The sequence below is a fragment of the Gossypium hirsutum genome, chromosome A05, assembly GCF_007990345.1.
Source record: "Gossypium hirsutum isolate 1008001.06 chromosome A05, Gossypium_hirsutum_v2.1, whole genome shotgun sequence".
NCBI lineage: Eukaryota > Viridiplantae > Streptophyta > Magnoliopsida > Malvales > Malvaceae > Gossypium > Gossypium hirsutum.
This window is the reverse complement of record NC_053428.1, coordinates 75555448-75699626: the sequence shown is the minus strand read 5'-3', so window position 1 is coordinate 75699626 and position 144179 is coordinate 75555448. Positions and strand designations below refer to the sequence as shown.

General features: G+C 36.1%; 1 non-coding gene across 1 annotated transcript; it reads left to right on the top strand.

Moving 5' to 3' along the window:
* The first annotated feature begins 128860 nt into the window (after positions 1-128860).
* LOC121229884 (small nucleolar RNA R71) lies at positions 128861-128967 on the top strand. The gene has a single exon (XR_005927838.1). It is a non-coding gene; the product is annotated as a small nucleolar RNA R71 (small nucleolar RNA).
* Positions 128968-144179: the final 15212 nt, after the last annotated feature.

Sequence of the window (144179 nt, the reverse complement as noted above, 5' to 3'; positions counted from 1 at the left end):
TAGAGGTCCCAAAAAGTGGGACTGATTGGCCACTATTAATACTTATTTTGGACAAACCCTACAAGGGTTTCTAGATGCTAGTTTTAATCAAATTTCATTTATGTTGTGTACAAATCTGATTTATATCTATCTACATCTAAGGCGTGGAAGTTGCGGAATTTTTAGTAGTGCTGCGGATTTGCAAATACAAAGTGTGGGTCCTAACTTTTGTATGCTTTGGTGTTTACTGTAAGTTGTATGATTGTTCACAAGTTTGCCAAATGATGTGTGTAATTTCAATGCATGGTCAAATGACATTATGCCATCCATGAAGTGGTCGATTATGGTAAGTAGTCGTAAGTTGGTTGAAAGCACTAAGTGACCCTCTAGTAAATTGTTGAATGTTATAGGGCCTTAAGACAAGGTAACTGATTGTGTCAGTATCTTACATATGTGCTGGTTATGTGTTGTTCAATTGGATGGCTAAATGCATGCCATTTCATGACTTGTACTGTTAAGTATGCTATTCATTATTGTTACTGAGTACATGTAAACATGTTTATTGTGTTGTATATTGAATGTGTAACACCCCTTACCCGTATTCAATGCCGGAATAGGGTTAAGGAGCATTATCGGACTTACAACACAATTATACATACTTTTAGCATTCACTTTTGTAATTCACACATTTACCATTCAATCTTATTCAATATGTCCCTAATACAAGCCTACGAGGCCCTAAACATGCATTGGGATTTGTTCGGGACTAAACCGATAACTTTTAAAACATTTGGAACACATAGAAAATTTTTCTCAAAATAGGGGACACATGCCTTTGTGGCCAGGCCATGTGTCTCACACAGCCACCAGACACGCCTATGTCACAAGCTGTGTGGACATTCGAAATGGGAGCACATGGCCAAGTCCCAGCCCGTGTCCTACCCCGTGTAACTCTCTGACTTGGGTCACACGGCCAACACACACGCCCGTGTGGCTAGCCCATGTGCCCTAAAAATGGCCACACACACCCGTGTGTCAGGCCATGTGCTAGGCCGTGCCAAACTTGTTGGGTATACTGACTTATGCCATACGGCCAAGTCACACTTATATATACATAACCAAACTAGCCAAATTAAGTCGAGTCTCATAGCTATATATACACAAACCAAAACATAACCATTCATAAGCCATCTCAAATGGAAAAACTCACTACCAAGATACATATCAAAATGACCATAATCCTATACATGCCATATGTCCAAACCATAAGTTCAAAAGTACCAAAGTGATGGTTGGATAGTGTGACGTAGTCTCCGACGATCTCTGAATCCGAGCTAGCTTTAAATCACTATAAAACATAGCAAAAAAAAAAACAAAGTAAGCTTTACAGCTTAGTAAGCTCATATGAAATAAACTTACCTATTCATAAATACACAATTCATCAATTTGAATTTCTTAATTCGTAATTCATAAATACTAACAAACCTTCCACATGCTTAATCATATACTTATATGCAAACTTCATAATTTCTTCAATTTAAAACTCGTATGATCCATATACATACCTAAACCAATCCGTAACAAACTCATACCCAAACAGTAAAATGTCAAATACTCGAATTCTCACACACTAAGTGCCAATACATAGCCGAAGCTATTTTAATCTTGCACACTAAATGCCATACATAGCTGAAGCTATCTTGAATCGCACACTAAGTGCCATACATAGCCGAATTTTCGTCAAATATGACTGTAGTCTCGTATACACAATTTTTGCAATATCAAAGCATTTAAAGCATAATTGTAACAATGTTTATTACATACTAACTTACCTCAGATATTAAAACGATGAATCGAGTCGATTAGTCGATAACTTTCATTTTTCCCCGACCCTGATCCAAATCCCATTTTTCTCGATCTAAATATATTCAAAATTAAATCATTTAATTAACTATTTATTCAATTCAATCTGAAATATACATTAGGGCTATTTTACACATTTGCCCCTAAACTTTCACATTTTTCACAATTTAGTCTTTATTACATAAAATTACAAATTAATGAAATTCCAATTATACCCATGCTAGTTGAATTACCATAATGCCCCTAGTAGCCCATAATTTTCATTTATTTTACATTTTACTAACTAACTTTGCACATTTCTCAATTTAATCCCTATTTTGCATTTTCACTAAAAATCACTTTACAAAACTTGTTTATCTAACATTAAATATTCATAATCTATCATCAAACATACAAATACTCATGTATTCATCAATGGCATCATTCAAAATCTTTAACAGTTTTGCAAATTAGTCCCTGGGCTAGTTAGTACTAGCTACAACGATCTCAAAAACATAGAAATCATTAAAAACATGACAAAAAATCATACCTTAATGAGGAAAATGCCCTAGCTGAATGGTAGCCCTAAAATGGTGTTTATTCTCTTCCAAAAATCTATGGAGTAGATGATACCAACCATTAATTTGGTTTTGTTTTATTTATTATTATGATAATAACCAAATTACCAAATTGACCTTACTAATAAACCATTTAAACACCTAATAATGTGTCCATGTAAGTCCACTCATACTAATATTGGTCTAATTACAACATAAAGACCTTTAATTTAATAAACCACAGCTAATAGACACCTTTAGCTAATAGAACAACACTTTTGCAATTTATGTGATTTAATCCTTTTTATCAAATTAACTATTCAAACGATAAAATTTTTTCACGAAACTTTCACACATAGATACTATCATGCTGTAAACACTTAAAATAATATTAAAATAATTTTACGACCTCTAATTTGTGGTCCCAAAACCACTATTTTGATTTGACTAAAAACGGGCTATTACAACTCTCCCTCCTTAGGGATTTTCGTCCCCGAAATCTTATCAGTGAATAGGTTAGGGTACTATTTTCTCATAGCTTCTTCGGGCTCCCATGTAGCCTCTTCGATGCCGTGATGGTGCCACAAGACTTTTACTAAAGCTATGCATTTATTTCTTAATTCTTTGACTTTTCGAGCTAGAACTTTGATCGGTTCTTCGTTGTATGTCATATCAGGTTGGATTTCGATCTCTGGCGAAGAAATCACATGTGATGGATCTGATCTATATCGACACAACATCGATACATGAAATACGTTATGAATCTTTTCTAACTCTGACGGTAAAGCTAGTCGATATGCCATTGGCCCTATTCATTCAATAATCTCATACGGGCCAATGAATCGTGGACTTAATTTGCCTTTTTGACCGAAACGAAGTATTTTCTTCCATGGAGATACTTTCAAAAATGCTTTGTCACTGATCTAAAATTCAATATCTTTTTGTTTCAAATCCGCGTACGATTTCTGACAATCTGAAGCTGCTTTCAAACAATCGCGAATTACTTTCACTTTTTCTTCGATTTCTCGAACCAAATCAACCCCATGAATCTTTTTCTCACTCAATTCGGTCCAATACAATGAAGTTCGGCATTTGCAACCATACAATGCTTCATACGGAGACATCTTTATGCTCGATTGAAAGTTGTTATTATATGCAAATTCAACCAGCGGCAAATATTTTTCCCAATTACCTTCGAACTCTAAACACAACATTGGAGCATATCTTCAAGAATTTGAATTACTCGTTCAGACTTCCATTAATTTGCAGATGAAAAGTTGTACTGAAATTCAACTTCGTATCCAAAGCTTCTTGTAATTTCTTCTAAAATCGTGATGTGAACCTCGGATCTCTATCCGAAATAGTTGAAATTGGCACCCCGTGCAATTTAACGATTTAGAAATATACAACTCAGCCAATTTATCAAGCAAAAAGTCATACATACTGGGATGAAATATGCTGATTTCGTTAGTCGATCAACAACAACCTAAACTGCATCTTTCTTCTTCGGGGACAGGGGTAATCTCGATACGAAATCTATAGTCACTCTATCCTATTTCTACTCCGGTATCATCACAAGTTGAAGCAAACCCGAAGGCATTTAATGCTCAGCTTTCACTTCCTGACAAATCAAACACTTCGATACAAATTCTGAAATATCTCGTTTCATACCTGACCACCAATAAACTTTTTCAAATCACTATACATTTTGGTACTCCCAGGATGAACGGATAAACAACCACTATGTGCATCGTATAAAATTTTCTGAATCAACTCTGGATTTTTCGATACGTAGATTCTATCTTGGAACATCAAATAATCATCAGATCCAATTTGATACTCCGAATCACTAGTCGACTCGCATTGCACTCTTTCAGCTTGCAATTCACTATCACATTTCTAAGCTTCGCAAATTTGCTGAAGAAATACTGGTTTAGCTTTTAACTTAGCTAAGATCGAACCATCATCGGATAATGTCAATTGTGTATTCATTGCTCTCAAGGAAAACAACGAATTTCTTCTCAAAGCATCTGTGACCACATTCGCTTTCCCTGGGTGATAATTAATTACTAACTCATAGTCTTTTAGTAATTCGAGCCATCTCCGTTGTCGCAAATTCAAATCTTTCTGAGTAATAATATACTTTAAGCTTTTATGATTAGTAAAGATGTGACATTTTTCACCGTACAAATGATGTCTCTAAATTTTCAATGCAAATACAATCGTGACGAACTCTAAATCATGTGTCGGATAATTCTTTTCGTGCGGTTTCAGTTGTGTAGAGGCATAAGCTACAACTTTTCCCTCTTGCATCAATATGCAACCCAAACCATTCAATGACACGTCACTATAAATCATAAATTCTTTACCTGATTTAGGTTGAACCAACACTGGTACCTCAGTTAACAATGCTTTCAATTCATCGAAACTTTGTTGACATTTCTCAGACCATTCAAACTTGACATCTTTCTGTAGCAATCTAGTCATTGGTGTAGCAATCATTGAGAACCCTTTTACAAAGCGTCTATAATAACCAGCTAATACTAGAAAACTTTTAACCCCAGATACATTTCTAGTGTTTTCTAGTCAATAATTGCAGAAATCTTGCTCGGATCAACTTGAATGTCCTCTGCCGGTACAATATGTCCAAAAAATCCTACTTCTCGGATCCAAAACTCACATTTGTTGAATTTAGCATACAGTTGATTATCTCTTAAGGTTTGCAACACAATCCTCAAATGCTAAGCATGCTCAGACTCATCTCGTGAATAGATCAGAATGTCGTCAATGAACACAACAACAAATCTGTCTAAATACAGTCTAAAGATTCAATTTATCAAATCCATAAAAATGGTAGGAGCATTAGTTAGTCCAAAAGGCATAACAAGGAATTCATAGTGTCTGACCTCGTTCTGAACGCAGTCTTCAGCACATCTGAGTCCTTAACTCACAACTGATAATAACCAGATCTCAAATCAATCTTTGAAAACACTGTTGCACCTTTCATCTGATCAAAAAAATCATCTATTCTTGGCAATGAATACTTTTTCTTTATCGCAACCTTGTTGAGCTAATGATAATCAATACACATTCTCATTGACCCTTCTTTCTTCTTAACAAACAATACTGGCGCACCCCAGGGTGAAAAACTCGGTCGTGCAAAACCTCTATATGTTAACTCTTGCAATTGAGCTTTCAACTCTTTCAACTCTGTCGGAGCCATTCTATATAGAGCTATAGATATCAGTGAAATTCTCGGCACTAATTCAATAGCAAATTCAACCTCTCTAATAGGTGGCAACCCTGGTAATTCCTCAGGAAATACATCCAGATATTCACAGTCAACTGGCACTATTTCAATCTTCTTTTCAAACACCTTGGTATCTAAAAAAAAGGCAAGATAAGCCGCGTAACCTTTTCTCACACATCTCTGAGTTGATATAGGTGAAATCATAATAGGCAATTCATTCGATTCATTTGATTCAATCTGAAGAATTTCATTATTCTGACACTTCAATCTATAATCTTTTGTCTAAAGTTCACAATGGCATCATGTAAAGTCAACCAAACCATACCCAGAATCACATCGAACTCATCAAATGGTAAAAGCATCAAGTCAGCTAGAACATACTTTGTCTACTTGTTCTTGCATACTTTGTCAACTAGAACATACTTGCCTAAGGGTTTGATACTTTAATCACAAACTCAGTAGACTCAACAGGCAAACTCTTATTAGACACCAAATTCATACATATATACGAATGAGTCGGTCCAGGATCAATCAATGTAATAAAATTAGTGCCATAAAGAGAAAATGTACAGGTAATAACATCTGGTGATGACGCATCTTCACGGGCGCGAATAGCGTAAGCTCTAGGAGGTACTGTGGCTTCAGACCTCATTGTTGAATCTTTCGTTGTACCACGATTACCACTTGCATTTCCCATATTTCTTGGAGGCCTCCCTCGAGTAGCTGTATTGTTTGATCTTTCATTCTGAGATTTATATTTTTCATTTAACTCAAGACAATCTCGAATAAAATGATCTCGCGAACCACAACTGTAAGTTAGAGGTGTCTAATTGTTTTAAAATTTTAAATTTGAGGTCCTTAAATGGTAATTAGACCATTGGTTAATTTTTGGACAAAAATAGACATGAAATGGGTGAAATAGTTAGGGGCATTTTGGTAATCTAATAATTAAAAGAATTAAAAAGCCAAAATAAGCCAAATTTGTCCATCTTCTTCATGTACCAGCCGAATCTACCATGGAATCCATGGCTAGGGTTTGGTTCAAGCTTCCAAGCTCATTTTTAAGTGATCCCAAACCCTATTTTTAATGTTCTTTACATTTTTGAAGTCCCGGTAACTTGATTTAACTGTTTCTACCATTATTTTGAGCTAGGGTTCATGTTTAAAAATTTACCCATGAGTGATATGCATGTGTTTTGATGTCTAATGGTAGAAAGTGAATGTTGGATGTTAAATAAATGACTTTTGCTAAGTGATTTTCGGTGAAAATGCTTAAAAGGACTAAATTGTAAAAGTTATAAAATTTGTCATAAAAGTGTGATTTAGTGGAAATTTGGGCTTCTATAGTTATGAAAATGATTCGGCTAGGCTTAAAGAACAAAGAAATTGAATGAAAATCATTTTACGAGCCTTGAGGCAAAAGTGTAAATATGACAAAGTTTAAGGGCAAAAACATAATTTTGCCATAATATGATTTTTTGATCCACATGAATAATGTGAGTCCTAAATAAGCTATATTTGAAATGTGAGATCAAGAAAATTGAGATTCGGGCTTAAATCGAGAAAGTACGAGATTGTGGACTAAAATGAAACAATTAGTCGTGTTCGGATTCGAGGTAAGTTTGTATGATAATAATAATAATACAATGTTATGTTTGAATTATAATTCTTTACTATTATTACATAAATTGTATGATTGAATACATTGGAAAAGTTGATGGAATGGTGTACATGATGTGGAAATATGACATGAAAGAATATTACATGAAATGCAAGAAAATTATGATATATGACAAGTGATATATGAAATATGTGATATATGTTATGTAAATCTATAAAATCTTATTTTCTATTTGAGTTATGTCTTATTATGCCTTGAATGAGCAATTGGTACTATGGATAGTAAGATCGACATTTTGAGTAAGTTCGACAGAGGTGTGGTATCAAAAAATCCCGTTTGAACCTTAGGAATAGTTTAGGATACAAGTGACATGTAACTTGGAATTAAGAATTCCGAGCTCGTTGAGTTGGTCCGAGTTCGTGATATATGTGAGAAATCTGAACTTGTTGAGTTGGCCCAAGTTCGTAGTATATGTGAAGCATCTGAGCTCGTTAAGTTGGTCCGAGTTCATTATGGATACGAGCATCCGAGCTTGCTGAGGTGGTCCGAGTTCATAATGGATGTGATACATGTAATTGGGTTCCGGGCAATAGTCTTGTGTGTCCTACCAGTGGCTAGGTACCTTGAGTTGGTCAGATACCTGTCACCTTGTGTCAGCAGCCCATGTAGTTAGACCTTGACCAATAGCTTATATGAGCAAGCCCGTGAGTAGCTCCTTCGTGAGCGTTACATGTTATGTGGTGGCTTTGGCTATGTTTGTACATGTGGCACTTATGTCTAAATTTTTTGCGTATCCAATAGTATTCCATGTGTTCAACGGGTAATACAATGGATGATGTGAGGAAAGTCCTAAGGAGGACATGTTACGGAAAGTATGGTTGTATACTATACTACGAGTGGTACAGGTATGTACACTAAGCTTATGATTATTGAGACTTTGAAATGTTGAGACATCAGTGAGCTAAGATGTATGAATTATGATTATGAATTTTGTTGCAATATCATGCTAACTTGCATTGTGTAATTGAACATGGAATCCATGAGATGGTGAGTTCATGATTAGTTGAAAATGAACTTATGATAGTTATCATTATATTGCACTAAAATAGTTTTGGACAGCAGTAGTAGTCTGACTTTGAAAATCCACCAAAATTTGTGGAAATTATATTAGAGACTAAATAAAATATGAAATTAATTGAGTCTAGTTTCACATAGAGGAAACGATGTAAGCAAAAGAATTTTATATTATGAGGTATTTAAATTTTTGTGAGACAGAATCAGAGTGATTTTGGGCTCCCCTATCTTAAATTTTAAAAATCACTAAAAATTGTACATAAATAATTATGGGTTAGAATTTATATGAATAAATTCTGAATGAATCTATTTTCAATAGAAATATACGGGAACATCATATGAATCCTGTACTAAGAGATAAATGAATTTTAGTAAAGAAAGGTAGAATCTGTCAAACAGTAGAATAGGGGTAACTTTAAAGAATAAACTATACTTATTGGCTAGACCAAAAATTCTGAAAATTTTATGTTAAGAATATATGTGAGTCTAGTTTCAGGGAAAATTAGCAAATCTTAATTTAAAGTTCTGTATCTCAAGTTATAAATGATTTAGTGACTATGACTCGAGTAGACAGCTTGACTAGAATATGAGCAAATAGTGGAATTATTTGTAAATTCGATTGTGTTACACTGAGAACATGTTGTAAGAATTTGGTAAAAGCATGTTAATAAATTTCTCATTATTTTCATATGGACTTACCAAGCTATAAAGCTTACCCCTCTCCTTTCCATTTGTTTTAGTGTTAACAGGTTAGCTCGTGGGTTGGAGATTGTCGGAGGCAGCATCACACTATCAAGCTATCACTTTCGGGGTATTGATTAATCTTAAACCTCTTCAAGTGAGTAGCATGTATAGGGACTTAGTTATTGATATGTGTTCTTATGATTTGGATAAGATGTTGGCTTATATTAGTTCATTGTATATAGCCATGAGATGTGGCTTACAATGGTCATGGCTGATAGGCCTAATTATCCAAGTTATGTGATATTGCCCTGTGAAGTGGTTATATGATTTGGCTTGATTGCTATGACTAGATGATATCATGGTATGTATGATTGTTTACTTTGTTGAGATAAAATGGTAAAGCAAAAATAATATGAATGGATGTGTTTAGACTTGGCATTATACGAGTATGTGATTCACATGTATGTAGCCATGCAAATTCTATTTTTAAGTCTTAATAAAGAATGTGTAATCATTAAATCGGTGTTATAGCATATGTTTATGAAGTGTTTAAGCATGTGAAGGGTTAAGGCAACAAAAAGGCTTGGACAATAGCCTAAGTGCTAGCTACACAGGCAGAGACACGGCCATGTGTCTCAGCCGTGTGAAGGACACAGCCTAGCACATAAGCGTGTGGCCTAGCCGTGTGGTTCAATTTGTTTTACTAACATCATAAACAGAGAGTTACACGGCCTGAGGACACGGGCGTGTCCCTATGTCTACACAGATGTGTGATCCTATTTCATCAAAATTTTTCTAAGTTTTCCCAAAACTTTCCAAAGTTCTCGATTTAGTCCCAAACTGCCTTTAATGCATATTTAGAGCCTCGGTAGCTCGTGTAAGGGAAATTATGCATGTGATTGAATATTTTTAATTTAAATGAAATTTTATGATCGATTTTACAAAATTGTATATGTTTAAGTCCAGTAACGCCTCAAACCCTGTCCCGACGTCGGATACAGGTAAGGGGTGTTACACAACAAATTCTTTCAAACCTAAAATTCCAACCAAGAGTTTAATATATTCATTCAGCCCATCGAAAAACCGTTTACACATAATTTCTTTGGTAGAAACATACTCCCAAGTGTACTTGCTCAACCGTACGAATTCTCTTTCATATTTGGTTACAGTCATGCAACCTTGTTTTAGTTCTAAAAACTCTTTATGCTTTTGATCCAGACACCGTTGTCCAATGTATTTCTTTTGAAACTCGGTCTGAAAGAACTCCCAGGTGACTCTCTCTCTCTCGGCATCACTAACACTAATGTATTCCACCACTGATACGCGGTGTCCCTCAATAGTGATATAAGACATTTTAAACATTCAGCAGGTGTGCAAGAAAGTTCATCAAGTACTCTAATAGTGTTTTCAAGCCAAAACTCGACTCTATCAAGATCATAGTCAACATTAGCTCTGAATTCTTCAACCCCGTGTTTATGGATCTTGTCAACTGAAGGCTTATTCAATCTTAAAAGCTCGACCCCTTGAGGAGCTACAAGAACCGGTTGGGGATTAGGAGGGGGTAAAGGTTGTTGAGTAGCCAGATTCATACAAATATATTGAGTGAACCACTCGTTCATCATTTGGAAGAAGGCTTCTCTAGCCTCTCCTCCGTAGCTACCCGTTACAGGTCTAGAATCAGACGGCACCGTCCCTTGAGCGGGAGCTATCGTATTACTTTCAACCTCATCAGCTATAGCTCGATTGGGATCCATTTCTATATGAAAACACATTTTAAAACATCAGGAGTCATCACACTATCACAGTTTATATATGGCATGTATAGCTAGACTCTCAGATACACTACATTAGTCCTAGAATCGACTAAACCGTAGCTTCGATACCAATAACAACCCTCACCCATATTCAACACCGGAATAAGGTTAAGGAGTATTACCAGACTTACAACACAATTATACATACTTTTAGCATTCATTTTCTTAATTCACACATTCATCATTCAATCTCATTCAATATGTCCCTAATACAAGCCTACGAGGCCCTAAACATGCATTGGGATTGGTTCGGGACTAAACCGATAACTTTTAAAACATTTGGAACACATAGAAAATTTTTCTCAAAATAGGGGACACACGCCCGTACGGCTAGGCCGTGTGTCTCACATGACCACCAAACACCCCTGTGTCACAGGCCGTGTGGACAATTGAAATTGGAGCACATGGCCGTGTCCCAGCCCATGTCCTACCCCATATAACTCTCTGACTTGGGTTACACAGCCAACACACACACCCATGTGGCTAGCCCGTGTGCCCTAAAAATGGCAACACATACCCATGTGTCAGGCCGTGCTAAACCTGTAGGGTATACTGACTTATGCCACACGGCCAAGTCACACTTATATATACATAACCAAACTAGCCAAATTAAGTCAAGTCTCATGGCTATATATACACAAACCAAAACATAACCATTCATAAGCCATCTCAAATGGAAAAACTCACTACCAAGATACATATCAAAATAACCATAATCCTATACATGCCATATGATCAAACCATAAGCTCAAAAGTACCAAAGTGATGGTTGGATAGTGTGATGTAGTCTCCGACGATCCCCGAATCCGAGCTAGCTTTAAATCACTATAAAACATAGCAAAAATAAACAAATTAAGCTTTACAACTTAGTAAGCTTCTATGAAATAAACTTAACTATTCATAAATACACAATTCATCAATTTGAACTTCTTAATTCGTAATTCATAAATATTAACAAACCTTCCAATGCTTAATTATATACTTATATGCAAACTTCATAACTTCTTCAATTTAAAACTCGTATGATCCATATACATACCTAAACCAATGCATAATAAACTCATACCCAAATGGTAAAATTTCGAATACTCAAATTCTCGCACACTAAGTGCCAATACATAACCGAAGCTATTTTAATCTCGCACACTAAGTGCCATACATAGCCGAATTGTCGTCAAATATGACTATAGTCTCGTATACACAATTTTTGCAATATCAAATCATTTAAAGCATAATTATAACGATGCGTATTACATACGAACTTACCTCAGATATTAAAACGGTGAATTGAGACGATTAGTCAATAACTTTCGTTTTTCCCCGATCCTGATCCAAATTTCATTTTTCTTGATCTAAATATATTAAAAATTAACTCATTTAATCAACTATTTACTCAATTCAATCCAAAATGTACATTAGGGCTATTTTACACATTTTCCCCTAAACTTTCATATTTTTTACAATTTAGTCATTATTACATAAAATCACAAATTAATGAAATTCCAATTATACCCATGCTAGCCGAATTACCAAAATCCCTCTAGAAACCCATAATTTTCATTTATTTCACATTTTACTCACTAACTTTGCACATTTCTCAATTTAATCCCTATTTTGCATTTTCACTAAAAATCACTTTACAAAACTTTTTTACCTAACATCAAATATTCATAATCTATCATCAAACATAAAAATACTCATCTATTCATCAATGGAATTATTTAAAATCTTTAATAGTTTTGCAAATTAGTCCCTGGGCTAGTTAGTACTAACTGCAACGATCTCAAAAACATAGAAATAATTAAAAACAGGACAAAAATCGTACCTTAGTGAGCAAAAATGCCCTATTCAAATGGTAGCCCTAAAATTGTGTTTATTATCTTCCAAAAATATGTGGGGAAGATGATACCAACCATTAATTTCATTTTGTTTTATTTATTATTATGATAATAACCAAATTACCGAATTGACCTAACTAATAAACCATTTAAACACCTAATAATGTGTCCATATAAGTCCACTCATACTAATACTGGTCTAATTACAATATAAGGACCTGTACTTTAATAAACCATTTCTAATAGACACCTTTAGCTAATACAACAACACTTTTGCAATTTACGCGATTTAGTCCTTTTTATCAAATTAACTATTCAAACAATAAAATTTCTTCGCGAAACTTTCACACATACATACTATCACGCTGTAGACACTTAAAATAATATTAAAATAATTTTATGACCTCGGATTTGTGGTCCCAAAACCACTATTCTGACTTGACTAAAAACGGGTTGTTACAGAATGCATGTATAGCATGCTACTGGTTGTATTGTATATTATTACATGTATACATGCCATTAAATGTTACTATTCTCAATGAATACATGTAAAGCATGCCGCCAATACTATTTTGTTGAATGTATGCAAAGCATACCACTGATATTGTTTTATTAAATGCAAGTTAAGCATACCACCATACTAAAATCGATACTGTTAAAGCATGAAATGCTTCATTGTTTACATGTCATACTATATTGCATGGGTTTCGAATTGATGGGTGACGTGTTGGAAAAAACCTGGTTTGGAAATTGTTTTCTTGCTCAGCGAAAAATTAAAATTTATGAAACCGACCCGATTTTTTATTTTTATAGCAATAAACCTTTGACCAAAATCGTACATGTGTCTTTGGATAAGCGGATACTTGACGTTTTTTGCCTTTCAACCAAATGATCTTTCCACTACTCTCATACCACGAATTGCTTCAAATATGGGCTCGAATCAATTGAATTGAAACACAGAACTAGAAAAAGTTTTTTCTCTTTTATTTGGGATGAGAACGAAAATTCTCTCTTTTTTAATAAAAACCAGTTGAATTGTTATTTTGGAAAAATATATCTAATAATTGAGAACAAATTCTCTTTATTTTTCAGTAGAGTAACAGTTTCTCAAAGTTGCGTAAATAGCTCTACCAATGCCATCTATTTATAGGGAAAGAAGTGATCGTCTTCGGGCATAGTAACGTCTAGAGTGTGAATACTGCAATAAAATATAGAATAACAAGGTGGTATCCGCAAGTATATAGGTCAAGTTGTAATATAGTTTGTTTACAATGAAACACTTGGTAAGTATTCTGAGGATTGTACCCAATGGATTGCAGTTTGGGGAAATTTGAAAACTGTTATCAAGCCAATTACGGGAAATAATTACTAATCTGCTCGAGTTACTGATTAGTAGTGTTAATCAAGAAGCAAGATGATAATAATAAGAAGAAACTAAATAAATTTAACTAAACCTAAATCCACTCCTAGGTTCTTGTATGGCTTTTCCTATTCCTTGTTTTGACTACGTGAGTTCCTTTAAGCCTAAATCCAATTGTTTTACCTAATTAAATATTGAAGTAGAGTCCTAACCAATCAACTAGTCGATACCCTAGTAGGATCTTCCGATCTTTCGATCTTCCACTAGAATAACAAGTCAGCAAGAACTACTTATCTTCTGACCTAACAGTCCAGACCAAGTCGGGGTTAAGGTGTTCATAGATAGACCATACTAATTTTGGTTAATTCCCACCTAAATGACTTCCTAAGGTTGTCATACCTAGGGTTTGTTTCATGTTCTTCCTTTCCCAAACAGTTGATCCACTAAGAAACTCTATCATTCAAGCAATTAATTAAGTTAAAGCAATTGAAACATGAAAAATATGTAGAAAGCATAAATTGATTTTAATCTTTACACAAACATTCATCTAACAATGTTAAAATATATATATATAAAAGAGAATAAGGAAAAGAGATGCTAATGGATTTATTGATGAAAGTGTGGTTTTAGAACAATCTCCCATTGTGTAAGTCTCAATTCGGAATAGGATCTTTCAATTGCAAGAAATAAAATAACCTAAGTAAAAACTAAGAATGAAAGAAAAAACTAAGAATTAAAACCCTAAAATTATATGTTTAAACTATTACAATGGCCTTTATATAGGCTAAACTCGGAATATTAAAGTGCCTAACTTATCCTTGAATTCCTTAGAGTTTAACTAGGACAAATACACCTAATTTCCCTCCTAAACATAATTAAAATGTGTAGGAGTTTCTGGGCTGCGCAAGGGGTTGGCTGTAACACAGGCTAGCAGTGTTGCAACATCAGAGTCTGATGTCGTGACAAAGAAAGTCAGTGTCGCAACATCGAAGGCAATTTTGCTCCAGAACTTGTTTTTAGCTTCTGTCTTCGATGTTGAGGAATCAGTATCTTGGTGTAGTGATATAGGCATCAGTTTTGGCTCAAATAAGCATCTTTAACTCTCAACATGACCTAGAAAATCAGGTAACCCTATTTATATATATAATGTAATAAAAACTACTAGAAAGCATAAATTACTACTTTAAGTATGACAACCTAAATGTATACTAACATGCTTTGATTTACTATTAAATAAGCTATAATTATATGTAAAAAGTGATGTAAATAATAGTATGATTTATGGCAGATCAGACTCCCCCAACTTAACTTGTTGCTTATCCTCAAGCAACCAAAACACATATATTGGAAAAAGAGAAAATAAAAAAATTAATACAAAAATGGCTTAATTTCTTTCTTTAAACAAGAGAAAGTTAGTGAAGATGGATGTAAATAAAGACGTCACACCTAAACTCCCCCACACTTAACTTTTTGCTTATTCTCAAACAAACCAAATCTAGACACATACCATGCAATAATAAGACATCCCTTGGATTTTATTATTACTAAGAACATGATTGTCAAATATTAAAGGTATAACAATTCTTATGGCACATATAACTCTTAGAGTATGCCTAAAGACCAATAATGAGATTATTGTAATAACATATTCATTCTACCTTGTTTATTAATAAAATGCATTGTCATTGTTATTTCAGTTTCACTTGATGTGTGTGTAAAATAAACTAATTTATAATAATGTCTCATGAATAATATGATTATTCTTAAAAGGTCCTTAGTCAAGTATTATTGTGGGCTTGGACAACAATAATGCATTAAAACTAATATGTAGTTGATTGATGACAAAGTTTTATCATTGACATAGGGATGTCAAAATCAATACAAGAGTATATGTTAGAGAATGACATATTGGATTGACTTGCTATGAGTATGTTTCTTGGATTATTATATAATAATCACAAAATTTCTCATAGTGATAACTATGTATATGATCCTTAGACTTGAGATCATCATTGTCCCAACATAGTGAGTTGTAAATTTTGATACAGTCAAACGTCTACTGTAACAGGTTGTACTATAAAGGCTGATGTTGGGTATGCCACAATCCATGTAGTGGGATATGATTGATCAAGATAAGATTTGTCCCTCCTACATAATGGGAGCAATATCTTTGGCCATTTGATGAAGTGAGACTAGAAATGCACGACCATGCTCAAATAAGTTAATATGAGATATTACACTTACTTGTTTATTGTAGTCTACTTAATGTATCAAGAAACATGAGATTAGACTTTGCAAGTGTGACTTATGACTTGTGTCCAATGGAGATATAAAGGACAAAATGATATAATACATGAAAATTTATCACAGAAAGGTTATGTTAAATCACGACTTCTTGTAACTTGGGTAGCGATGATGCATTGCTAGATACCACTCATTGCTTATAATGTTAAAAGTGTTCTAGTATTACTACCAAAATTACAATAGCCTACAGGGTCACAACCTACTGTTGAAACGAACATAATCTAAACACAGTTGGTATTAAATTTAACTATCACATGAAATATTATATTAATTATTTAAATAATTAATTTGATAGTTAAATAATAAACACAGTATATGTACAAATTCATTGTACAAGAATAGAGAGCATAATTAAAATAAATGTATGAATTTGATTCATATAAAATATTAATTTTGTATTGTTTATTGAAAGTAATAAAATAAAATGTTATAATAATTTCGGTCAAATATAAAATATATGGAAATTAATATTGTTTTGGAAAGGATATTAAATTATTATATTTTCTATATATTTTCTGGCATAAAAAAAAAGGTGATTCTAGTTTTAATATGGATATTAAATTAAAGGGAATCATAAAATCCCTAAGGTGATAGAGTGTTACCAAAATTAACCGCGAAAGGGAAAACAAACCTAGGTCTAGCAGGCATTTTTTTCTTTGGAAAAACTCTTTAAAATGTTCAGAGAGAGTTTTTGTTCATTTATTCGCAATTAGGTGGACTACGTAAAGCTCGGGACAATTCTGTTGCGCCTTTAGATGGGCAGCGTGCAATGGCGATTAAACCAACAGTGGCTTCTTCATATTTTTCAAATTTCAAAATGTATATTTTTAGACCTTTCCTTCTCGATTCGTTCCTCGTGCATGGGTTCCTAGTTTAGATCGTCAAAAAAAATTTCCATTGCACACCGGGGCGTCCTGGTGACCCAACAATAATTTAATCTTGATAGTTCAGTGCCTTGAAAATTTTTAAATTAAATTATGGTTAGTTTACAAAGTTACATTACTAACAAATTAGAAATAATTCACATGACCAAATGTTTAACAATATCACCATTAACATAAATCAAACAGATACACAATCATGTGAATAAAAAACATTCATTAAATAAAATTGTTAGCAATTTTAAAAGATTACGCATAGAGAATGCTTAATTCATATTGGTTTTATGGGCTTGTAACTTTCTGAGGTTTAGGACAGTATGAGTTCAAAGAAAAATATGGCTCAAAATGGTTCAAACACTAGAAATAGTTAAGCATATGACATTGTTCCCTATCTTCCCCCTTAATGTCCCATCCAAGTTCACCGCCTTTTGTCTCCCTCTCTTACCTACCTTATCTCTTCATGTATGAAGATACAATATACTGCTAGCAACATTGGTCGGCTTAACGAGTTTTGGTGCACTGATCACTGAGTTTTATTACTTTTGTGACTCTTTGTTTTGTCACTTTGACTTTTTACTCTATTCTCAATCATAGTTCTTTTGTTTCTATTTTGTACTTTTTCTTCTCATTTTTACTTTTGACTTTTTTCTCAATTTTTATTTGTCGCATATTTTTTTCTGAGCTATAAGCACTGTATCGCATTGTTTCTTCATTTTTAGCTCTTTTTTTTTAAACAACTATGATGTATCTACTTAAACCCTCAATATCTATAGCCTGATGTCTATTTCGTGATGTATTAAAGGACCAAGGATATGAAGAGTTCAAGTTTTCAATTTATGTGTGCTCTTTGGGTTTCAATTTTTGTAGGTTCATTAAAAAGGAGTTACCAAACTCAAATAAAGAGACTAGGGATTTATAACACTATGGTATAGTCGTTTGAGAATTTATTATTCAAGCAATGCCACCCTAAGCATCCCACTATTTACAATTTCTTTCATGCTTCGAATTGAATCGAATGAATAATAATGAATTCAAGCATTCGTGTCTCTACAACTATCTATAAGACTTATATCTCATATGACATCATCAAACATTTTTGCTTAGGTATTTCTAATCTATTATTCAATCTAACTAAGTAACATAATCAATTCCCCTTAAAAATAATCAAATTATCTCATATCAATAAAAATTTTCAAGCTTGACAAAAATCATTACATGCTTCATTATTGTCAACCACTATTCACAGTGTTAATATAATCGAAGCACTATGCAACAAAGCAAATTTTTTTCAACTAAAGCAAAGTAAACATATAAACAAAAACACACAAACTAATCCTCTGCACTTTTCCCCACACTTTAGAACATACATTGCCCTTAATGAAAAATATTTAAAGTGCAAACAAGAAAAATTCCCTGAGTAGGCTAGATCCTTATTGTTATGATACTTTCATGATTTTTGTGCTCCAAGCGGATGGAAAGAGTACCTAAAAAATATATACCACGATAAAAGATATGAAATATATATAAAGAAAATAAGAAGAAAAAGAAGAAGTGTAATAATGGATGACATGACGTCTAAAGATATTCAGATGAACTTGGGCTTTAAATGTTGCAAAGTGTGTTCTGTCTAGGATGTCGAGACATTAGGGTACGGTGTAGTGACATCGAGCCTAGTTTCTAGCTTGTTCGATTTTTTTTCGGTTCTGTCACTTCATGGTATCTACACCTGCTATAGGAAAAAAAACTAAACACAACTAAGATTAATAAAATAAAATAAACAAATAAAAATATATAAATATAAATATAAATAAAAATGAAACAAAATTTAAAATAAGGAATAAAAGTTCTTTAAAAACTGGGATGATCCATGTCACTAGTATAGAAAGAACTTCCAACTAGTTCTCGACACTTTGATCCATCGTTTGTTCCTCTGTCGATGTATATGAACCAACCCCTTTTTTCTCTTCCAATAATGTTGTCTTATTTTTGACCGACGTGACATCCACATTACAGGACACTTAGTAGCAAATCTGAGCCAACCCCAAATAATTTTTTGAGGTATTATTATCTCAAGCTTCCTTCTCTCCATGTCACGTGAAGTTTTGGTCACTCGACCTTTCTTGCCCTTGTCAAATGAGAATAAGATAGACTAATCAATCTCTTTGACTGATACCTATTGGCCAGAAGATGTATTGGCTCTTCTACACCTCCATTTAGAATCGATTTAAGCTCTATGTTAGTGGTTACTTCTACTTTTACGTCAGTAGCTACATCTACTGTAATGTCTGATTCTATGTCAATCGGATCAAACACTGCTTCAAGTATGTTTAGTTTATCAACATAGTCTCTAATTCCAAACTCTTGCTTATTTCCATCATTTAAGTTCGGACGATTGTTGGTAATACAATGGTCATCATGGTCAGAGTTGAGAACATCATGTACGACCTCTTTTCATGTAGATAATCCCTCTAATATCTCTTGGAGCATTGCCATCATTTGTGTCATCTTATCCTGGCATTCTTGATAAAATGTTGGATTTTTGTTGTTAGCTTGATTGATTTGATCACACTCAGATAGAAGTTTGTTCGACTCACATATAGGACCCTCTAGATACTTGCTTTTATCTTTATGGTCATAAGTCATATAGGCATCGTAAGGTAACTCATCCAGATGTTTGGGCATATTGTATTCATTGTTAACACTCTACCGGTTTGTCAAAGCTCCGTTAAACCAAATTTTTCCTTCATTATTGTACCACTCATCATACAAAAAGAACGACTCACCTGACTAAAACCTATTATCGTCATCATCAAATTTATCCATGTGTACGTCTAGGATCTGCGATAAAGGTTTGTTGAGCTTAATTGTTCCACATGACCATATCTTTGGTGGATTAGAAAGAGAGTCTCTTGCATATTCAGGCATATGAATCTTTTTAACATTTAATTCATACAGAGGTTCATGTAAATACCCTTATTTTTCATATTTTCTATACAAACTCCATTGATCTATCAAATCCCCATCTAACTAACTGGATTCCACATCATCGTATAAATTATCCCACGTCTTGCCTTCATACCAATAGTAATTATCATTAATTGTACTCATGATTAAATTTGCTTAATCAACAAAGGAAATAATAAAGCATAAAAGTTATGAAAAATGAAAATTAACTTGAAATAATAAATTAATAAAATTAACACATTATCTAACCCATTCGTCTTTGAACTAATATTATTTGTAAGTAATTGATTCAATAACAATTAGCACCGTCGCAATCCCCGGCAACGGCTCCAACAACTTGATCGCCTCCAAATTTACTAATGTCCAGAGTGTGAATATTGTAATAAAATATAGAATAACAAGATGGTATCCGAAAGTATACGGGTCAAGTTGTAATATAGTTTGTTTACAACGAAACACTTGGTAAGTGTTCCGAGGATCATACCCAATGGGTTGTAGTTTGGGGAAAACTATTATCAAGCTAATTACGTGAAATGATTAATAATATACTCGAGTCACAAATTAGTAGTGTTAGTCAAGAACCAAGACGATAATTGTAACACCCTTCGCCCGTATCCCTCGCCGGAACAGGGTTCGAGGTGCTACCAGATTTAAACTCATCCATTTATATAAAACCAGACCGTAAAAATTTTTGATCAATTTTAAAATTTTCATACACACGTATATTATCCTTTAATCGGGCTTACAAGGCCCAAAATATTCATGAGGCATTATTAAATATTTACCAATATCTCAGTCTTGTATCATTTACTTACTCAACTTTACAACCCTATACATGCTATAGACTCGAAACACTAAGATTTACTTACACCGATAGCGTAGACTTGACAATGTGATAATATCTCTGACGGCCTCCAACCCGAGCTAACCTGGCAACCCTAGGGAATATGGGAAAGAAAAGGGGAGTAAGCTTTACGCTTAGTAAGTTCATAAGAAAACAATAAGCAACTCATTAACAAGTTTTATCAATGTTTACAACATAATCACAAATTCACTACAAGTTGTTTTCCTGAGCAATAGTCACTAAATTATTTATAACTGGAGCTACAAAACTCCAAATCAATTGCCGTTACTTTTCCCTGAAAATAGACTCATATATCTTCCATCCATAAACTTTTCAGAATTTTAGGTTTGTCCAATCAATACCAGATTTTTCTTAAAGTTTCCCCTGTTTCACTGTTTGACTAATATGACCACTCTTCACTACAAATCAAATTTCTCATTGTACAGAATTCAAAATATGTTCTATTTGATTTCATTTGAAACTAGACTCATTAAGGAGTCTAAGCATATAAATTTTATCTTATAACCATTTTTTTACAAATTATAATGATTTTCTAAAAACAGAACAGGGGACCCCGAAGTCATTTGACTCTATCCCAGGCCACTTCAAATATCTCATTATCAGCAATTCTTTTGCTTACACGGTTTCTTTTATAAGAAACTAGACTCATTAAGCTTTAATTACATCATTTATTCAGCTTTTAACTCAACTCCAACAATTTATGGTGATTTTCCAAAATTATGTTACTGCTGCTGTCCCAAGCAGATTTATTACAAATTTACTCTTTCACACATTCTTTGCATTCACATTATTTAAACATATATATCACCAATCAATTTCATCACATATCTATAATTTCACTCAAGCATACTCTCAATACAATACATCATGCTCAATGATTCACACACAACCATTCAAATTAGCAATTATAAGATGATTCCGCACATAGTCCACCCTTATCGATAATTTACGATGGTTTTGCCCTTACTCACATATATGACATAGGCATTTTCACCTATGCTTCTCATTTCACATTCATGATTCAATTCCAATCGATCTAACATGCATAAGAATATATCACATACCTGGCCAACTTAATGCTTTGAACAAATTCAATTGCCGATTTAACACAAGGTCTCATAGTCTTAGACTTTTATCAAATCACCGGCATTTAGCCTGCTAGGTTTTAAACCCGATAATATTATTCACCAGCTTAAAGCTTGCTAGGCTCAAAGCCCAAATATCACCATTATAAAGTCGTCTCATAAACAATTCATATAATATAGCATGTATACGTGTTCACTTTGCTCTATTTAATCATTCAATCACAATTTATAATTTCCCTTTGAATCATTTGATATTTTGCACACTAAGTGTCATTCTCAATATCTCGCACACTAAGTGCCATTCTCAATATTTCGTACACTGAGTACCATATTTGATTGCCCCGCACACTAAGTGCCACATTTTGTCGATATGTCGTCAGACATTAAAATATTCACGTATATACAATTTATACAATATTAAAGCATTAGAAACATCAATTTAACAATGCTTATTGCATACGAACTTACCTGGCTAAATTGTAGAGATGCTAAAGTTTAGGGGCATTTTGGTAATTTTCTCATTTTTCTCGATTTTCCACCTAATCTTGATCTAAATTAATAATTTCATTCAGTATATTAATTTAGACATTAAAACACCTCATTTCATACAATTTGGTCATTTTTGTCATTTTTACAAAATTACCCCTAAAGTTTTACTTTTATTCATTTTAGTCTCTGAGCTCAAAACATGCAAATTAACCATTTTTAACCATAATTAAGCTTAGCCAAATGTTCATGGTATCAAAACAGTTCATAATTCACTTTATGGAAAAATTATAGTTTTGCCCCTAATATTTCAACTTCTTTACAATTTAGTCCCTATATCATAAAAATGCAAATTCATGAAATTGAGTAAAATTCCACTATAGACGAATATCACTAGTGTCTCTAGCAGCCCACACATTTCATTTATTTGACATTTTAACCACAAAGTTTTCACATTTATCAATTTAGCCCTTAATTGTGAATTTCACAAAAATTCACTTAACAAAAAGTGTTTAACTATCAACAAGGACTCATATTCTTCCATTAAACTTCAAAGCCCTATTATACTCATCAATGGAAAATATCAAACTATTCAATGGTTTTGCAAAATAGTCCCCTCATTAGATAGATTAAGCAACAACGATCCCGAAAATATAAAAATAATTAAAAATGGGACTAGAAATGCCTACCATGCATTAGCTGAAAGTTGGAAGCTTCTTCCATGGCTTCTCAAGCCTTCATATTCGGCTGGTAAAAAGAGAATGAAAAAGATGACACCTTTATTCTTTTATTATATTCATTTTATTATTATTTTTAACCAATTTACAATATTAACCTTTATACACTTTATTTATTACACCAAATGCCAAGCCATCATATCCCACTATCTCTTTAATGGGCTACTTACCAAATAAGGACTTCTACTTTTAAGTTCTATATCTATTTAATACCTTTATGTTATAGAACACAACTTTTGCACTTTACACAATTTAGTCCTTTTTGTTTAATTAACTATCGAAACGATAAATTTTTTCAACGAAACTTTAATACCATCTTATTGCCACTACGTAAATATTTATAAAAATATTTACGACTCGGTTTATAGAAACAAGGTCCCGATACCTCATTTTCTAAACCCACTTGACCTTAGGGTCATACCACTTGAACTTAATAAATAGCTTATAAAATAAAAATCACAATATCAAAAACATTTTTAAAATCACAATTAACTCGTAAATATTAAATATAATATTTACCAACCTACTCGTTCGGATTTGGTGGCCCCGAAACCACTGTTCTGATCAACCTTAAAAAAACAGGATATTACAATAATAATAAGAAAATAAATAAAATTTAAAACCTAAATCCACTCATTGGTTCCTGTATTGGCTTTCCCTATTCCTTGTTTTGACTACGAGAATTCCTTTTATCCTAGATTCAATTGTTTTACCTAATTAATTATTAAAGTAGAGTTCTATTCAATCAACTATTCGATACCCTAGAACGATCTTCCAATCTTCCACTAGAATAATGAGTCAGTAAGAACTACTTATCTTCTGACCTCACAGTCCAGACCGACTCAAGGTTAAGGTGTTCATGAATAGGCCATACCAATTTTGGGTTAATTCCCACCTAAATGACTTCCTAGGGTTGTTAGGCTTAGGGTTTGTTTCACGTTCTTCCTCTCTCAAATAATTGATCCGCTAAGAAACTCTATCATTCAAGCAATTAATTAAGTTAAAGCAATTGAAACATGCAAAATATGTAGAAAGCACAAATTGCTCTAATCTTTACACAAACATTCATCTAACAATGTTAATGAAAGAAATATAAAGAAGAGAATAAGGAAAAGAGATGTTCATTGATTTATCGATGAAAGCATGGTCTCAAAACAATCTCCCCTCACGAAAGTCTCACTTCATAATAGAATCTTCTAATTACAAGAACATAAAATAACCTAAGCAAAAACTAAAAATGAAAGAAAAACCTAAGATTCAAAACCCTAAAATTATATGTTTAAACTGATTATAGTGGCTTCTATATAGGGTAAACACGGAATATTAAAGTACCTAATTTATCCTTAAAGTCCTTAGAGTTTGACTGGGGAAAATACACCTAATTTCCCTCCAAAACGTAATTAAAACGTGTAGGAGTTTTTGTGCTACGCACAGGGTTGGTTGCAACATAGGTCTGCAGTGTTGCAACATCAGAGTCTAGTGATTGGTGAATACTCAACACTTTTCACCATACAAGTGATGTCTCCAAATCTTTAATGCAAACATAATGGCGGCTAGTTCTAGATCATGTGCCGAATAATTTTTCTCGTGTGGTTTCAACTGCCTCGAAGCATAAGTTATCACTTTGCCTCCTTGCATAAGCACACAACCCAATCCATTTAAAGACTCATCACTATAAACCACAAACTCTTTTCCCGTCCCGAGTTGCACTAATACCGGAGCCTCGTCAACAATGTTTTTAATTTCTCAAAACTCTGTTGGCACTTTTTTGACCACTCGAACTTGATATCTTTTTGCAACAATTTTGTCATCAGAACGGTAATCATGGAAAATCCTTTAACGAATCTTCGGTAGTAGCTGACTAAGCCCAAAAAGCTTTTAACCTCGGATATGTTCCTCGGCGGTTTCTAATCAACAATGGCGAGATCTTACTCGGATCAACTCGGATCCCATCACTCGATACAATATGCCCCAAAAATCTGACTTCTTTAAGCCAAAACTCACTTTTGCTAAGCTTAGCATACAACTGTTTATCTCTCAAAGTTTGCAAAATAGTTCTTAGGTGGTCGGCATGTTCAGACTCATCACGAGAATAAGTTAAGATATCATCAATAAACACTACAACAAATTTATCCAAATAAGGTCAAAAAATTCGGTTCATTAAGTCCATGAAAACTGTAGGAGCATTCGTTAAACCAAAAGTCATCACTAAAAATTCATAGGGACCATACCTCATCCGAAATGCAATTTTTGGCACATCCAAGTCTTTAACCCTCAACTAATAGTAACCAGACCTTAAGTCTATCTTGAAGAATACTGTGGCTCCCCTCAATTGGTAAAATAAATCATCTATCCTCGGCAAAGAGTACTTATTCTTTATCCTCACCTTGTTGAGTTGTTGGTAATTTTACATAGCCTCATCAAACCATCTTTCTTTTTCACAAATAAAACTAGTGCACCCCACAGTGAATAACTAGGTCTCGTGAAATCTTTATCTGTCAATTCTTGCAATTGATCTTCAACTCCTTTAACTCAGTCGAAGCCATCCTATACAAAGCAATTGAAATAGGTGTCGTACCCAGAACTAACTCAATACCAAATTCAACTTCCCTAATTGGAGGCAGTCTAGGCAATTCTTCCGGAAACACGTCCGGATACTCACAAATTATCGGTACTGACTCAATCTTCAACTTCGACTCTTTTGTATTCATCACGAAAGTAAGAAAAGCTTCATAACCCTTCCTTACACACTTCTGAGCGGCCATAGAAGAAATCACTACAGGCGAGCTATTCGACTCATCTAATTCAACCCGGAGAACATCACCATTTTCACATTTCAATTCAATAAATTTTCTCCCACAATTTTGCTACTACATCATGAGCAGTTAACCAATCCATATCAAGAATTACGTCAAACTCATCAAACGGAAAAAGCATAAGGTTAGCTGAAAAACAGTGACCTCTAATCATCAATGGACAATTCTTACATACTTTATCAACTAACACACATTTGCCTAATGAATTTGACACTTTTATCACAAATTTCATAGATTCAACAAGCATGCTCATACTAGACACCAACTTCACACAAATATAGGAATGGGTAGATCCCGAATCAATCAAAGTAATAATAGTAGCATCATAGATAGAAAATGTACCCGTAATCACATCCGGGGAGGAAGGCTCTTCGTGAGCGCGAATGGTGTACGTTCTTGTAGGAGCTCTACACTCGGGTCTCACAGCAGACTCTTTAGGAGCATTCTTACTGTTAGCTCCACTACACAAATTTTTTTTGCGGTCTACCTCGACTAGCAGTGTTACTCGATCTTGTATTTTTGTATCTCTACTTTTTTGCCATCGTGGGGCACTCTCTAAAAAAGTGTTCTGGGGAACCACACTTGAAACAGGTCCTCGCTCCCTCGACAGTCATCGGGGTGATGTCTACCACATTGGGGACATTCCGGCTTACTTGGTCAAGCATTACCAACACTAGCAATCGAGGTGGTCTGGGCCTTAGCACCTGAATACTGTTTACCTCTATTTCTATTTGAAAACTCAAGAGAAGCATTGGATCGAGGATGGAAGACCCTAGACTTCTTCGATGTGGACTGAAATGACTTGCTCATAGATCTTTTCTTTGAATCGCTAGCATTAGACTCAGTCTTTCTCTTTTCTTTGGCCAATTCCTCAGCCTTACAAGCTATTTCAACGAGTATAACGAACTCTTTTAGCTCAAGCATACCAACAAACATTTGAATGTCTTCTTCTAATCCGTCCTTAAACCTCTTGCACATAATGGCTTTGGTCGACACACATTCTTGAGCGTACTTTCTGAGTCTCACAAACTCACACTTGTATTCAGTTACAGTCGTTCTACCTTGCTTCAACTCAAGGAACTCTTTTCTTTTTTGATCCATAAATCTCTAACTGATATACTTTTTTCGAAACTCTTCTTAGAAAAATTCTCATGTTACTCTCTCCCTTGGTACAACCGAGACAAGTGTCTTCCACCAGTGGTAAGCCGAATCTCTAAGCAGTGATAGAACACATTTCATACATTCTTCCTGTGTGTATGACAACTCCTCAAAAACCCAGATGGGGTTTTTGAGCCAAAACTCTGCCCGTTCTGGATCATCATCAATGTTAGCTCGAAACACTTTAGCTCTTTGCTTTCAAATTTTTCCCACTAGAGGTCTATTCGATCTCATAAAATCCATGCCTTGGGGTGTTACAGGAACAGGATGAGGGATAGGTGAGGGTGGAGGGGGTTGAGCGTTCGGGTTTGTTCGAACGAACTCCGTGTACCAAGCATCCATATATAGAAAAAGGCTTCCCGAGCCCCTTCTCCTCCTCCCTGACTAACTAGGGGAGGTCTACTCTCTTGCGGTACTGTCTCTTCAGCGGGAGCAGACGTGTTACTTCTACTTCATCGGCCTCAGCTTGATTGGGATTAATTACTATATAAAAACACAAATAAAAAGGTCAGGAGTCATCACACAATCACAACGTATTTATGGCATGTATAGCTAGACTCGTACACACGTTATGTTTGTCTGAGAATCCAATAGATCGTGGCTCTGATACCACTAAATGTAACACCCCTTACCCGTACTCGACGCCAGAACAGGGTACGAGGCATTACTGTACTCAAACACAATCAAACACACAAAACTGGACCATAAAATTTTGTTCTAATTAAGTCATTCAAACATATACTCAACATCCCTTATACGGGCCTACGAGGCCCAAAACATGTATCGAAAAAGCTTTGGGACTAAACCAAAAACTTTCTGAACTTTTACAACACTTAAAACAATTCTCATGTTTTGGAGAGTCACACACCCATGTGGGTAGGCCGTGTGGCCTCACACGCCCGTGTGACTTGAGACACACCTATGTCTTTAGCCCGTGTAACTCTCTAACTATGATGTCATCAACCAAACAAGGTCACACGACCGAGGAACACGCCCGTGTCCTTAGGTCGTGTGGCAAATTAAATTCTAAAATCAAGTCGAGACTTCACACAGCCTGGACACATGCCCATGTTCTGAAGCGGTGTCTCTCACACTGTCGAGACACACAGTTGTGTCTCTGCCCGTGTGTTTACTACTGGGCATTCTGTTTTGCATTAATTAAGGTGTAGGGGACACATGGTCGGATCACACGCCCATGGGGCAAGTCATGTGTCACACACAGTCTAGACACACGCCTGCTTGTCTACCCGTGTGGGCAACTTCAAGGCTATTTTCCAAGCCAATTGCCACCCTTATTTGTACAAGCACATATATAGCTTCAATGATACCTTAACACTCATAAACATAGCTTATGCATGACAACTTCCCATCACATTATACTTGTTTAAGACTCCCTAATATGACAAATCAAATCTTACTAACACGCATATACGAATAAGCAATATTTCTTAGACATGCATGCATGCATTTTCGTACCATCTTATACACACACACGACAATCATTAACATTCAATCATCAATACCTATAAGCCATATCATAATAGAATTGGCACATACATACATGGATCAATAGGATTTACAACCCAATAATCATTATGATGCCATATCTCATGGCCATACACAAAATGAATCAACTATCATTATAAGCCAACACGTTTGGCTAGACCAATATGACATATAACAAAAAGACCAAGTCCTATACATGCCATACTCAAAATGTTGAGACTAACTATACCCAAAAGGTCTAGTTGATAGTGTGAACGAGCCTCCGACGTCCTATGATCCTCGAACTAGCTTGGCGATACTATAAGGAAATGGAAGAGAGAGGGGGTAAGCATAAAGCTTAGTAAGCTGGCATGAAATTAATAAAAAATAAAATATGCATTTTTATACACAACATAACATAACTTAAATCATCTCATTCATTTTACATAAAGTTCCATGGAATTCAAGGTCATAATCCCTTCATTCTCATCTTACCGAAGTCTTATCATTTTGTAATCTCAATAACTACAAGCTTGGCGTACATACCTATACCCTTTCAACATGATCATACCTCATCATTTCCTTGACAAATCTTTGGACTGCCTATTGAACCACTTGGAATACTAGGGACACTTGGAATTACCATACACAATAAGATGCCAATGCCATATCCCAGACATTGTTTTACAAGGGATTTCACATCGAAGCCATATCCTAGATATGGTCTTATACGAAGTCTCATTTTGACGCTATGTCCTAGAGGTGGTCTTACACAAAATCTCATATCAATGCCATATCCCAGATATGGTCTTATACAGGATCTCATCAACCCAAATGTCATAATATTTGTACCCTAAGTATTCCTAGGGTTCAACTGGCTTTTGTCACCTCAAATCTTTATCGAACAACATCAATAATACTCACGAAGACAATTATACAATTCATATAACATTTAATGCTAAATGCATAATAAAAATTTGTACCAATCACACACAGACTTAGCTCGGTGCAAAAATATGGACAATCAATTCAATTTAGTCCAAGATTTTGCTCTTTCCCCGGTCTAGGCCCGGACTCTATTTTTCTTGATCTATAATAGAAAATTTCACTTATTTAGTTACCACATTATTCAAAACAGCACATAAATCATATTTTGGCAAAATTACAATTTTCCCCTAAACTTTCACATAATTACAATTTAGCCCTTTGGTCGTAAATGAAACGTGTCCATTTCTTGGTTACCCAAGCATAGCTGATTCATATTCCCTCTTATAACAACCCACATTTTTCATCAAATAACATTTTTAACACTTACTTTTACAAGTTTTACAAACAAGTCTTTTTAGGTGTTTTCATGAAAAATAGCTTAGAAAAAAGATGTTCATCTATCACAAAACTTCCATATTTCTCCATTAATCATCAAAATACATGCATGACACACATGGGTAAATTTTTTAACATAAACCCCAGCTCAAAGTAATGGTAGAAATAGCTATATTATGCTTCAAGGATCTCAAAAACATCAAAAACTATCACCAAAATGACCTACATGTAGAGGGTTTATTGTGCTGAAAATTTCAAACTTAGATGGGGTTTTTCTCTTTGAATTTTCAGTGGAAAAAGATGGAGAAGAAGATGGCTATTTGATTTTTTTATTAGTTTTTGCTTTTGTCATCAAATACCAACCCATGCCCATTTTTTTGACTTTTTGACTTTTCATTTATTACACTTCATGTACAGCCATACACTTATATAATGGCTTAATTACTCATTAAGGACCTCAAATTTTAATTTCTATAGCTATTTAACACATTTAGCTAAAGAAACACAACTTTCACATTTTATGCGATTTGGTCCTTTTTCACAAATTAAGCATTTAAATGATAAAGTTTCTTAACAATATTTTTACACAATCCTATTATCATGCTGTAGACCTCAAAATAATACTAAAATAAATTGTATGACCTCGGATTTGTGGTCCCAAAACCACTGTTCCAACTAGGCCCAAAATTGGGATGTTACACTTACCACATGCAAACACTTAACACAAACTTTAACAAACCTATGAATAATTTTTTTTCAACATGTTATTTTCTATTTTATTTAATTACTGAAGATATAAAGAATAATATCCAAATGTACAACAAACACTGAAAGGTGATTTACGACATTACAACACAAAAATTTATTAATAACAGACTCTCATGGCGTAGAGAGCTATACGTCACACTCCTAAGATTTTTCAATACCCATAGTATCCCTGCTTGCCACTTCCCTAGCGTAATCCTGGCTTGGTCTCTCCTGGTGAATGCAATTATATAACCATACTTGAAACATGAACACAATGCTTATAAGTTTACATATACTTAGTGAGTTTTAATACAATTTATCATGAAACCGTCTAAATTGAATTCCTCATCGTAAGAGTTTGAAACACCACTTTGTCCTTATGTGGATACATTCATAATATTGTATATAAACCTACACACCAATTTCCTTGCTTAATGTATCACTTAAACTTCACATTTTGATTGAATTTATATCTTATGGGTTAGTATAAATCATAATCCTTCTTATAGCCCAAGATACTTCTCAGCAAATTACCTATACAGAACCCCTTCCTATGAATTTCCTCTTTAATATTACACATTACGTTTTTCTCAGAATGGTTATTCCTAGATACTGATACTCGTCGGACACGTACTAATTGCTCGTGCATTTGGGAGAATCCCATACTGAGTTGAATATCTATCAAACTATGTCCAGATCCTATACTGATTCCAGTCCAAACTAAACTCGTTCTAACAATATAATACTTTAGATCATTCAGAAGAATTCCCAAAATCTATGTCACAAAAGTATGCCCAAATTAATAAACATCTTAGAGTCCAAATAGTTTTTAAACGAACTATGGTAACCATTCAAATATAGAGGATACAAAATTTTAGACACCACCAATACATAACGTCAATGAACTCATTCTAGCGGACACTTAGACCATTTATATGCATGAATACATCCTCAAAGCTTATCAAACTTAATTACAAGAACAAACTAGCTAAGTTATCTACAAACTCACCAGATTCTGATCATAGAACTACTTACTGTAGAATGCTGATTACATATCCAGATCTTAATACATATACAGTTAATCAGTTTCTGCTACCTCTACTATACAAAATTACCATGAAGACAAATACAAAATATGCCACTAAGGCTTAGCAGACCATAGCATACAAGTTTTACAGATTATGCCTTAAGGGCAATATCGAATACGCCACAAAGCTAAACAAAATATGACATAAAGGCTTAGCAAACCATACCACACAGGAAACATACAGAATCACGTATTTACTGTCCCAAAAGACTTTAAAAGAAGGTGCCATGGTTTTAGCCACATGGACTTCTACCTAATTTCATGTCGTGATCTGCCAATTAGGTTTACATATTACTGAAGGCATCACTATAAGTATTCATTGCTTCATATCATGCCATGGTCTTCAACCACATGGATTTGCACATCCTTATGTCATGATCTACCAATCCAGACTTATTCTTACTAGAGGTATTACCATAGGTGTTTTGACTACATCGTGATCTGCCAGTCCAATTAGTAATGTATTTGCCCTACAGGAGGCGTCACAATTGAATGTTTACTTTACTTACACATTTTTATACTTACCCAAATTCATTTTCATACATGTCTTACTTATTTTATTTTAAAAAAACTTATTTCTCCATACCTGATATTCATACGCGTTACCATTACCGAACACTTTATATATGAAAAGTGATTCACCAGCATCTAAGATGAACATGCAGTGACATTACTAGGCTTACCCTACTTGCCTATTATCTGTGGTGATCTTAACATTTGCATTTACTTTTTTAAATTAACTTACTTAAGTTAGGTTAGGGAATCACTTGATACTCACTTAAACTGTAGCTTGAACTTGAAACTCAAACACCCTTCTCGCACCAACAGTAACAACTGCTAAAAGAACATAAATTCACCATTAATACCCATTTACACACAAATTGTTAACATCTCAATCATAGACATCCCCCATGCATGGATTTGTATTCATAACCTATTATTCATAAGCTTTTAACAACCTTATTCTTTCAACAACTTAACATGCAGAGCTATTTGACTTACTAGGAGGTGAAACGTCCACTGGTTAACTCAAAAGCCTTAGCTCCATATTAATGAGGAAGAAGAGAACATACAAGTTTAAGAAGAAGAACCAGAGAATACAAATTTGAAGGAAAAAATGATTTTAGATAAGTTAGGAGACTTGTTTAAGGCCAAGCTATCTTGGCTCGATAGTCTGCTATAATTAGTTTGATGAATGCCCAACAAAAGCTAGGTACTCCAAGAAAAAACCATATGATAACTCTTATGGGTTACTTTACTAAGGTCATGAACAATGTGGCCAATTTGGACCAGAACACTCAAATTGAGATAGTTTTCAAGAGTTTGTCCAAAGACTTTACTGGTTTCCAAGCTGCACATAACCTTGGCAACAAAAACTTGACGCTTACACAACTTATGAAGAAGTTACAATCCTATGAGTTGATGTTGAATGGCGGTCAATTGGTCTGAAAATTAGAAGCAAATATAGTTGCCGCTTTATGGTAAAAGCCTGTTTAGTGGAGGATTCAATAAACCACTAGGTCATTTATTCGAGAGCTACCAATTTTGTTTGTGTTTCTCTAAAGGAACCTAGTTGTGAGGTTTTTCAAGTTTGTCTTTTCTCTTTGCCGAGTTGTTTTAAAACTTTAGTCATTTGGTTTTCTTTATTTTTGTCAAACAAAGATGTCTATATCTTTGCATATTCCTTGTTACACAAGCAACACTGAAAGAAGGGCAGTTGTAGACACCTAATTTGCCTAGGATCTACGATCTTGATTTGAGATTCGAAATAATTAGAGGGCTGCAAGTTTCTTTTTCCTAAGCATAGTTATTTTTCTTTTAAATTTATGTTAATATTAATTTAATTTTGAAATTGGAATTGAATTTTTTAAAATTTACTAAGGACCGTATTGAATTCCTCTCACAAATTCTAAAGGTTTTTAATTAAAATAAGTTATTTTTTTATTTAATTTTAAAATTTTAAATCATTTTTAACTTAATTTAATTTTTGAATTTTTGGCATAAAAGGGTAGATATTTGGATATCCACATTTCGATTCTTGTTTTTGGAAAAGGGAAAATTAGACAAAAAAAAGTTAAATAAAAAATTTCTATTTCAGGTAATTATTTTTATAAAATAAAATAATATTGAAATTTGGTTTTTCTTTGAAAGTCCAATACTAAGGCCCACCTTTTGGTATTTACTAAAACTTAAGTTAGGTCCAATTCAAGTTAAGTTTAAAGTCCAAGTCTAGTCTGAAGCCCAAATTCATTTTAAAGTCCAAGTCCAACTCAAGCCCAATTTAAATATTTTCAAGCACAAGTTGTTTAGGTCCTTTTTGAAGTCCGGAATTGAGTCTTGACCCAAGTTAAGTCCAAGCCCGAAAGCCCATTTCTGTATCCAATTTTCGGGTTAGGGTTTTTAAAACCCTTTTTCTTTTTTTTTTTCTAACACGAGTCTGAATACAAAGAAAAAGTTGGTAACCAATTACAGTTGACAATAAACAGCATATGAAACGATTTTGTGATTAATGATAATTTGGAAAAAAGTATAACGATGAATCTGCAAACAATAAAAAACAGAATCCTAAATAAATAAGAAAATCAAGATACAAGAAAAAAGGGAAAGGGTTTTCCAAAGACAGTCTTCACGTTTTTTTTTTTGCTCTTTTGATACATGAATAAAAGATTTTTCTTTCCTTCTCAATTTTTGAAGAAGAAAAAAGGTGAAGGGTGGTTCCAAGGAGGCGACATCCTGAGTTTCAAAACTCTAGCCATGAGGAACAACCACCCTTACCAGATCCACAAAATAAAAGGTGTGAATTTTCAGACCTAAAATAACGAAAAGTGAAGAAAAAATTTATTTTTGAAACAGTTTTGAAAAAAGAAGAAATTTTTGGTTATTTGTTCCTTTTGATTTTTTTTTCTTTAAAGTTTGTTAGAAAGAAAAAGAAATCTTTTTCTCTGCAGTTTTCAGCCACCGCGTGTGGTGCTCTGACGTTGGAAATCAAAGATCCTTGGGTTCTTCAATAGTAGAGCCATAAAACAAATTTAAACAAAGCTGAGAGAAAAAACAAAGAGTGTTATTTGAAAATTGAAAGAAAAAAATAACAAAGTACATTTGAGTTTCAGGAATAAATAGTAGTGGGAAAGAGAAATTTGCAACCCAGTCCTCCGTGTTTTTAAATTATATTTTAGGCCTTTCGCCTTTATAAATTGCACAGGAGGTCCCCCGTGCTTATGTTTTTATTTCTTGGGACCTGCGCCTTGCACAATTGTAGGATTAGTCTTTGGATTTTTAATTTTATTCAAACCAAGAAAATTTCCAGTCAAGTCCCTCTTTTACATTTTTTAATTTTTAAAATTAAACCTTTTTATTTCTAATATTTTTTGAATTTATTTTTGCTTTTTATTTAATCTGATTTTTAAATTTCTAGAATTTTCTTTTTAAAAGGAATGATTGTTTGGTAAATAATAAAATTTGATTCTCTTTATTTGGAATATTTAAATTTATTTTAATTGAATATTTTTATTATGTATTTTAGTTGAATAATTGTGATCATTAGTGCATTAATTTTATTTTGGCATAATCTTTTCTTTTCTTTTTTTTTGCTATTTTCTTGTTATCATTTTGTGCTTCTGTTTACTGTTCTTATTACTTTTTGAAAATATTCTAAGAATTTTAGTAATTTTTTTAATGAAATTCTTATTTTAAAATTTAGATTTATTTATTTTAGATTTAATTCATTTAGAATTTTAGATTAATATTTATAAGTTGTTGTTCATTCGTTCCATGTATTGTTATAACAATTTTGTTTCTATGCTTGGGCCATTGTTTTGGGCCCCATACATGTTTTGATTAGACTGAGTGTGATCCATTTGATTATGGTATGTTTGACAAAATAGTAGCATGGGTCGACTAAGAGGCTTTAGTCTCTCAATTAATTTTCTTGAAGTGATTTGATCAGCATGGTAGTCTTTTTTTTTTATGCTTAAGGTGCTAATTTTTAGGGATAACTATTAGCTTTACTCAAGGAGCTTCCCAATCACTTATCAATTGTTTTAAAGGAAAATATTTTTCTATTTCCCAAGCTTATAAAACGACGTAGTCTTTTGAGAATGATCAAGTTTTAAGAGTTTATTTCTATTGAAGCTGTGTTGAACTTGTGTTTCATTCAACTTGTTTGTTTATTTTCTTGTTCGATTGTTTGCTTAGCTGACTAAGGTGGATGTAACACTTAGCTCAAGCACTGCTGAGTGACCATTTTGGGTTGTAGGATTGTTAATTCTTTATCGGGGTTGCATAGACATTCTTGGTGAAGAAGTTGTGAGCTTTAACTGATAGGGAAGAAGTGTATTCTTGTTTCATTTGGTAATTGAACAAAAGATCTAAGGGAGGCTTCACAAACATAAGGTTAATTGTGTTCTTTTACACTCTTATTTTTCTTTAGCTCTATTATTTTCATTCTAACTATCATTACAACAAAAAAATTGCAAAATTGTCTTATCATATCTATAGTCTAATTATTTTTCAATATCCTTAGATTTAATTTAAGTTTGGTAAAAAATTTAGATCTTCTCTAGATTTATTTAACTTTAGATTTTAGATGTTTAGGTTCAATTACATCCTATTTTAGAGTTTTTGAATTTTGAAATTCTCATATTTTAAATTTAGAGTTGGATTTGTTTCATTTTTAGCTCTAGAATTTAGATTTTAAGTTTTAATAAATTTAATTAGATTTTAGTTTAGAGCTGGATTTGTTTCATTTTTAAGTTGTAGAATTTAGATTTTAAGTTTTCATAGATTTCATTAGATGTTAATTTAGAAATTAGATTATGAAGATTTATTGGATTTAATTTTTAGAATTTAGATGTTGGATTTTGTTAGATTTCCAAAATTCATAGTTTTAATTTCGTTGGTTAATTATAGGTATTAAATTTTTTTCTAGTTTTAGAATTTTAAGTTATCATAGTATTTTAAGTTCAATTTAACTTTAATTTTAATTTTAGAATTTTTAAGTTTAAGACATTTAAGTTCATTTTTTAAACTTTAAAATTTTTTTTTAGACAATAACTTGGAATGTTTGGATGATTATTCACAAATTTTAGGTTAGTGTCTTTAGTATTTGAGAATAGGTTTATTTGGAGTTAATGTTAGAAGTTTTAAGTTAAAAACTTCAAAAATCAAGCCCTGTAGGATATATTTTTTAGATATATAGGAATGCTACAATTTTATACGAAATATTACTCTCAAATCCAAATTTTGAAAATAAGACCAATATTTAGTTTTAATGATTTTTTCTAAATTCATTTTAGGATTAGTTTTAATGATTTTAGGCAACATGTGCTCCAATAGGTTTCCATGTCTAGTTTGCTATTGCTAGGTACTTTTCTAGCACATTGTGACAACTTTACATGTGCATAAATCCTTAAATGGATTTAAGGTAAATTTAACTTGAGTCTTATTTAATGTATTGTTAGTCTAAACAATCACATTTATATCTCTATTTTTGGGAGTCAATCTTACTTCGACAATTAAGACAAACTATCTCCCTCATTAAGCTTATAGACAACATAATAGTCTCATATTATTTTTTAGATATATAGGAATGCTACAATTTTATACGAAATATTACTCTCAAATCCAAATTTTGAAAATAAGACCAATATTTAGTTTTAATGATTTTTTCTAAATTCATTTTAGGATTAGTTTTAATGATTTTAGCCAACATGTGCTCCAATAGGTTTCCATGTCTAGTTTGCTATTGCTAGGTACTTTTCTAGCACATTGTGACAACTTTACATGTGCATAAATCCTTAAATGGATTTCAGGTAAATTTAACTTGAGTCTTATTTAATGTATTGTTAGTCTAAACAATTACATTTATATCTCTATTTTTGGGAGTCAATCTTACTTCGACAATTAAGACAAACTATCTCCCTCATTAAGCTTATAGACAACATAATAGTCTCATATTATTTTTTAGATATATAAGAATGCTACAATTTTATACGAAATATTACTCTCAAATCCAAATTTTGAAAATAAGACCAATATTTAGTTTTAATGATTTTTTCTAAATTCATTTTAGGATTAGTTTTAATGATTTTAGCCAACATGTGCTCCAATAGGTTTCCATGTCTAGTTTGCTATTGCTAGTTACTTTTCTAGCACATTGTGACAACTTTACATGTGCATAAATCCTTAAATGGATTTAAGGTAAATTTAACTTGAGTCTTATTTAATGTATTGTTAGTCTAAACAATCACATTTATATCTCTATTTTTGGGAGTCAATCTTACTTCGACAATTAAGACAAACTATCTCCCTCATTAAGCTTATAGACAACATAATAGTCTCATATTATTTGAATCATTTGCTCAGTTCAATTCTACAAACTATGGGAAATTTAAATTATCTAGTGATATAAATTGTCTTCTCGCATTATACTCCATCTGTATGATGCAACTTAATATTAGTTAAACCTTAGTAATCATTGAATCAATATCTACTTATATACATTATTATTTGTAAAACCTATTTAGGACAATATATTATAGAAATAATGAATAACAATTGTTTATTTTCATGAATAATTAATTTAATCATTTCAATAATTTATCGAAATTATTACACTAAAGGTACAAAAATCCTAACATATAGGACATTTCTACGGTCTATTTAGAGAGTGCAAAAATCAGGACTATACATTCATCTTCGCATTGGACCTTATATTGCAGAGTGGAATTTTGGATACTTGCTACTTTTATTATCATTTTCCTTCTTGGTTAAAATAACCTTCTAAACCTTCTTAAAGAGTAAATGTTTTTGATAAAAGATTTGCTATATTTTAATTTTTAAATTTTTTTATAATTTTTATAATTAGGACTAAAATAATAAATTTTGTAAACATTGAAATTTAAATGTTTTGAGTTTTTTAGATTTATGATCAATTTGATAGAATGTGTAAATATTGAAAGGCTAAATTTATTATTAGGTCAATAAAAAATTTCTCAAGTTAGACTTCTATTATTGAGTCAATAAAAACTAATGAGAAAGTGATTAAAATATTTATTTCTTTTAAAAAATTGAATGATTAAATAAAAAACATTATTAATTAGATGGCTAAAATAGAACTAATTTATTTGGCCTGTTTGGTTCTCAGTTTGTTCAAATTTTAAAATCAAATTTGTTTATACATTGATGTTAGCTAGTATTGGGTGTATAGACCGATATAGGCCAACATTATGTGTACGAATCCATATCGAAATAAAAGTGGCACGTCACCGATATGTGCTGGTGGATACAGGCAAAACTATTACTTTGATAAAATTGCTGTTACTATAATGTTGCCTCTTTCTATAAGGTAAGGTGCTATAACATTTCTTTCCTAGTGATGAATGCAATAATGTAAAGGTTCTTCTTATGTTGAACGAAAGGGTAAAGGTGATTAGTCTTATTGTGAATCATTGAGGGAAGATTTGCGGAATCAAAGAGAACCGAATAAAGGAGAAAATAGAGGGAAGGCATGATATTTATCTACTATGGAGCAATAGTTCACTGTTTGTAATGGTAGGACAAAGAGAAGCAAAATGGAAGCCATTACGTCAGCCATGGTGTTGCTCCTACTTTTATTCTCTAAGCATGTTGTTGGGTTCAACCTTCACCCTACTTCAATAGACACAAAACATGGGCCATGCAAATGCCAATGCAATAATTAACAATATGTTGTTATAATGAGATAAGGTTGAGGCAATAATAATCCTAGGGTAATTGGGAGAAGGGATGTTTAAACGGTTAATCGAATGGTTAATCGAATCGAATTAGTATTAATTGAATTAATCAAATTTTTTAATTTTTTAATCGCGTTAATCGAACTGAAATATTTCAGTAAATTTAGTCCGTCAACCGAATTAACTAAAATTTATATTTATTTATTTTTGTTTAAAACAAATATAAAACTTATAAAAAAACAAATTGATAATGTTTATTTGACCGAATTAACCAAATTAAAATTATATATAGTTTGTATTATTAATTATTAAGCCCGAATAATTTGGTTAATTATCAATTTCGAACCGAATTAATCGATAAACGAACTTCCAAAAAATTATTAATCGACCAATTAACCGAAATAGATCGATTATTTATTAACCGAAATAGATTGATTTGGCCGGTTCATTCAGTTTTAACTAAAATTTGAACACCCCTAATTGGGAGGGTTTTATCTAAATACTACCATCGATCCAAATAGGATTAAACTAAATCGTAAAATGAATAAAAACACTTATAATTATGCAACGATAAAAATATTATTTTCTTTCAAATAAACGTTAATTTTTTTAATAAATAAGAGCCTTTTATTTAATTAAAGAGTTCGAAACAAAAAAAAATCAACTCTGTCAGTCTCTATAACAAGATAAAGTTTAAGGGGTCAAAATAAAAAAAACAAAATTATTAGATAAACTCCTAATTTCATACTGAAAGTCAAATTGCTTTATCTTTTAACAAGAGAATCAACACATTTATTACCATTCCGATAACATTGAATTACATAAAAATGACGATTTTATAAAATATTTACTGGATTAAACCAATTTTTTGAAAAATGATGGGACTAGATCGAAATAACGAAAATGCTTCTAGCTGGAAACGCTTTCTACAACATCAGCTGAACACGCTTCCAGTTCGAAGCATTTTCCCCCAATGGTCACTCGCAACGACTATTTTCTCCAATGGCTGTTTAATTAATCATAGGAGAGCAACGGCTCCCCCCTAAACTGTTGGAACCAACGGCTCCCCCCTAATGGTCACTTTTAATTTCTATATAAATCTCCCCCGTTTCATTTTTTTTCAATTCAATCTCAGCTCTCTCAAACATTCTCAAATCTCTCTTAATTTCTCAATCAAATTTTATTTCTCTCTCAACTTTTTTAATTAAAATTGTCTTAAGATTTTCGTAAATTATTCTCTCGATTACAATTTGTCTTTTTTTGAAATTAACAATGACATAATCTCTAATTCGTTTGGATGGCAAGCACATTTCTATCAATCAATTGCAAATGATAAGAATTTTTTTATTATATTTAATTTCATTTTTAAATATTTTCTTATTATATTGGAATTTAATATTTTGTATTTTTTTATATATAGGCGAAAAATCAAATTTTAGAGGCGTATATTCGTAATCTACCCACTCCTCCCTTACCCTTAGTTGAGCCGTACTTGAAAGATGTCGGATTTTTGCACGTGACCCTTATGGGTAAGGGTGTAAATTGGACTTCACACTTGTAAGCATATTGGTGGAAAGGTGGAGACCCAAGATGCACACATTCCATCTTCCATGCGGCGAGTGTACTATCACTCTAGAGGACATGCAATTATAGCTCAAGTTACCGGTGGATGCACAGGTAGTGACTGGGTCAGCTCACGCAACTGATTGGAGAGAAGTATGTGAGCAACTTTTTGCGAGGGTTCCGGAAACGATTTATGGAGGCCGAATAGATATGATGTAACAGTCTGATTTAGACCCTAATCGGAATAGTGCTTTCGGGACCACAAATCTGAGTTAGAAAAATATTTAAAAATTATTTTTTGAGTTTATTATGTGTGAATTTATATATGTGAAAATTTCGTGATTTAATTTTGTCGTTTGAGTGCCTGATTTAATAAAAGGCTTAAGCGCGTAAAATGAAAACTTGATAGTTTAATGTGTGAGGACCAAATTGTTGTTGTCTTTATAATATGAAGCATTTATAATGTAATTAGGCCATATTTATAAGTGAAGGACGGTTTTGGACAACCATTATAAGGATTTCTTATTAACTTATGTAAAGGTTATATTTGTAAAATTATCATTAAGTTAATATAATATAAAACATATAATAAAAACATAAGTGTTCATACTTTTGTTTGAATGACCAAAACTTAAAGAAAATAAAGCTTTAGAAAGTTTTGAAAATTCGAAAATTTGGAAGCTTGAATCAAGATCAAGAACCAAAGAAATCGGATTTGGATCGGGGGAAAACTAAAGTTGTCGACTAGTGTCTCGTTCCGTTTTTCATCGTCCGAGATAAGTTTATAAGCAAATAGATATTGTTAATGTTAAATAAATATGAGTTCTATATGCTAAAATGAATTATTGAAAATATATATATGTTACCCGAATGTAAATTTGCTTGGGAGCTATGTTAACGAATTTGTTAGAACTGAGTTATGACATCCGAAAGCCCCCTACGAACCATAGGATTTCAATATGTGATTTCATGTAAGACCACGTCTGGGACGTTGGCATCAATATATGTGATTTTGTGTAAGACCACGTCTGGGACGTTGGCATCGATATAAGTGGTTACGTGTAAGACCATGTCTGGGATATCGGCATTATATTTGATTTGTGTAAGACCCTGTCTGGGACAGTGGCATTGATATGAGATAACATGTAAGACCACGTCTGGGACGTTGGCATTGTATGATATATGTGATTATCTGAGTATCCTATTCAATTCTTAATGGCTCAATGGGCAATGATAAGTCATGAACGAAGGTGTAAAACGAGCTAAAATGATCAGGTATGAGTTAGTCGATTACCTATTTGAAAATAAGGTAAGTTGGCTATTTGATATGTGATGCAAATTATATAAGTTATTAATGTGAACATATGTGCACTTACAAAGTATACATATGTGAAGATATTCGGTAATATAATGATGTTATGCCTTTGAAATTTAATAATACTTTGAATGTGTATATATACATACAATCGGTTAAGATAAGATTATTTATGAAAGCATATGTTAAATATGAAATGTTGAGCTTGATATTATATGTAACTATGATAGTATAACTTGGTTTGGTTAAAACAAGTTGATAATGTAATTGTGTTGTTATTTGCTTATGACTTACTAAGCTTAAATAGCTTACTGTGTGTGTTCTTGTTTACCTTTGTTTCATAGATTTTGGATTCAAGTTACGAGCTCGGGGATCGTCAGCAAAGTCTATCACACTATCGACTGTTTTTGGTATTTTTATAAGTGAACTTTCGAATCTATGGCATGTATAAGCTGGATTATATTTTTGAAATGTTGGATTTTTGGTTTATATTTAAGCCATGCGAAAATGACTTAACTTCTATGTTTGAATTTGGTTATGTTTGATTATGGTTTAAGTTCATTTTGGTTATACTGCTACGTGCTATGAATGAATGGTATTTGTGATAGGTGTTATATGCTTTGGAAATGGCTTGATAATGATGTTAGTTATGATGTGTAGTCAGTCATGTATTTATCTCATTTTGGAAATTATGTTCATGGTATATGTGCTTGGTGTGCTTGGCTATATGAATCGACTTGAGTAATGATTTAGTTGATGGATGTACTTTTGCCATAATATATATGTCTTTGTAAGCTATGTTATGTATATGTGATTGTTTGTGAAGTTGGTCATTTAAGTAAGAAAGATGTAATTAATTAATAATGTTAATTAGCTGATCATGTCCAAAGATAATGTATAGCTTAATAATATAAAATATGTGTGTGATATGCATATTATCAAGGATGGATGTATTCGGCAATCACATTTGAAAATGGATTAATATGTTAAATGTATTACATGTTTTGATAAGCTATGAAATGACTTTGCTATATTATGAATTTGATTATTTGGAGTGGTTTATTATTAATATAAAATTTGATATATAATTTTTCGTATAAACTTGGCTTAGAACTGGTAAATGATATGCATGCATATTCAACTAATGTTAGATACATTAGATATGTATGCATATAACATATATGTTGGTAGTTTGGTATTTATGTGACAAGTTGATACATGTATTCGGATATTATATGGGTAGTTTAACTTAAAAGTAATGGTGGAATTGGTATGACTAAATTGGTTGATTTTGATAGTCGAATAGATGAACAAGTGAATAGGTTGTGTATTTGTAATTTGGTCATTGTGCTAGCATATACATTTTGGTATGTTTTCATTTGGTAATTATGTTTAAAAATGGTTAAAAGATTGTTTGAATAAATAATGGTTTTACATGTTATTAGCTTGTGAATTTAGGTGTTATTATCATGTTTAAATTTGGCTTTTATATCTTATATCATTAGGTAAGTGTTTGTTATGTTATATATATATAAACGCAAATTTGTGATGTGTTTAATGTGAAATGCAAATGAATATTAACATATTGGTTTAGTTATGTCATATTGGTTTGGTTATGTGAATTTAATAAAATTGTTTATATCACGTGTATTAATAGTTCTAGAATTGTTAAACTAAAGTTACAAATGTAAGCCTTTGATTACGATCTGAGTGATTGTATGAATGAATGAAAGTTGTATCCTTTTCGGTAATGCCTCATAACTATATTCCGGTGACAGATACGGGTTAGGGGTGTTACATATGAATTGGTTAAGTAGAAATTTCGGTGGGCTCAATGAGAATTTGACTAAAGTCCAAAGAGAACAACAAGATTAGGTGTACATCCTTATGATTATCAAAGGTCTTCTAATGTCCGATAAGTCATGAAATTTTGTCCATTTAAGGTGGCTTCTAAAACTTGTCAACTTTAGAGAAGTGGGCGAACTCAGTTGGGGGTCAACTGTGTTGGCGACGTTGTATCGGGAAATGTGTCGGGCGAAAAAACCATAAAAAATCAAAATCAGTGGTTGCATGCATGCTACTACTACAATTATAGGCACAGTACTAGCTGTCATTTTTACGCGCTCAAGCGGACTACCCTTAAACATTTTCACTCATAATAACGTAAAATTCATTAGATAATATATTTACTATAATAAAATTATAAAATTTTCAATTATTGTGTTAACATATTATTTCAATAGATGGAACCATGGGTCGAGTTACGTGGGACTATCGGATGAGTTTCGAGATATACAGCTTTTGTTAAACTAATGATCGAAAGTGGAGGTTCGTAATTTTTAAAATTTTAATTATATAATATTAATGCAATTTATTTAAAAATTAGTAGTATATAGACAACTAAAATTTTTATTATTTTAATATAGTTTGAATGGACACCATACTTCGATCTGACAATTCAAGAATGCATCCTGTCCAAATTCTTGGTGAATCCCAACATTTGGCACGTGAAGGTGCCATTGGTAGTGTACGCTACTATGGAGATGCACGAGTCAAATAGGATGTCGTGGCAATTCGGGTTCAGGTAATTGATTCCATCAGAACCCTAAAACATCAAAGATTTGCATCATATCGACTTGCGGGGGAGAACGGATGAGCATTGGCTTACATTCCACGCGCAATATATCAACATTTGGAATAATAGGTACGAGTTTTTATCTATTCGCGAGGCCATTTTTGCTCCAAAGTTAGTCTGCTATCCAGAGCACATGCCATGGTTAAGGGACCATGGCAAGATATATCTGCTAGGTGAAGAGGTGAGGGTAACTGCATACGAGGAGGCCACGACAGATGCCTAGATATCCAAGATCTGGTGGAGCTGCCGAGGCGAGTCCATCGTCTACACCTACGCAAGAATTGACACCAATAGTCGCACCACCTCCTGGTCATTATGACTCGACTTATTCTGGTACTTATACTAACCCCGTCATTTTTACACAAGCATCATATATTGCACCACATTTTTTTCTACTTCTAATTCAATTCTAGGTTTTGTTTATGAACTTCCATCTCTGGCATATTACACGTCAATGCCATTAACATTTCAAACGACGACAATGTCAACGATAAAGTATAGGCCGTTCATGTTTGGCACACTGATCGGAAGTTTGATCATTATGCCATCGGTGTATGGGACATAATATAGTTATAACCCTACATCGATGGTGTCACAAACACCTCCAGTAGCGTACACTACCAATGGCACCTTCACGTGCCAGATGTTGGGATTTTATTTATTTGTATGGTATAATAAAAATGTGTGTTTATAAATTACAACAAAATTTGAGTATTAATGAAAAAAAATCAACAAATAGATTGCAGTTAAAAAAATAATAAATCTGTTTACAAGGTGTTGTCCTTATATCATCACGTCAATGTGGACATGACAACATTGTATGCCCTGGGTTCCTACACCACCCACATAACCTCGGTTGGTTTTTCTTCTCCTGAATTGTAACACCCCTGATCTATATTCGTCTCTGAAATAGGGTTACGAAGCATTGCCAAAATATACAGATCAAGTAAATAGATATTTCATTTTATACAATATTCATGTTAGAAAAGTCCCTTATATGAACATTCGAGGTCCAAAACATGCACTAGAAATGAGTCGGGACTAAACTGGGTACTCAGAGAATTTCTCGTGAAATCTCAAAATTTTTCTTAGGTGCAGGGGTCACATGCCCGTGTGGTTAGGCCGTGTGGTTCACATGGCCAAGGGACATGCTCGTGTCTCAGGCCGTGTAACTCTTTGACTTGTATCACATGGCCAGGTCAGACGCCCGTGTGCTAAGCTGTGTGTAGGTACAGGGGTCACACAGCCAAGCCACATGCCCGTGTAAAAATACCTAGGCATTCTGTTTTGAAATTTTAAAGACGTAGAGGATACACAGCCAGACCACACGCCCATGTGCTAGGCCGTGTGTTACAGACAACTGAGACACACGCACGTGTCTCTACCCGTTTAGACGAAAATAGGCTATTTTCCAAGCCACATTTCTCACCCAACTTGTCTTCCACCTACACCAACATTTAAACACATTCACAAACCATATCAAAGCATTTAAAACAAGTTCAAATCATGTCTTAAACATGACATAATATCACATACAACCAATGTATCTTTAGGTACCTCAGATGACAATTTATTATCACGTTAATCTATCATTCATACTTACCTATTTACCAAATGCATATATGCATGATCACATTCATTCTTTAAACATGATAGATCCACTTATAAATGTATCAACATATGTCAAACACAAGCCATTCCAGTTTCATTCAAAACATTTACATGTAAATATTAGCCAATTAAACTATACATGCCATTATAACCATAATTGATTTACTCTATATATATACCGAAATGGGCCGATAGATAGTGTGAGTGATCCCCGCCAAGCTTACAATCCAACGAGCTTCCAAATTCATATAGAATAGGGGAAAATAAAATAGAGTAAGCATGAAATGCTTTGTAAGTTCGTATAACATGGTAATTAACTTATCATTCATTTAAATTCAAGATAAACATGCAAGGCACATTCAATCAATTTGATCACAAGCTCTAACATATATCCTTATCACCCTTGTTAGTCACATATTTCATATAAATATCAAGAAACATGTATGAGCTCAACAATAATTAGATTTCCATGTACATATACTTTCCACATCATGTATTGATATAACATTATACAAATCATATCCCTATATTTCAAGTACATTTTCATAATAATTCATCTCGAGCTCAGATTATTTCATGTTGGAACTTTGTCCATTAAATAATTAGAAATGTCAATATCACATGGGTAATACACTCAAGCTGTACAAATCTATAATTAAAGATGAACATATTCATCAAACAAATTCCATGTTCATATATTATCATCTCGTATTTTTATATATCATGTATCATCATTTTCATGTATCTCAAACAGATACATGTATTAATTCATTTCATGTTCATATTTTCTCATGTCAGGATTTTGCCCGTTGAATCATTGAAAACATTGATGGATACACAAGTAGTACACTTGAAGTGTACAAATCAAAAATCTGTCAATTATATTTGGGGGTGCTCATTAAAGCACATGATTAGGAAATCCTCTCTCGAGCCATATAATAGGAAACTCACAAAAAGCCATTAATTAGAAAGCTCACAAAGAGCCTATCGGGAAGCTTATCCGGGCTATATAACGAGAAGCTCATAAGAGCCATAATCAGGAAGTTCACAAAGAACTTTTAATTAGGAAGCTCACAAAGAGCCTTTAATCAGGAGCTTCGGATAGCCATATATCGGGAAGTTCAAGCTAGCCATATCAAAATGCTCACAAAAAGCTACGTTTGTGTCTGTAACATATGCAGGATCACAACTGATCATAAAACAAGACGCTCACAAAGAGTTGCGGTATATCCGCAACGTATGTAGGATCAATACCGATCAGGATGCTCGCAAGAATCATGTAACAGAAAGCTTAAGAGGGCTTATAACGGGATGCTCGTAGGAGCTGTAGTGTGTTCGCAACATATGTAGGACTACAACCAATTCATGAAATCATGTATCCATCGAATTTTCATTATTCAAACGAGATTTAACATTTATCAAGCTTTTTTGGATATGTGATTAGTTTATGTATTCATAGCATTTATATAATTCACATGTACACATTCAATTCAAGCATATAAATATATGCAATTTAGTTATACGAATTTACCTTGACAAATGTTCATGTACGTAAAATCTACTAATCCGACACTTTCTCTTTTCCTTGTTCTAACTTCGAATTTGGTCTATCTGGATCTATATGAATGAATTTAACATCAATTCATGTTCATTTCAATTCAACTCACATCTTTGGAAAAATTACCGTTTTTTCCTAAACTTTTAATTAATTCCAATTTCATCTCTAGGCTCGGAAAATGAAATTCATGCAATTTAATCCTTATTCCAAGCCTAACCAAATTTTTCATATAATATTTACAGCCCATGTATTTCAAAAAGTTTAAAAAATTTCCATGAATTTTACATCTTTACAATTTAGTCCCTAGATCACAATTTCATCAAAATTCACTTAACAAAAGTTGTTTATCTATTAACAACCTTTCATTTTCTACCATAAAACTTCAAAATTCATCTATACTCATCCATGTAAAAAAATAGTACTTAGATATCTTTACAAATTAATCCCTAAGATAGCTAAATTAAGCTATTATGATCTTGGAAACATAAAAATTACTAAAAAAGAGACAAGAATACTTACCCAATTGATCAAAATAAGCTTGTCTATCTTCAAGCTTTCAAACTAGGGTTTCCATGGCTTCTTGTTTTGGGAAAGATGATAATATGATGATATTTTTATTTTTTTTATAATTTATCATCTTTTATTATTTCACTTTCCAATTTCATTCTTTTCTTTATTTTATTTTCCATGGATGAATCATCATCCTTAACCACTAAGCATTTTTAATGGCCTGTTTTCCATATAAAGAACCCAAATTTTGAATTCCATAGCTATTTAACCCCTTTAACTATTAGAACTCAACTTTTGCACTTTGTGCAATTTGGTCCTTTATCAAATTAAACATGTAATCGATAAAACTTCCTTAAGAATTTTTTATATGACATTACTATCATAATTTAGACCATAAAATAATATAAAAACAATTTTTTCTTCCAAAATCAGATTTGTGGTCTTGAAACCACTGTTTCGATTTTTACCGAAAATGGGTTGTTACATGAATATCCATGTTCTCGCGTATCCAAATCAATTTCGGTCGACCTTTTGGTTTGTGACGCAATGATCTATCAGCTAACAACTTGAATGGAGTGCTTGATATCGGTGGCTACATACGTTCATCTGGATCCGGTGGGAATGTGTTTCTCTACACGTTATACATGTATTCTAGTTTGTACACTTCATTCGCAAAGCTCATGAGATCTAAACATTAATTACTACATGTTGCAATTGCATGAGAACATGGAAAAAGAAGTGCATCAAATCTCCCACAGTTGTAAGTCCGTTCTCTTAGGTGTACATGGTATGATCCCCCTACAATACCTTGGTCCAATTTGTCAAACTCCATAACCGAAAACAATATGTCTTTGCGTGAGTGACACATTGGATACATACAATTCACTCGTGTTGTAGTCTTCCTAGTTTCTTCCAATACGCTCTTGCTCCAAACCTGGCCACCCTTCATCTGTCCAACAGATATTTCCACTCGTTTTGGAGAAAGTTCAGTCAAACGAAAATATGTTTCTTTGACAACTTAGATTATTCCCAAATGACATGTGCCCTTCAATACAAAATTGATGCATTTTGCATGGTTTGTTGTCTTGTGCCCACATCCTAAACCCCCGAATATGATTGTGTCCACTAATCAAAGGGTATGTTAGAGAGGTACCCTGCCCAAAACTATTAATTGCCATAAGTTTTCCAACATTTCATGGAAATGATATTTGACGAGCTCGTACCTTGTCGAGAAAAGTGAATAGTTAATCCATAATGCCCAAGATCTACTAACCGGTTAAATATCAAACAATTGAAAAGTGGCAAATGCATACCCATGTCGATCATTTATGCATGCTGAGCTGTGGAATAGTGTTGTCTGTGGTAGTTCTCTGCAACATGTCTTAGACAATACCTATAGTGTGTGTGGTCCCAAATGCTTCCCTACCATTCAATTGTAACCAGTATTCTAGGTCCCCTATCAAAGATGACACATATCAGGTTGGGGGCAAACATACCTTCTGAACCTAAACAGGAAGAAATCCCAATCGTCTACTAACTCTCTCGGCATTATTACAAAGGCAATTGACAAGATTTCTCGATTTCCATCTTGTGCCATAGCCAACAAAAATTGATGGGTATATCTCTCATACATAAAGGTACCATCGATTTGTACTAGTGGCTTACAATACTAGAATGTCTGTTGACATTGCTTGAAAGTCCAGAAGAAACGATGTAACACTCAGCATCCATGGAGCAACTGATTATTGTAGTACACGAGCATCATTTTTAGATAGGTTAAGCAACCTGGAACGTACCTCTCCAGCAGCCCTAGGACTTGTTTTCACCATAGGTAGTATTATGTCTATGATCATCTTCGAATCCAATTTCGGATGATATCGTGGAATACCTGTAACAACATGAGTACGTTAAAATTAGCAATTCAACTCTCCAAATATAAAACAGTCTTGATGTAGTACCCACGGCAACATACGTATGTGGAGTTGTATATTTCTTTATGGCCCACAACCCCGTATTCTTCTTAATAGAAGCCATAATTTTCCATGCACATATGTTGTCTCGCATTACACACTTCACTTCAAAATTGTCAAATTGGGATTTAACAATGTGGAAGTTTACCCTGTTCTTGATGTTGTATCACTTCACTACAGTGAGAAAACCATCTTTAGAGGAAATCTCCCTCCCCACTTCTAAATCACCCAAATTTAATGAATAACTCAGATGGCTCGATCTTTTGTGTGGTAATTCTACAAACTCCAACTCATCTTCTACTGATAGGTACACATTATGCATGTAGGTTGAAGGTGAGTACACCTTGATTTGAAGATCTTCTATAACATCTTCACCCGGACCTTTACCATCTGAATTTTCATATTTTGGTTTAGTTGGAACTGGCTTTGGTTCAGAAATTAATGCAATTTTCAAACCATCGACACTGGACTTCTGAATTGGATTGGCATTAGATTCAATATCGTCTTTATTATTAATCCCACAAACATCTCCATGGTTGGATGTCCCATCGACGATGGACGTTGTTGAAACAACGAAAATCACCTATTGATTGCCAATCACTGGAACTGGATGTCATTCCCCTGTAATTGTTCCTAGCACTGAACATCAGCTGATCGAAGTTCAAATCAAAACAACTAACTGAGTGTCGTGAAGGGGTCTAGTATATCGTGTTGTCGCGGTTGAAATCTAGGGCTAAAACTGTAACCCCTCAAACTGGGCCTAGACGTTATGGCCCAATCTCAACAATTACATGGGCAATGATATGGCAAAAACATTAGTTGAAGTGAATTCGTTCATCTTGGAAATATGCGTTATTATTTCTCTTAAAAAATGATAAGTTTAATTTCAAAAACTTTGGTTTTAATTTTAAAAACTTTGGTAGAAATCCTTTGTCATTATTTGGAAAACGACTTAGTGATCTTTAAATTCAAATTTGATAAAATGAGTTTACAGAAATAGTTTTTCTTTAGTTGTTCAAAACTTTATTTATTAGGAAAATGTCCAATTTATTCAATCCATAATTATAATCCATGCATAATGACCAATGTTAAAAATCCCATGACACAGTACAATAGTTTAACATAAAAAGTCCCACATAGCAATAAAGTCCATAAACATCCAAATCATAAATAAAATCCCATATGTTTATTTTAAAACATTTCAAAGAGCATCACTAATGACCACACCTGAGTCCTAACCACGAGGATTATTTGAAACACACAAGTAAAGTGGGTGAGTTTTAAAGGGCCCAATATGAGATCAACACAAATATATATTCATATAAATATAAAAATATAAATCTCAACATATTGGTCATCATAAATTGCATAAATTTTAACACTATTACTTATGCATGAACTTATCAATACATATTTTAAAAATGATGCACATTTTATAAAATTTTCTACCCATCACCGCTACACACCAATATCAATTTCCCCAAAACTCGTTCATCCGAAACACCTTTTGTGGACAAACCACCACTAATTTGCAAATAAACTGCCACTAATAACACTTTGTGGACAAGCCACCACTGATTTACAGATAAACTGCCACATACTTCCACCTTTCACAAAACCAACCCTATCTGTGTGATATGGAAAATTTTTTTAATACATATGAATCACTTTTACACTTAGGTATGTGAACATGCTCACATGGTCACAATCACTTAAAAATCACTTTTAATCACTTTCACATGCTTTAACATGCTTTTTACATTAGATCATAGATCTCAATAGTAACATACACATATATAGATATCACATATTTAAATCATCAAACATATCACATAAGTCGTGCATCACATATCATAAGGATGAGATCTACACATACATCTTTGTCAAAGTTATAATCACATCATATTTCATGCATTTCATAGAATTACTCAGTTAAAGCCACTTACTTAGGTTCCCCTTGATGAGTTTTTCAACTCCTATTTGAATACTTAGTGTCACGATTAATTATAATTAATTGATTAATATAACAAAAGGAAACACATCACGCACAACTAATAGTATTGAACCCACACCATTTTCGTAGATTAAATATGCGACAATCCCCTAGTAGTGATTTCGCTTGGATCTAAACATGAAAGATTTATCCTTGATCTAACACTCGAATCCAACGCATTCGCTCCCAATGTTAGTGATTTCCCTGGTCATTTTCATTTGGTCTCTCTTGATTATCATGATGAGGTCAGTGATTTGACTTGGTGAAGGGACAGAGACGTTTAGTGATCATTGACAGAGATGGTGATAGCGTTTCGACGACCAGAGGAGTGGTGGTCTATTGAAGGGTATAGGAAAAATAAATAGTAATAATAAAGGTTTGGCGCAAGAAGTGATGGAAAGAGGAGATGAAAGGAGGAGGTAGATGGAGGAGAAAAGAGACTCGCGGCGACGGTTACGACAGTGATAGGCAATGCTAGGAAAGAGAATGAGGAGGAGGAAGAGCTGTGGTGGCTAAGAGGTATGGTGTTTGGTGGTGATAAGGTCGGTCATGGTGGAGGAAGAAAGTAAAAATGAAAAATAAAAAGGTAATGGCTAGCAAAAGGGAGAAAAATGGATGAGAAAAAAAAAGAGAAAAAGAAAGAATATAGAGAAGAGGGAAGAGGGGATGACAAAGAAAGGTAGGGAGTGAGGGGAATGGGTGGTCAACCTAGTCTAGGTTCAATGAACCACCTCTATGGCAATGGGGTGAAAAATTGGCAAGAGATAGAGATGTAGAGTGAAAAAGGAATCATGTTATCTCAACTTATGGTAAGTTTGACTCCTAAAGAGGGAAATGAATTTTCCTAAACAAGGTAGCTATGGGGTGGATGACAAGCTCATTATGTACATGGGAAATGTTTTTAAAAAATTAAATAAAAAAGATATGAACAAAGGGACTTGAACTTAGGACCTTTAGGATAACTTAGGAGCATTAAACCATTACTCCACTTCACTTTTTTTATTTTTATTTTTATGCTATTAAAGCAAAAATATGGGATGCGACAACTCTACATTCCATAAAAACAAATTTCATTCTCAAAATTTACTTGATGGGAAAAGGTGAGGATATTGTTGATGCATCAAATATTTTGGCTCCCAAGTGGCCTCATTAGATCTGTGATTCCTCCACAACTTTTACGAGTAGAATCTACTACTTCTGTAAAACTTTGACCTTGCGATTAAGAATCTATATAGGTTCCTCATCAAATGGAAAATCTGAATGAACTTCAATCTCCTTTGTAAAGCCCCAAATCTTATATTATTATTTTTGTATGTTGTGTTGCATAAATACATGCTTGATTCAGTGGTTAAGTGTACTGAGAAGGGTTGGGGAAGTCTTGAAAAGTGTACTGTACTGGTAGATCTACTGCAAATACTGTTAGTGCCACAACTGGTGCTATTTTGGAGTGTAGGGATGGGTGGGTTGATTTTATCCCCACATGGAGTGTAGGGCTTGATGGAGTGGATTGTAGAGGCAGGCTAGGTAGGATTTCTGATTGAATTTCTATACTGTTACTGTTACTGAAATGGGCTAAGGCCCACACTGATGCTGATACTATAATTGGCTAAGGCCCTAACTAAAACTGAACTGTTACTGATATGGGCTTAAGCCCAGACTGTATTTGCCTACTGTATGACTGACTGTTTGTACTTAGGGATTACGTACTGAGTTTTCATAAACTCACACTACTGCTTTTCTGCACAGGTATCCCTAGGAGGATAGGTGCTGCGAGGGACTTGAGGGAGGCCACACAATTGCAATAGCTTACACATTCGACATTTTATTTACAAGTAATTTAATTTGGGTATTTGTTATGTAATAAGGCCTCTTTTAATTTTTAACGTTTAATTTGGGATCTTATATATTTTGATTCATATCTGTTAGTAGGAGGATGCGGGTTTTCAAAAGATAAATGTTTTTCAAAACACAACATTTAAGCAACATATTTTAAAAGCTTCCGTAACAAACAATGTTTTAAAATGTAATAACAAATTAAAATGATTAACTTTTTGCTAAACGACTTGAGTTTTAACAACGAACGAGACATCCTAAATTTTCATTAAGATCACAAAAAAGGTTTAACATAAAACGGGCTTTCTAACGAAATTGTATTTTTTCAAAAAAAACACTTTAATGTGACATCGCCAGATTCTGCCATAACGTATAGGCTGGGTTTGGGGTGTTACAATGTTGGTATCAGAGCCAGGTTGTAAAACTCAGTTGTGGATTTGAGTTTTTCTAAAAGCGTGAAATTTTTAAAAAGAACTGTTTCAAATTGTTGGAAAGTATTTTGAAATGTTGTTTCTGAATGTGTGGTCTACCGAGTCTCCAGCTCTGATCTTGTAAGTCTTTTGAAACTACTATTTGTTTAAATTGAAATACTAAGATTATTGTAGGCAAAATACTCTGTTTAAGGTAACCTAAAACTGTAGTAAAACTGCAATCTGTGAAAACAAAACTATGAATTACTGATAATATCATCCATAAAATATTTTGTAATAAACACGGGAATTGTAAAATGATGCATAAAATTGCTAAAACAGATAATACGCAAATCGATAATGAGCACTAGAGGTACTCATAGAAGGGATACAAGGGGCCGCGACGGAGGCCGTGGAGGTGCTCGGGCTGGGTCTTCGTCATCGGGCCATATGCCTAATGTTGAAGCTAGAGAGGCACTGGCTTCACCCGTAACTGAGATCGGGTCTCACAATCGTGCGACTGGGGATGATGCACTGTCCCAAGCTATGTTGCGAATTCTGGAGAGGGTCACTGGGCCCAATACTGGTACTGTAGGCCGTGGGTCAGTTACGGAATGACTCCGATCTAATGGAGCTAAGAGTTTTAGGGGTATTGCTAGAGTTCCCTCTAATATGGCTGAATATTGGATTGAGGCCATAGAGAGAATCATGGACGACCTCAATTGCACCTTCGAGCAGAAACTAAAAGATGCAGTGTCATTGTTGCGAGATGAAGCCTATCAGTGGTGGTTTACAGTTAAAGAGGGTACTCAGCCCGACTGGTTAACCTAGGAATTCTTCAAGACTGCTTTCTAGGAAAAGTATGTGGACGCTAGTTATGTGGATGCCCAGAGGAGAGAGTTTCTAAATTTAACTCAGGGGGATAAATCAGTGGTTGAATATGAGGCAGAAGTTTTACCATTAAGCCGCTATGCTCGTGGGATGGTGGCAATTGAATATGAGCGCTATGATCATTTTGAGGACGGCCTTAGGGATGGTTTAAGGGTTCTGATAACTTCACAGAAGAGCGAGATTTTGCTGCTTTAGTGGATAAGGCAAAGATCGCCGAGAAAGTGAAGCGCGCTGAGCGCCAGAACTGTGAGAAGGAAAATAGTAGGAACAAGATGGATTCAGAGTCCTCAAGTTCATATCTGTGGCCTAAGAAAAAGGCCAGAGTTGATGGGCCGGTCAGAGTTGGGGCCCCTATTGCTGTTACTGGACTACAGCCCTATGCGGATTGTAGGAGACGCCATCAGGGCGAGTGCTGGAAAAGGATTAAGGCATGTTTGAGGTACGGATCATTGGAGCACCGTAACAGAGATTGTCCACGGAGGCCCGATCAGATGCGAGCTACTGGTATGGGTACTGTTCAGCCACCGAAGAGTGTTTAGCAGCTACCGAGAGGCCGTTGTCAGGCCAGAGGCGATAATGGTATGGGTCACAGACAGAGGGCACCGAGCAGAGGTGCTGGTCATACTGAGGCGAGGCAGCCAGCTCTGGTTTATGCTGCACGTCACCGAGAGGACGAAGATACCCTAGATGTTATCACGGGTATATTCTTTATCTATAATGTATCTTGTATTGCATTGATTGATGTTGGATCTATGCATTCATATATAGCGTGTACTGTGTCTAAAACTTTGGGTATAATGGTTGAAAGCACTACGAGTGAGGTTATTATGTTGAGTCCATTAGGGCAGTCAGTGAGAGTAAATAAATTGTTCTGAGATGTACATTTGATGGTACAAGGAACTATCTTTTTGGCGGATTTGATGGAACTCCCTTTTGGAGAATTCAATTTAATACTGGGTATGGTTTAGCTAGTTAAACATCAAGTGAACTTGGATTGTGCTACTAAACATATGGTATTGAAAACTGTGGAGGGTGATGAGGTAGTTGTAATTGGGGAGCATCAGAATTATTTGTCAAATGTGATTTCTGCACTAAGGGCTGAGAAATTGGTTCGTAAGGGTTGTGAGGCATATTTAGCCTACATCAGTGTTTATGATTCTGAGGTTTCGTCTGTTAAAGATATTAGAACAGTTAAGGACTTTCCAGATGTTTTTCCTGATGAGCTGCTTGGGTTACCTCCAAATTGTGAAGTTGAGTTTGGGATTGATACTTGGTATAGCTTTGGTGACCATCGCTCCTTATAGGATGATGGCACCGAAGGAGCATGTGGAGCTTAAATCTCAAATTCAAGAGTTACTGGATAGAGGTTCATCTGACCTAGTGTGTCTCCATGGGAAGCACCGGTATTGTTTGTGAAAAAGAAGAATGGATTCATGCGTATGTGTATTGATTACCGATAATTGAATAAATTGACTATTAAGAACAAGTACCCCCTACCGAGGATAGACGATCTATTTGACCAGTTCCGAGGAGCTTCGATTTTCTCTAAGATTGATCTCCGGTTGAGGTACCATCAAATAAAGGTCAAAGAGATTGATGTTTACAAGACAACGTTTGGGACTCGTTATGCTCATTATGAGTTCCTAATGATGCCGTTTGGACTGAAGAATACACTAGTGGCTTTCATGGATTTAATGAACTGAGTGTTCCAACCCTATCTAGATCTATTCGTAGTGGTTTTATAGACGATATCCTAGTGTATTCGAGAACTGAAGATGAACACAATGCACATCTTTGAGTTGTTCTGCAGATTCTAGGGGAGAAACAACTGTACGCCAAGTTTAATAAATGTGAGTTCTGGTTAAGAGAGGTAACATTTCTGGGTCATGTGGTATCCGCTAAAGGGATTAGGGTGGATCATCAGAAAATTGAAGCTATTTTGGATTGGAAGCTATCTGAGATAGTATCTGAGATTCGAAGTTTTTCGGGTCTGGCAGGGTATTATAGACGTTTTGTAGAGGGGTTTTCGTTGATTACTGCTTCTCTGACTAAGTTGTTGCGTAAAGGGGTGACGTTTGACTGGACTGATAAGCAGCAAGAGAGTTTTGAGAAGCTTAAGAAAGTTCTGACTAAGGCCCCTGTCTTGATACAGCCAGAGTCTGGGAAAGAATTCATTATTTATAACGATGTATCACATGTTGGATTAGGATGTGTGTTGATGCAAGACGGTAATGTGGTTGCATATGCATCTCGTTAGCTTAAGATGCACAAGGTGAATTATCCGGCGCACGACTTGGAGTTGGCTGCAGTGGTATTGGCACTGAAAATTTGGAGGCATTACCTGTATGGGGAGAAGTGTATCATTTACACTAATCATAAGAGCCTCAAGTATCTCCTCACTCAGAAGAAGATGAATCTTAGACAGCGTAGATGGATTGAGCTGCTAAAAGACTATGACTGTTCGGTTGAATACCATCCTGGTAAGGCCAATGTGGTGGAAGACGCACTAAGCCGTAGGGCTATGACTGATTTGAGGGTGATGTTTGCTCGTCTTAGCTTATTCTATGATGGTAGCTTGTTGGCTGAGCTCCAAGTTAAACTGACATGGATTGAAAAAATTAAGGGTAAACAGTTGGAGGATGAGTCGCTGGGTCTTTGGTTCTGAAAAATTGAGAGTGGAGAGACATCAGATTTTGGATTGAATAGCGAAGGGATATTTTGTTTTCGTGGTAGAGTCTGTGTACCGAAGGTTACTGATCTGAGGCAGTCTATATTGCAAGAGATGTATAATAGCCCTTATGCTATGCATCTCGGCAGGAATAAGATGTACCGAGATTTTCGTGAGTTATATTGGTGGCCAGGTTTTAAGCGTGAAGTTACTGATTTTGTGAGCAAATGTTTGACTTGCCACCTTGTTAAGGCTGAACATCAGTTACCTTCAGGGTTGCTTCAGCCAGTTAAGATTCTAGTTTGGAAGTAGGAGAGAGTAACTATGGACTTCGTTAGTTGGCTGCCCCTAACGCCTTCTAAATAAGATTCAGTATGGGTCATCGTGGATCGATTGACCAAGTCTGCCCATTTCATACCAGTTCGTACTGATTACTTGTTGAAGAAGCTGGCTAAACTGTATGTGGCTGAGATAGTGAGACTACATGGGGTACCGGTTTCCATAATATTGTATAGAGATCCTCGCTTCACATCTCAGTTCTAGAAGAAGTTACATGAGGCTTTGGGTACAAGGTTAGACTTCAGTACTGTGTTCCATCCTCAGACAGATGGTCAGTCGGAGAGGGTGATTCAGATACTAGAGGACATGTTAAGGAGTTGTGTGATAGATTTCTGAGGCAGTTGGGAGGACTACTTGTCATTAGCTAAGTTTGCCTATAACAATAGCTATCAATTGAGCATACAGATGGCATCTTACCAGGCATTATATGGTCGTAGGTGTCGCACTCCTTTGTGTTGGTCTAAGTTAGGCGAGTGGCGTGTTCTGGGCCATGAATTAGTCTCTGATAATAAGGATAAAGGTAGACTAATTTGGATCAACTGAAGGCGGCATCAGACAGATTGAAGTCGTACACGCATCTGAAGCGTAAGGAGATTGAGTATTTTGTGGGGGACTTTATTTTTCTCAAGGTCTAACCATGGAAAAAGGTACTAAGGTTTGGATAGAAGGGCAAGTTGAGACTTAGGTTCATTGGGCCTTACCGCATACTGAAGCGTGTGGGACCGGTTGCCTATCAGTTAGAGTTGCCTTCAGAGTTAGACCGGATTCATGATGTGTTCCACGTCTCTATGTTGAGGTGCTACCGCTCTAATCCCACACATGTTATCTCGACTGAAGAGATTGAGTTTACACAAGATCTGACTTTTGAGGCGGAGCCAGCTCAGATTGTAGAGCATGATGTAAAAGTGTTATGGAAGAAGTCTATCCCACTGGTTAAGCTACTTTTGCGTAATCACAGCTCGAACGAAGCCACGTAGGAACCCGAGGAGGCGATGTGATAACAATACCTTCACCTTTTTTGACCAGGTAAATTTCGAGGCCAAAATTTTCTTTTAGATGAGTAGAGTTGTAATGCCCCAAATTTTATATTACTATTTTTGTATGTTGTGTTGCATAAATGCATGCTTGCTTCAGTGGTTAAGTGTCCTGAGAAGTTTTGAAGAAGTCTTGAGTTAAAGCATTGACTTGACCAAAATATTTGTTTTTAATAGGATAAAACCTATCTCTAGTCGGTAGGCTTCTTAAATAAAAGTGAGTAAAACATGACTGAAAAGGCCACCTGGCCTAAGGGATGGTGGCATGTTGTAATGCCTAAGGGTCTTTAGTTCGAGTCTTGCCATGCGCAGAGAAGTATTTATTTTACTGCTCTTGCTGTGTGGGAAGTTGGGGTTGATCGAAACACTGCTAGTTGAGTAGAGTTTGAATGTGGTGGTTGAGGAGATAATGGTGGAGCGATTTTAAGAGGATTATGTGGGATTTGAAAGTGGTAGAGTTGTAGCCGAATAGGTACTTTGACCACTCAGGAATTTCAGCTATAGGTAGGTTTTAGTATGCTATTTCGGGTTTTAGGGGAAACCATTTTGGGTTCTTTTCTCTTCTTATTTTCTTGGTAGCCAAATTCTGCTAGAGGATTTTACGGGTACTTTTCATTTTGTCCATTTTCAGTTTTACTCTTCAATTTTAGTGCCCTACTGACCATTTGTGCTTTTCTCCCTCTACCTCTTTAGCAATCACATTTTTTTCCTTCTTGCCTTGTTGTTGGCCAAATACCTCCCTTCTCTCTCTCAACTCTTTTGGCTTTGTTAGCCGATTCTCTCCTTCTTTTCTTCCCTTGTTCTTATAGACCGATTGTTCTCCTTCTCTGTCACTCTTAATCGATCACTTCTTGACTGATTTCCCTTTCCTTTCTTGCTCTCTCAATTGGTTAGTTTTGACCGAATTCTACCCCTTTCTTTACCCTTACTGCTCCGATCTTCTTTCCACTATTCTCTGTTGATTTTGGGGGTAGTTACAAGTGTCTGGGGCGGTGTTTTGGTAAGACTAACTCTTGGTTTGGTTCAAACTATGCTTTCGATTAGGCGTTAATAGGAGGTTGGTTGATTTACAGGTTGTAACCGAGGGCTTGTGTGATCATCCTCTCTCGACTGATAAGGTCAAAAGGACTTTGATCATCCCATCAAGGTAAGGGAGTTAATGATTGGATGGTTTTAGAGTAGTATAATAGTATTATTTTGATGCTGACTTATTAAGTGTTTACCTATGCTTAGTTGGTGCATAAGAGCTTGTCGAAGGAGAGGGAAAAGATCTTCTGTTGGCATTAGGGTGGATGGATCCCCTCTCGTGGCTTGTTCAAAGGTACATTATTGTGTGGATTCAACGATTGGGTTAGTTGTGTGCATTCGATTGGGTATTCGATTAAGTGAGTAATTGAAGATTATTGTTAAATGTATGGTTCAAAGGCGTGAGCAGTTTCTTCTCTCGGCAACTAAAAGCAAGGTATGTAAAACACTGCCCCTACTCATGAGTCAGCAAAGGCCGAAATAAGTGACCGGCAACACTGCACGTGTGTACGCTCGCTCATATGGTAAACCGAAAGCCTAGACGTGGGTATAAGATCATTGAGGCCAGCCTCGAACGATTTCATGGGCCGAGTCTAATTTGGGCCCCACAGGCTTATGGGCCCCACATGGGTAAACCACACTAATGTGTGGAGAATATTGAGCCAGGGTATGTAGTTCACATGGCCAAGGCCATTTTTGGGCTAAGTGAGCCATACAAGCGTGTGGGCCCATATGGGCCCACATTATTAGTCTTGGTCCACTTTCATTATTTAACTATTAAGGTTGCACGGCTTGCCCGAGACTACTGTGGACCTACTGTTGGGTCGGTAAGTGTACCTAGATTCCAAGTTAATAGATGAGTGTTATTCCCCTATGAGGTAAAATAACTATTATGCCCTTATAAGATGTATGACTAATTAAGCATGCCATTTTATATATGTTACATACATGCATGATATTATGATATGTTGCATGGAGATGGGTTTATTATGATTGGAGAAAGTGTACTGTACTGGCAGCTCTGCTGTAAATACTATTAATGCCACAACCGGTGCTATTTTAGAGTGTAGGGATGGGTGGGTTGATTTTATTCCCACATGGAGTGTAGGGCTGGACGGAGTGGAGTGTTGAGGCTGGCTGGACAGGATTTCTGATTGCATATCTGTACTGTTACTGTTATTGAAATGGGATAAGGCCCACACTGATACTAATACTGTAATGGGCTAAGGCCCTAACTGAAACTGAACTGTTACTAATATCGGCTTAAGCTTAGAATGTATTTGCCTACTGTATGACTGACTGTTTGTACTTAGGGATTACACATTGAGTTTTCATAAACTCACCCTACTGCTTTTCTGCCCAGGTAATACCTAGGAGGATCGGTGCTGCGAGGGACTCAAGGGTGGCCACAAAATCGCAATAGCTTACACATTCGACATTTTATTTACAAGTAATTTAATTTGGGTATTTGTTATGTAATAAGGCCTCTTTTAATCTTTAACGTTTAATTTAGGATCTTATACATTTTGATTCATATCTATTAGTAGTAGGATGCAGGTTTTCAAAAGATAAATGTTTTTCAAAACACCATGTTGAAGCAACATATTTTAAAAGCTTCCGCAATAAACAATGTTTTAAAATGTAATAACAAATTAAAATGATTAACCCTTTTCTAAACAACTTGAGTTTTAACAATGAACGAGACATCCTAAATTTTCGTTAAGATCACAAAGAGGTTTAACATAGAACGAGCTTTCCAACAGAATTGTATTTTTTAAAAAAAATACTTCAATGTGACATCGCCAGATTCGACCATAATGTATAGGCTGGGTTTGGGGTGTTACATCCTCAAGTGGAACTATATGAGAAATGTTAAATCAGTATCATCTCAACATGGACACGTGAAAAACGTAATGAATACAATCCAATCCTGGAGGTAACTCTAGCTGATATGCCACTGGTCCAAATCTCTTAACGACGTGATAAGGTCCAATGAATATCGGATTTAACTTTCGCTTATGGCCAAATCTCAACATTTTCTTCTTGTAACACCCTATACTCGGCCTTGTCGCCACGCCTAAATATGAGATGTCACACCACCGTCTCATGTCATATACAACAAGTAAAAGTTCATTCTAAACGAAGTTTCGTATAGGTTTTAAGTCAATTATGCTTGTAAGTTATCAATGTTACGTGCAAATCATATAAAAAATAATACTAAAAACGATGCATAAGGTCCATTTAGCAAAATTCTCAAAATGTGTCCATAAGCATCGATACTGAAACCAGGGTATCAATATTTTGCTCAAGAGGTATCGATACCACTTGGAAAATCGGTACCAAAACTGCTTATTGTTTTTCACTTGAAAACCCAAACTTAAAAAATTATTGGTACCTGTCATGAAATATCGATACTTTAACCCCGAGTATCGATACTCAAGCAGAGGTATTGATACTAAATCTCTATTCTTACTCCTTACACATTTCAAAACACAGAGTTATCAATTTTAAAACTCAATTATCGACACCTCTGCTCCAGACCTAAAAATTGCATCATACTTAAGCAATTAGTCCATTCCAATTTAGTTCCTAAACATCATACATCAATTACTTCGACATATAATCATTCAACGACCTAATTAACTGTAACAGCCCGATTTTAGTGAAATCAGAACAGTGGTTTTAGGACAAAAAATCTAAGGTTCAAATATTTATTTTATTATTATTTTAATGTCTATAGCATGTTAGTAGTGTTGTATAAAATTTTGCTAAGAAATTTTATCATTCGCATGCTTAATTCGATAAAAAGGACTAAATTGCGTAAAGTGCAAAAGTTGTGTTCTAATAGCTAAAGGTGTTTAATAGCTATGGAACTTTAAAGTGGAGGCCCTTATGTTGTAATTAAACCATCCATAAAATAAGTGGACTTTTATGGACATGATATATGTGTCTTCAAATGTTAATATTTAAGGTTAATATAGTAAATTAATAAATAAATTTAAGTAAAATACTACAAACAAAGGTGTCATCTTCTTTATTGATTTCTTCCATCGAAAATTGAAGGAAAGAAAGCCATAGCTAGGGCTAGACATTCGACCAAGCTTGTGTGTGCAATTGGTAAGTGATTTTTGTCCCGTTTTTAATGATTTCTATGTTTTCGGAATCGTTATAGCTTAATCTAGCTAGCCCAGGGACTAATTGTAAAACTATTAAAGTATTAGGGTTTCACCATTGTTGAATGTTTATGTTTTTTGAAGTTTAATGGTATATAATGAATGGTTGTTGTTAGATAAACAACATTTATTAAGTGATTTTGAATGAAATTGTAAAATAGGGATTTTTTGTAAAATGTGAAAAATTATGTAGTGAAATGTGTGAAATAAAGAAAAATGTGGGCTGCTATAAGCTTGTATGAAATCGGCGAGCACAGGTGTGGATTAAATTGCATGAATTTGCATTTTTATGAGCTAGGGACTAAATTGTAAAGAAGTCAAATGTTTAGGGGAAAAATAATAATTTTTCCATAACATGAAATTAGATTAAATTTAATAGAATAAGTATTAAAGTGGTTAAATTTGATTATATATAGATCAAGAAAAGCTAGGTTCGAAATTAGATCAGGGGAAAAACAAAGTAGAGGATTAAACGTTCGATTTTCTTCGTATTAATTCGAGGTAAGTTCGTATGTTTAATAAGCATCAAATTATTTATGTTTGAATGCTTAAATTGTTATAATTGAGATGATACAACACTACGAAAATTCTTGACTAGTTATTGGTAATTTATAAATCCCGGTTGAACCTTAGGAATATATAGGATACAAAAGACATGTCATTAGGGGTTACCATGTTTTGGGTGCTGGTCCGCACGTTCCACTGGTGGCTGAGTTTTCTGACATGTGTAGCGGTTACTCGTCAGCTTGTGTGAGCAACATCGTGTAGTTACGTCTTGACCGTCAGCTTGTGTGAGCAGACCCAGTGATAGCTCGAGAGGGAGCATTTATACGATATGAGATTGAGAAGGCTTCGACCATGTATTGGCACCTAGTGTGCGAGATTCCTGAGTATCCGATAGTATTTCAAATGGTTCAACGGGTATATTGATGATATGAAAGAATATGAGATTGATACGTATTAGTACAAGTATGTATGTAAATCATATCAGCATTGAATATATGAGATTTGTGAATTCATGACTAACCTATTGGTTGAATATGTGTTAGGCATTTGGATTCAAAATGAGTTGCATTATGCTATGTTTATTTACTTAAAATGTGAATGAATGGTAAGATGTACTTTTTAACCATACGAGCTTACTAAGCTTAATTGCTTACTCAGTTTATTTTTTCGTGTTTTATAGTGATTTCGAAGCTTGCTCTGTTTGGAAGTTGTCAGAGATCTCATCACACTATCCAACAGTTGTTTTGGTACATTTGAACTTTGTGTATTATGGTTATATGGCATGTATATATCTTTTGGCTAAGGTAGCCTTTATGTCTTGATGAATTTTGGCCATTTGATTTGGCTTGTAAGTAGTTATATGTTTTGATATGTAAATATGTATAAATGGCCCTTTGATATGTGGTTTATAATTGCATTGTGAATGCCTTGTTGAAAATTGATATTGAAGGTGTAACACCACAAAACCAGCCTAGACGTTATGGCCGAATTTATGATGTCACATTCGAGTGAGTTTAAAAACTCCCATTTGAGTTAAAACCTCAATTGTGATCTTTATGAGAAGCTAACTTATTTTATTCACTTGTTAGGTTATAGGTTTGTCTAGCAAAACATGTCTTATACTAAACCATTATTACACTTTAAAACTTTGTTCGTTGCGGAAGCTTTTAAACAAGTTACGTAGTATGGTAGCTGAAAAGCATTTGCTTTTTGAAAACTCGAGTCCTACTGCTAACAGGTTTAAGTCAATTTAAATAAATCCCCAAATAAAAATAAAAACTTAAAATAGGCTTATTACTAAAATTTACCCAAATTAAACTACCTTTACTAGAAATCAAAAACTAAAAACATAAACAGTGGTGTAGTCATCTCCGAGTCCCTCGCAGCACTGACCCGCCTAAGGATTACCTGTGCAGATAAGTAGAAGAGTGAGTTTATGGAAACTCAGTGTGTAATCCCTATTTATCAAGCTGTAAATCATGCAGTGCAAACAGTCTGGGCCTAAGCCCTTATCAGTGGCAATATCAGTGTGGGCCTTAGCCCATTACGGTAACAGTATCAGTGTAGTACAGTATCAGAGATGCAAATAGAGATCCTGCCCATCCATCCTCTACACTCTACTCTGTCTAACCCTACACTCCATGTGGGGATAAAATCGACCCACCCATCCCTACACTCCAGAATATAGCACCGGTTGCAGCACTAAACAGTATATGCAGCAGAGCTGCCAATACAATACACTTCCTCCAAATATATCAAACCCACCCCCATGCAACATGTCATGTCATAATATATGTGTATGCAAATTTCATGCTCGAATACAGTCAAATATAGCATAGGGGTATATCAGTCATTTTACCTTTAGGGGTATAACAATCATTTCGTCAGTATGGGGTCTAAGTGTACTTACCGACCCATCAGTAGGCCCACAGTTGTCTTAGGCGACCCATGCGACCTTAACAGTCAAACAGTGGAAATGGGCCAAAGCCCATAATATGGCCCATGTGGGTCCACACCCTCGTGTGGCCTAATAAGCCCAAATAATGGCCTTGGCCGTATAAACTACACAACTGGCCCAATTATCTCCACACAATAGTGTAGTTTTCCCGTTCGAGCACTGCCCATTTCGGTCCAATGTGGCCCAAACGACCTAAACCCATGGGATAGCTCATGGTGGCCTCTATTGTCAAACCCACATGTTTATGCATTCGATTCGCCACATGAGCGAATGCATGATCGTGTAGTATCTATGAACATGCTTTTTGGCTTTTGTCGATTAACAACTATAATGTGTGATTACACACCAGATTATGAAAACGAGAGAAAATCCCACGCACTCTAACCTATCACAAAAGAAACGTCGGTTAAATATCTAACACATATGTTTCAAGGAACCTCAACCGAGACTTGTTCCAAGAGATTACTTACTATTGCCTTGCTAGAACGAATGTGATTACAGCCTGCTTAGATTGTTAAAAAAAGTTGCTAACAGACCCTTGAAGATTATATGCATGAAAACGAATCCATTATATCCGTTGCATACCCATAAGGGTTGAACGACACAAACCAACCCAAAGAAACACACTTTCAATAATGTAAAGGATATTCAGCCAAGGTCAAAGAACCCCAACCAAAGTGCCTTAGTTCGAAGGGAATACAAGTGAGTATTGTTACCTTAGAATAAGGGATGAAAGGAAGATTTCAGTTGCCTCAGGAATCCTTGCGAACTTCTTCACTCCATGCGTAAAACTAACATTCAAAACAAAAGCACCATGACCAAGGAGAAAAGAGGTGAGATTCGACATTCAGAGGAAAGAAGGGAAAAACTAAAAGAGTAGAGATAACCTGGGACTTACCAGTCAATAATCGGCCAAACACCAAAGAAGAGGGAGAGAGGGAGTTGAAGGAGAGCCGAGAATAGAAAAGAGAAGGAGAAGAGACAAAGTATTTAGTCTAAAACAAAAGAGAAGGTAACTGCTGGAGGCTGACTGAAAGAGAAGAAGAAAATAAGAGGTTTGGCAAAGGTAAGAAAATAAGGAATGAAGGTGAGGAAAAGGGAGAAAAATCGATCTAGCAAAACACACAATTGAAGAGCCACCCAAAAAGTCTGATACGAAAATGCCCAACAGGTCACAAGTAGCATTCGACTACCAACAACAAGCAGCAAACCAAAAGATGAAAGATACCAAAAAAGGAAACTATTGAATTAAGAGCACAAAACCAAAAGAAATTTCGGCACCAAGTTTTCTAACCATCCTATGACTGAATGGCTTAGGAGAGTCCTCAATTGGCACCACTACTACCACAAATTCCCACTTCTACTATTCTTTCCTAATTTCCCTCTTCACCATACCCAAACTGATAACTTCCTTATCCAATCCCACTATTCTCTTCTCAAATTTGGCTATTCACTCCCACTTAACCACTCTATCATCAGAGTTTCGATCAAACCCAACTTCCTATCTTACACAAGTAGCAAAATAGAACACCCTTGCGCATGGAAAGGCTCGAACTCAAGACCCTTCAGCATCCCAACATGCCACTTACCAATTGGCTAGCAAGCTTTTTAAGACACATCCTTTCCATATTTATTTAAGAAGCTCACCAACAGGAGACAGGGTTTATTTAGGCCAAAATCAAAATGTTGTGCAAGCCAAGGTTTGAACTCAGGACCTCTCCTACACTCCTCAAGACACTCAACCACAGAAGCAAGCATACATTTATGCAACACAACATACAAAAGAATAAATACTTAAATTTTCGGGGAGTTACAAAAGGTAGCTAATGGTTGAAATTGAGAATGTATTAACATGCTCAGTAATAGGTAAGTTAATGCATATATGAAATTGACCATTTAGGTGACTTTTGGATGTGATATTGGTACGTTTTGAAATGGCAAATTGTGATGTTTATGAGCATTAGAGTTGTTAGTATTTGTAATTGCATGACTTTGGACTTGGTTGAGATTGGTTTGATTGCCAATTCATGATATGGTTATATACTATTTGTTGTTTTAGGTTGATGCAAATTTGGGTGAAAAAAATTGCTTGGAAAATAGCCTATTTTTGTCCACACGGGCGTGTGTCTCAGTCGTGTGTGATACACGGCCAGATGACATGACCGTGTGTCCTCTGTACTTATTTAGAAATCATGTCAGTAGCTTTACATTGCCTAGCTCACGGGCATGTGGCCTGGTCGTGTGTCACAAGTCAGTATACCCTTCAGTTTTCATACGACCTAGCACACGGGTGTGTGAGGCCATTTCGAAGGGTATACAGGTGTGTAGTTGGCTGTGTGACCCAAGTCAGAGAGTTACATGGGGGTTGAACAGGGGATGAGACACGGCCATGTGATCCCATTTCGAATGTCCACATGGCCTTTGACACGGGTGTGTCTCTTGGCCATGTGAGACATACGAGCATGTGTCCACTGCACTTTGAAAATTTTCTATGTTTTTCTAAAAAATTATTAAGTATTTGAATTAGCCCTGAACCACTTATAATGCTTGTTCTTGGCCTCCAGGGCTCGTGTTGGGGACTATATGATTGTGTTTGAATGGTTTTTAATTGTTATGAGAATTGTAAATCAAATTGTAAATTTGTTTATGAGATTAGTCTGGTAATGCTCCGTAGCCCTATTCTGGCGACAGATGAGGTTAGGGGTGTTACATTTATTAGTATTAGAGCTACAGTTTAGTCGATTCTCGGACTAACATAACATGTGTGAGTCTAGCTATACATGCCATATTTAACCTGTGATAGTGTGATATCTCTTTACAGATTTAAATTATGTTTTCATATAGTAACAGATCCCAATTGAGTAGTTTCTGGTGATTTAGAAAGTCATGCGCCAGTCTCCGTTCACAGAGAAGCACTGTCTAAATTGAGACCCGTATCTGAGGGTCCTTGAGGAGAGGCCAAAGAAGCCTTCTTCCAAATGATGAATGAATGGTTCACTAAGTTTGTCCGAATGAATCCGACTACTCAGCAACCTCCATCCCACCTATTCCTGAATCGGTTCCCGTAGCTCCTCAAGGTTTGGAACCTTTGTGTTTGAGTATGCCACCTCTTGATAAAATTCGAAAGTATAGGGCTAAAGAGTTTAAAGATACAATTGATGATGATCTTGAGAGAGCCGAGTTTTGGCTTGAGAATACAGTTTGAGTTTTTGGTGAACTATCTTGTACGCCAGTGGAATGTGTTAAATGTGCTGTATCACTTCTGAGAGCTACTGCATACCAGTGGTGGAACATTTTCACGTCTGTGGTGCCGAAAGAGCGGATCACATGGGAATTATTCTAGATTGAATTCAGAAAGAAATATATAAGTCAGCAGTTCCTTGATCAAAAGCACAAAGAATTTTTAGAATTGAAACAGGGTTGTATGACCGTAGCCGAGTACAAAAGAGAATTCGTAAGATTGAGTAACTATGATCGAGAATACATTTCCACTAAAGAAATTATGTGTAAATGGTTTGAAGACGGGTTGAACGAAGACATTCAGCTTTTAGTCGAGATTCCTGAACTAAAAGAATTTGTTGTGTTAGTCGATAGAGCTTGCAAAGCTGAAGAGCTTAGGAAAGAAAAGAGAAGAGTCGATTTTGAGGCTAAAGATTAGAGAAAGAGATTAATGAGTGAACCCTATCATTCCTTTTCAAAGAAACCAAATGATTCTTATAACCATTCGACTGCTTCATTGGGGGTATTCCAATAGAGATCGTGGAAAACAACACACGAGTCTGAAAGCTCAAGCTACATGAGTATCGAGTGTTGGTAGTGTCAAAACCAATAAACCTAAGTGTCAACAGTGTGTAAGACAACATTTTGGAGATTTTTAGATGAATAATGAAGCCTTTTTCAGATGTGGCTCACAAGATCATTTTATTCGTGATTGCCCGGAGTTACCAGAGAAAGACAAATTTCTGAATGCAAGGTCGAGTAATATAGCTGCTAGAGGGAGACCACCTCAAAATACTGGTAATGTGACTAGTAACAAAGGCGTAACAAAGGATTCTGCTATGAGATCAGAGGCTCGAGTGCCAACCAAAGCTTACACTATTCGCGCTCGTGAAGATGCATCAGAACCATCATCGGTAATTTTTCTCTTTTTGACACTGATGTAATTGCTTTGATTGATCCTATATTGACTTATTCATATGTCTATATGAATTTAGTGTCTAGTAATATTTTACCTATTGAGTCCACTGAATTCGTGTTTACAGTATCGAACCCCTTAGGCCAGTATGTCCTAGTGTCACAAGACTAGATCTTTTGTCTCGCGATCCGTACAGTCTTAGGCTATCTATTCCTTCAAACTAGCCTAAGTCGGCCTTTTCTCAAGTAAGGATTCCTTAAGAACTCCTCCAAGGCACCAATTGTAAAGCAGAAGCGATTTATGCCAAAAAAAGCAACCAAAAGAACAACAGAAAGAGCGCTCACAAAGTGTTTGAGTAAATGCTCTCTATTATCTTATTCACAGAATAATAAAACAATGAATGGAGTGAGTACAAATGAGGGGGAGGCTCTCTATTTATGGTTGAGCTCCTCTAAAACCGACGGTCAAGATACATTTACATCGACGGACGAGATTAACCATATCCCATGATTTAAGGGACTTATAAGATATGTTATATCAAATCCTATCTAATCTTTATAAGATATGATTCCATTTATCTTTTAAGATTAGTTACCAAATTAGCCTAAGTTGTCATATCTTTGTTATCGGGCCAACCAGGTTTCATCTGACAGGCTTCTCCAACAGTTCCTTGAATCAGGCCGTTATTGTGGGCCAAATGATCCCCATCTAAACAATAGACCTCCATCAGATGCATTTGGTGTGATGGTCACAGGCTTCACACTTTGACCCGTGACATTCTCCCCCACCCATTCTCGCAACGTCGTTGTGACTTTCAAATGGCACTGACTTGATTCGCCTAGATCTTGTCTTGATGCCTTAGCTTTTCCCTTCCTTCGGGACTTTTGCCTCAGCTTCCGTTGCCTCTTAACTCAAGCCGTCCTACTCGTTGCATTTACTCTGGTCAACTATCCCACTTGCATCGCTTCTTTACCCTTGAAGTCCGATACATCACTCACCTACCTATAGGTGGAAGCCTTGTCGATGACTCGGCCAACTCTGATGCTTTACTTGACTTGAGCCTCATTGGTCCCAGCTTCACTGTTTTCATCTCAATTTCTTCCTCTAAGTTCAATGAAAAAGTCACCTCTTCCTTGGGTGGAAGCCCCTTCGACTACTCACCAAGCTCAGACGTTGCCTTTCCTTTGACTACAGCTTGCTTTGGACAGTTCCGTAACTCATGCGGACCACGACACAAGAAGCACTTTGCTCGCTTCTTTTTGCTCCTCTTTGCCCTCTTAGCTTCAGCTTTTCCCTTGCTCGAACCAAGCTTCTCAGGCTCCTTGTCTACTCCATCATTCCCTTCAATGACAGACTTCCTCAGATACTTCTGCAACCTATGTGTACCATGACATAAAAAGCACTCCACTAGCTTCTTCTCGCTTTCGACCTCCTTGGCTTCGACACTCCTTACGCTCGAACCAAGTACCAAGGCCTTACCCACCGGCTTCTTCTTAAGCACGAATTTCTTCAAACATTTCTTCAATATTTGTAGACTACCGCAGAGAAAGCATTTCAGCTTGGCCCTTTTCCTCTTGGGTTTCTTCTTTCCAACCCGTGGTTTCCCATTACCATAATTGTCGCCGTTACAATTGCCATCATCATTGTCTTCCTTGTGATCCTCTTCACATACGCCCCTTTCCTCAGACTTGGAAGACCTAAGCTTGTCTTTCCCTAGATCAAGCTTGACCACGAACTCGACTACTGTAATGGCTTTCGACAGCTTTTGGACACCTCTTTGTTCCACCTTCTGTCTGACTCACAGCTTCAATCCATTCTGAAAAGCAAGCAATATTTCTTTCTCGGTCACATCTAAAACTTGAAGCATGAGTTCCTTAAACTCTCAAACATACTCCCTCACTATGCCTCGTTATGTTATCCCTTGTAACTTTGCCCGAGCTTCTTCCTCGGCAACCTCTGGGTAAAACTGTCCTTTCAACTCACATTGGAACTCTTGCCATGTTCCAATCTCACCTTTCCTTTTATTTGTGATCCTGCCTCGCCACCATAAAAATGCAATATCAATAAGAAATATTGAAGCAGTGGTTACCTTAACCGCATCATCCATGATGCTTTTGGCACGGAAGTAGTTTTTCATCCTCCACAAGAAATTGTCCACATCACATGCAAACCTTGTCCCCACAAACTCTTTTGGTTTTAGGGCATCCTCGTTACTGAGTGCTCCACTTGACATTCCTTTCCCCACTTCTGCTCGGCACAAGGCCAGCTCTCCCTTGAGCTCCTCTATTCTTGTGTTCAAAGCTATCGTCGTGGCCATTGTTTCCTCCTTCAAAGGCTTTACCATGGGTTTGAGAGAATCATTCCTTTCTATCAACTTCTTCCTTTGGGAATCTAGCAGCTCTTGCATGCTATCCCTTTGGGAAGTGAGACACATGGTCACAAAGTCCCCGGACTGCTCCCTCAAGTCCTCAATGCTTTCCCCAAGTGCATTGTCTGACTCTTTTACATCCTCCATGGACTCCTTAAGTTTACCCACGTGTTCCTCAACAGCCAACAAGATCTCTCTCAAAGACTTTCTCTCCCATCTTTGTTCAAACACTTGTTTTGACATCCCAACGTTGCCTTCGAGCTAATAGCTTTGATATCACTTGTCACGGGACTAGATTTTCTATCTCTCGATCTGTGAAGCCTTAGGTGATCCGTTCGTTCAAACTCACCTAAGTCAACCTTTTCTCAAGTGAGGTGTAACACCCCAAACCCGAGGCCGTCGCCGGAGTCGAACACGAGGTGTTAACAGACTTCAAACCACTTAAAAAAAATTTCCCAGACAAGCTGCCAGTCTGCGTACTAGTCGCTTTAAAAATCATATCTTGAGTTCTGAAACTCGAAATCCAGTTCCGTAAATTTTTACTGAAACTAGACTCATATGCCCATCTACATATTTTTTTCTAGAATTTTTGGTGAGGCCAATTAGTACATTTTATTAGTCAAAGTCTTCCATGTTACAGGGATCGACTACACTGACCTTTGCGCATTACGACTTGGATATCTCCCTGCACAGAGCTTCAATACTGATGCCGTTTGTTTCTATAGAAACTAGACTCAGAGAGGAATCTATAAATATATGGCATGACTCCTAATTATCTCTGGTTAATTTATAATGAATTTCCAAAGTTGGAACAGGGAATCCAGAAACCGTTCTGGCCCTGTCTCACGAGAACCTAAATACCTCTTAACATACTGTCCATATGATCGTTTCGTTACTTTCATATGAAAATAGATTCATCAAGGTTCGTTTACATAATTTATTAATTATTTAATTCCAATCCTACTATTTTTAGTGATTTTCCCAAATCTACATCACTGCTGCTGCCAGCATCTGCCTTTAAGGTAGACTTTACCTATTTCATAGTTTCCATGATTCAACTAGCCCTTTTAGCATAAATAGCACAAATTATGATAGTGATTAACCATTCCATACCAAATGATTATAACATTATGCTCAAACATATATAAGCCATTTTCGCATGGCTATATACATTAACCAAAATATTCTTCTGCCACTAGTCTATTTTATACATGCCATAAGATAATCCAAAACATAGCAGTACCAAACAGTGGATAGTGATAGTGTGACTAGTTGCTGACGATCCCCGAGCCTGTAGCTTCGCAATGAGATCTATAAAACAGAGGAAACAGAGTAAACGGAGTAAGCATTACAATGCTTCGTAAGTTTTAAGCAGTGTCAACAGATAACAATCAAATTATAACGTAGTTGTTCGTATTTTTATTTCACTCTTCCTTCGGGCATACCATCCCTTTACCGAATATGCACATCTCATCATATACAATAGGCAGATAAACTTTCACATAAAAGTGAGCTCATGTGACATAGATATATCGTATGATTTCACATCGCCTCTCACACTGATCCGATGTCACATAATCATAGGAATAGTCTCATAGATTGCTCTCGTATGCATCACATAACTACCTTATGATTTAGTGCAAATCAAGCTCACATATAAACTTGGAGTACATACCTGTTTAACCTTTCGCATTGAATATATTTATAAGCAATTCTTATTACGAAGTCTTACCCGGACATAATCTCCACACGAAGTTATCGGGTCTTTAGAGCTTGGATATAGTACGAGCACGAAGCTTACGGACATTAATCAGTGATAATATTCTCGCATAAAGCCTGCGGGGTTTTAACCCGGATATAGTACTGACACAAATGCCCTTCGGGACTTATCACATTTATGCACTTTCACATTCATCACGTTGGCCACTCGGCCCCGTCACATATATACACTTTCACATTCATCACATCGGCCATTAGGCCTTATCACATATATACACTTTCACATTCATCACATCGGCCATTAGGCCTTACTATCATTTCATATTCGAATACTTATAAACTTACAATATCACGATTTAGAATTCAAGTATGGGTTTAATCAATAGCTTATGAGCAACTAAAACAAGTTTATAATGCCCTTCGGGACTTATCACATTTATGCACTTTCACATCCATCACGTTGGCCACTCGGCCCCGTCACATATATACACTTTCACATTCATCACATCGGCCATTAGGCCTTATCACATATATACACTTTCACATTCATCACATCGGCCATTAGGCCTTATTACATATATACACTTTCACATTCATCACATCGGCCATTAGGCCTTATTACATATATACACTTTCGCATTCATCACATCGGCTATTAGGCCTTATCACACATATACACTTTCACATTCATCACATCGGCCATTAGGCCTTACTATCATTTCATATTCGAATACTCATAAACTTACAATATCACGATTTAGAATTCAAGTATGGGTTTAATCAATAGCTTATGAGCAACTAAAACAAGTTTATCAAGGTTTACAACATAATCTCAAATTCAGCACAAGCTGTTTTTCCTGAGCAATAGTCACTAAATTATTTATAACTGGAGCTGCAAAACTCCAAATCACTTTCCGTTAATTTTTCCTGAATATGGACTCTCATATCTTCCATCCATAAAATTTCCAGAATTTTAGGTTTGGCCAATCAATACCAGATTTTTCTTAAAGTTTCCCCTGTTTCACTGTTTGACTAATCTGACCACTCTTCACTACGAATCAAATTTCTCATTTTACTGAATTCAAAATGTGTTGTATTTGATTTCATTTGAAACTAGACTCATTAAGGAGTCTAAGTATATAAAATTTATCTTATAACCATTTTTTTACAATTTATAATGATTTTCTAAAAACAGAACAGAGGATTACAGTGTCATTCTGCGCTGTCTCACACAACTTTAAATATCTCATTATCGGAAATTCCTTTGCTTACACGGTTTCTTTTATAAGAAACTAGACTCATTAAGATTTAATTTCATGTCTCATTCAGCCTCTAATTCAAATCCATAAATTTATGGTGATTTTCTAAAGTCACGTTACTGCTGCTGTCCTAAGCTGACTATTTCAAATTACCCTTGAATTCCCAAGCTCAAACACTTAAGAACTTACCATTTGAGCTTAGAACATATCATGGCCACATCATATCTTATTAAATCAACTCATCATGTCCTATTATAATTGAATTTACTCAACGTTTAATCACTTAAAACTTACCTCGGATGTGGTCGAACAATTTCGGCGGCTATTCGATCACTTTTTCCTTTCCCTTGTTGGACGCCTCTCCTTTAGAGTCTTGAGCTTAAACAAATAAATTAACTCATTTAACCGCTTTGCTACATATATTGGTATCCACATTTTAATGATTTTATGACATACGAAACGACATGGTAAAATTTTCATCTTGCTACTTTATGTTCTTAGCTATTCGGCTAATAACCTCATGCAATTACCATACTATCAATAATCTAATCAGACATGCATATGCATACTTGGACATTCGGTAATCACCTTTGCTAATTTTAAACTCAACATCACATAAGCTCCCAAGTGATGGCCGAATGCTTCATTTGTTACCCAACAAATGCTTCATCAACATGCCTAACTATAGCCGAATGTGCAACATTAATCTATCATTTCTATCTCATTTAACACTTAACATTTACCACATATCGATTCACTAAACTCTCCATCTATTCATGCTCTCATATTCGGTCACCCATACCCATACTAACCATATAACTAATTAATCCTAGGGTTAAACACAAGTGCAATATTGAAGCACCATGGCCGAACCTTCATGAAGTTGCTAAGACCCCTCATTTCTACTCCTCACACACTCTCACATCCAAACCTTTTTATTAAACACTCAAGCTCAATCATCTTCATGCCTCATCACCACAACATCAAAACACCAACCAAGAAGGACAACACCCATGGCCGAATATCATCTCCATCACATAGCAAGATTTAGACCATGGGCTAGGTAGAACTCAAACTAACAACTAAAACATGCATGCATCTCATGGAACATCATCAAACATACCTTAGTCTAGTTACATGCATGGCCGAATCTCTTCAACCTTTCTTCTTCCTTCCTCCTTCAAATTTTCGGCCAAGGTGTTAAAGGATGAACACCCTCTCTTTTTTTTTCTTTTCTTTGTCTAGTTACGGCAAAATGGAGGGGGGGGGATGGATGAGACAACTTTGTTTTCATCACCCCTCCCTTTTCATTACTTAATTACTAACCCTTTATTTATTCTTTCTAACATAACACACTAAGCCAACATGTTCCCAACATGTTTCCACCCATAGCATGGCCAGCCACTAGCTCAAATTTTGGGTAATTTGACATGCAAACCCATCATTTTCATAACATTCATTAATAGGCCACTTCACATTTGCCTAGCACATTTCTAAATTTTCTCACATAAGTCCTATTTAATAAAATTCACTTACAATTAACAAAATTCAAACATGAAATTTTCACACATGCATATATACATATAATAGACATAAAATATTATATTCAATTATTTCTGCAACTCGGTTTAGCGGTCCCGAAACCACTTCCCGACTAGGGTCAAATTAGGGGTGTCACATGAGGATTCCTTAAGAACTCCTCCAAGGTACCAATTGTAGAATGAAAGTGATTTATGCCAAAAGAAGCAACCAAAATAACAACAGAAAGAGCACTCGCAAAGTGTTTAAGTAAATGCTCTCTATTCTTTTATTCACAAAGAATAATGAGGCAATGAATGGAGCGAGTAAAAATGAAGGGGAGGCTCTCTATTTATAGTTTAGCTCCCTAAAATCGACGGTCAAGATACATTTACATCGACGGATGGGATTAACCATATCCCATGATTTAAGGGATTTACAAGATATTCCATATCAAATCCTATCTAATCTTTACAATCTATCTTCTAAGATTAGTTACCAAATTAGCCTAAGTTGCCATATCTTTGTTATCGGGCTAGCTAGGCTTTAATCTGGTAGGCTTCTCCAATATTTCCTTGCATTGGGCCAGTTTTCGTGGGCCAAATGATCCCCATCTAAATAATAGACCTCAATTAGATGCATTTGGTACAATGGTTATGAGCTTTGCACTTTGACCCGTGACACTAGTTGATAAAGTTTGCATGAATTATCCTTTGATGACACGAGGTTCCTGTTTTCTGGCTGATTTGATGTTTTTAGCGTTTGACAAATTCGATGTGATTTTGGGTATGGATTGGTTAACTGTACATGATATTGTTGTAAACTGTAGAGAAAAGACTATTGAATTGAAATGTCAGAATAGTGAAATTCTTCGTATTGAATCTGATGATTCGAGTGGGTTGCCTGTTGTGATATCAACGATGCTAGCACAGAAATATGTAAGAAAGGGTTGCAATCCTTACCTTGCATATGTACTTGATACAAAAGAGGGTTGCAATGCTTACCTTACGTATGTACTTGATACAAAAGTGTTTGAAACAAGTTGAGTTAGTGCTAGTGGTTTGTGAATATCCAGATGTGTTTCCAGAAGAGTTACTCGAATTACCACCGATCAGAGAGTTCGAGTTTGCTATTGAATTAGTACCGGGAACATCACCGATATCGATAGCTATAGAGTTAAAAGAGTTGAAATCTCAGTTGCAAGAGTTAACAGATAGAGGATTTGCATGACCTAGTTTCTCGCCTTGGGGTGTACCAGTTCTGTTCATCAAAAAGAAAGATGGATCGATGAGATTGTGTATCGACTATTGTTAGCTTAACAAGGCTACGATCAAGAATAAGTATCTATTATCACGAATTGATGATTTGTTTGATCAATTAAAAGGAGCAACAATATTTTCTAAGATTGATCTGAGATCTGGTTATTATTAGTTGCAGGTTAAAGATTCGGATGTACTGAAAACTGCGTTCAGAACCAGGTACGGGCATTATGAATTTTTTGTTATGCCGTTTAGGTTAACTAATACTTATGCAATTTTTATGGATTTGATGAATAGAATCTTTAGACCGTATTTAGACTGATTTGTAGTTGTATTCATTACTGACATCCTGATCTATTCTCGAGACGAATCTGAGCATGCCAAGCATTTGAAGATTGTGTTGCAAACTTTGCAAGATAAACAACTATATGCTAAATTTAGTAAATGTGAGTTTTGGTTTTGAGAAGTTGCATTTTTAGGACAAATTGTTTCAGCGGAAGGCATCTGAATTGTCTCCGAGTAGAATTTTAGTAGTTGTTAACTAGAAACCACCAAGAAACTTATCCGAGGTCAGAAGTTTTCTAGGTTAGTTGGCTATTATCGGCGTTTTGTGAAAGGATTTTTGATGATTGCTACACTGATGACTTGATTGTTACAAAAAGATGTAAAATTTGAGTGGTCTGACAAATGTCAACAGAGTTTTAATCAGTTGAAAGCACTATTAACTGAAGCACCAGTTTTAGTTTAGCCTGAGTCGGGTAAAGAATTTGTGATTTTCATCGATGTGTCATTGAACAATTTGGGATGTGTTTTAATACAAGAAGGTAAAGTGATAGAGTATGCTTCCAGACAGTTAAAATCGCATGAAAAGAACTATCCAATGCATGACTTAGAGTTAGACGCTATTGTTTTCGCCTTGAAAATTTGGCGACATCATTTGATCAGTGAAAAATGCCATATTTTAACTGATCACAAGAGTTTGAAGTATTTGATGTCTCAGAAAGATTTGAATTTGCGACAACATAGATGGATCAAATTATTAAAAGACTATGAGTTAGTGATTGATTGTCATCCAGGGAAAGTGAATGTAGTCGTGGATGCTCTGAGTAGAAAATCTTTGTTCGCTTTGAGAGTGATGAATACATGATTGAAATTATTTGATCATGGTTCAATTTTAGCTGAGTTAAAAGCTAAACCAGTGTTTTTCTAACAAATCTATGAAGCTTAGAAATGTGACAATGATTTGCAAGCTAAAAGAGTACAGTGCGAGCCAACTATTGATTCAGAGTATCAGATCAGATTCGATGATTGTTTGTTGTTGCGTGGTAGAATTTGTGTGCCGAGGAATCACGAGCTTATACAGAAAATTTTACACGAAGCATACAGTGGTTGCTTATCTGTTCATCCGGAGAGTACTAAGATGTATAATGATCTGAAATAGATATACTGGTGGTTCGGCATGAAATGAGACATTTCAAATTTTGTGTCAAGATGCTTGGTTTGTCAACTTGTTAAAGCCAAACATCAAGTGCCTTCGGGACTACTACAACCTGTAATAATACTTGAGCGGAAGTGGGATAGAGTTACGATGGATTTTGTATCGGGGTTACCTCTATCTCCAAAAAAAAAAGATTCTATTTGGGTTGTTGTTGATCATCTAATGAAATCTGCACATTTCTTTCCAGTATGTGCAAACTTTTCTCTTGATAGATTAGCTAAATTGTACATCTTCCACTGGGTGCCAGTTTCTATTATTTCGGATAGAGATCCACGGTTTACTTCATGATTTTGGAAGAAATTACAAGGGGCTTTGGGTACACGATTGTATTTTAGTATTGCATTTCATCTTCAAACTGATGGTCAATTCGAGAGAGTGGTTCAGATTATCAAATATATGCTTTGTTGCTGTGTTTTAGAGTTTGAGGGCAACTGGGAAAAATATTTACCATTGGTTGAGTTTGCATATAATAATAGTTTTCAATCGAGCATAAAGATGGCACCGTATGAAGCTTTATATGGTCGTAAATGTCAAACCCCATTGTACTGGATCGATCTTAGTGAGAAAAAGATTCATGGGGTTGATTTGATCAGAGAGATTGAAGATAAAGTGAAAGTAATTCGCGACAGTTTGAAAACAGCTTCAGATCGACAGAAATATATACAGATTTGAAACGTAAAGATATTGAATTTTAAATTGGACACATAATGTTTTTAAAATTATCACTATGGAAAAAGATTCTTCGATTTAGTCGTAAAGGAAAATTGAGTCCGTGATTTATTAGATCATATGAGATTATCGAGAGAATAGGTTCAGTGGCATATCATCTAGCTTTACCGTCAAAACTAGAAAAGATCCATAATGTATTTCATGTATCCATGTTATGACGGTACCGATCAGACCCATCGCACATAATTTCTCTAGTAGAGAATAAAATTTAGTCCGATATGTCGTATAGCGAAGAACTGATCAAAATTTTCTCCTGAGAGATTAAAGAGTTAATAAACAAAAACATAGCTCTAGTCAAGGTCCTTTGGCAATGTCACGGGGTTGAAGAGGCTATGTGGGAACTCAAATAAGCTATTAGGAAACAGTAACCTAACTTATTTCCTGGTAAGATTTTCGAGGACGAAAATTCCTTAGGGGGGAGAGTTATAACAGCTCGATTTTAGTGAAATCGGAACAATGGTTTTGGGACCAAAAATTCAAGGTCAAAATATTTATTTTATTATTATTTTAATGTCTACACCATGTTAGTAGTGTTGTATAAAAATTTTGCTAAGAAATTTTATCGTTTGCGTGCTTAATTCGATAAAAAGGACTAAATCGCGTAAAGTGCAAAAGTTGTGTTCTAATAGCTAAAGGTGTTTAATAGCTATGGAACTTTAAATTGGAGGTCCTTATGCTGTAATTAAAACATCCATAAAGTGAGCGGACTTTATTGGACATGATATATGTGTTTCCAAAGTTTAATATTTAAGGTTAATATATAAATTAATAAATAAATTTAAGTAAAATAATACATACAAAGGTGTCATTTTCTTTATTAATTTCTTCCACCAAAAATCGAAGGAAAGAAAGGCATAGCTAGGGCTAGACATTCAGCCAAGCTTGTGTGTACAATTGGTAAGTGATTTTTGTCCCGTTTTTAATGATTTCTATGTTTTTAGAATCGTTATAGCTTAATCTAGCTAGTCTAGGGATTAATTTGCAAAAATGTTAAAGTATTAGGGTTTCACTATTGTTGAATATGTATGGGTTTTGTAGTTTAATGGTATATAATGAATGGTTGTTGTTAGATAAACAACATTTGTTAAGTGACTTTGAATGAAATTGTAAAATAAGGATTTGTTTGTAAAATGTGAAAATTATGTGGTGAAATGTGTGAAATAATGAAAAATATGGACTGATATAAGCTTTTAGGAAATTCGGCTAGCATGTGTGTGGATTAAATTGCATGAATTTGCATTTTTATGAACCAGGGACTAAATTGTAAAGAAGTTAAATGTTTAGGGAAAAATAGTAATTTTTCCATAACATGAAATTGTATTAAATTGAATAGAATAAGTATTAAAGTGGTTAAATTTGATTATATATAGATCAAGAAAAGCTATGTTCATAATAAGATCAGGGGAAAAACAAAATAGTGGATTGAAGACTCAATTTTCTTTGTATTAATTCGAGGTAAGTTCGTATGTTTAATAAACATTAAATTATTTAGGATTGAATGCTTAAATTGTTATAATTGAGATGATACAACACTAGGAAAATTCTCGACTAGTTATTCACAACGTATAAATCCTGGTTGAACCTTAGGAATAGATAGGATACAAGTGACATGTCATTAAGGGTTACCATTTTTTGGCTGCTAGTCCGCACGTTCTATCGATGGCTTAGTTTTTAGGCATGTATTATGGTTACTCATCAGCTTGCGTAGTTACATCTTGACTGTCAGCTTGTGTGAGCAGACCCAGTGATAGCTCGAGAGGGAGCATTTATAAAAGATGAGATTGAGATGGCTTCGACCATGTATTGGCACCTAGTGTGCGAGATTCCTGAGTATCCGATAGTATTCCAAATGGTTCAACGAGTATATTGATGATATGAAAGAATATGAGATTGATACGTATTAGTACCAGTATGTATGTGAATATATAAGCATTGAATATATGAGATTTGTGAATTCATGACTAACTTATTGGTTGAATATGTGTTAGGCATTTTGATTCAAAATGAGTTGCATTATGCTATGTTTATTTACTTAAAATGTGAATGAATGGCAAGATGTACTTTTTAGCTATACGAGCTTACTAAGCTTAATTGCTTACTCTATTTATTTTTTCATGTTTTATAGTGATTTTGAAGCTTGCTCGATTTGGAAGTTGTCGGAGATCTCATCACACTATCCAACAGTTGTTTTGGTACTTTTGAACTTTCTGTCTTATGGTTATATGGCATGCATAGGTCTTTTTGCTAAGGTAGCCTTTATGTCTTGATGAATTTTGGCCATTTGATTTGGCTTGTAAGTAGTCATATGTTTTGATATGTAAATATGTATAAATGACCCTTTGATATGTGGTTTATAATTGCTATGTGAATGCTTTGTTGAAAATTGATATTGAAGGTAGCAAATGGTTGAAATTGAGAATGTATTAACATGCTAAGTAATAGGTAAGTTAATGCATATATGAAATTGACCATTTGGAACGACGGAAATGTGCAAGTGTACACAATCGTAACAAGTAATAAAGTGACAAGTAAATGTCGAGTTATCGTACTCACAGGGACTGGGAAAAGAATTATTTATGAATGCAATTTAAAACACTTTGGTAAAAAAAATATTTTTTTTGAAGAGGGTGATTAAGAAAAAAAAATAGATTTTAAACTCAATAAAAATAAAAGTTCTAATGCATGATTTCAAAATATGATTTAATCAAGATGATGTAATTGTGTTGGATTACTTACATTTCTTTAACTTAGAATAATTAAACTCATGTTTATGTTGTTACGAATAAATTCACCGCAACTCGGTAATTTGCTAACTTATGAACATACTCACCTACACCAATCCATTCATCTCTTAACATATACCTATGTCAATTCAAACGATTAAACATATATTGCACATACATACTCATTAAATTGAACTAATCTCTTGCATATTCCTTTGTCAATTCAAATGATTAATTAAATCTAATAAGAACATAAAAGACTATGTGAGGTAATAAGGTATCCTTACCTTGAAACAGTTTAATCACAATAATCTTGCAAGTTATGCAAAGCAAGTGTATCACCAGATACATTGCTAATTTAACCTTCAGCTACCTTAGAAGAATAAACATGTACTGATTAAGTATTGTGTCAATTAATTACAATTTCAATCCGTTTAAATAATTAATTCATTAGTTCCCTCACATTTATAATGCAAGAATAACTTAGGCATGATTTTACTTATTCAAGCATTTTACCAAGGCCTATAACAACATAAATACAATTTTAATAATTTAAGAGGAAAAAATGCAATCAACCCAACATAAATTAAATTCAATCTAAGCTGATTAAATTAACCATTCCAACAACATAAATATTCATAGATATGTTCATCATAAAAACAACAAAAATTAAAGCGATAGGGAACAAGAATCAAATCTGGTGATTTTCCGTAGCTTGACTAGGTTGCTCCATTCTTCCTTCTTTGTTGTCCTCTTCGACCAAGGCTGCTATGAATTCTTCAATGTTGCTCCAAAATGGCTGATGAATGCCCTTTTTTCCAAGAGGAGAAATTGAAAAGAGAGCAATGGACTTTGAATGGGGAAATGAAAGGAGAAAATGAGAGAAGAGAGAAAAGATGTGAATGAATGAGGGATGCTTTGAATGATCAGCCAATGGGGGTTTTTATAGCTGAATGTGGCAGCTAAAATTTGCTAAAAATAGCAGCCAAAGAGCCACCCCTTGCCTGGCCACCTATGTGGCAAAGTTGATGGCTTCAACTTTGCTAAATATGGCTTGGGGCAAATCTACAAAGCCACTAATTCTGGAGGAGTATAATTGCAATTTGAAAGGCTTCTTTGCAGCTTAAATAATTAGCTAATGAGCTGAATTGGGTGAGCACTTGGACAGTTTTGGGCTGCCCTTTTCTTGGCCGGTTCGGTTTACTTGGTTCAGTTCAATCGGACCACTTTTTCATAATTAATTAATCATAAATTGGATATAAATTAAAATTAATTAAATTATGAATAAATACATATAATTTTGGACCGTCTTAGGCTGAAATTTGGTTCGCCTCGATACTTCAAATTGCTTCTTGGTTTTGTGCTTCTAGTAGTGTCTGTCGAGCCATTTTTCGCCCTTTGTGCAAATCTGTCGAAAATAACTAAAATTCATCAAAAATAATTATGAAATTAACTAAAATTCAACATGTTCATATTTTAAGTGCACTTTAATTATTTTATAAAAATTAATTAATTTTTGAAAAGAATTTAACCAAATTCACATGAATTTTAAGTTAAAAAATGGTATGAAAAAGTGTTTAAATTTTTGTGTTTCCACACCCCTAAACTTAATTCATTGCTTATCCCGCGTAATGCATAAATTTTGAAAAGAATTTCTTGGAAACACCTTTGAAAAATTCCTTCAGAACAAAATTTTTCTCAAAGTTATGAATTTAATATACTTATGCTCAAAGACAAGAAATTTGATAGTTATAATACTTAAGTATACATATCATTCAAATTAATCTCAAAAGCTATTATGATAGCAAAAATTAGACTAAATGCTTCCTAATAAAGTCATGTTAAACCTTACCAATATAATTTTATTCCCTTATTCAAGATTAAGCTGCAATCATTAAGTTTAACTTATGTCTTCATATGTTGTACGTAGCAATTTCTCTCCACTAATGTAGGTAGCATTGGAACTTTGAATCTATAGGTCTTTAACAAGGTTGTAACGTGGCCGGGCTTTGGGGTAGGTAGAAGATAGATAATTTTTAGGCTAAAAACCCTAGACTTAGCTTGCATTGGCCCTTCAAAAAAAATACCTTTAATACATCAACTTTCTTTGCTTTCACATGCTCTTTTGTACATCTTATTTTAAGAACTAATGCTCTCTCTCTTTTTGTTTAAGACGGAAATTTTACTGAATGTACTACAATTTTAGAGCACTTGATATTTCTTGTCAACTCCCCCAAACTTATTTTTAAAGAATACTTTGAATAGTACTGAGTCTAGTGTTTGGGACAATTTTAAGATAGTTAAGAGAGAAGTGATGGCTAAATTTGCAAGGGTTCAAAAAAAATTAGGCCATATAGTCTCAAAGTTGGGTTTAAAGGATAAAAATTTCATCATGGTTGGCTTGAAAGGCTCAATGATCCAAAAAAAAGTTGCCTAAATCATTTTCAATGTTCCATGCTTCCTAGGATTTCACCTCAAGAAACTACTAAGTCAATTCTAAAGACTTAAACTTTCATGCATGCCTAACTTTCGTAAGGAACTAACAATTTATGGTACGATTTGCATGCTTTATTAGAAATACATTGTGACAGCCCAAAGTTGACCCTAGTCGGGAAGTGGTTTCGGGACCGCTAAACCGAGTCACCGAAATGTTTGAATGTGATACTTATTGTGTAGAATATGTAATTATGAATGTGTGAAAATTTCAAGCTTCAATTTGGTTGATTTCATGTGAATTTAGTCAATAGGACTTATGTGAGAAAATTCTAAAATGTGATAGGTCAATGTGTGAGGACCTATTAGTGCATGTGGACAAAGGGGGGGACTTGCATGTCAAATTCCCCCCCTAAAGAGTAGTGGCCGGCCATGACAAGGAAGGATGGGTAAAACATGTCATGAAACATGTTTTGTTAGTGGAAGAATAAAATAAGGAGTATGGGTAATAAAGAAATGGAAAACAAAAGAAAAAAAAATGTGTGTGTAGTGTTTGTCCCCCCATTGCCGTGAGCTAAAGAAGAGAAAGGGGGGGGGATTTTGTTCATCCTTTTCTCATCTTCATGCTTGCCAAAAACTAGAAAGAAAAATAAAGAAAAATTTTCTCATCCTTTGGTTCATCCTTGGCCAAAAATTTTAAGGAGGAAAGAAGAAGAAAGGTGAAGAGATTCGGCCATGCATGTAGCTAGGCTAAGGTATGTTTGATGATGTTCCATGAGAGGCATGCATGTTTTAGTTGTTAGCTTGAGTTCTACCTAACCCATGGTCTAAATCTTGCTATGTGATGGAAATGGCACTTGACCATGGATGAATCATTCTTGGTTGATGTTTAATGTCGTGGTGATGAGGCATGAGGATGAGTTAAGATTCGGCCTAGGTGGAGGTTGTGTTAATGCCATTGCATGCAAAATATGAAGCTTGTTAATGATGCATGTGATGATGGCTTGATGATTCTTGAACCTCCTTTTTAGCATTTTTGTGTGAGCACATATGTGCATTGGTTGCTAAATGGAGAAGAATCGGCTAGCAAGATGTGTGCTAAGGCCGAATGTAACTTTGCATGTTAATGAGCAATGCATGTGTTAAATTGATGAAAAGGGGGAGGATGCTTTACTAGTGTGTATATGTGTGTATTAAGTGTTGAAATCGACCCCAAAAATAGACATGCATATTCGGCCAAGGGGAAAGAAATTAGCTAATATGTTGTGTTGATGCATGATTTTTGCATGTATGAGACTTTAATGTCTAATGTATAAATATGGGCTAAGTGCCTTGTGTTCATCTTTTTGATGCCTAAATGATGAAATCAATTTATTTGTTTAATTAAGCTCAAGAGCAAAAGGGGAAATAAATCCGATAAAGGGAAGGAAAAAGTGGTCGAATAGTTAGCGGAATCGTTCGACAACACCCGAGGTAAGTTCTTGAGTAAGAGAGCTTAAATTTCGATGTGATTAAATCATGCTCTATGTGTGGCTATTGAGCCGAATGTGCAAGGACAATATGTGCCTTGTGTTTGAGTTTCGTAAACGAAAATGAAATATGAATGTGCCATGAATTATTGTGAGATGTGCATGATTAAGTGAATGCTGTCCGGGCTAAGTCCCGAAGGCTTTGTGCTAAGCGAATATATCCGGACTAAGATCCGAAGGCCTTTGTGCGAGATACTAAATCCGGGTTAAGTCCTGAAGGCATTCGTGCGAGTTATTAAAGCCGGGTTAAGTCCCGAAGGCATTCGTGCGAGTTGTTAAATCCTGGTTATGTCCCGAAGGCATTGTGTGAGTTACTAAATCCGGGCTATGTCCCGAAGGCATTTGAACGAGGAGCTATATCCGGTTAAATCCCGAAGGTACGTGATTCGGTAATGAATGAGCTTGCTGTAAAATTCCAGCGAATACTCGAAAAACATCCCAATATGGGGATATGTTACGTATGTGTTGAATTAAATCGAGCCCTTACAAATAAATGTTCGCTCAGTTGATAAACGAGCTATCGGCCTTCGGCTAAGTTAGTCTATTGTGTATGTGCATAAGGGTTGTTAATGTTGTGAAGCCAGTTTAATATCGATAAATTGCGTATTATGAAATATTCCGTTTAGCTAAATGTGTGATATTCTTTGTTTATGCTGGAATTCCTTGCTCAAACTTACTAAGCATAAATTGCTTACTCGTTACATTGCTCCTCTGTTTTATAGATTTTTGGTTCTCCAGCTATCGGACTCGGGATCTTGAAGTCGAAGTCGCCCACACTATCAAAGGCTCTTTTGGGTACTATTTTGGTTGAATTTTATTATGGCATGTATAGGACTACCCGTTGTTGTCTTTCGAGTACTTTATGAAATGTATAAGTGTACAGCCATGCGAAAATGGCTTGTAGAAGTGGAGTATGGCATTAGACCATTTGTATTTATGAATGTATAGATGGTTTCATGATGTAACTATGTGGTAATGGAAGTGTTGAGCAAATGATCAGCCACTAGAATGGCTAAGTATGATCATATGTGGGCTTATGTATGACAAGGCCCTAGTTGGTCCATGAAACCCCAAATTAGGTAAGGTTCACTTTGAAAACAGAAGCTGATAGCAGCAGTGGTGTGGATTGGAAAAATCACAAGAATTCGTAGGAGTGGAATTAAATAGTGAATAAATTATGTAATCGAACCTTGATGAATCTACTTTCATATGGAAGTAACGAAACAATTATAGGAACAGTACAGAAAGAGATATTCGGGTTCTTGTGGAACAGGGCCAGAACAGTTTCTGGATTCACTGTTCCGCCTTTGGAAATTCACTATAAATTGACCAGAGATAATTAGGGGTCATACCATATATGTATGGATTCCTCTCTGAGTCTAGTTTCCATAGAAATAAACGGCATCAGTATTGAAGCTCTGTGCAGAGAGATATCCCAGTCGTAATGGGAAAAGGTCAGTGTAGTCGACCCCTGTAACATGGGAGACTTTGACTAATAAACTGTACTAATTGGCCCGACCAAAAATTCTAGAAAAAAAATCCATAGGTGGGGACATGAGTCTAGTTTCAGGGAAAAATCACAAAACTGATTTTTGAGTTGTGAAACTCAAGATATGATTTTTGAAGCGACTAGTACTCAGACTGGGCAGTGTCTGGAAAAATTTTTCAAAGTTTGTTAACATCTCGTGTCCGACTCCGGTGTCGGTCTCGGGTTCGGGGTGTTACATTAAATTGGTATCAGAGCTACGGTTTAGTCGATTCTAGGACTACCGTAATGTGTTGGGTCTAGCTATACATGCCATTTTATGTGATTACTTGATAGTGTGGTGATTTCTGACAATTGTAAATGTGTTTATAGTAATGGATCCCGATCGTGACCGAGAGGTAGCTGATGAACTTGAGAGTGTAGCGCCTGCTCCCGCACAAGGGACAGTGCCGGCAGACTCTCGACCTAATGCTAGTAATCCGAATGATGAAGCTAGACAAGCATTCTATAGTGTGATGAATGATTGGTTTAACCAATACATTCGAACTAATATGGCTGTTCCACAACCTCCATTCCCGACAAATACTACCCCCGCACCTACAATACCACCGATAACGGACCAAATAAGGTCAAATAAGCCCCCAGTTGACAGAATCCGAAAACATGGGGCTACTGAATTTAAGGCTATGGATAGCGATGATGCCGAGCAAGCTGAATTTTGGCTGGACAACACTATCCGGGTACTCGATGAGCTATCTTGTACACCCGATGAATGCCTAAAGTGTGCTATCTCCTTGCTACGTGATTCTGCCTACTATTGGTGGAGTACTCTGACTTCTATTGTGCCCCGAGAGCAAGTAACTTGGGAGTTTTTCCAAACTGAGTTTCGGAAAAAGTATATCAGTCAGAGATTTGTTGATCAAAAACGGAAGGAATTTCTTGAGCTTAAGCAAGGCTCCATGTCGGTTACTGATTACGAGCGAAAATTTGTTAGACTTAGCAAATACGCTCGGGAATGTGTTTCGTCCGAAGCTATTATGTGTAAACGCTTCGAGGATGGGCTGAATGAAGATATAAAGATGTTCGTTGGCGTTCTTGAAATACGAGAGTTCGTGGTACTTGTTGAACGAGCTTGTAAAGCCGAAGAGCTTAGAAAAGAAAAGCAAAGAGTTGATGAGGGAACTGGAGAGTTTCGTAAAAGATCCTCGGGAAGGTCTCTTCAACAGACATCGAAGAGATTTCGAGATGATGCGGGCCAGTTTAGAGGCACTTCGGGCCTTTTTGGACGAGATCGTGATCGACCCCCTGTGGGTACACGAGGCACTTCGGTCGCCAGTGTTGGGAATGAACGTCGAGATAGGACGAAATGCCAATATTGCGGTAAATGGCATTCGGGGAGTTGTAGATTTCCTGACCGCTCCTGTTACAAATGCGGATCAGTGGACCACTTCATTAAAGATTGCCCGAGGTTGTCGGGGCAGAATGCAAATCAGAGTGGGAGACCGGGTGCTACCACTGCTCGAGGTAGACCATCTGGAAATATGGGCAATGCTGGTGGTGGTCAGAGAGGATCTAGAGATGATATAACCAGATCCGAAGCCCGTGCGCCTGCTAGAGCTTATGCTATACGTGCCCGCGAGGATGCTTCTTCGCCTGATGTTATTACCGGTACATTCACCCTCTTTGATACTAATGTAATTGCTTTGATTGACCCCGGTTCTACTCATTCTTACATATGTGAAACCTTAGCATCCAGTAAGACTTTACCTATTGAGTCTACTGAGTTCGTAATTCGGGTGTCAAATCCCTTGGGTCGTTACGTGCTTGTCGACAAAGTGTGTAAGAAATGTCCCCTGGAAATTCGAGGTTCCTGTTTCTCGGGGAACTTGATGCTCTTGCCGTTTGATGAATTTGATGTTATCCTTGGTTTGGATTGGTTGACCGTGCATGATGCGATTGTGAATTGCAAGAGCAAGACTATTGATTTGAGATGCGCAAATAACGAAGTAGTCCGAATTGAGTCTGCGGACTTAGAGGGGATGCCAGCTGTAATATCAGCAATGTTGGCACAGAAATATGTAAGAAAAGGGTGCGAAGCATACCTTGCGTATGTACTTGGTGACAAAGAATTAGAAAAGAAACCCGAATCTGTGCAGGTGGTTTGTGAATACCCGGATGTTTTTCCGGAAGAATTACCGGGTTTACCACCTGTTCGGGAGGTAGAGTTTGGTATTGAGCTCGTACCTGGGACTACGCCGATTTCGATAGCTCCGTATTGTATGGCACCAACCGAGTTAAAGGAGTTGAAAGCTCAGTTGCAAGAACTGACGGATAGAGGTTTCGCTCGACCAAGTTTCTCACCTTGGGGTGCACCAGTATTGTTCGTGAAAAAGAAGGACGGAACCATGAGGTTGTGCATTGACTATCGTCAGCTGAATAAAGTGACGATAAAGAACAAATATCCGTTGCCGCGCATCGATGATTTGTTCGACCAACTGAAGGGAGCCTCAGTGTTCTCAAAAATAGATTTGAGATCGGGCTATTATCAGTTGCGAATCCGAGATTCAGATATTCCCAAAACTGCCTTCAGAACGAGATATGGTCACTACGAATTCTTAGTGATGCCGTTTGGGCTCACTAATGCCCCTGCAGTATTTATGGATTTGATGAATCGGATCTTCAGACCGTATTTGGATCGGTTCGTAGTGGTGTTCATTGATGACATTTTGGTCTATTCAAGAGACGAGACCGAACATGCTGAGCATCTGAGGCTAGTGCTGCAAATTTTGCGGGATAAGCAGTTATATGCTAAGTTCAGTAAGTGTGAGTTCTGGTTAAGAGAGGTTAGCTTCTTGGGTCATGTGGTATCCGCGTCGGGTATTCGAGTTGACCCGAATAAAATTTCAGCCATACTTGACTGGAAACCTCCGAGAAATGTTACTGAAGTTCGGAGCTTTTTGGGGCTCGCCGGTTATTACCGACGATTTGTGAAAGGTTTCTCGATGATAGCCACACCAATGACGAAGCTACTTCAAAAGGATGTTAAGTTCGAGTGGACGGAGAAATGTCAGAAAAGTTTCGACCAACTGAAAACTCATTTGACTGAAGCTCCAATTTTGGTGCAACCCGAATCAGGTAAAGAGTTTGTCATTTATAGTGACGCATCCCTACTTGGGTTGGGTTGCGTATTGATGCAAGAAGGTCGAGTCGTGGCCTATGCGTCGAGACAATTGAAGCCACACGAGAGGAATTATCCGACCCATGATCTCGAACTAGCTGCCATCGTGTTTGCTTTAAAAATATGGCGACATTATCTGTTTGGTGAGAAGTGCCATGTATTTTCGGATCACAAAAGTCTCAAATATTTGATGACTCAACGAGACTTGAATCTGCGACAAAGACGTTGGCTTGAGTTGTTGAAAGATTACGAGCTTGTCATTGATTACCACCCGGGAAAGGCTAACGTGGTTGCGGACGCCTTAAGCCGGAAGTCATTGTTTGCTTTACGAGCGATGAACGTGCATTTGTCTGTTCTACCAGACAGTGTGTTAGTAGCTGAATTAAAAGCTAAACCATTATTGACTCACCAAATTAGTGAAGCTCAGAAAGTCGATGATGAATTGGTTGCAAAACGGGCTAAGTGTTTTCCGAACGAGGAATCGGAGTTTCAAATTGATGATGATGATTGTTTGAGGTTTAGAAATCGTTTGTGTGTTCCAAGGAATTCGGAACTCATTTCGATGATTCTGAACGAAGCCCATTGTAGCCGGATGTCAATTCACCCGGGGAGTACGAAAATGTACAATGATTTGAAACGTCAATTTTGGTGGCATGGTATGAAACGGGACATCTCTGACTTTGTTTCGAGATGTTTAATATGTCAACAAGTGAAAGCGGAACATCAAGTGCCTTCAGGATTACTCCAGCCAATCATGATACCCGAGTGGAAATGGGATCGAGTCACAATGGACTTTGTGTCCGGACTGCCCTTGTCAGCAAGTAAGAAGGATGCGATATGGGTTATTGTTGATAGACTGACTAAGTCGGCTCATTTCATCCCCGTACGTACGGATTTTTCATTGGAGAAACTAGCTGAATTGTACGTTTATCAAATTGTGAGATTACACGAGGTACCTGTTTCTATCGTGTCGGATAGAGATCCGAGATTCACCTCACGATTTTGGAAGAAATTGCAAGAAGCTCTGGGTACCAAGCTGCATTTTAGCACTGCTTTTCACCACCAAACCGATGGTCAATCCGAGCGGATAATTCAGATACTTGAGGATATGTTGAGATGTTGCATCCTCGAGTTCAGTAGTTCATGGGAACGGTATTTACCTTTGATTGAATTCGCTTACAACAATAGTTTTCAATCAAGTATTAAGATGGCACCTTACGAGGCTTTGTACGGTCGTAAATGCCGTACACCATTGTTTTGGAACGAGCTCGGTGAAAGTAAAACTTTCGGAGTTGATTTGATTAAAGATGCTGAACAGAAAGTAAAGGTAATCCGTGAAAGTCTGAAGGTAGCCACGGATCGTCAGAAGTCGTACGCAGATTTGAAACGAAAAGACATCGAGTATCAGGTGGGAGACAAAGTGTTCCTTAAGGTTTCACCTTGGAAAAAGATACTCAGGTTCGGCCGTAAGGGCAAGTTGAGCCCAAGATTCATTGGGCCGTACGAAATCTCCGAACGAGTCGGTCTCGGGTTCGGGGTGTTACATACATTCATATTATTATTAAGCAAACATAATAATTTATTGAAATAATAGAACTTTATTTATACTGAAGTTTAGCATACTTAAGAAAATTTCCCATTATTGAGCAAAATATATCCTAATCATAATTAAAAGAAAAATTTATTCTGAGTGAAAATAATTCAATTTTTCTGTCCCCCTTACTTAAGTTGAACAATGTCCTCATTGTTTAAAGTGAATATATACTATACACCAGGTAGGATTCTAGAAAAGAGGAGGTGATTCCAAGTGACTGCTTAAGTACCAAACTCTCTCTAGATCCAATCCTAGACATGTATATACCTATTGCCACACTTTATAATTTGTGACTTGTTCATTATTCATGATTTCCATCTCTTGCTTTATTAGGCGAAAATAAAAATTCCTAATTAAACTTAATCCTAAAATGACCTAAGAACATAAATAAAATAAAGGGAAGATCCCCCATTTTATTTATTTGCAGATCCTTCCGAATTCGATTCATCTTTTGCTCCATCATTATTGCCTTTGCATGAATCGCTTCACTCCATCTTTGATAATGGACTCCATGGTTCAAATATAAAATCAGGAAATTTAGGCACAAAAATAAATGGGTCATTGTAAATTTTCTTAAGAGCACTACTCATCGAGTCATCCCTTATTTTTTAGTATCTCCAGTAGGCTTGTTGCTGCCATTACATATGTTGCATTATGTCTATCAACTTTGATAGCTCATCTCGAAGATATGGGCAAGGTGATTGAGCTCTAAACATTGAAGTTTCATCATTGTAACGCTCGAGTTTGTGCAAGTGTACACAGTCGTTATCAAGTAATAAGTAAGTATCGAGTTATCATCTCCACGGGGATTGTATTTGTGCTAAGTCAATTAATTTGTAAAATTTTATTAACAATTTGATAAATAAAAACAATATAATTGAGAACTAATGATTAAAATATATTAAACTAAATGCAACGATCCCTGATGTGATTTATCCTAACAGGAAACTATATGAATGAAGTAGATTTTAGCAGAATTAACACAATAAGCAACAATTATAACATAAATAAGCTAGGAAAATTGCTTTAATTAAACTCAAATTAATATCAACATGTTTATCAATATTCAGAAAAACATTCCATGGCAACTCGATCTTTCATGAGTTTGGTGATACGACCTCGGTTTAGTAGTTGAACCCGAGTCGTTTAGTTCCCGATCGTAAACGAAGAAGTATATTAGACAAGAAGAAGATAGAATATATTTGAGTTCAAAAAAGCAAAGTAAGTCCGTGCAGAGTTGGATATGGATTTGGTTTAAGTCGAAATGGTATGACTAGAATGGTCGAGTTCGGTTTAGGATTAATTAAGAAATGGTTTTTGGTTTTGGTACGTTTTGGTATTTGGGAATTGGTACGAAATGGTAAGGGATTTGGTATGAAATGGTAATGGTTCAAAAAGGTCAAGAGTGAACCAACACTAAAGAAAAGTGTCGACCCGAAACTTATAGGACCAAATTGAGTTGGAAATGGTTGATAAGGACCTTGACCTGATACTTAGGAAAGTATGAACCAAAGGTATCAAAGGTGAACGCCACACTCGGGTTTAAGGAGTGATAAGTTCGGAAAAGACTCGGAAAGACGCCATTAAAAAGCTTAGATAAGTCTTACGGGTCTCGAACGAAATTTGAGAGAAAATGCCTCACAAATTTGGCAGCAATTCGTTACTTAAAAATGTCAAAAGTCATTTACAAAGTAAAATTTCAGCTATTTATAAGCAACACCTAAGCTAGCCGAATGGTCACTTACATTCCTTAAAAATTAAGCAAATGAATCGCTTAAATGAACTAGCTAGATTCGGCTGAACATGGAGCTCCATTAGACACCTTCTAGATGAAGCATTGGACTTGGAAAAACTTGGATGATGCATGGATAGCTAGGTTCGGCCAATGGGCATAAATTAGCTCATTTATGTTGCAACTTTTGGCTGAAAAGTGACCAGCAATTAAGAGGGTAATGAGCAGCCAATTCAAGTGTGAAAGCTCAACATTGAAGAGTCATGGAGTGTGAACACATGGAACCGAAAAGCCAATATGCATCCAGCAAATGTGAAAGGATTAATTGACAGCTTTGGAGTTGGAAACATTAGCTCTCTTGACTGAATAGTCACCTAGGAATGCCAAATTTAGCTCACCAATTTGATGCATGTATCTCCAGGTTCATTGAATCTATTATGCATGCACCAAGCTTAAATGCTCCATCCACATTCGGCCAACCTACATAGAACATGACTGAGCTCAAATTGATGTAATATTGGCTGAACATAATTAAAATAAAACTTTGACAAGTTAAACACATTAATTCGGCACTAAAAATCTGCACATATAATTTAGTTTGGACAAAACACATTAAAACATGTAATAAAATTTGACTCATTAAAAATGCATAAAACATATTAATAAGCTGTAAAATTAAGACAAAATAATGACATGTAAAAATAACTCAATTAAGATGCAAAATTAAATTTCTCCAGATTTTAAATTATGCAAACAACTAAAATTAATTGAGCTGTATTAAACTAATTAAATTGACTCAAAATAATTATTCAGCTACTAAATTAATGTCCAATTGATATTGAGCTGAATCGTAAGTATTTGAGCTGAAATTGAGCTGATTCGAGCTCATTGAGCTTGAAAGGAGCTGGAAACGAGCTAAATGAAGCTCCACAAAATAAGATTGAGCTACATCCAGCTTGCAAACACGACGAGCCTCGCTTGTAGGCTGAAACAATAGCCATTCCCGGGGCGGGTCGTATCATCCCCTCCCTCTTTAAAGCGATTTGTCCCCAAATCGGGCCACTTGCTCGCGAAGAAACTTCTATTAACAAAGACCCCTTGGTTGTTGAATTTGACAAACTTGTGCCCAGCAACCTGAAATTCATGAATAGATTGAAAATAACACTGATTAGTTACTTGCCCTCCCTCTTTAAGGCAAAGCCACTTCAAGGTGCCACCTACACAATAAAGAAAATTATGAATGACACGATGAACTAAAAACTTGCGAGCTCTTTCCAAATTTTCATTCACAATTGGAGGAAAAGAACTATTGCCGAATTCAAAAATATAAATAAGCCTTACCTTTCCACATTGATTTTCCAAATTCATCAAGGATCTAGACATGGGAAATAATTCTACCAATATGAACAGGTCATTCGAATAAACACATATCCCGCAACGCACTTTATCAAGTGGATTTGAAGACTCATGAATCAAACAATTAAATCGATTTGTCAATCCTTCACCAAGGAAAATCCCATCCAATGGACAAAGGGAATTTAACGAATAACCACATGTCAACAAAAAGTCATTTAAGCAAATATGTGGGAAAAATATTAATCGGCCAAAAGAAACAAGATCACTTAGTCGAATCAAGTTTTGCAAATGTAAATTTAGCAGTGGCCAATAGTATTTCACTTCTTCATCAAACTTGTCAGTTTCACGATTGTCATCACTTTTTGAACAAAATAGAGATGTTTTTAGTTCTTCAGAAACCAAACCTTGTCTATCCTTGAGATTATTGATTTGAGGATCGGTTTTACCGTTTTCTTGCAATATGAACCTTCTCTCCTTAGGAATATAACATAATCGAAGCTGCTTGGTGGAATTAACCTGAAAAGAAAAGTCATGAAAATATCGGGTAAATAAAAAACTTTTCTTTTTATCATCCATTGATCCTTCACTCTCTTTTTCATTGCTCTTGTTTTTCTCACAATCTCGATTCTTTTCTCTCAATCTCTCTTCTTTCTTTTCTTTTGAATCATTTTTCTTTTCCTTTTCACACTCTCTCAATTTCTTTTTCAGTTTTTTCAAATTCTCCAAAGATTGCTTTATTCGTTGTTGATCTTCCATCACTTGTGGTGGAGACAATGGGGCCAAAGTGATATTTTTGCCTTTGTGCTTGAACGAATATTGGTTAGAAAACCCATCGTGCTTGACTCGCCGATCAAATTGCCACGGCCTCCCAAGCAGTAAATGGCCCGCATGCATAGGCACAACGTCACACAAAATCTCGTCTTGGTACCTTCCAATTGAAAAGGGAATCAAGGCTTGTTTGGTTACCTTAAGTTCGACTCCTTCATTGAGCCATTGTAACTTGTAGGGACTCGGGTGCTTAAGGGTCGGCAAGGACAACTTCTCGATCATAAGTGTGCTTGCAACATTTGTGCAACTCCAGCCATCGATTACAACGCTACAAACCTTTCCATGAACATAACATCGGGTATGAAACAAATTCTCGCGTTGTGGTTCACCCATAGAGCTTTGCACACTAAGACTTCTTTTTACAACGAGCATTTCACCTTCAACAGCAAATTCTACTTCATCTTCATTTTCGGATGGATGTTGAACTTCTTCTTCGTTTTTGTCTACTTCATCCTCCGATTCAATCTCACCATTGGGAAGCATGATCATTGTGTTACGATTTGGGCATTGGCTTGTGATGTGCCCTCTCCCTTGGCACTTAAAACACTTAATATCACGTGTTCGAGATTGAGTATTTTCAATGGCCTTACCTTTGCTAGATTCGGCCACAGACTTGTTTGACTTCATGGGCACCACAGTTTCTTTTGATTGATTTGTTGAAACATTCTTACTTGCCCCTTGGTTCCACTTAGATGCATTCGAAGAGGAATAACCACGTACGGTGCCTTTCTTCTTGAGTTGCTTTTCGACCTTGATCGCCATGTGAACCATATCGACGATCTCTACGTAGTGTTGCAACTCAACTATGTTGGCAATTTCACGGTTAAGTCCGGCTAAGAAACGAGCCATAGTTGCCTCTCGATCTTCCTCCACATCCGCTCGAATCATGGCCACTTCCATCTCCTTGAAGTAATCCTCAACACTCTTTGAACCTTGAGTGAGATTTTGAAGCTTTTGATAGAGTTCCTGACTATAGTAGGAGGGAATGAAACGACGTCGCATCACGGCCTTCATCTCGGCCCAAGTGGATATTGGTCGTTCCCCATTCCTTCTTCGGCTCGTAGTGAGTTGATCCCACCATATCATAGCATAATCAAAGAATTCTATGGCCGCCAACTTCACCTTTTTGATCTCGGAATAGTTGTGACAATCGAAGACCAATTCAATCTTCTTTTCCCACTCCAAGTAAGCTTCCGGATCAGACTTTCCTGGAAAGGATGGAATGGATAGTTTAATGTTCCGTAAGTCGTCATCCATACGTCTTTGATTCCAATTACCTCGATTCCTTTGACCTCTTCGTCCTTCACTTATGTTTGATCCTTGATCACTTTCGACTTCATTCGGATCATATAGGTCGTCTTGATTGATTTCCAATTGGTCTCGCCCTTTTTGCAGCCCTTGGGGTGTACACTCTCGTTGATTTCCCAATTCAACTCGATCCAACCGTTTGTTAATAGATTCTAACTCACCTCGGATCATACGTTGGATTTCTCGTAACAAGGCTTGTTGAGCCAAATCCGGCACTCCACCTCCTCCAGGCGCAATGTTTCGGATTGGTTGCCTTCCACCTCCTTCCGCCATATTTCGTTCAGGACTTTGAGACATGTAAATAAAAACCTCACAGCAAAAACCTCACAAAATCTCTCACAGAAAGAATAAACACTCCACTCGTGTTTCACTCAATTTCTGCTTTTAACTTGATGTAACTCTCGTGCCTTTTACCACTCACTTTCCTCTCGTGATTTCGTAAGCGACTCGTAGTGACTTAGTCTTAGTTCAGTGGGTTGGCTTCAAATGGCTTTACAAGGGATTGATGTTAGGTTATGGGTAGGCTAAAAGAAACAAGAAAGGCTTTAGGCTAAGTGTGGCTTAGAAGATGAATAGAAGAGAATGCCAAACTCACAAACTCGAAACACTTTTTTTTTATATCGAATTTTTTTTTATAATTGCATGAAATTTCACTACGGGGGATATAAAAGAGTGTAGAATGAGATTTTGGAAAAATTTCTATTGAAGTGTCTCCAGACTTTTTTTTTACGGATCTTTCACGTTCTTTTCGTCCGCACCTAAACCGTATGCAATTTTTTTTTCAAATTTTTTTTACGTACCTATTTTGAATTGACTTCGAGTGCTCGTACTTCTCGTTTTTACCAGCTCTGATACCAAATGATATGACCTCAGTTTAGTAGTTGAACCCGAGTCGTTTAGTTCCAGATCGTAAACGAAGAAGTATATTAGACAAGAAGAAGATAGAATATATTTGAGTTCAAAGAAGCAAAGTAAGTCCGTGCAAAGTTGGATATGGATTTGGTTTAAGTCGAAATGGTATGACTAGAATGGTCGAGTTCGGTTTAGGATTAATTAAGAAATGGTTTTTGGTTTTGGTACGTTTTGGTATTTGGGAATTGGTACGAAATGGTAAGGGATTTGGTACGAAATGGTAATGGTTCAAAAAGGTCAAGAGTGAACCAGCACTAAAGAAAAGTGTCGACCCGAAACTTATAGGACCAAATTGAGTTGGAAATGGTTGATAAGGACCTTGACCCGATACTTAGGAAAGTATGAACCAAAGGTATCAAAGGTGAACGCCACACTCGGGTTTAAGGAGTGATAAGTTCGGAAAAGACTCGGAAAGACGCCACTAAAAAGCTTAGATAAGTCTTACGGGTCTCGAACGAAATTTGAGAGAAAATGCCTCACAAATTTGGCAGCAATTCGTTACTTAAAAATGTCAAAAGTCCTTTACAAAGTAAAATTTCAGCTATTTATAAGCAACACCTAAGCTAGCCGAATGGTCACTTACATTCCTTAAAAATTAAGCAAATGAATCACTTAAATGAACTAGCTAGATTCGGCTGAACATGGAGCTCCATTAGACACCTTCTAGATGAAGCATTGGACTTGGAAAAACTTGGATGATGCATGGATAGCTAGGTTCGGCCAATGGGCATAAATTAGCTCATTTATGTTGCAACTTTTGGCTGAAAAGTGACCAGCAATTAAGAGGGTAATGAGCAGCCAATTCAAGTGTGAAAGCTCAACATTGAAGAGTCATGGAGTGTGAACACATGGAACCGAAAAGCCAATATGCATCCAGCAAATGTGAAAGGATTAATTGACAGCTTTGGAGTTGGAAACATTAGCTCTCTTGACTGAATAGTCACCTAGGAATGCCAAATTCAGCTTACCAATTTGATGCATGTATCTCCAGGTTCATTGAATCTATTGTGCATGCACCAAGCTTAAATGCTCCATCCACATTCGGCTCAAATTGATGTAATATTGGCTGAACATAATTAAAATAAAACTTTGACAAGTTAAACACATTAATTCGGCACTAAAAATCTGCACATATAATTTAGTTTGGACAAAACACATTAAAACATGTAATAAAATTTGACTCATTAAAAATGCATAAAACATATTAATAAGCTGTAAAAATTAAGACAAACTAATGACATGTAAAAATAACTCAATTAAGATGCAAAATTAAATTTCTCCAGATTTTAAATTATGCAAACAACTAAAATTAATTGAGCTGTAATAAACTAATTAAATTGACTCAAAATAATTATTCAGCTACTAAATTAATGTCCAATTGATATTGAGCTGAATCGTAAGTATTTGAGCTAAAATTGAGCTGCTTCGAGCTCATTGAGCTTGAAAGGAGCTGGAAACGAGCTAAATGAAGCTCCACAAAATAAGATTGAGCTACGTCCAGCTTGCAAACACGACGAGCCTCGCTTGTAGGCTGAAACAATAGCCATTCCCGGGGGCGGGTCGTATCATTTGGAAACCACATTAGGTCCTTTTGGAACCCTTTACTTAATAAATACGCATTTTACTGATCCTTATTTACTAAGGGTTTCTTAGTATTCGTGCGAGGTAACAGGGTCGTGTTAGGTTTGAAATAGTTTAATCACACAAATCTAAAAACTATGTAGATAGCAGAGCCTAGTTAGGGTTGTTATGTAACCTACAAATTAATCAGGTTAGGATCTAAATTGAGCATGCACATTTCAATTATGTGTCCATTAGCCATCATCTGGTTAGGATCGCTCAACTAATTCAAGTGCATTTCAATCATGTATGAACAAAATACAAACTTGCTTTTAATTGAAAACATGAAAGATTTAGGCACAAACATTATAAGCATGAATCAAATAAATATTATTCAACCAAAATAATCATCCTAGCATAAATAAAATTAAGCTATCATTGTTGTAAACAAGAACAGTAAACACATACTTGAATTAAGTTAAAGAAAAGAAAGATTAAACCCAAATCAAAGTGGCTGTCACCCAAGACTCTGACTGACGAGGGCTCCTTCGTTCCTTCACTTGGCTCCTTTGCTGATGGCTTTCCGAGGTAGCCAATCAAGGGCTCTTTAAGAGGCTAATTTGCTAAAAATCTTTATGCAAAGATGATGATAGGTGTGAGGGCTAAGAGATTTGAGAGAGGAGAGAATGATGAATGAGTGAGGGATGATTGAGGGATGAGGTATGGTTAAAAAAGTGAGAAATGGGGTCTTATCTATAGGTGAGGCAAGCGAGCTAGTTTGCTAAAAATAGGAGTGTCCATCTTTTGCAAATTTATCCAAGGGTGGCCGACCATGATTTGTGGAAATATGGCTGATTTTTGGTTGATTTAAGTGCCACAACATCATCAGGATCAAGACTTGGTAAATTGCAAATCTCTGGTTAAATCTCTGATTTCTTCAACTCTTCAAGGATCTTGTGTAATTAAACCAAAATTTGATTTATGAACATCCACATGCAGCCAAATTTTAGGTTGACTTGGTCCTCCATTTGAATGGTTTTGTAATCAATGTAAAGCTCCCAGACCTGTCCAGCCATAGTAGATAATTTAGAGGACCAAAGAATGTAATTTAACCACTTTAATTAATCAATTTACTTAAGTAATTAAAACCTAATTTATTAATGAAACATATTAAAATAAATTATTAAATATAACTTTATATTTTATTATTTAATTTAATCATGCATGATCCACTTTATAGCTTGAAAATATAATATTCTCAAATTAATATAAAAGAAGTCATTTTCTGCATGAAAACTATATAATAAAGCATAAAATCACATTTTAATAATTTTCATGTCCCAATTTCATATTTTCATATAGTTCATTAATTTATTAAGCAATTACTTGGTTTTAACAACAAATTTAAGTAAAAAGGTGACGAATTATATAGGAAAAATCCTATATATTTTTCAGTTTACACACCCCAAACTTAAATCACTTCTCGTCCCGAGAAATGTTCATGCACATCACAAGGTTTTGCTAAAGTAAAATTGCTAAAAGTGTAAGCAGCATCAATCATTGCCCCATAATCATGTATTAATAAATTCGTGCTTATAGATCTTCTTTATTAACAAGTAAATCATATGCAAACATTTTGAAAATTTTATACTAAGTTTCAAGATATGCCAACATGAATCATAGTATGTATATATGTCATAGCTATAGATAATATTCTTCATTCAACATAATTTCTCCTCAATCAAGCAAAACAATCATAAGGCTTATTTAAGATCTTCATATTTTTAACTTAGAACTCCTTCTCTACTAATGTAGGCGACAGAATCATCAAATCAATACGTCTTTTATAAGGTTGTAATGGGGCTCAGTTAAAGGTAGGGATTTTAAGAGATGGGACATTTCGGTTTCAAAATCTTAACCTTTAACTTTGTCTTGGATTTCTCGAAATTCAACCTTTTTCTTTAAGTGATCCTTGGAATACCCCCATACTTATTTTGAACTCATGCTCATACATTTTTTCTTTGTGGAAACTGAGCAAACTTTTCTTCGCTCTTTCTTTTTTTTCTTTTTTTTTAAGCATGAACACATACATCCTTTGAAAATTTCCTCAAATGTCATTTACCAAGACAACTTTAGTTAAGACAGGTGCACAAAATTAGGATAACTTCAAAAGATGGAGACATAGCTTGTAATGTAGGTTTATTGCAATAAATAGGCCTTTTAGGCTTAAAATTATAGTTTCAAGGGTCTAATATCATAAGGTGGGCTTGAAAAGGCTCAAACGATCCAAAGAAATAGTGCTTATATCATTTTAGATTTTTATGTCTCCTAGGATTTCGCCTCAAGAAAGTTACTAAGTCAATTCTAAAGATATAAACCTTCATACATGTTTAATCTCAAAAGAAACTAAGTTTTCATGGAAAACATTACCTAAGTCTAAGATCATACAATCATTCTGTTCTTCATGATAACATGCAATAGATAAAATCATCATTCACGCTTGCATACAAGCTGTCTCATTAACAACGAATTTCTCTAAACATCCATTTATTAAAACATACTTGTGAAATAAATGACTGAAACATACTTGAAAATTTTAAAAATTTTGAGCATTTATTTGCCTTACCCCCCTTTAAAAAGAAGCAATGTCCTCATTACAAGAACAAAGTAATGAATGAAAACTAAACACCAGGTAGGGTTAAAAAGAAAGAGAGGTGAGTCATTAAGACTTCTTAAATACCAAGTCTTTTCTCATAATCCAATCCTAGACATGTTCATTCCCATTACCACATCACTTAGTCTTTTTATTTTTAAAGAAGCATTTATTCATGCTTGCTATGTTTTATTTTGCAGAAATTAAATCCTAGTTACTAAAGAAAAAAATTTCTTAAAGACCTAAAATAAATAAATAAAAAGACAATAATCCCTCTTTTATTTTTCTGACTCATTCCCCTTGTTTTCTTTAGCTCATTCTCCGCTTGTATAATCAATATCTTTTGTCCATGTCTCAAAGATAGCATCTGAGAACTCAGGAACAAAAGTGTTAGAGATATTCTTAAAAGTATTTTGAATCGAATCATCTCTAATTTTTGCATATCTCCAGTAAGTTTGTTGTTGATTGTGCATGAACTTACACATATCCATCAACATTGAGAACTCTGATTTCCTTGAAGTACTTGCAAAAGTTGGCATGGGAGTTGTATATTCAGGTTCAACACTTAGCTTGACTAGTTCTTCTTTTGGCTCAACCCTTGGTTCAGGGTTTTTAGATCCTTCAACTCGTTTAGGACTGTTTGGTTCCTTATCAGATTCTTCTTCTTCTATGGCTGTGACTAATTCAGTTTCAGTTTCATTTGTTAACTCGTCAGTATCTGGCTTAGTTGGTTCTTCTTGCTCACTTTGATTCAGCTTATGCACCTTCTCTACTAACCTTTCAAGATCATGACTTGTAATGCACCCTTGGACTTATTGCCCCTTCAAATTCGCTTGTGTTTTAACATGGGCCCTTAAGCAAAGTGAAGTGATTAATAATGGGAAATAAGCACTTCCTGCCTTCTTTTTAGCACAGTCATAAATCTCCTTGAGAATAATTTTCCCAACATTAATGGACTTTTCTGTCAAGATGGCATATAACAAGAGCAATCGTTCCATCGAGATGGTGGAACTATGTGAGATAGGCATAAAACTATAGCAAACAAAATAAAAACATATCTTTGCTACTTGTTTTAGGTATTCCCTTGGGCAAGAATGGCTTCCATACTTTTTTATAATCCATTGGGATCTTGGATTTGTCACAACATCAAGTACTTGTTGAAAAAAATCCCAATTTATGTTGTTCATAATAAGGTAGTACTCATTTTCTTCAACATCAGGTAAGTTAAACAAAACATTGATGGACTTAGAAGTAAGAGGTACCTTTTTCTTCCAAACAATGACCTCAGTAGCATCTTGTGTAGTCAAACTTGCATAGAACTCTCGAACTAGTTCATCATCGGGAAGTGAACGAGCATCACAAAATTGTTCCCACTTGAGAGCATTGATTGTCTTTCTAATTGAAACAAGGACAACCATCAAATCATTACTCTTCAAGTTAAAACCTTTTTCCAGCATCATAGGTTGATGCTTTAAAATTGAATCAAATCTCTCTTTCACTTCTTCATCGATCACAATCGGGTTTTCAAGAGTAGTCTTCGATGATCTAGTTCTTTTGCGAAACATGGTATTTTCCCAAAAATTTGGCAAAGTTCTGCTTACAGGGGAAGAAGAGAAATCAACAAGTGGGTAGGATCTGCTTTGGCAAACCTTGCGACGATGAACAGGTTGCGGCGGCAATAGCGACTACGTGTGGCAGCGAGTTGATGCTCCGATGATCTCTTTGCGGCGGTTATAGGAGATTTTGGCAAAAGGGGAGGAAGACTAGGTTTTCTTTCGAGATTTGAGGTTGACAGCACAAGAGAAAAGTTTAAGGATTTTTGGGTTTTAAACAAATAGCTTTGAGTGATATGAAAAATAGTAGAATGAAGAGGGGTTTATATAGGGAAAAATTAGGGTAACATGTAGCAAAAACTTAGCTACATTAGGGTTACTTGGGCGGCAAGCAATAGAAGTGGCGGCAATTGGTGTGGAGTTTTCCCTTTTTTTGCTATCTTGGGCCTCAATTCAAACTATAAACTAATTAGTACTTGGGCCAAATTTGACCCCCTTTATTAACATAAAAATTTAAAATTTAAACAAAACAAATGAAACTAAAAAATTTTAAATCTTAATTAGAAAATTTCTTCTCAATAACTTACATTAAATTAAGCCCAGGAAAGGTTGGAAGGGTCATAGTGGTCTCGCTTAAGTTCCAATCTCCTTAGACATAATTAATTAAATGTACTAAATTAAGAAAATAAATCCTAATTATTTTTTTATTTACAAAACAAGTTTACGAAAAATCAAGGGTCTATTAATTTGAATGAGGATTCAACTCGCTCAATGTCACCATCCTAATAATGTTTGAGACGTTGACCATTGACTTTAAATGTACCTCTGTAATTTTCGTATAATTCAACAGCTCCTTAAGGATAAACTCGATAGATGGTATAAGGTCCTTTCCATCGGGATTTCAGCTTCCCAGTAAATAACTTCAACCTCGAATTAAACAACAAAACCTTCTGACCTTCTTTAAACTCGCGAGGTCGTATATGACTATCATGCCATCTTTTTGATCTTTTTTTATATATTTTGGCATTCTCATAGGAAAACAACCTCAGCTCTTCCAACTCATCCAATTGTAACATCCTTTTCTCACCAGCTTGTTTAAGATCAAAATTCAACTTCTTCAAAGCCTAGTGTTGTAACGCCCTAAATCTTTAGTGAATAAATTGTGTGTTATGTTGCACGTTAGCTTGCTTGTGTTATTGGTTAGAGAGGTCCTGGGAAGTGGGAGAAGTCCTGGGTTCAAACCTGGGCTTTAGCAAATTTTTTGGGTTTTTACTAAATTAAATCTTTGCTGCCAGCTGATGGGTTCTTAATTAATTGAGGAGAAGATATGTCAGAAAAAAGCTTTTGGTGCAAGGGGTAATGGCGTGTCACCAATGGTAAAGGACTTGAGTTTGAATCCTGTTGCTCGCATAGGGTGTTTATTTTTGCTGTAGTGTTGTGTAAGAGGTTGTTTGTCAATAGGAATCTAATGCTCATGGGCGGTTGAGAGTGTTGAGGGGAGTGGGATGTGTATGGCCAAAATTTAGGAGTGTGGATGGGAAGAAAGTTAGGAGATTGAGGGGCTAAGGATAGGGTGTTATTGGAAAAATTTGAGGAGCCTGGTTAGGAGAGTGTTGGTGTTGTTTGGGGACTCTAGTTGCACAAGAGAATTCGACTTGAGTGTAGTGGGTCTTTTCTCCATTTCGGTTGTTACCAAGTTGTTGGTTTTTCTCTTTTTGCTTCTCTCCATATTCGGTTTGGTTGAGTTTTGTTTGGTATCTTTCGGGTATTTTGTTTGACAACCTTATTTTCCCTTTTAGTCAATTGGGTTACCCGACTTTTTTTGCTGCCCTCTCGTAATTGCATTTTTGGTTAGACCGATTCTTGCTATCTCCCATTCTCTTGAGCTCTGATCGATTTTTTTCATCTCTTCATAATTTCCTTTAGTCACTTTCGGTTCTAGATTCTATCTTCCTTCTTTCACAATCAGTTATACCTTAGACCGAATACTTCTTCTCCCCTTTCTATCCTTCTCTCTGTTCTCTCTGGATCCCTTCCCTTTTCATTGGAGTGTTGATTGATTATTGTCTGGTAAGTCACTGTGGCTTTTGCTTTTCGGATTTTATTGCTTTTCTTTTTTTGATGTCGATTCTTACCTTTTTTTTCGGTTGTGACATTCTTTCGGGTTTACGTATTTCTCGAGGAGTGAAGGAGATCTCAGGTGCTTCAAAAGTGATTAAAACATTTTCCCGCATTCTTGATCGGAGATAATGCTATTCGTTTTGATTGATCCGAACTGAGATATTTAGGCTTGGGTTGGTATTGGCCGAATAGTTCTTTCCCCTATTTTGGTGGCCTCATTTTTTTAGGCTGATATACATTAATTCAATCTATATGTATTGGGCAACATGACTAATAGTTTCAGTTCTTGTAGATAATCATCAGGAAGTCTATTATCAATGTTCGTCAGTAATCTAAGCAGGCTAAGACCACGCTCGATTTGGCAAGGCGATAGTAAGTAATCTTATGAATAAGTTTCGATTAGGGATTCTTTCAACTCATGTTTTAGGTATTTAACTGAAGTTTCTGTTGTAATAGGTTGGGGTGCTCGTGGGTTAATTCGCTCGGTTTCGCAACCAAGTGTGTAATCACACTACTATTAGCATGGATCGGCAAAAGCCGAAAATGTACGACTATTGACGCTACACGAGTGGATGCTCACTCGTGTACTGAGCCAAACGCATAAGCGTGAGCCTGTGACTGTAGAGATCACCACGAGCGATTTCGTGGGCTTAGGTCGTTTGGGCCATGTTGGGCCAAGATGGGCCGTATGGGCCTCACTGGCTCGTGGGCCCTACACGGGTAAACCATACTGTTGTGTGGAGATAATTGTGTTGATTGTGTAGTTTACACGGCCAAGGCCATTATTTGGGCTTATTGGGCCACAAAAGCGTGTGGGCCCACATGGGCCGTATTATGGGCTTTGGGTCCATTTCCACTGTTTGACTATTAAGGTCGCACGGGTCGCCTAAGACGACTGTGGGCCTACTGGTGGGTCAGTAAGTACACTTAGACCCCATACTGATGAAATGACTGTTATATCTCAGACCCCATACTGATGAAGTGACTGTTATACCCTTAGAGGTAAAATGACTGATATACCCCTATGCTATATTTGACTGTATTCGAGCACGACATTTTTCTTATATGTATATATTATGACATGACATGTTGCATGGGGGTGGGTTTGATATGTTTGGAGGAAGTGTACTGTACTGGCAGCTCTACTACGTATACTGTTTAGTACCGCAACTGGTGCTATATTCTGGAGTGTAGGGATGGGTGGGTCGATTTTATCCCCATATGGAGTGTAGGGTTGGACGGAGTGGAGTGTAAAGGATGGATGGGTAGGATCTCTACTTGCATCTCTAATACTGTATTGAATTGGGCTAAGGCCTACACTACTACTGTTACTGTAATGGGCTAAGGCCCACACTAATATTGCTACTGATAAGGGCTTAGGCCCAAACTGTTTACACTACATGATTTATCGTTTGATAAATAGGGATTACACGCTAAGTGTCCATAAACTCATTCTTCTTTTTATTTGGGCATGTAATCCTTAGGCAGGTCGATGCTGCGAGGGACTCGGAGATGGCCACACCACTGTTTTTGTTTTTCGTTTTTGATTTCTAGTAAATGTAGTTTTATTTAGGTAAATTTAATGTAATAAGGCTATTTTAAGTTTTTATTTTTGTTTGGGGATTTATTTAAATTGACTTAAATCTGTTAGTAGTAGGACTCGGGGTTTCAAAAGGTAAATGATTTTCAACTACCATACCATGTAACTTGTTTTAAAAGCTTCTGCAACGAACAATGTTTTAAAGTGTAATAACGATTTAGTATGAAACATGTTTTGCTAGACAAACCTATAACTTGACAAATGAATAAAATAAGTTAGCTTCTCATAAAGATCACAAACGAGGTTTTAACACAAATGGACTTTTCTAATAGAACTACGCTTTTCAAAACACACTCCAATGTGACATCACAGATTCGGCCATAACGTCTAGGCCAAGTTTGGGGTGTTACAAGTGAGCTCTATTCTGCAACTCTAATGGAAAATGACATGCCTTCCCAAAAACCAACCGATAAAGATTAATTCCTAACGGTGTCTTAAATGTTATTCGATAGGCCCATAATGCATCATTGAGCCTTCGAGACCAATCTTTTCTGCTGGGGCGTACTACCTTTTCCAGGATACCTTTGATTTCACAGTCCATTCTTTCAACTTGTCCATTGGACTGGGGGTGATAAGCAGTAGCAATCTTATGCTTCACATCATATTTGTCAAGCAACCACTTAAGCCACTTGTTCACAGAATGAGAACATTCATCACTAATAATAGCTCTTGGTGTCCCAAATTGTGTAAACACGTGCTTATGTAGGAATCGCATGATTACCTCATCATCATTTGTAGGGTACACTTCAACTTTAACCCACTTGGATACATAGTCCACAGAAACTAAGATGTATTTGTTCCCATACGAAGAAGGAAACGGGCCTAAAAAGTCAATGACCCATACGTCGAATAATTCAATCTCCAAAATATTTGTTAAGGGTATTTCATTCATCCTTGATATGTTTCCACTCTTTTAGCATCTACCATAGTTCTTCACATAGGCATAAGCATCTTTAAATAGTGTAGGCCAAAAGAAACCTACTTGCAAAACCTTAGCTGCAGTATGTGGACCACCAAAGTGTCCCTACTTGGAGATGAATGGCAATGATATAAGATCTCAGCAATCTCACTTTTAGCTACACACTTTTCGGATTATATTATCTACACACTGCTTAAACAAGAACGGTTCCTCCCAGAAATAATATCGACTATCATGAAGGAATTTATTCCTTTGTTTGTATGCCATTTGTTGAGGAATTATTCCACATGCTAGATAATTGGCAAAATCAGCAAACCAAGGTGTTTCATAAATTCGACTCACCTCAATAAGTGTTCATTTGGGAAATTCTCGTTGATAGGCACATGTGATCGAGTTGCCTCATCTTTCTCCAACCTCGATAGATGATCAGCTACTTGATTTTCAACACCTTTTCTGTCTTGGATCTCAAGGGAAAATTCTTACAGTAAAAGTATCGAACGAATTAGCCTCAGTTTTGCATCTTTCTTTGTGAGCAAGTATTTAATGGCCGCATGGTCAGTAAATACTGTAACTTTGGTACCTATAAGAGATGAGTGGAATTTTTCAAAAGAAAAGACTATAAAAATTAGTTCCTTTTCAGTTACCGTATAATTGAGTTGGGCACCCGTCAATGTTCTACTTGCATAGTAAATGAGGTGGAACACTTTATTTTTTCTTTGACCCATCACAGCTCTAACAGCAAAATGACTTGCATCACACATCAACTCAAAAGGTGTACTCCAATTGGGTGTAATGATTATTGGGGCTAAGATTAACCATTTTTTCAGCTCTTCAAAAGCTTCTAAACATGCTTGGTTAAAATCAAACACTGTAGCTTTCTCTAACAACAAACACAATAATTTAGAATTTTTTGAAAAATATTTGATAAACCTTCGGTAAAAACTAGCATGGCCTAAGAAACTTCTGACTCCTTTCACATTCATTAGGACCGGTAATCTTTCAGTTACGTCCACCTTTGCTTTGTCAACTTCAATTCCTTTCTTTGAAATTCTATGCCCTAAGACAATCCCTTTCTTAACCATAAAATGGCATTTCTCCCAATTATGGACAAGATTTGTCTCTTCGCATCTCTTCAGTCCTTAGCCAAATTACTCAAACAAATATCATAAGTGTTACCAAAAACAGAAAAATCATCCATGAGAACCTCAACAAAATGTTCCACCATATCAGTGAATATTTCCATCATGCATCATTGAAAGGTTGCAGGTGCATTGCATAAACCAAAAGGGATTCACCTAAAAGCAAACATACTGTATGGACAATTAAAGGTTGTTTTATGTTGGTCTTCTAGGGCTACAAATATTTGGTTATATCCCGAATAACCATCTAAAAAACAATAGAATTCATTACCTGCCAGTCAATCTAACATCTGATCCATAAAAGGCAACGGAAAATGGTCCTTCCGAGTGGCTTTATTTAGCTTTCTGTAGTCAACACAAATTCTCCAACCAGTAACAGTTCTTGTTAGGATCAATTCATTACGCTCATTCTCAACAATCATAATTCCACCTTTCTTCGGCACAGACTGCACCAGGCTTACCCACAAACTATCTAAAATAGGATAGATGACTCATGTATCTAACCATTTGATCACATCCTTTCTCACAACTTCCTGCATAATAGGATTAAGCTTCTTTTGCCCATCAATTCGAGCTTTTTTACCTTCCTCTAGAATAATTTTGTGCATGCAAAATGAAGGCCTTATACCTTAAATATCAGCTATGGTCCAACCAATTACTTTCTTAAATTTCTTTAGAACAACAATTAGTTGCTCATTTTGATCTTTTGTCAGTTCTGCTGAAATAATCACAAGCAAGGTAGAACAGTCACCTAAATAAATGTATTTCAAATGGGAAGGAAGTACCTTTAGTTTGAGTGTAGGTGGTTCTTCGATTGACAATTTGGGTTGCACAAATTCTCTAACTTCCAACTCCAATGGTTCAAACCGTGTGGATTGAATAAAATTTCTCGGATTGCCTTCCACCAGAACCATGTGTTCTTCACTTTCTTCATCCTCTAAAGGGTCAAACCCTAAGGCTTTCTCTAGTGGATCTTCTTCAAAATTGCTATCCATAGAAATCAAGGTTTCTAACTCTTCCATAACTGAACACTTTTCTATCGGATCGGGAAATTTCTTCGCTTTAAGTATGTTAAAAGTAACCTGATCATCTTGAACTCGCATGGTGAGTTTACCTTTCTGCACCTCAATAAACGTTCTTCCCATGGCTAGGAAAGGTCTCCAAAGGATTGTAACACCCCTTACCCGTACTAGAGACCGGAATAGGATACGAGGCATTACCGAACACATACACAGTCATTCATGCAAAAAGCCGGGCTATAAAATTTTTCTTTATAAAAACTTCATTCATACATACACAATTTGTCCCTAATATGGTCCTACGAGGCCCAAAACAGCCATCGGAAGAGGATTGGGACTAAATAAGGAATTTTTAGAAAAGTTTAGGAAATTTCCCTAATACAGAGCCTCACGCCCTTATGAGATAGGGGACACGCCCGTGTGCTCTCTACACGCCCATGTTCTCCGCCTGTGTAACTCTCTAACTATGACGTCAGCATCAATTTAGTGTCACACGGCCGTATTACACGGCCATCTGGCCAGACCGTGTGGTAAATTAAAATTAAATAAATTTTTCATAAAAAGGTGCAAACTTCACACGGCCAGAATACACGCCCATATGGGTAGGCCGTGTCCCTCACACGGCCAAGACACACGCCCGTGTCTTAGCCCGTGTGTTTACAATTGAGCATGCTGACTTGCAAAATTAGGATGCAGTGGACACATGGCCATTCAACACACTTGTGGGGTAGAACGTGTGTTACACATGGTCTAGACACATGCCCGTGTGTCTACCCGTGTAGACCATTTAAAGGCTATTCTCCAAGCCAATTGCCACCCTCAATCATTTATACATTCAAACATATTTCATAGCATGCAACATGACATATTTAGACACTTAAATATTCAACACCGTGGCACTCTCACATCTTCATAATGTCATCCTATTACACATTCATATTGTTACACCATTTAGAAGCATTCCACACCAATTTCATGCATTATCAAACTTGTTACCATAACTTCAAATTATGCATTCATGTCTATAGTCATTTTAAGCCATTATGTTATCCCTTATCTTTTAGCATCTAGTCCATACTTTATCATACATTAACCAAGCAATAACATATCACATCATCAAGGCACTAACACATGCATGCATGGGTAATTAGATTACAACCCAATAATCAAATATAAGCCATATCACATGGCCATTACAAAATGAATCATCATCATCATAGGCCTTCACAATTTGGCCAAATAGCATGACACATATCAGAAAAAAACCAAGTTCCCTATACATGCCATATTCAAAATAATAGTTTCACTATACCCAATAATCTTTTAATAGTGTGATCGAATATTTCGACAGCTTTTGATCCCCGAGCTAGCTTGGGGGAACTACAATAGATGGAAAAGAAAATGGGGTAAGCATTAAATCTTAGTAAGTCCACATGTAAATAATATGCAAAGGTAGTAAGCAATCAATATGCAAAGACGTAGTAACATATACATAAAGATTATTCATCATTCAGACCTTTTGGTTTACTTATCGTATGTACATATATACTTGCTCATCACAAATCATTCTTTACCAAGGCATTAATCATAGGATTAACGTACATGCCTGTACTCATTGTAGTATATCCTATAACCATACCTCTTTAACATGCCCTCCTCGGGACTTTCATCACTCTCATTGCATTACACGTTAAACACTCTAAATACTATTGGATAAGCAAAAACTTGCACATAAGTGCCATATAAACATACGTAGCTGAAGCTACCTCATATCATGCAACGCTTGCAATGGAGCTACTCACAGGCTTACTCAAATAAGCTATCGGTCAAGTGTAACTACATCGGCTGCTCACAAAAGCTGTCAGGTATCCGACCATTCAAGGATTACCTAGCCACCGGTAGGACACACAAGACCATTGCCCGGAACTCAATCACATGTATCGCATCCATTATGAACTCGGACCACTTAATGAGCTCAGATGCCACATATATCACGAACCCAGACCACTCAACGAGTTCGGGCTTCTTAATTCCTAGTGAAATGTCACTTGTATCCTAAACTACTTCTAAGGTTCAAACGGGATTTTCCTCACTTGCACAAGGCATACTTTATGCTTTCATAACAACCAAGAAGCATATAACTCATAATAACAAGAAAACATTTATCACATAAAATCAAAACATTAAAAACGTGCTACAATACCACATTATTTGCTTATATACTTATCTCGATACGAAAATGATGATAATCAAGCCTAATCATCGTATATTTTATTCTTCCCTCGATCAAGACCTAGTTCATGTTTTTCTTGATCTATAATGCCAAATTTAACTTGTTTATCAATTACATTATTCAAATCAATCCATAATTCCAGCCTTGGAAAAATTACCTTTTTACCCCTAACTTTTCACTTATTTTCGATTTAGTCCCTAGGCTCGTAAAATGAAATGCATGCATTTTCTTTGTTACCCAAGCCTAGCGGTGTTTTCCTTGTACTCATAACATCCCATATTTTCATCAAAAATCAGATTTTTATCACTTATTTTACATCTTTTACAAAATGGTCCCTTTAAGGTGTTTTCATGCAAAATCACCTAGTAAAAGATGTTGAGCACATATCGAACTATCATATTCTTCCATTAAACATCAAAACACAAACTTCTCATGCTTGGTCAAAATTTCAACATGAACCCTAGCTTAAAATATGGTTAGAAACGGGCACATCATGTTACGAGGATCTCAAAAATGTAAAGAACATTAAAAACGGGACTAGAACGGACTTACTTCCAAGCTTGAAAAGTTTGAAAACCCTAGCCATGGTTCTCCCCAAATTTCGATAGCTAAGGAGGAAGATGGACAATATTTTCACTTGATTTTTCCTTTTTACTTCATTTAATTACCAAATGACCAAAATGCCCTTAGGGTTTTTCTTTCAAATTTTTCCTATGCATGTCCATTTTTGTCCAAACTTATGGAATTGGTCAAATTCCTAATTAGGACCCTCTAATTCATAATCTAAAGCAATTTCATTCTTAAAGCTTCTAGAATGCAAGTTTTGCATTTTATTCAATTTGGTCCTTAAAATTCAATTAGACATTTTATGCATAGAATTTCTTCATGAAACTTTCACATAAGCACGCAATCAAATTATAGATCTCATTGAAATCATAAAATAATTATTTTTATCTCGAATTTGTGGTCTCAAAACCATTATTCTAACTAGGCCCTAATTTGGGATGTCACAACTCTCCCCTCTTTAGGGATTTTTGTCCCCGAAAATATTACCGATAAAAAGGTTTGGGTATTATTTCCTCATAGTCTCCTCGGGCTCCCATGTAGCCTCTTTAACCCCATGTCTTTTCCATAAAAGTTTCATGAGAGCAACACTTTTGTTTCTCAATTGCTTGACTTCTCGAGCCAAGATCTTAATCGGTTCCTCACCATAAGTCATATCTGGTCTAATTTCAACCTCTGTCAGTATAATCACATGAGAAGGATCAGATCTATATCAGTGCAACGTGGATACATGAAACACATTGTGAATCTTTTCTAACTCAGTCGGCAAGGCCAATCGATAAGCAACAGGCCCTATCCTTTCGGTAATCTCATACAGTCCTATAAAACGAGGACTCAACTTGCCTTTTCTATCGAATCTCAAAACCTTCTTCCATGGAGACACTTTCAAGAATACTTTATCACCGACCTGATACTCAATTTCCTTTCTTTTCAAGTCCACGTACGACTTTTTTCTATCTGATGTCGCTTTTAAACAATCACGAATTACTTTCACCTTTTCTTCGGTTTCTTTAACCAAATCAATCCCATGTATCTTATTTTCCTTAAGTTCAGTCCAATACAAAGGTGTAGGACATTTATGCCCATACAATGCCTCATAGGGTGCCATCTTCAAGCTCAACTGATAACTATTGTTGTAAGCAAATTCAACCAAAGGTAAGTACTTTTCCCAACTACCTTGGAATTCAAGAACACAACATTTGAGCATATCTTCTAGTATCTGAATTACTCTCTCAGATTGTCCATCAGTCTGTGGATGAAAAGCAGTACTAAAATTTAGCTTTGTACCCAAAGCTTCTTGTAACTTCTGCCAAAACTGCGAAGTGAACCTTGAATCACTATCCGAAATAATTGATAAAGGTACTCCATGAAGTCTCACAATCTCAGAAATATACAATTCGACTAACTTATCAAGTGAATAATCAACATGTATCGGTATAAAATGAGCCGGTTTAGTTAATCAATCAACTACAACCCATATGGTATCTTTCTTTCTTGGTGTCAATGGCAGACCTGTTATAAATTCCATAGTAATTCGGTCTCATTTCCATTCAGGAACTAAAATATGCTAAAGTAAACCTGAAGGTACGTGGTGTTCGGCCTTTACTTGCTAAAAAATCAAGCACCTCGACACAAACTTGGATATATCTCTTTTCATGCCATTCCACCAATACAATTTCTTTAAATCATTGTACATTTTTGTGCTACTTGGGTGAACTGACATACCTCCGTTATGAGCCTCATGCAAAATATTTCGAATCAACTCAGCATTCTTCGGGACGTAAATCCTTCCACGGAACCTCAGACAACCATCAGAATCTCTTTGAAAATTTGATTCACTGTTCGACCCATACTGAGCTTTCTTAACTTGTAACTCTTTATCAACTTCTTGAGAATCACAGATCTATTGAAGAAAAGTCGGTCTAGCTCTGAACTCTGCTAAAATTGCACCACCATGAGATGAGGTTAGCTGTGCATTCATTGTTCTCAAAACAAATAAAGACTTTCTACTCAGGGCATCGACGACCACATTTGCCTTACTAGGGTGATAATCAATCACAAGATCATAGTCTTTTAACAGTTCAAGCCATCTTTGTTGCCTCAAATTCAAGTCCTTTTGGGTCATCAGATACTTAAGACTTTTATGGTCTGTATAGACATGGCATTTCTCTTAGAATAGGTAATGTCACCAAATCTTCAAAGTAAATACAATGGCAGCTAATTCTAAATCATACGTAGGATAGTTTTTCTCATGGGCTTCGGTCGTCTCAAAGCGTAAGCTACTACCTTGCCTTCTTACATAAGCACACAACCTATTCCATTCAAGGATGCATCACTGTAAATCACAAACTCTTTCCCTAATCCCGGTTGCACTAACACTAGTGCCTCGATTAATAACGCTTCAAATTTCTCAAAACTCTATTGGCACTTCTCGATTCATTTGAACTTAACATCCTTTTGTAACAACCTCGTCATTGGAATGGAAATCATCAAAAATCCTTTCACAAATCGCCTGTAGTATCCAACCAAACTTGGAAAGCTTTTAACTTTATTTACATTCCTTGGCGGCTTCCACTCAACAACTGGGATCAACTCGTATACCATTTCCTGAAACAATGCGACCTAAAAATCCAACCTCTCGAAGCCAAAACTCACTTTTACTAAACGTGACATATAACTATTTATCCCTCAAAGTCTACAAAATAGTTCTCAAGTGTACAACATGCTCTGCCTCATCTCTAGAATATCATCGATAAACACCACAACAAATTTAACCAAATATGGCCGAAAAATTCGGTTCATTAAATCCATAAACATGGCAGGAGCATTTGTTAATCCACATGGCATAACAAGAAACTCTTAATGGCTATACCTCATTCTGAAGGCAGTCTTAGGCACATTAGACTCTTTAACTCGTAACTAGTAATATCTAGACCTCAAGTCTATCTTAGAGAACCATGTCCTTCCTTTCAGCTGGTTAAACAAGTCATCAATCCTTGAAAAAGGATACTTATTTTTGATTGTCAACTTATTGAGTTGCTGGTAGTCAATGCATAATCTCATGGAACCATCCTTATTTTTCACGAATAATACGGGAGCACCCCACGACGAAAAGCTTGGTCTCGCAAAACCTTTGTCAGTTAACTCTTGCAACTGTAACTTCAATTCTTTCAACTCAGTCGGGGCCATCCTATACGGAGTAATAGAGATAGGTGCCATCCCCGGCATTAGCTCAAAACTGAATTCAACTTCTCTAATTGGAGGCAAACTTGGCAATTCCTTCGGGAATACATCCGCATACTTGCATACAACTGACACTGATTCGATTTTTAGTTCGGATTCCTTTGTATTCAATATGTATGCCAAATAAGCTTCATACCCTTTTCTCATACATCTCTGAGCAGTCATTGAATAAATTACCATTGGCAACTTATCTATATCATCTGATTCAACCTAAAGAATCTCATTGTTTTCACATTTCAATTCCATAACTTTTTATCTACAATTCACTGTAGCATCATGTAGTGTTAACCAATCCATACCCAGTATGACATCAAATTCATCAAAAGGCAATAACATCAAGTCGATTGGAAAATAATGATCTTTAACCATCAAAGGGAATTTCTTACATACTTTACCAACTGTCACATGCTTTTCTAATGGGTTTGACACCTTAATCATAAATTTTGTAGACTCGACAAGTATATTCATGCTAGATGCCAATTTCATACACATATACAAGTGAGTAGAACCATGGTCTATCAAAGCAATAACATTAATATCATAGAGAGAAAAATTACCAGTGATCACATCAGGAGAAGTTGCATCTTCACACATGCGCATGGCGTAGACTCTAGCCGGAGACCTAACTTCAGATCTCACTGCTGTAGCTTGTGTCACATTCTTACTACTAGGCCCATTCTTGACATTTCTCGAGGGTCTTCCCCTAGAAGCTGCGCCACTCAGTCTTGGAATCTGAAATCTTTCTTTCTCCATCATCTCGGGACATTCCTTAATAATGTGGTCTAGAGAACCACATCTACCACATTGCTGGCATTTAGCCTTGGAAGGTTTAATTTTACCTACACTTGCCACTGATGTAGCCTGAGATCTAAAACCCGAATTTTGCTTTTTACAATTCTCATATGAGTGTCCATTCGACACATGTGAACAGGAGTACATCTTTCTAGGTTTCTTAGACTGAGATAGCAACGACTTACTCTGGTATCTCTTTCTTGTGTCTCTAGCCTAGGACTCGGCTTTCTTCTTTTCTTTGACCAATTCTTCATCTTTATAAGCCCGCTCAACGAGTACCACAAATTCTTTCAACTCAAAAATACCTACTAATGTCTTAATATCCTCATTAAGTCCATCTTCAAATCTTCTACACATTTTATCCTCGGAGGATACACACTCCCGAGCATATTTGCTGAGTCTGATGAATTCTTTCTCATATTCACTAACTACCATACGACCCTATTTCAAATCTAGAAATTTCTTACGCTTCTGATCGATGAACCATTCGCTAATGTATTTCTCTCAGAATTCCTCTTAAAAGAATTCCCAAGTAACCATCTCTGGTGGTATCATAGATATCAGCGTTCTCCAGCAATGATACGCCGCATCTCTCAACAAAGATATGGCACATTTTAGGCACCCCTCGGGTGTACAAGATAGTTTATCAATTATCCATATCGAGTTCTCTAACCAGAACCCTGCTTTCTCAGGGTCATCATTAGAATTTGCCCTAAATTCCTCAGCACATTGTTTCTGAATTTTATCAACAGGTGTTCTAGCAAATCTCTGAAATCCACACGTTGAGGCATCATAGGTGGGGGTTAAGGATCTGAGGGAGGTGGGGGAGGTTGAGCGTTTGGGTTCATTCAAACGAACTCCGTATACTACGCATCATCATGTGGAGAAGGGTCACTCTACCTCCTTCTCCTCTACTGATAGTTTCGAGTCTACTCTCGAATGGCACCGCCAATGCTCTATCGGGATCCATTTTCTATATAAAAATACATTTTAACAATGTTAGGAGTCCTCACAGTATCATTATATATATACGTATGGCATGTATAGCTAGACTCAAATATGCTAGGTTAGTCCGAGAATCGACTAAACCATAGCTCTGATACCACTAAATGTAACACCCTTTACTTGTACCTGAGATCGGGATAGGATACAAGGCATTACCGAACACATACACAGTCATTCATGTGAAAAGTTAGGCTATAAAAATTTTCTTTAAAACAACTTCATTCATACATACACAATTTGTCTCTAATATGGGCCTACAAGGCCCAAAACATCCATCAGAAGAGGATTGAGACTAAATCAAGGACTTTTAGAAAAGTTTAGAAAATTTCCCTAATACAGAGCCTCACACCCGTGTGAGACAGGGGACACGCATGTGTGCTCTCTACAAGCCCATGTTCTTCGACCGTGTAACTATCTGACTATGACATCAGCATCAATTTAGTGTCACATGGCCATATCACATGGCCATGTGGTCAATTAAATTAAATGAATTATTCATAAAAAGGTGCAGGCTTCACATGACCAGAGTACACTCACATGTGGGTAGGCTGTGTCCCTCACACAGCCAAGACACACGCCCGTGTCTTAGCCCGTGTGTTTACAATTGAGAAAACTGACTTGGAAAATTAGGGTGCAGGGGATACATGGTGTAACACCCCAAACCCGAGACCGTCACCGGAGTCGAATACGAGGTGTTGACAGACTTTTAAAAATTTTTCCAGACACTGCCCAGTCTGAGTACTAGTCGCTTCAAAAATCATATCTTGAGTTTCACAACTCGAAAATCAGTTTTGTGATTTTTCCCTGAAACTAGACTCATGTCCCCACCTATATATTTTTTTTCTAGAATTTTTGGTCGGGCCCATTAGTACAGTTTATTAGTCAAAGTCTCTCATGTTACAGGGGTCGACTACACTGACCTTTTCCCATTACGACTGGGATATCTCTCTGCACAGGGCTTCAATACTAATGCCGTTTGTTTCTATGGAAACTAGACTCAGAGAGGAATCCATACATATATGGTATGACCCCTAATTATCTCTGGTCAATTTATAGTGAATTTCCAAAGGCGGAACAGTGAATCCAGAAACTGTTCTGGCCCTGTTCCACAAGAACCCGAATATCTCTTTCTGTACTGTTCCTATAATTGTTTCGTTACTTCCATATGAAAGTAGATTCATCAAGGTTCGATTACATAATTTACTCACTATTTAATTCCACTCCTACGAATTTATGTGATTTTTCAATTCTACACCACTGTTGCTGTCAAAATCTGTTTTCAAGATAAACTTTACCTATTTTGTGGTTACCATGGACCAACTAGGGTTTTGCCATACATAGGTCCACATGTGTTCATATTTAGCCATTCCAATGGCTGATCATTAGCCCAACACTTCCATTTCAATCCATAGTCACATCGTGAAACCATATATATACATACATAAACACAAATGGTCTAATGCCATACTCCACATCTACAAGCCATTTTCGCATGGCTTTACACACATACATCACAAAAGAACTTAAACAACAGGGGGTAGTCCTATACATGCCATATCCAGAGTTCAACTAAAAGAGTACCAAAAGAGCTTGATAGTGTAGATGACTTCGACTTCGCTGATCCCGAATCCGATAGCTAACGAACAAAATCTATAAAACAGAGAGCCAAAGCAACCGGGTAAGCATTTTAAGCTTAGTAAGTCTCAAGTAATGAAATCGGCTTTGACTACAGTATTACATTCACATAGCTAACTAAATCACTTTATTAACACACATTCTCATAATCATACTTACTTCACACTTCATCAACATAGATACACAAGGTATCAACCTTTCTAAAAGCCGAAAATTCGTTAGCCGATCGCACAAATACTATTTAAAACGAACCGACTTTTCCAATGCACACGCAAACATACCTTATCATTCGGGTTGGTCAAGCATAATTATTAAATTAGTTACAGCACAAAACGCTCACATTCAAACCCAAGTTTCTTCGGTATTTAACCGAATACAGCCACAAACACATTTGCCTTCGGGTCTTAACCCGGATATATCAACTCGCATAATTGCCTTCGGGTCTTAGCCCGGATATATCAACTCGCATAGTTGCCTTCGGGTCTTAGCCCGGATACATCAACTCGCATAATTGCCTTCGGGTCTTAGCCCGGATATATCAACTCGCATAATTGCCTTCGGGTCTTAGCCCGGATATATCATCTCGCATAATTGCCTTCGGGTCTTAGCCCGGATATAATCCAATGTTCATACACACATATATCAATAATCATAACACATCCATATCATTTCTTCGTTACTAAGGCTCGAACACGAAACATTTATTAAACTTTTCAAATTTCGGCTCAGTAGCCACACACAAGGAGCATGATTTCAATTGGCTTTATAAGATAGTCTCTAAGCACATTCGACTATCCGTCATAGTATGACTATTCATTTCAATATAATTCAAGTAGGGTCATTACTCGAAGACTTACCTCAAATGTCGTCGAACGACTTCAACGGCTATTCAATTACTTTTTCCTTCCCTTTATCGGATCTAGTTCCCCCTTGCTCTTGAGCTTAAGTTCAACAAAATTTAAAATAGTCATTAATCGACTATTCAAGTATTACTTTCAGAATAATATTATATATATTGATCCGACTTTCACACACATAGATTATAGCAAGCTTTATATTAATCAATAAATAATTCATCGGCACACTTTCATTAATGTTTACAACAAAATCACATATTCACTACGAGCTGTTTTCCTGAGCAGTAGTTACTAAATTACTTATAACTGGAGCTACTAAACTCCAAATCACTTGCCGTTAATTTTCCCTGAATATAGACTCGTATATCTTCCATCCATAAAATTTTCAGAATTTTAGGCTTGGCCAATCAATACCAGATTTTTCTTAAAGTTTCCCCTATTTCACTGGTTGACTATTCTGACCACTCTTCACTACGAATCCAATTTCTCACTTTACAGAATTCCAAATGTGTTGTATTTGATCTCATTTGAAACTAGACTCATTAAGGAGTCTAAGCATATAAATTTTATCTTATAATCATTTTTGTACAATTTATAATGATTTTCTAAAAACAGAACAGGGAATCCAGCAGTCATTTTGACTCAGCCCCACAATACTTCAAATATCTCAAGATCGGTAACTCTTTTGTTTTTATAGTTTCCTTTGTAAGAAAATAGACTCTTCAAGCTTTAATGACATAATTCACTCAGCTTCTAATTCAACTCCTACAATTTATGGCGATTTTCCAAAATCACCTTACTGCTGCTGTCCCCAAACAGATTATTACCAAATCAAATACTAACATTAGCATTTCACCTTAATAGCTAGCTTACCAAGCCTTGATTTAACATATAATTCACACATATCACATTCAGCTATATATATATACATTCTAAATCCCTCTCTTAACACATAATCTACTAACTTGAAAATTATTTTCTAACAAATTTTAACTTACACTAAAGCCGAGTGTTACTCAAGCTTTAAGCTCATGTTCTTTCATTATTAAGCAAGTGTTATAACACAAGGATTCATGGCCGAAACCTATGCATAACATTATTCAAGATTTAAACTCTTAAATGTCATTAGCAAATAAAGCCATACACACACAACTTATAAGTAAATTCCATCCTTGCAAAGCCTATAGTTCACTCGGCCACTCAACCCACAACCTATCGAAACTTCAATTCAAACTCATTAGCCGAACATACATATACTTATAATAAGCACATATGACATCTTCTTCAAGACACATTCGGCTATGGCATAATTTCCTTATAAAACCCAATTAATCAATCCACCTTAACCGAAACTTAACTCATACAAAACCTATCTTCAAACCATAAAATAGGTAGAAGTTAAACTAATCATCCAAATGGTGCATAAGTTTTCCAAGAATGACATTGAACTTACCTTACTTTAGGTATCCACCTTAGCCGAATTTTCTTCCCCAAAGGCTTTTCTTCCTCTTCTTTCTCTAGTTACGGCAATGGAGGAGAAAACATAGGCTAACTTTGGTTTTTCCTCCCACTAACTTGTATTTTATTAACCTTATTCATTATTTCATTTTGTAACATAAACTATTAGCATAAAATAGTTATAATATTATTTACTCCATAACATGGCCGGCCACCATATTTAACTTGGGTAAATTGACATGCAAAACCACTCTTTTCAATGCATGTACTATTAGACCATTGTAAATTAGCCTCTCACTTTCCAACAAAGTTTCATATAAGTCCATATAAAAAAAGATTCACATAAAGATGATCAAATTAATGCATGAAACTTTCACACATGCAATTACTCACATCATAAACACAGAATATAATTTTTAATTATTTATAAGACTCGGTTCGTGGTCCCGAAACCACTTTTCGACTAGGGTCAACTTTGGGCCGTCACACATGGCCATTCAACACGCCCATGTGGTAGACTATGTGTCACACACGGTCTAGACACATGCCCGTGTGTCTATCGGTGTGGACCATTTAAAGGCTATTCTCCAAGCCAATTGTCACCCTCAATCATTCACACATTCAAACATATTTCATAGCATGCAACATGACATATTTAGACACTTAAATATTCAACACCGTGGCACTCTCACATATTCTTAATGTCATCCTATTACACATTCATTTTGTTGCACCATTTAGAAGCATTCCACACCAATTTCATGCATTATCAAACTTGTTACCATAACTTCAAATTATGCACTCATGTCTATAGTCATTTTAAGCCACTATGTTATCCCTTATCTTTTAGCATCTAGCCATACTTTATCATACATTAACCAAGCAATAACATATCACATCATCAAGGCACTGACACATGCATGCATGGGTAATTAGATTACAGCCTAATAATCAAATATTAGCCATATCACATGGCCATTACAAAATGAATCATCATCATCATAGGCCTTTACAATTTAGCCAAATAGCATGACACATATCACAAAATAACCAAGTTCCCTAAACATGCCATACTCAAAATAACAATTTAACTATACACAATAATCTTTTGATAGTGTGATCGAATACTCCGATAGCTTCCGATCCCTGAGCTAGCTTGGCAGAACTACAAAGGATGGAAAAGAAAGGGGGTAAGCATTAAAGCTTAGTAAGTCCACATGTAAATAATATGCAATGGTAGTAAGCAATCAACATGCAAAGACGTAGTAATATATACATAAAGATTATTCATCATTCAAACCTTTTGGTTTACTTATCATATATACATATATACTTGCTTATCACAAATCGTTCTTTACCAAGGCATTATTCATAGGATCAACGTACATACCTGTAGTCATCGTAGTATATCATATAACCATACCTTTTTAACATGCCCTTCTCGGGACTTTCATCACATTCATTGCATTACTCGTTGAACACTCGAAATACTATTGGATACGCGAAAACCTGCACATAAGTGCCACATAAACATATGTAGTCGAAGCTACATCATATCATGCAACGCTTGCAATGGAGCTACTCACGGGCTTGCTCATATAAGCTATCGATCAAGGTGTAACTACACAGGCTGCTCACAAAAGCTGTCAGGTATCCGACCACTCAAAGATTACCTAGCCACTAGTAGGACACACAAAACCATTGCTCGGAACTCAATCACATGTATCACATCCATTATGAACTCAGACCACTCAACGAGCTCGGATGCTTGCATCCATAATGAACTCGGACCACTCAACGAGTTCGGATGCCACATATATCACGAACCCGGACCACTCAACGAGTTCGGACTTCTTAATTTCTAGTGACATGTCACTTGTGTCCTAAACTATTTCTAAGGTTTGAATGGGATTTTCCACACTTGCACAAGGCATACTTTGTCGTACTTGATCGTGATGTCGTATGTAATGGCCATAATATCATTTATGCTTTCATAACAACCAATAAGCATATAACTCCTAATAACAAGAAAACATTTTAGATCTTTTACAAAATGGTCCCTTTCAGGTGTTTTCATACAAAATCACCTAGTAAAAGATGTTGAACACATATCAAACTATCATATTCTTCCATTAAACATCAAAAAAAAAACTTCTCATGCATGGGTCAAAATTTTAACATGAAACCTAGCTTAAAATATTATTAGAAACGGGCACATCATGTTACAAGGATTTCAAAAATGTTAAGAACATTAAAAACGGGGCTAGAACGAACTTACTTTCAAGCTTGAAAAGTTTGAAAGCCCTAGCTATGGTTCTTCACAAATTTCGACAGCTAAGGAGGAAGATGGACAACATTTTCACTTGATTTTTCCCTTTTTATTTCATTTAATTACCAAATAACCAAAATGCCTTTAGGGTTTTTCGTTCAAATTTTTCCTATGCATGTCCATTTTTGTCTAAAATTTTGAAAATGGGTCAAATTGCTAATTAGAACCCACTAATGCATTATCTAAAACAATTTCATACTTAAAGCTTCTAGAATTCAAGTTTTTCATTTTATTCAATTTGGCCTCTAAAATTCAATTAGACATTTTAAGCATAGAATTTCTTCATGAAACTTTCACATAAGCAAACATTCATATTATAGACCTCATAGAAATCATAAAATAATTATTTCTATCTCAGATTTGTGGTCTTGAAACCACTATTCTAACTAGGCCCTAATTCGGGATGTCACAAGGATAATTGGCACTTCCTTATCTGCTTCAAAATCTAGAATAATGAAATCAGTAGGAAAAATAAATTTATTGAATCTTACCAAAACATCTTCGTCTTTCCTTCGGGGTATGCTAAAGATCGATCTGCTAGCTGGAGCATCACAGTTGTAGGTCTTACTTCTCCTATCCCTAGCATTTTGAAAATAGACTTAGGCATCAAGTTGATATTTACTCCTAAGTCACACAAAGCTTTACCACAGTAAGATTCACCAATGTTACAGGGTATCATAATGCTTTTTGGATCCTTTAATCCCGGTGGCAGCTTGTTCTACAGGAATGTACTGCACTCCTTTGTCAAGGCGACAGTCTTATACACACTCAGTCATTTCTTCTTGGATAGTACATCCTTCATAAACTTCACATAATTTGGCATTCGTTCTAAAGCCTCTACCAATGGAATATTGATGTGTAATTGCTTCAGAACATCCAAAAACTTCTTGAACTGCACCTTCTGTTTCTGCTTGTGTTGCTACAATCTTTACGGATATGGAGGTGATAGAACTTTCGGTTGAGCCGAACAACTCTTCTGAGTAGGTAAATCTGCATCCAAAGAAGATGTTAAAGTATCTGAATTCAATAAGTTAGGATTTACCTTGTTAGTCTTTGTAGATTCTGATTCCTTTGGTATAGGAATTTCAATAGCTGGTTGACTTTCCTCCTTTTCAACAGGCTTGTCTTCGACATCAATCAATCGGGGTTCCAAAATTTTACCACTTCGCATTGCCACTGCCTTGATAAGTTCTTTACCCAAGCTTCTTAGATTCTCAGTATTGCTCGGCAATGTTCCTTGCGGTCTATTACGAAGCTCCGTAGCTAACTGACCCATTTGGTTTTCCAAATTTTTCAGTGTTGCTGCTTGGCTCTGGATCAAAGTGTCATTCTTTTTCATATACGCTTTCAACAAGTTCTCCAAACTATTTGATGCCTCAACTTGAGGTGGTTTTGGAGCTTGCTGATTAAACCTTTGAGATTGGTTGGGTTTATGCTGCATAAAGTTGTTGTTTGGTCCATTTCCTTGGTTGCTCCAAGAAAAGTTGGGATGATTACACCATAAAGGATTATAGAGATTGGACTGGGGTCGTTGTCCACTCCTATTTTGATGTTGGTTCCCTACATAGTACATTAACTCGAGATTCAATGGGTAATTCTCGAAAGAATGACCTTCCCCACAATACACACAAGAAACTACTTCAAATGGAATTGGTGGTTGAGCTGCAAAATTATTAGCACAATTAGCAGTAAACTGCTTTAACATAGAGGAAATAGATGATACCTGAACTGATAATGAAGTGAGAGCATCAACTTCATGAACTCTAGCTACTCGTCTTCCTGAAGCTGTTCGATTTGTTGGCCATTGATAGTTATTACTCGCGATCCTCTCGATAATCTCACAAGCCTTATTATAAGACTTAGACAAAATTGCACTATTACAGAAGCATCTACCATCAATCTTGTATGTGCATTGAGACCATTATAGAATGTCTCCAACTGGATACAATGAGGAATCCCATGATTAGGACACTTACGAAGTAACTCCTTGAATCGCTCCCAAGCCTCATACAAAGACTCGTCATCCAATTGTTGGAATGTTGTGATCTTGTTCCTTAACTTAGCATTCTTGCTAGGCGGGAAATACTTTACCAAAAATTTCTCTACTAATTCTTACCATGTAGATATGGAACTTAGTTGCAATGAATTGAGCCATGCTTGTGCTCGATCTCGCAACGAGTACGGAAACAACTTCAACTTCGGTGCGTCTTCAGTCACACCGACTATCTTGAATGAATCACTCACTTCCATGAACAATCGAAGGTGGAGATATGGATCTTCTGTGGGCATACCACTAAATTGGCCCACCATTTGTAGCATTTGAAACATCACTAGTTTCAATTTGAATTGGGTTGCCTCAATATCTGGCTTTCTAATTCCTGGATTTAACTCATTGAAAAGCAGTACAATATATTGTTTGATGTATCGATCCCTATCATCGGCAGTGAGGATGGGATTTCTACATGTTCGGCTTTATTACCTTGGTCTTGATTATGATTTCGAAGGTCCATCTTGATTTGTCTTTGAGTTGTTCGTTCACGTCTTCTTTGTCTGAAAGTTCGCTCAATTTCAGGGTCTATTGGGACTAAATCGATAATCCGATCTATGATCATAAACACCTGAAAATAAAATCACAAAATTAAAAAAAGAATAACTTAGTAATGTTAGAAATAACCAAATTGAAAATAAATAATTTCACAAAAAATGACTATGGCAACAATTGACAATCCTCGGCAACGGAGCCAAAAACTTGTAATGCTCGGGTTTGTGCAAGTGTACACAGTTGTTATCAAGTAATAAGTAAGTATCAAATTATCGTCTCCACAGGGATTGTATTTGTGCTAAGTCAATTAATTTGTAAAATTATATTAACAATTTGATAAATAAAAATAATATAATTGAGACGTGATGATTAAAATATATTAAACTAAATGCAATGATCCCTGATGTGATTTATCCTAACATGCAACTATATGAATGAAATAGATTTTAACAAAATTAACACAATAAGCAACAATTATAAAATAAATAAGCTAGGAAAATTACTTTAATTAAACTCAAATTTTTATCAACATGCTTATCAATATTAGGAAAAACATTCCATGGCAACTCGATCTTTCATGAGTTTGGAAACCACATTAGGTCCTTTCGGAATCCTTTACTTAGTAAATATGCATTACTAGTCCTTATTTACTAAGGGTTTCTTAGTATTCATGCTAGGTAACATGGACGTGTTAGGCTTGAAACATTTTAGTTTGAAACATTTTAATTGCACAAATCTAAAAACTATGTAAATAACAGAGCCTAGTTAGGGTTGTTATGTAACCTACAATTTAATCTGGTTAGGATCTAAATTGATCATGCACATTTCAATTATGTGTCCATTAACCGTCGTCTGGTTAGGATCACTCAGCTAATTCAAGTGCATTTCAATCACATATGAACAAAATACAGACTTGATTTTAATTGAAAACATACAAGATTTAGGCACAAAAATTATAAGCATGAATCAAATAAATATTATCAATCAAAATAATCATCCTAGCTTAAATAAAATTAAGCTATCATTGTTGTAAACAACAATAGTAACCACATGGCAAGCATTCTTGAATTAAGTTAAAGAAAAGAAAGATTAAACCCAAATCAAAGTGGCTGTCACACAAGACTCTGACTGACGAAGGCTCCTTTGTTCCCTCGCTTCGCTCCTTTGCTGATGGCTCTCCAAGGCGGCCGACCAAGGGCTCTTTAAGAGGCTAATTTGCTAAAATCTTTATGCAAAGATGATGATACGCGTGAGGGCTACGAGAGTTGAGAGAGGAGAGAATGATGAATGAGTGAGGGATGATTAGAAAAATGAGAAATGGGGTCTTATTTATAGGTGAGGCAAGGGAGCTAGTTTGCTAAAAATAGGAGTGTCCATCTTTTTCAAATTCATCCAAGGGTGGCCAGCCATGATTTGTGGAAATGTGGCTGATTTTTTCTTGATTTCAGTTCGACAACATCATCAGGATTAGGACTTGGTCAATTGCAAATCTCCGTGTAAATCTCTGATTTCTTCAACTCTTCAAGGACATTGTGTAATTAAACCAAAATTTGATTTATGAACATCCACATGCAGCAAAATTTTGGGTTGATTTGGTCCTCTATTTGGATGGTTTTGCAATCAACATAAAGCTCTCAGACTTGTCCACCCATAGTAGATAATTTAGAGGACCAAAGAATGTAATTTAACCACTTTAATTAATCAATTTACTTAATTAATTAAAACCCCATTTATTAATGAAACATATTAAATAAATTATTAAATATAACTGTATATTTTATTATTTAATTTAATCATGCATGGCCCACTTTATAGCTTGAAAATATAATCTGCTCAAGTTAATATAAAAGAAGTCATTTTCTATATGAAAACTATATAATAAAGCATAAAATCACATTTTAATAATTTCCATGTCTCAATTTCATATTTTCATATATTTCATTAATTTATTAAGCAATTACTTAGTTTTAACAATAAATTTAAGTAAAAAGGTGATGAATTATATAGGAAAATCCTATATATTTTTCAGTTTACAGTCCTCAGGTTCAACTTCTGGTTCTATTGGTTTCGCCTTATCTGGGACTTCAGCTGATTGCATTGTGGGATCTTCTACTTCTTCTTCAGGATCCTCATTTTCTGCAACTCATTGCTGTAGAACAGATTCTCTAGGTATTCGGTAGAGGTCCCAATCTATGATTGTGCCCTGGCTATAGCCTGTCTTCTTTACGATTGTAAAAATTTAGCTTTTGAGCACATAATTGTTATTGTAAAAGGAAAGTAGGCTGGGCTAGAATTTCTAACGGCACAATTTCGCATTTCTCTCAGGATGATTTTTCCCACATCAATGGTTTTTCCAGTTAAAATCGAGTATAATAAAACCATTCGCTCTAATGAAATTGTAGTCCCATGTGAGCTAGGCATAAGGCTAAAATGGATGAAATAGAACCATAACTTTGCGAGTGGTGTCAAATATTCCCTTCGACAAGTGTGGATTCCTTGCTTTGACACAATCCACTTAGAACCTGGAATGTAAGTTCCTCGAGAATTTCATGCAAATTTTTCGGCTCTATATTGCTCATCAAGGAAGAATATTTGTCATTTTTGAAATCAGGCAATTCAAAGAATTCATTAATAGCGTTTAAATTTATTGGTACCTTGATTGTGACAGCCCAAAATTGACCCTAGTCGGGAAGTGGTTTCGGGACCGTTAAACCAAGTCACCGAAATGTTTGAATGTGATATTTATTGTCTAGAATATGTAACTATGAATGTGTGAAAATTTCAAGCTTCGATTTAGTCGATTGCATGTGAATTAAGTCAATAGGACTTATGTGAGAAAATTTTAAAATGTGATAGGTCAATGCGTAAGGACCTATTAGTGCATGTGGAAAAAAAGGGGGGACTTGCATGTCAAATTCCCCCTCCTAATAAGTAGTGGTCGGCCATGCTATGGGTGGAAACATGTTGGGAACATGTTGGCCTAGTGAGGTATGTAGGATAAAATATAATAAGAAGTATGGGGAATAAAGAAATGGAAAGAGGAAAGGATGTGTGTAATTGTTTCTTTCCCCCCCTTTTGCCGTGAAAGTAAGAAGGAAAAACAAAAAAAAAGTGTCCATCTTTCTTCATTTCCCCTTGGCCGAATGTTCTAAAGAAGAAAGAAAAAAAATTTGTTCATCTTTTATCATCCTTGGCCGAAAATGCTAAGAAGAAGGGGGAAGGGGAAGTAAGACATTCGGCCACTCCTTCTAGTCTTGAATAAGGTATGTAATGCATGGTAGCTTTTGGAAATTGTTGAATGTATTAAGCTAGTTACTAAGTCCCTTACTTAGCCCATGTTCAAATCTTGAATATTGTTGGTAACATGAGCAATCGGTCATCTTAAGTCACTATTAAGGTAATGAAGTATGTACTAGCTTTTGAAATTTTAGTTAATATTGAGTGAGTTATCAAGTGATTTTTGTAAACCATGTTGAAATTTCGATTTTGGGGGTAAGTATGGTTTTCGGCTATAAGAGATTAATAAGGGTGATGATTGTGTTACATGCTAAACTTAGATGAAATTGTGTGATTAGATAAATTAAAAGTAATAGTATAGTTGATGAATATATATAGATATACATATTCGGCCATCACTTAGGAGCTTATGTGATGTTGGGTTTAAGCTTTGCATATTCGGCTATATGTATATATACATATATATATGTAAGCCCATTCGTGATATTACCTTAGGACTATGTATATATAACCGACAAAAAAATGGAGAAAACTAGCAAAGGTGAAGGCCGAATGAGCTATAGGAGGTGTGGATGACTTTTATGCATGTGGGTGTGTGTGTATGCCATTTAGTTGGTGACATTCGGCATTTCTTAATTAACATTAGAGATGAGTGAATGAAATCGGCATGTGTGTTTGTGAAAATGCCGAATGTGAATTTGGATAATATTGAGTAATGTATGTGCTTTAAAATGATGGAATGGAGTGGATGCTTTAAATGTGTTATGAACAATTATAAGTTAAATTAAGGTTGCTAAATTACCATTGTCATTGCCGAATATACAAACATACATATGCATGTGCAATTGAAGAATGAATGTTTAGCAAGATGGTTAAACTAGTTAAATTATTGATTTAGCTCAAGGAGTTAAAGGAGGTGAATCGAGCAAAGGCAAAGAAAAGGTTATCGAGTAGCCGAGTTGGAACTGTCTTACCCAACACGAGGTAAGTCATTAAGCATGTAGTTGGTATTATTTCAAATGGTCATAATGTTTATGTATTGATGCTGAATGGAATGAATAAATATACATATATATATATATATATATATATATGCATGTACGTATGTGATGATGAAATTGTTGAATGAAAAGAAAAGAGGTAAGATGTACTGAGTTGTTGATCTCGGCACTAAACGTGCGGGTATAACCATTTATGACCATGAGATTGGCGCTAAGTGCACGGGATTAAATTGTACAGCACTAAGTGTGCGATTTGACTATGTTGCACTAAGTGTGCGAAATGAATATGATGCACTAAGTGTGCGAATTGACCATGCGGCACTAAGTGTGCGAGTTTGACTATGTAGCACTAAGTGTGCGATTTGATTACGTAGCACTAAGTGTGCGAGTTGATTATATAGCACTGAGTGTGCGGACTCAATATGCATTCGTGAATCATTATGGACACTATGTGTGCGACACTATTGAGTCGATCGCGGACAGCGGATCGGGTAAGTGTCTTGAGTACATGGCTAATAGGTGCTATGCTTATACTTGGTGTTGAGCTCGGTAAGTTTGAACCTATGTGACAACTATACTTGAAGTCACGTACATAAAATTTATCGTAGGATGGGTGAAAGGCCGTTTAGTCGTTTGATTGTAACGAAAATAAATTGATTTATGAAAATGCTTCAATGTCCTATTGATGAGTATATGGAATGTGAATGCATGAATTGATATGAAATTGAATCGATAGGTTGGAGGAACTATGGTATGGTTCGGAATGGATGGAGTAATTAGCCTCGTTCCATTTTGTTTTCTCTTGTGATAATGTTATTGATGGATGGTAGTGCATAGCTTATGACTTACTGAGTTATAAACTCACTCGGTGTTTCCTTGTCACCTATTCTAGGTTTCTTGGACACATCTCTTTTTGCGTGATCAGGCCGTCATCGAAGTCATCACACCGGATAGCAAGTTTTGGTACTTTCTTCTTAGTTGGCTTAGAAGAACATTTTGGCATGTATAAGCTATTACGTTGTGTTTGAACTTTGGCATGTAAACTTTAAGCCATGCGAAAATGGCACGAATGTTCGATTGAGTTGGATCAAGGGTAGGCATGAAATGGACCTAGTTACTTTCGTAACAGATGCTGGCAGCAGCAGTGTCATGAGATTGAAAAATCACTAAAAATAGTAGGAGTGGAATTAATTGATGAATAAATTATGTAATCGAAGCTCGATGAGTCTGTTTTCATGAGGAAGTAACGAAAAGATCATATGGGCAGTATATTAAGAGATAATCAGATTTTTATGGGACAGGGCCAGAACGGTTTCTGGATTCCTTGCTCCGACTTTGGAAATTCATTATAAATTAACCAGAGATAATTAGGGGTTGTACCATATATGTACAGATTCCTCTCTGAGTCTAGTTTTCATAGAAACAAACGGCATCAGTATTGAAGCCCCATGCAGGGAGATATCCAAGTCGTAATGGGAAAAGGTCAGTGTAGTCGACCCCTGCAATATGGGAGACTTTGACTAATAAACTGTACTAATTGGCCCGACCAAAAATTCTAGAAAAAAATACATAGATGGGCACATGAGTCTAGTTTCTGGAAAAAATCACGAAACTGATTTTCGAGTTACGGAACTTAAGATATGATTTTTAAAACGACTAGTACACAGTTTGGGCAGTGTCTGGAAAATAAATTTTATAAGGGGTTAAAGTCAGTTAACACCTCGTGTTCGACTCCGGTGTCGGTTTCGGGTTCAGGGTGTTACATTTGATTGGTATCAGAGCTATGGTTTAGTCGGTTCTAGGACTACCATAGCGCGTATGAGTCTAGCTATACATGCCGAATGTTAATGTTTAAATGTGTGATGACTTCCGACGGTTGAAATGTTTTTGTTTTGATTAGTAAATGGACCCCGGTGAAGAAAGAACCCTAGCGGATGACGTTGAGAGCGTAGCGGCTGCTCCTGCACAAAGGACGCCGCCTGTTGAACCTCAGTCATCTGCGAATAATCAAGGTGAGGGGGCTAAACAAGCCTTCTTTACCATGATGAATGAGTGGGTCGCGCAATATGCCCGAACCAACCCGGCTGTCCAACAATTCCCAAATTTGAATAATCCACCCCAAGAGCCTGTAATGCCATCAGTCGCTGATCCTGTGAGGCTGAGTAAGCCACCTGTAGACTTGATTAGGAAGCGTGGGGCCGAGGAGTTCAAGGCCATAGTAACTGATGATGCCGAAAGGGCCGAGTTCTGGCTTGATAACACCATTCGGGTGTTCGATGAATTGTCATGCACACCTGACGAATGTCTAAAATGTGCTGTATCTTTGTTGCGAGACTCAGCCTACTATTGGTGGAGGACCTTGATTTCCATAGTCCCGAACGAGCGAGTAACTTGGGACTTCTTTCAAACGGAATTCCGGAAGAAATTTATTAGCCAACGGTTCATTGATCAGAAGCGTAAGGAGTTCTTGGAACTCAAGCAAGGCCGTATGACTGTATCTGAATACGAACATGAATTCGTAAGACTCAGTAGGTATGCCCGGGAGTGTGTAGCTGATGAGGTTGCTATGTGCAAAAGATTCGAGGAAGGATTGAATGAAGATTTAAAGCTACTAATGGGTATTTTGGAAATAAAAGAATTCGTAACACTAGTCGAACGAGCCTGCAAGGCGGAAGAACTTGGAAAGGAGAAGAGGAAGGCTGAATTTGAAGCTAGAGATTATCGTAAAAGATCGACGGGTAAAGCTCCGTTCTCAGCTGTAAAGAAGTTCAGGGAGGACATTAATAAGTCGAGGGCGACTGCGGGAATTTCCATCAGGGCAAGACCATCGATGGGCTCCCGAGCTACTTCGGTAGCTAGTGTGGGCAATAATCGTCACGAGAAACCTGAATGTCCCCAATGTGGAAGACGACACCTAGGTGAATGTTGGGGCAAGTCTACTAGTAGGGCCTGTTACGGATGCGGTTCGAAGGACCACTTCATTAGAGATTGCACGGAGCTGGATGAGAAGAATAAGATTCAAGGTGCAAGACCTAGTGGAGTGACATCTAGAGGTAGACCACCGAGAATTTTAGGAGGCAGGGGTGGTAGTCAGAGGGGGGCCTCTGATACGGCCGATCGAGCCGAGAACCGTACTCCTGCTAGAGCATATGCCATTCGCGCACGAGAGGAGGCATCCTCCCCCGACGTCATCACTGGTACCTTCACTCTCTTTGATACTAATGTGATTGCATTGATTGACCCTAGTTCTACTCATTCATATGTATGCGAAACCTTAGCAACCAGTAAGACTCTACCTGTTGAGTCTACTGAGCTTGTAATTCGAGTATCAAACCCTTTGGGTCAATGCGTACTTGTTGATAAAGTGTGTAAGAGATGCCCTCTAATAATCCGAGAATCCTGTTTTCCGGCGGACTTGATGCTTTTGCCGTTGATGAATTTGATGTTATCCTTGGTTTGGATTGGTTGACCGCGCATGATGCGGTTGTGAATTGCAAGAGCAAGACTATTGATTTGAGGTGCGCAAATAACGAAGTAATCCAAATTGAGTCTGCGGACTTGGAGGGGATGCCAGCTGTAATATCAGCAATGTTGGCACAGAAATATGTAAGAAAAGGGTGCGAAGCATACCTTGCGTATGTACTTGATGACAAAGAATTAGAAAAGAAACCCGAATCTGTGCCGGTGGCTTGTGAATACCCGGATGTTTTTCCTGAAGAGTTACCGGGTTTGCCACCTGTTCGGGAGGTAGAGTTTGGTATTGAGCTTGTACCTGGAACTACGCCAATTTCGATCGCTCCGTATCGTATGGCACTAACCGAGTTAAAAGAGTTGAAAGCTCAGTTGCAAGGATTGACGGATAGAGGTTTCGCTCGACCGAGTTTCTCACCTTGGGGTGCACCAGTATTGTTCGTGAAAAAGAAGGACGGAACCATGAGGTTGTGCATTGACTATCGTCAACTGAATAAAGTGACGATAAAGAATAAGTATCCGTTACCGCGTATTGATGATCTGTTCGATCAATAAAAGGGAGCATCGGTGTTTTCAAAGATAGATTTGAGATCGGGTTATTATCAGTTGCGGATTCGAGATTCGGACGTACCCAAAACTGCTTTCAGAATGAGGTACGGTCACTACGAGTTCTTAGTGATGCCGTTCGGGCTCACTAATGCCCCTGCGGTGTTTATGGATTTGATGAATCGGATCTTCAGGCCGTATTTGGATCGGTTCGTAGTTGTGTTTATTGATGACATCTTGGTCTATTCAAGAGATGAGACCGAACATGCTAAGCATCTGAGGCAAGTGTTGCAAATTTTGCGGGATAAGCAGTTATATGCTAAGTTCAGTAAGTGTGAGTTCTGGTTAAGAGAGGTTAGCTTCTTGGGTCATGTGGTATCCGCATTGGGTATTCGAGTTGACCCGAACAAAATTTCAGCCATACTTAACTGGAAGCCTCCAAGAAATATTACCGACGATTTGTCAAAGGTTTCTCGATGATAGCCACACCAATGACAAAGCTACTTCAAAAGGATGTTAAGTTCGAATGGACGGAGAAATGTCAGAAAAGCTTCGATCAACTGAAAACTCATTTGACTGAAGCTCCAATTTTGGTGCAACCCGAATCGGGTAAAGAGTTTGTCATTTATAGTGACGCATCCCTACTTGGGTTGGGTTGCATATTGATGCAAGAAGGTCGAGTTGTGGCCTATGCGTCGAGACAATTGAAGCCACACGAGAGAAATTATCCGACCCATGATCTCGAACTAGCCGCCATTGTGTTTGCATTGAAAATATGGCGAACATTATTTGTTTGGTGAGAAGTGCCATGTGTTTTCGGATCACAAAAGTCTCAAATATTTGATGACTCAACGAGACTTGAATCTGCGACAAAGACGTTGGCTTGAGTTGTTGAAAGATTACGAGCTTGTCATTGATTACCACCCGGGAAAGGCTAATGTGGTTGCGGACGCCTTAAGCTGAAAATCACTGTTTGCTTTGCGAGCGATGAATGTACACTTGTCTGTTCTACCTGACAATGTGTTAGTAGCTGAATTAAAAGCCAAACCATTATTGACTCATCAAATTCGTGAAGCTCAGAAAGTCGATGATGAATTGGTTGCAAAACGAGCTGAGTGTGTTCCGAACAAAGAATCGGAGTTTCAGATTGATGATGATGGTTGTTTGAGGTTTAGAAGTCGTTTGTGTGTTCCAAGGAATTCGGAACTCATTCCGATGATTCTGAACGAAGCCCATTGTAGCCGAATGTCAATTCACCCGGGGAGTACGAAAATGTACAACGATTTGAAACGTTGGTTTTAGGTGGCATGGTATGAAACGAGACATCTCCGACTTTGTTTCGAGATGTTTAACATGTCAACAAGTGAAAACGGAACATCAAGTGCCTTCAGGATTACTTCAGCCGATCATGATACCCGGGTGGAAAGGGGATCGAGTCACAATGGACTCTGTGTCCGGACTGCCATGGTCAACAAGTAAGAAGGATGCGATTTGGGTTGTTGTTGATAGACTGACTAAGTCGGCTCACCTTATCCCCGTGCGTACGGATTTTTCATTGGATAAACTAGCCGAATTGTATGTTTCTCAGAATTGTGAGATTACACGGGGTACCTATTTCTACCGTGTCGGATAGAGATCCGAGATTCACCTCACGATTTTGGAAGAAATTGCAAGAAGCTTTGGGTACCAAGCTGCATTTTAGCACCGCTTTTCACCCCCAAACCAATGGACAATCCGAGCGGATAATTCAGATACTCGAGGATATGCTGAGATGCTGCATCCTTGAGTTTAGTGGTTCATGGGAACGGTATGTACCTTTGATTGAATTCGCTTACAACAATAGTTTTCAATCAAGTATTAAGATGGCACCGTATGAGGCTTTGTACGGTCGTAAATGCCGTACGCCATTGTTTTGGACCGAGCTTGGTGAAAGTAAAATTTTTGGAGTTGATTTGATTAAAGATGCCGAACAAAAAGTAAAGGTAATCCGCGAAAGTCTAAAGGCAGCCACGGATCGTCAGAAATCGTATGCGGATTTGAAATGAAAAGACATTGAATATCAGGCGGGAGATAAAGTGCTTCTTAAAGTTTCGCCTTGGAAAAAGGTACTCAGATTTGGCCGAAAGGGCAAGTTGAGTCTGAGATTCATTGGGCCATACGAAATATCCGAACGAGTCGGTCCAGTTGCGTATCGATTGATTTTACCCCATGAACTTGAAAAGATTCACGATGTCTTTCATGTTTCAATGCTTCGACGTTATAGATCCGATCCGTCACATGTGATTAATCCCTCAGAAGTTGAAATTCAATCTGACTTGAGCTATGAAGAAGAACCGATGCGTATCCTAGCTCGTGAAGTAAAGGAGTTGCGGAACAAAAGGGTTCCGTTAGTGAAGGTGTTATGGCTCAAACACGGGATCGAGGAAGCTACTTGGGAAATCGAGAGCTCGATGAAAGAACGATACCCAAACCTATTTACCGGTAAGATTTTCGGGGACGAAAATTTCTTAAGTGGGGGAGAGTTGTGACAGCCCAAAATTGACCCTAGTTGGGAAGTGGTTTCGGGACCGTTAAACCGAGTCACCGAAATGTTTGAATGTGATATTTATTGTCTAGAATATGTAACTATGAATGTGTGAAAATTTCAAGCTTCGATTTAGTCGATTGCATGTGAATTAAGTCAATAGGACTTATGTGAGAAAATTTTAAAATGTGATAGGTCAATGCGTAAGGACCTATTAGTGCATGTGGAAAAAAAGGGGGACTTGCATGTCAAATTCCCCCTCCTAATAAGTAGTGGCTGGCCATGCTATGGGTGGAAACATGTTGGGAACATGTTGGCCTAGTGAGGTATGTAGGATAAAATATAATAAGAAGTATGGGGAATAAAGAAATGGAAAAAGGAAAGGATGTGTGTAATTGTTTCTTTCCCCCCCCTTTTGCCGTGAAAGTAAGAAGGAAAAACAAAAAAAAAAAGTGTCCATCTTTCTTCATTTCCCCTTGGCCGAATGTTCTAAAGAAGAAAGAAAAAAAAATTTGTTCATCTTTTATCATCCTTGGCCGAAAATGCTAAGAAGAAGGGGAAGGGGAAGTAAGACATTCGGCCACTCCTTCTAGTCTTGAATAAGGTATGTAATGCATGGTAGCTTTTGGAAATTGTTGAATGTATTAAGCTAGTTACTAAGTCCCTTACTTAGCCCATGTTCAAATCTTGAATATTGTTGGTAACATGAGCAATCGGTCATCTTAAGTCACTATTAAGGTAAGGAAGTATGTACTAGCTTTTGAAATTTTAGTTAATATTGAGTGAGTTATCAAGTGATTTTTGTAAACCATGTTGAAATTTCGATTTTGGGGGTAAGTATGGTTTTCGACTATAAGAGATTAATAAGGGTGATGATTGTGTTACATGCTAAACTTAGATGAAATTGTGTGATTAGATAAATTAAAAGTAATAGTATAGTTGATGAATATATATAGATATACATATTCGGCCATCACTTAGGAGCTTATGTGATGTTGGGTTTAAGCTTTGCATATTCGGCTATATGTATATATACATATATATATGTAAGCCCATTCGTGATATTACCTTAGGACTATGTATATATAACCGACAAAAAAATGGAGAAAACTAGCAAAGGTGAAGGCCGAATGAGCTATAGGAGGTGTGGATGACTTTTATGCATGTGGGTGTGTGTGTATGCCATTTAGTTGGTGACATCCGGCATTTCTTAATTAACATTAGAGATGAGTGAATGAAATCGGCATGTGTGTTTGTGAAAATGCCGAATGTGAATTTGGATAATATTGAGTAATGTATGTGCTTTAAAATGATGGAATGGAGTGGATGCTTTAAATGTGTTATGAACAATTATAAGTTAAATTAAGGTTGCTAAATTACCATTGTCATTGCCGAATATACAAACATACATATGCATGTGCAATTGAAGAATGAATGTTTAGCAAGATGGTTAAACTAGTTAAATTATTGATTTAGCTCAAGGAGTTAAAGGAGGTGAATCGAGCAAAGGCAAAGAAAAGGTTATCGAGTAGCCGAGTTGGAACCGTCTTACCCAACACGAGGTAAGTCATTAAGCATGTAGTTGGTATTATTTCAAATGGTCATAATGTTTATGTATTGATGCTGAATGGAATGAGTAAATATACATATATATATATATATGCATGTACGTATGTGATGATGAAATTGTTGAATGAAAAGAAAAGAGGTAAGATGTACTGAGTTGTTGATCTCGGCACTAAACGTGCGGGTATAACCATTTATGACCATGAGATTGGCGCTAAGTGTGCGGGATTAAATTGTACAGCACTAAGTGTGCGATTTGACTATGTTGCACTAAGTGTGCGAAATGAATATGATGCACTAAGTGTGCGAATTGACCATGCGGCACTAAGTGTGCGAGTTTGACTATGTAGCACTAAGTGTGCGATTTGATTACGTAGCACTAAGTGTGCGAGTTGATTATATAGCACTGAGTGTGCGGACTCAATATGCATTCGTGAATCATTATGGACACTATGTGTGCGACACTATTGAGTCGATCGCGGACAGCGGATCGGGTAAGTGTCTTGAGTACATGGCTAATAGGTGCTATGCTTATACTTGGTGTTGAGCTCGGTAAGTTTGAACCTATGTGACAACTATACTTGAAGTCACGTACATAAAATTTATCGTAGGATGGGTGAAAGGCCGTTTAGTCGTTTGATTGTAACGAAAATAAATTGATTTATGAAAATGCTTCAATGTCCTATTGATGAGTATTTGGAATGTGAATGCATGAATTGATATGAAATTGAATCGATAGGTTGGAGGAACTATGGTATGGTTCGGAATGGATGGAGTAATTAGCCTCGTTCCATTTTGTTTTCTCTTGTGATAATGTTATTGATGGATGGTAGTGCATAGCTTATGACTTACTGAGTTATAAACTCACTCGGTGTTTCCTTGTCACCTATTCTAGGTTTCTTGGACACATCTCTTTTTGCGTGATCAGGCCGTCATCGAAGTCATCACACCGGATAGCAAGTTTTGGTACTTTCTTCTTAGTTGGCTTAGAAGAACATTTTGGCATGTATAAGCTATTACGTTGTGTTTGAACTTTGGCATGTAAACTTTAAGCCATGCGAAAATGGCACGAATGTTCGATTGAGTTGGATCAAGGGTAGGCATGAAATGGACCTAGTTACTTTCGTAACAGATGCTGGCAGCAGCAGTGTCATGAGATTGAAAAATCACTAAAAATAGTAGGAGTGGAATTAATTGATGAATAAATTATGTAATCGAATCTCGATGAGTCTGTTTTCATGAGGAAGTAACGAAAAGATCATATGGGCAGTATATTAAGAGATAATCAGATTTTTGTGGGACAGGGCCAGAACGGTTTCTGGATTCCCTGCTCCGACTTTGGAAATTCATTATAAATTAACCAGATATAATTAGGGGTCGTACCATATATGTACAGATTCCTCTCTGAGTCTAGTTTTCATAGAAACAAACGGCATCAGTATTGAAGCCCCGTGCAGGGAGATATCCAAGTCGTAATGGGAAAAGGTCAGTGTAGTCGACCCCTGCAATATGGGAGACTTTGACTAATAAACTGTACTAATTGGCCCGACCAAAAATTCTAGAAAAAAATACATAGATGGGCACATGAGTCTAGTTTCTGGGAAAAATCACGAAACTGATTTTTGAGTTACGGAACTTAAGATATGATTTTTAAAACGACTAGTACACAGTTTGGGCAATGTCTGGAAAATAAATTTTATAAGGGGTTAAAGTCAGTTAACACCTCGTGTTCGACTCCGGTGTCGGTTTCGGGTTCGGGGTGTTACATTGATTCCCTGAACTGGAGCTTCCGTTAACTCGCTTGAGGTTAAATTCACATAGAACTCACACACTAACTCCTTATTCACACTAGGTCTCTTTTCACAAGATAATTCCCAATTGAGGTCTTCAGCAACTTGACGAATACCTTCCATAAGGTCTTTGTAGTTGCTCTCTTTCAATGTAAAGCCTTTTTCTAGATGCATCTATTGATTTTTGAAGAGACTCTCGTATCTTGCTTTGGCTTCTTCATAATAGAACTTGTTATGAGGCATTCAAAAATTTAATTAAGAATAATTATTAATTATTCAATAAATTGAAAAATTAATTATTAGAATAAAATTAAAATTTAAGAGAAAATTCAGTCTTACAACTTTTTTTTAAGAACTCCTAAAAATAATTAGAAAGTAAAAGAGATCAATTTAAGGTAGGTTGGAGGGTTTGGCTAAGTATGGGTGAAGGTGTGTGCCATTCGGATGTACAAGGTAGCTAGGGCGTGCAGGTTTGGTGCATGTGGGAGCAGCGTGCGAGCTGAGCTAAGAGTAAGTAGCAACATGCGGAGCCTTGTCGAGTAGGCTTGGTGTGAGTGTGCAGGCGTTGGGTGCTGGTGCTAGGCACGGCATGGGCA